Source organism: Hyla sarda, chromosome 12 (assembly GCF_029499605.1).
Source record: "Hyla sarda isolate aHylSar1 chromosome 12, aHylSar1.hap1, whole genome shotgun sequence".
Classification (NCBI taxonomy): domain Eukaryota; kingdom Metazoa; phylum Chordata; class Amphibia; order Anura; family Hylidae; genus Hyla; species Hyla sarda.
In genome coordinates, this window is record NC_079200.1 from 7,532,780 (window position 1) to 7,676,958 (window position 144,179).

At 45.2% G+C, this 144,179-nt stretch overlaps 3 protein-coding genes across 9 annotated transcripts; all 3 read left to right on the plus strand.

The window, feature by feature from the left end:
- The first annotated feature begins 15,543 nt into the window (after nt 1–15,543).
- Nucleotides 15,544–42,778, plus strand: LOC130296748 (zinc finger protein ZFP2-like). 4 transcript variants are annotated; one of them, XM_056548629.1, is made up of 10 exons: nt 15,544–15,659; nt 18,842–18,920; nt 21,256–21,429; nt 28,975–29,095; nt 29,403–29,542; nt 29,629–29,707; nt 29,860–29,970; nt 30,098–30,189; nt 30,319–30,427; nt 41,447–42,778. In XM_056548629.1, exons 1-10 carry the CDS (start codon nt 15,577–15,579, stop codon nt 42,718–42,720), a joined length of 2,262 nt encoding a protein of 753 aa, XP_056404604.1. In that variant the 5' UTR covers nt 15,544–15,576; the 3' UTR covers nt 42,721–42,778. The 4 variants fall into 4 exon arrangements, with proteins under 4 accessions (XP_056404604.1, XP_056404605.1, XP_056404606.1 ...); XM_056548630.1 differs by having other exon boundaries at nt 15,583–15,670; XM_056548631.1 differs by having other exon boundaries at nt 15,593–15,659; nt 18,757–18,920.
- A 16,150-nt stretch (nt 42,779–58,928) lies between these two features.
- Nucleotides 58,929–97,424, plus strand: ODAD4 (outer dynein arm docking complex subunit 4). Of its 4 annotated transcripts, none has more exons than XM_056548638.1 (13): nt 58,929–58,983; nt 60,688–60,881; nt 71,020–71,151; nt 71,883–72,036; nt 74,260–74,321; nt 80,725–80,884; nt 83,717–83,938; nt 86,479–86,683; nt 89,057–89,143; nt 89,279–89,475; nt 92,639–92,739; nt 93,881–93,956; nt 97,277–97,424. In XM_056548638.1, exons 4-13 carry the CDS (start codon nt 71,916–71,918, stop codon nt 97,288–97,290), a joined length of 1,245 nt encoding a protein of 414 aa, XP_056404613.1. In that variant the 5' UTR covers nt 58,929–58,983; nt 60,688–60,881; nt 71,020–71,151; nt 71,883–71,915; the 3' UTR covers nt 97,291–97,424. The 4 variants fall into 4 exon arrangements, 3 of the variants coding, with proteins under 3 accessions (XP_056404613.1, XP_056404614.1, XP_056404612.1); XM_056548639.1 differs by lacking the exon at nt 58,929–58,983 and adding an exon at nt 59,256–59,409; XR_008849279.1 differs by lacking the exons at nt 58,929–58,983; nt 60,688–60,881 and adding exons at nt 68,147–68,375; nt 96,976–97,077.
- Nucleotides 97,425–123,307: 25,883 nt separating this feature from the next.
- CNP (2',3'-cyclic nucleotide 3' phosphodiesterase) lies at nt 123,308–138,935 on the plus strand. Its single transcript, XM_056548137.1, has 4 exons — nt 123,308–123,424; nt 128,423–129,095; nt 130,699–130,829; nt 133,406–138,935. Exons 1-4 carry the CDS (start codon nt 123,323–123,325, stop codon nt 133,865–133,867), a joined length of 1,368 nt encoding a protein of 455 aa, XP_056404112.1. The 5' UTR covers nt 123,308–123,322; the 3' UTR covers nt 133,868–138,935.
- Nucleotides 138,936–144,179: the final 5,244 nt, after the last annotated feature.

The window sequence follows — 144,179 nt, forward strand, 5'->3', positions numbered from 1 at the left end:
AGAAAAAAACGCCCGCTTTTGCTTACCTGCGAAAAATGTATTAACGCCGTGCAACAATATAGTAAATTTGTCGCACGTAAGCAAAATGGAAGTGAAAAAAAAACCAAAAACTAAAAAATAGCCTACCTAAGCAAACTTTCATAAATGCCCCTAAATGTCTTGTTCTAATACAGGAAGATATTTATTAACAATGTTCCTAATTTTGTTATATTGTCTGCTGTATGTAGGAACAAAAGTAACTGACTCCTTATTGTTGCTGTTGGTTATGGTATTGTGATTTTTATGTTTTTTGTGTTTTTTATCGTGTAAAAGGTCTTCTCTATTGATTGCACGTACTTTGTCAATGGCAGAATTTATCAGAACTTCAGGATAATTTCTTTGTTTTAATCTTTTGGATAGTTTAAAGGGGTTATCCAGGAAAAAACTTTTTTATATATATCAACTGGCTCCAGAAAGTTAAACAGATTTGTAAATTACTTCTATTAAAAAATCTTAATCCTTTCAGTACTTATGAGCTTCTGAAGTTAAGGTTGTTCTTTTCTGTCTAAGTCCTCTCTGATGACACCTGTCTCGGGAAACGCCCAGTTTAGAAGCAAATCCCCATAGCAAACCTCTTCTAAACTGGGTGTTTCCCGAGACAGGTGTCATCAGAGAGGATTTAGACAGAAAAGAACAACCTTAACTTCAGAAGCTCATAAGTACTGAAAGGATTAAGATTTTTTAATAGAAGTCATTTACAAATCTGTTTAACTTTCTGGAGCCAGTTGATATATATAAAAAAGTTTTTACCTGGAATACCCCTTTAACACTTTGAGCTTCAAACTATTTCTTTTACTTCTGATAAATTCTCCATATGGCAAATGATGTGTTAAGGGTGGCAAGAGTTGGCGCGCAATACTGAATTACCTGCAGTAGGCTTCATAAATGTAGATGCAACAACTTTTTGGTTTATGATTTCCAATTTCACATCCAAATAATTGATCATAGTGGAATAAATATCATAAGTAAATCTCAAAGCACAGGGATTACTATTTAGATTACTGGAATAGAAAGGGTTACTAAGCCATTACGTGGAGGAGATAGACGTTCAAAATTATTGGACCGAGAAGGTTACTGGATAATTATGTTCGATACCTCATATCCGAAAGGTATGAATCATAGGCTTGATTTAACCCCTTAAGAACTCAGCGTTTTTCCGTTTTTGCATTTTCATTTTTTACGTTTCTACTCAGTGCATATTTCGGTAAAAATGACACCTTCTCTTTATTCTGTAGGTCCATATGGTTAAAATGATCCCCTACTTATATAGGTTTGATTTTGTCGTACTTCTGAAAAAAATCATAACTACATGCACAGTAATGTATACGTTTAAAATTTTCATCTTCTGCCCCCAATAACTTTTTTATTTTTCCGCGTATGGGCCGATATGAGGGCTCATTTTTTGCACAGTCTTCTGAAGTTTTTATCGGTACCATTTCATTGATCAAACTTTTTGATCGCTTTTTATTCATATTTTTATGATATAAAAAGTGACCAAAAATACGCTATGTTGGACTTTGAAATTTTTTTGCGCGTACGCCATTGACCGTGCAGTTTAATTAACGATATATTTTTATAGTTCGGACATTTACGCACGCGGCGATACCACATATGTTTATTTTTATTTACACAGTTTTTTTTATGGGAACATTTGGGAATATGGGAAGATTCAAACTTTTATTAGGGAAGGGGTTAAATTACCTTTATTAACTTTTTGTTTTCACTTTTTTCTTTTGCAGTGCTATAGCTCCCATAGGGACCTATGACACTGCACACACTGACCATTGTTATCCCATAGAGACCTATAACACTGCACATACTGATCATTGTTATCCCATAGGGACCTATAACACTGCACACACTGATCATTGTTATCCCATAGGGACCTATAACACTGCACACACTGATCATTGTTATCCCATAGGGACCTATAACTTCACACACTGATCATTGTTATCCCATAGGTGGCTATAACACTGCACACTCTGATCTTTTACCCTGATCCCTGCAAAGCCATAGCTTTGCATGGATCAGCGAGATATGGGCTCGCTTGCTCAAGCCTGTAGTTCAGGCTTGGAGCAATCAAACCCAGAACGGACGCGACAGAGTAAGGTAAGGGGGTCTCCGCTCGCATCCTAGCTGATCGGGACATCGCGATTTTATCGTGATGTCCCGATCAGGCCGACTGAGCTGACGGGAACCATTTACTTTCACTTTCAGACGCGGCGTTCAATTTTGATCGCCGCGTCTGAAGGGTTAATAGCGCGCAGGACAACGATCGGTGCCGCGCGCTGTTAGCCCAGGGTCCCGGCTATGACTAGTCAGGACCGCCCGGTGTGATGCGGGTTCACGGTGTGACCCCGTTTTAAACACTGGGACCGGGCTCAGGGCGTACAGGTACACCCTGAGTCCTTAAGAGATAATTATGAGTTATTGAACTTTGTCTTCTTTTTTGATGTTCTTTTGATGTATTGCTTTGTGTTGGTTCTTATTTAATTCTTATTTATTTTTAGTCACTCCCAATAGGGGTGGAGCTACCTGCTCCTTAAATACCTGGCAGTACTATCCCTTGTATCTATCATTAAGGTCCGGTAGGGCGGAAACGCGTCAGAGGGGGAGGTTTCTGACCTCGAACATGCCGGTGTGCACTCTGTATCCTGTCGATTTTAATGGATCCTCAATAAAGAAATGGTTTTACCAGTGCTATGAAATTTTTTGGACTTTATAAGCATCATATACACTAACGTACATTTTATGGCAATGAGGTAAGTACCGTATTTTTCGCCGTATAAGACGCACTTTTTCTTCCCCAAAACTGGGGGGGGGGAAAGTTGGTGCGTCTTATATGGCGAATACACATTAAAACCCTGTCCTATCAGGTCGGTCCCGGCGGCCATCAAAGGCCGGGACCCGCGGCTAATACCGGACATCACTGATCGCAGTGATGCCCTGTATTAATCCTTCAGACGTGGCGATCAAAACTGACCGCCACGTCTGAAGGGAAAGTGGCACTAACCCAGCTGCACCGGGAGGGACCTCACCTGCCTCCTCGGTGTCTGCTCCGTGCCAGGATCCCCTGCATGGCTGGCACTCTCCGTCGTCATCACGTCGTCGCACACGCCGTTCCATCATCCAATAGGTGCGGCGTGCGTAGCGACATGATGGCGGCGATGGACAGCGAGGATACCGGGCAGCAGAGACGTTACGGAGCGACGGGGACACCCCGGGGACGCGGCGACAGCGATGGAGGGCGACATCCAGGACAGCGGTGATGAGCGGTGATGGGTCCAGAGCGGCGGGGACACGTGAGTATTACCTCCTATACCAGTGGTCTTCAACCTGCGGACCTCTAGATGTTGCAAAACTACAACTCCCAGCATGCCCGGACAGCCAACGGCTGTCCGGGCATGCAGGGATTTGTAGTTTTGCAAAATGTGGGGGTCCGCTGGTTGAAGATCACTGTCCTATACATTGTATTCTAGATTTTCCTCCTTTAAAATTGGGTGCATCTTATATGGCGAAAAATACGGTAGATACGCTTTTCCTGATAGGCTCAGGATACCTCCTGAATAACCGCCATAGCTAGCAAAAACATTAGACACTATGGACATTTTGTGCAAACATTTTATATACACTTTATTACAAGGTGTCCCAGTGAATCAACTTCACAATAATACTTATTGTTGCAAAAACAGGAAACAATATATTACTCTTTGCATGGAATAATAGTACCGCTCCACAGTTCTGGTACTCAAGAGTCTGTAGTAAAGGATCACGGCTTGAGCCGGGCGCATAAACTTATGTAGGGTGGTTACAGGTAGTTCTTGGTCAGTCCACCAGGTGCATTTCTTGAACATTATGTTGAACCTGTAGAACAATAGTGATACTTTACAAAACAATGTTAGTCTCACGACTGAGTAGTAAACAAACAATATTAGAACAGGTGAGCTCATCCTGGAAACTTCTGTTAGGTTCGACCCCAAAGGTCGAGACGTCTTCTGTCGGTGGATTCCCAATTAGTGCGTGGAAAGCTTGTAAGCGGCTGCAGTCACCCTACTTTCCTTCCAACGCCACCCTGCCACTCAAATGAAGACACAGACACAAGTTGCTGTAGCTAAGTCGAGGGCAGTAAAAAAAACTGGACCCTCTTCTCAAGTGTATTTTCTGATATACCTGATTTTCAATATGACATGCGCAGTAAACTTTACATTGTAGGAAACACAGGAAACCATAAATCATATGCATAGTCAGCAGAAACTTGGATACAAAGATACATAGCTTAAGCTTAAATATAATGAACCATTGTTTCAAGGACACATCTGTGGTAGAAAAAGATAAAAGTTCTGCATCCTGCGTCCTTGAAGATAAGACACCAAGTTTCTAGTCCATAAATTCAGGAATTATGTTGAAAAAACCCAAAATGATAGAATGCAGTCACTTAGACCGAGAATATGGAGTCTCTTGAAGACAAAATGGAGTCTCCTCTACCCAATTCCATCACTTCCCATCCCAACCTCACCTGTCAGGGTACTTTCTAGGTTGGGACATGTAGTGGGGACTACAGGACTGTGCCCCCTCCAAGGGATTGACTCGTGTGTTCCAAGACACTTGGGATAGCTTGGAATCAGTGATGGTGGGGCTCACTGTTACCACCATCTATACCGTAGCAGCTTGCGCCACTGGGGGACAAAGTGTTGGTGCCTGTTGGGCCGGACAAACCTCTTCAGCAGGAGTAGGCCGAGGCACTTTGCTTGGTGCCCGTTGAGTAGGCCAAACCTCCTCAATGCCAGGAGTAGGCCTGGGCACATCTGTACTTGATACTGCTGCTCCTCGACTTGGGGTGTACTTCGGAGCTGTGACAGCCATCTTAGGTAGCTTTGACAGGTACTCAGGTGACATTGATAGGTACTCATGGACTACTTGCGGCTCATCGCCGAACACCCACTCTGGAAGTGGGGGGAATCTAGGACATACAGTAGACTTCTGGGCCTGAGGGGTGGCCTCTGGGCTGTACTGGCTGGAAGGGGTAGAAAATGCTGAGTACTCATATCTTACTCCTCAGTTGGTATCTCGGCCCAGGACCCCCAGGATCGGTGGTGTGGAGACAGTCTCACCGGCAATGCTCCTCTGGATGATATGGGCGTTCTGCTCTCCAGAGTCGCTGGCCACTCTCCATCATCTTCCGGCAGCGGGACTTTCAGGTGGGCTTCTTCGGCCCCGATCAATATCTTCTGCAGCCGGTCCGCCAGCTCTTGGAATACTTGAGCCGCGGTCGCTGCAGCTTTGCTGGGTGCCATCTTGGGACTCACAGACCTCTTATTCTCTTGTGCTTCCACCATCTTGCTCTGCTCACCGACTTCCTGCAGACTAAAGGGGTCCAGCTGCGTTGCTCCTTTTATATTGGGCTTCGGCAAGATGGCTGCCGACAGGAAGGGCGTCAGTGGTGCGTCCCTGACTTCCGCTCCCCGGCAACAAGGGGCCGACCTTTCTGGTTCCACTTAGGATTCAAGACTGCAACTTGGCTTCTACGCCCAGGGGCGGGACGCTGACCTGCGCGGGATTCTTCGCGCGTTTTTCTTCTACATCTTTAACCATTTCAGGTATGACAAACAATTCACCACGTAGCATAGCTTCAGCCGGTATTTTACACATGGCGGGTACAATTTCCACATTCTTCTCAATGGCAAACAATAAACGTTTCTTCACCTCCCCCTTTATTTCACACGGGCCTCTCAACATATACGTTTTCCGGGATAAAGTCCCGTACAATTTTGGCGCAATTTCTTTTTGCATCAGCATGCAAATTTTTGCCAATACAGACACAGTTCAGACTGGGGGTGTACTTTTCGCATAAGGCGCACACCCGTATCTCGTATCTCTCTGCTCTCTCCTCACATCTCTCTGCTCTCCTGACATCTCTCTGCTCTCCTGACATCTCTCTGCTCTCTCCTCACATTTCTCTGTTCTCTCCTCACATCTCTCTGCTCTCTCCTCACATCTCTCTGTTCTCCTCTCATCTCTCTGCTCTCTCCTCACATCTCTCTGCTCTCCTCAAATCTCTCTGCTCTCTCCTCAGATCTCTCTGTTCTCTCCTCACATCTCTCTGTTCTCTCCTCACATCTCGCTGCTCTCTCCTTCCATCTCTCTGGTCTCTCCTCACATCTCTCTGCTCTCTCCTCACATCTCTCTGCTCTCTCCTCAGATCTCTCTGTTCTCTCCTCAGATCTCTCTGTTCTCTCCTCACATCTCTCTGTTCTCTCCTCACATCTCTCTGCTCTCTCCTCACATCTCTCTGCTCTCCTGACATCTCTCTGCTCTCCTGACATCTCATCTCTCTGCTCTCTCCTCACATCTCTCTGCTCTCTCCTCACATCTCTCTGTTCTCCTCACACCTCTCTGCTCTCTCCTCCCACCTCTCTGCTCTCTCCTCACATCTCTCTGTTCTCTCCTCAAATCTCTCTTTTCCCTCCTCACATCTCTCTGCTCTCTCCTCACATCTCTCTGTTCTCTCCTCACATCTCTCTGCTCTCTCCTCACATCTCTCTTTTCCCTCCTCACATCTCTCTGCTCTCTCCTCACATCTCTCTGTTCTCTCCTCACATCTCTCTGCTCTCTCCTCACATCTCTCTGCTCTCTCCTCACATCTCTCTGTTCTCTCCTCACATCTCTCTGCTCTCTCCTCACATCTCTCTGTTCTCTCCTCACATCTCTCTGTTCTCTCCTCACATCTCTCTGTTCTCTCCTCACATCTCTCTGCTCTCTCCTCACATCTCTCTGTTCTCTCCTCACATCTCTCTGCTCTCTCCTCACATCTCTCTGTTCTCTCCTCACATCTCTCTGCTCTCCTCACATCTCTCTGTTCTCTCCTCACATCTCTCTGCTCTCCTCACATCTCTCTGCTCTCTCCTCCCACCTCTCTGCTCTCTCCTCACATCTCTCTGTTCTCTCCTCACATCTCTCTGTTCTCTCCTCACATCTCTCTGTTCTCTCCTCACATCTCTCTGTTTTCTCCTCACATCTCTCTGCTCTCTCCTCACATCTCTCTGCTCTCTCCTCACATCTCTCTGTTCTCTCTTCACATCTCTCTGTTCTCTCCTCACATCTCTCTGCTCTCTCCTCACATCTCTCTGCTCTCTCCTCACATCTCTCTGTTCTCTCCTCACATCTCTCTGTTCTCTCCTCACATCTCTCTGTTCTCTCCTCACATCTCTCTGTTCTCTCCTCACATCTCTCGGCTCTCCTCTCATCTCTCTGCTCTCTCCTCACATCTCTCTGCTCTCTCCTCACACCTCTCTGCTCTCTCCTCACATCTCTCTGCTCTCCTCACATCTCTCTGCTCTCTCCTCACATCTCTCTGTTCTCTCCTCACATCTCTCTGCTCTCTCCTCACATCTCTCTGCTCTCTCCTCACATCTCTCTGCTCTCTCCTCACATCTCTCTGCTCTCTCCTCACTTCTCTCTGTTCTCTCCTCACATCTCTCTGCGCTCTCCTCACATCTCTCTGTTCTCTCCTCACATCTCTCTGCTCTCTCCTCACATCTCTCTGCTCTCTCCTCACATCTCTCTGTTCTCTCCTCACATCTCTCTGTTCTCTCCTCACATCTCTCTGTTCTCTCCTCACATCTCTCTGCTCTCTCCTCACATCTCTCTGTTCTCTCCTCACATCTCTCTGCTCTCCTCACATCTCTCTGCTCTCTCCTCCCACCTCTCTGCTCTCTCCTCACATCTCTCTGTTCTCTCCTCACATCTCTCTGTTCTCTCCTCACATCTCTCTGTTCTCTCCTCACATCTCTCTGTTTTCTCCTCACATCTCTCTGCTCTCTCCTCACATCTCTCTGCTCTCCTCACATCTCTCTGTTCTCTCTTCACATCTCTCTGTTCTCTCCTCACATCTCTCTGCTCTCTCCTCACATCTCTCTGCTCTCTCCTCACATCTCTCTGTTCTCTCCTCACATCTCTCTGTTCTCTCCTCACATCTCTCTGTTCTCTCCTCACATCTCTCTGTTCTCTCCTCACATCTCTCGGCTCTCCTCTCATCTCTCTGCTCTCTCCTCACATCTCTCTGCTCTCTCCTCACACCTCTCTGCTCTCTCCTCACATCTCTCTGCTCTCCTCACATCTCTCTGCTCTCTCCTCACATCTCTCTGTTCTCTCCTCACATCTCTCTGCTCTCTCCTCACATCTCTCTGCTCTCTCCTCACATCTCTCTGCTCTCTCCTCACATCTCTCTGCTCTCTCCTCACATCTCTCTGTTCTCTCCTCACATCTCTCTGCCCTCTCCTCACATCTCTCTGTTCTCTCCTCACATCTCTCTGTTCTCTCCTCACATCTCTCTGTTCTCTCCTCACATCTCTCTGCTCTCCTCACATCTCTCTGCTCTCCTCACATCTCTCTGTTCTCTCCTCACATCTCTCTGTTCTCTCCTCACATCTCTTTGCTTTCTCCTCACATCTCTCTGCTCTCTCCTCTCATCTCTCTGCTCTCTCCTCACATTTCTCTGCTCTCTCCTCACATCTCTCTGTTCTCCTCACATCTCTCTGCTCTCCTCACATCTCTCTGCTCTCTCCTCACATCTCTCTGTTCTCTCCTCACATCTCTCTGCTCTCTCCTCACATCTCTCTGTTCTCTCCTCACATCTCTCTGCTCTCTCCTCCCACCTCTCTGCTCTCTCCTCACATCTCTCTGCTCTCTCCTCACATCTCTCTGCTCTCTCCTCACATCTCTCTGTTCTCTCCTCACATCTCTCTGCTCTCTCCTCCCACCTCTCTGCTCTCTCCTCACATCTCTCTGTTTTCTCCTCACATCTCTCTGTTCTCTCCTCACATCTCTCTGTTCTCTCCTCACATCTCTCTGTTCTCTCCTCACATCTCTCTGCTCTCTCCTCACATCTCTCTGTTCTCTCCTCACATCTCTCTGCTCTCTCCTCACATCTCTCTGCTCTCTCCTCACATCTCTCTGTTCTCTCCTCACATCTCTCTGCTCTCTCCTCACATTTCTCTGTTCTCTCCTCACATCTCTCTGTTCTCTCCTCACATCTCTCTGTTCTCTCCTCACATCTCTCTGCTCTCTCCTCACATCTCTCTGCTCTCCTCACATCTCTCTGTTCTCTCCTCACATCTCTCTGTTCTCTCCTCACATCTCTCTGCTCTCTCCTCACATCTCTCTGTTCTCTCCTCACATCTCTCTGTTCTCTTCTCACATGTCTCTGCTCTCCTCACATCTCTCTGCTCTCTCCTCAAATCTCTCTGCTCTCTCCTCACATTTCTCTGTTCTCTCCTCACATCTCTCTGTTCTCTCCTCACATCTCTCTGTTCTCTCCTCACATCTCTCTGCTCTCTCCTCACATCTCTCTGTTCTCTCCTCACATCTCTGCTCTCTCCTCACATCTCTCTGCTCTCTCCTCACATCTCTCTGTTCTCTCCTCACATCTCTCTGCTCTCTCCTCACATCTCTCTGTTCTCTCCTCACATCTCTCTGTTCTCTCCTCACATCTCTCTGTTCTCTCCTCACATCTCTCTGCTCTCTCCTCACATCTCTCTGTTCTCTCCTCACATCTCTCTGCTCTCTCCTCACATCTCTCTGTTCTCTCCTCACATCTCTCTGCTCTCCTCACATCTCTCTGTTCTCTCCTCACATCTCTCTGCTCTCCTCACATCTCTCTGCTCTCTCCTCCCACCTCTCTGCTCTCTCCTCACATCTCTCTGTTCTCTCCTCACATCTCTCTGTTCTCTCCTCACATCTCTCTGTTCTCTCCTCACATCTCTCTGTTCTCTCTTCACATCTCTCTGTTCTCTCCTCACATCTCTCTGCTCTCTCCTCACATCTCTCTGCTCTCTCCTCACATCTCTCTGTTCTCTCCTCACATCTCTCTGTTCTCTCCTCACATCTCTCTGTTCTCTCCTCACATCTCTCTGTTCTCTCCTCACATCTCTCGGCTCTCCTCTCATCTCTCTGCTCTCTCCTCACATCTCTCTGCTCTCTCCTCACACCTCTCTGCTCTCTCCTCACATCTCTCTGCTCTCCTCACATCTCTCTGCTCTCTCCTCACATCTCTCTGTTCTCTCCTCACATCTCTCTGCTCTCTCCTCACATCTCTCTGCTCTCTCCTCACATCTCTCTGCTCTCTCCTCACATCTCTCTGCTCTCTCCTCACTTCTCTCTGTTCTCTCCTCACATCTCTCTGCGCTCTCCTCACATCTCTCTGTTCTCTCCTCACATCTCTCTGCTCTCTCCTCACATCTCTCTGCTCTCTCCTCACATCTCTCTGTTCTCTCCTCACATCTCTCTGTTCTCTCCTCACATCTCTCTGTTCTCTCCTCACATCTCTCTGCTCTCTCCTCACATCTCTCTGTTCTCTCCTCACATCTCTCTGCTCTCCTCACATCTCTCTGCTCTCTCCTCCCACCTCTCTGCTCTCTCCTCACATCTCTCTGTTCTCTCCTCACATCTCTCTGTTCTCTCCTCACATCTCTCTGTTCTCTCCTCACATCTCTCTGTTTTCTCCTCACATCTCTCTGCTCTCTCCTCACATCTCTCTGCTCTCCTCACATCTCTCTGTTCTCTCTTCACATCTCTCTGTTCTCTCCTCACATCTCTCTGCTCTCTCCTCACATCTCTCTGCTCTCTCCTCACATCTCTCTGTTCTCTCCTCACATCTCTCTGTTCTCTCCTCACATCTCTCTGTTCTCTCCTCACATCTCTCTGTTCTCTCCTCACATCTCTCGGCTCTCCTCTCATCTCTCTGCTCTCTCCTCACATCTCTCTGCTCTCTCCTCACACCTCTCTGCTCTCTCCTCACATCTCTCTGCTCTCCTCACATCTCTCTGCTCTCTCCTCACATCTCTCTGTTCTCTCCTCACATCTCTCTGCTCTCTCCTCACATCTCTCTGCTCTCTCCTCACATCTCTCTGCTCTCTCCTCACATCTCTCTGCTCTCTCCTCACATCTCTCTGTTCTCTCCTCACATCTCTCTGCCCTCTCCTCACATCTCTCTGTTCTCTCCTCACATCTCTCTGTTCTCTCCTCACATCTCTCTGTTCTCTCCTCACATCTCTCTGCTCTCCTCACATCTCTCTGCTCTCCTCACATCTCTCTGTTCTCTCCTCACATCTCTCTGTTCTCTCCTCACATCTCTTTGCTTTCTCCTCACATCTCTCTGCTCTCTCCTCTCATCTCTCTGCTCTCTCCTCACATTTCTCTGCTCTCTCCTCACATCTCTCTGTTCTCCTCACATCTCTCTGCTCTCCTCACATCTCTCTGCTCTCTCCTCACATCTCTCTGTTCTCTCCTCACATCTCTCTGCTCTCTCCTCACATCTCTCTGTTCTCTCCTCACATCTCTCTGCTCTCTCCTCCCACCTCTCTGCTCTCTCCTCACATCTCTCTGCTCTCTCCTCACATCTCTCTGCTCTCTCCTCACATCTCTCTGTTCTCTCCTCACATCTCTCTGCTCTCTCCTCCCACCTCTCTGCTCTCTCCTCACATCTCTCTGTTTTCTCCTCACATCTCTCTGTTCTCTCCTCACATCTCTCTTTTCCCTCCTGACATTTCTCTGTTCTCTCCTCACATCTCTCTGTTCTCTCCTCACATCTCTCTGTTCTCTCCTCACATCTCTCTGTTCTCTCCTCACATCTCTCTGCTCTCTCCTCACATCTCTCTGTTCTCTCCTCACATCTCTCTGCTCTCTCCTCACATCTCTCTGCTCTCTCCTCACATCTCTCTGTTCTCTCCTCACATCTCTCTGCTCTCTCCTCACATTTCTCTGTTCTCTCCTCACATCTCTCTGTTCTCTCCTCACATCTCTCTGTTCTCTCCTCACATCTCTCTGCTCTCTCCTCACATCTCTCTGCTCTCCTCACATCTCTCTGTTCTCTCCTCACATCTCTCTGTTCTCTCCTCACATCTCTCTGCTCTCTCCTCACATCTCTCTGTTCTCTCCTCACATCTCTCTGTTCTCTTCTCACATGTCTCTGCTCTCCTCACATCTCTCTGCTCTCTCCTCAAATCTCTCTGCTCTCTCCTCACATTTCTCTGTTCTCTCCTCACATCTCTCTGTTCTCTCCTCACATCTCTCTGTTCTCTCCTCACATCTCTCTGCTCTCTCCTCACATCTCTCTGTTCTCTCCTCACATCTCTCTGTTCCCTCCTCACATCTCTCTGCTCTCCTCACTTCTCTGTTCTCTCCTCACATCTCTCTGCTCTCCTCACTTCTCTCTGTTCTCTCCTCACATCTCTCTGTTCTCTCCTCACATCTCTCTGTTCTCTCCTCACATCTCTCTGCTCTCCTCACTTCTCTCTGTTCTCTCCTCACATCTCTCTGCTCTCCTCACTTCTCTCTGTTCTCTCCTCACTTCTCTCTGTTCTCTCCTCACATCTCTCTGTTCTCTCCTCACATCTCTCTGCTCTCTCCTCACATCTCTCTGCTCTCTCCTCACATCTCTCTGCTCTCTCCTCCTACCTCTCTGCTCTCTCCTCACATCTCTCTGCTCTCTCCTCACATCTCTCTGCTCTCTCCTCACATCTCTCTGCTCTCTCCTCACATCTCTCTGCTCTCTCCTCCTACCTCTCTGCTCTCTCCTCACTTCTCTCTGCTCTCTCCTCACATCTCTCTGTTCTCTCCTCACATCTCTCTGTTCTCTCCTCACTTCTCTCTGCTCTCTCCTCACATCTCTCTGTTCTCTCCTCACATCTCTCTGTTCTCTCCTCACTTCTCTCTGTTCTCTCCTCACATCTCTCTGTTCTCTCCTCACATCTCTCTGCTCTCCTCACTTCTCTCTGTTCTCTCCTCACATCTCTCTGTTCTCTCCTCACTTCTCTCTGTTCTCTCCTCACTTCTCTCTGTTCTCTCCTCACATCTCTCTGTTCTCTCCTCACATCTCTCTGTTCTCTCCTCACATCTCTCTGTTCTCTCCTCACTTCTCTCTGCTCTCCTCACTTCTCTCTGTTCTCTCCTCACTTCTCTCTGCTCTCTCCTCACATCTCTCTGCTCTCTCCTCACATCTCTCTGTTCTCTCCTCACATCTCTCTGTTCTCTCCTCACATCTCTGTTTGTTTTCTCCTCACATCTCTCTGTTCTCTCCTCACATCTCTCTGTTCTCTCCTCACATCTCTCTGCTCTCTCCTCACTTCTCTCTGTTCTCTCCTCACATCTCTCTGTTTTCTCCTCACATCTCTCTGTTCTCTCCTCACATCTCTCTGTTTTCTCCTCACATCTCTCTGTTCTCTCCTCACATCTCTCTGCTCTCCTCACATCTCTCTGCTCTCCTCACATCTCTCTGTTCTCTCCTCACATCTCTCTGTTCTCTCCTCACATCTCTCTGTTCTCTCCTCACATCTCTCTGTTCTCTCCTCACATCTCTCTGCTCTCTCCTCACATCTCTCTGCTCTCTCCTCACTTCTCTCGTTTCGTCTCTATCAGTTCTTGTCGTCCCTTTTCCCTGCTCTCTCCTCCCTCACTTTCATCTTGCTCTTTTCTCTTCCAGATTTACTTCTCCTTTTTTTCAGAATTTCGATCATCAGAAACAATCCACCTCAGCTCCATATATCACCACCGATAATCTCTGCTCCTGAGGAGTTAACTCTGCTCCTGTCAGTGATTTAACCCCTTAAGGACGTTTTTGCACTTTCATTTTTTCCTCCTTACCTTTTAAAAATCATAACCCTTTCAATTTTCCACCTAATAATCCATATTATGGCTTATTTTTTGCGTCGCCAATTCTACTTTGCAGTGACATTAGTCCTTTTACCCAAAAATGCACGGCGAAAAGGAAAAAAAAATCATTGTGCGACAAAATCGAAAAAAAACGCAATTTTGTAACTTTTGGGGGCTTCCGTTTCTACGCACTGCATATTTCGGTAAAAATTACACCTTATCATTATTCTGTAGATCCATACAGTTAAAATGATCCCCTACTTATATAGGTTTGATTTTGTCGCACTTCTGGAAAAAATCATAACTACATGCAGGAAAATTTATACGTTTAAAAATGTCATCTTCTGACCCCTATAACTTTTTTATTTTTCCACGTACAGGGCGGTATGATGACTCATTTTTTGCGCCGTGATCTGAAGTTTTTATCGGTATGATTTTTTGTTTTGATCGGACTTTTTGATCACTTTTTATTCATTTTTTTAATGGTATAAAAAGTGACCAAAATACGCTTTTTTGGACTTTTGAATTTTTTAGCGCGTACGCCATTGGCCGTGCGGTTTAATTAATGATATATTTTTATAGTTCGGACATTTACGCACGCGGCGATACCACATATGTTTATTTTATTTTTTTTTACACTGTTTTATTTTTTTTATGGGAAAAGGGGGGTGATTCAAACTTTTATCCATATTAACACTTTTTTTTTACTTTTTTTTTGTAGTGTTATAGGTCCCATAGGGACCTATAACACTGCACACACTGATCTCCTATGCTGATCATTGTTATCCCATAGGGACCTATAACACTGCACACACTGATCTCTTATACTGATCATTGTTATCCCATAGGGACCTATAACACTGCACACACTGATCTCTTATACTGATCATTGTTATCCCATAGGGACCTATAACACTGCACACACTGATCTCTTATACTGATCATTATTATCCCATAGGGACCTATAACACTCCACACACTGATCTCTTACACAGATCACTGGCCTGTATTAACACGCCTGTGATCAGCATTATCGGCGCTTGACTGCTCCTGCCTGGATCTCAGGCACGGAGCAGTCATTCACCGATCGGACACCGAGGAGGCAGGTAAGAGCCCTCCCGGTGTCCGATCAGCTGTTCAGGACGCCGCGATTTCACCGCGGCGGTCCCGAACAGCCCGACTGAGCAGCCGGGATACTTTCAGTTTCACTTTAGAAGCGGCGGTCAGCTTTGACCGCCGCTTCTAAAGGGTTAATAACGCACATCGCCACGATCGGCGATGTGTGGTATTAGCCGCGGGTCCCGGCCGTTGATGAGCGCCGGGACCGAAGCGATATGATGCAGGATCGCTGCGCGATCCCGCTTCATATCGCGGGAGCCGGCGCAGGACGTAAATATACGTCCTGCGTCGTTAAGGGGTTAAAGAAACGGTAGACATTGGCCTCGGTTTTGAACCAATCCTGAGGTAGCGATCTGCTTGGTTGCTATGGGCAACTGGTTAGCTTTATCTCTGCACAGGTTTTGGGAGTTGTAGTTTTACAACAGCTGGAGGCACCCTGGTTAGGGTGGCATTCACACCACGATTCTTACATATGGGGACTGGATCCGGCTGGGATACGGGAGCGCCCGGTTTTCGTGGTGTTAGTTCACCCTAATGAAACAGTTTACATCTCATGGTCATTAGAAGAGAACACATTCCTACACCATCACTTATCCTCTGCACTGCTGACTCCACCCACTCCTGTCACATGACCATCCTCACAGGTCCTTTACTACCACCTTTTATTTCACGCTGCTAATCTCCGCCCACTCCTGTCACATGACCATCCTCACAGGTCCTTCATCCACAATCTCGTTTAGTTTGCAAAATTACTGGTGTACTGGTCACATGATTGTGACGTCATCACAGGTCCTACAACTCCAGCATCTAGCAGATACAGAGCAGGACCTGGTCGGGCAGTCACTGTTGTTGTAAGGAGGAGGTTTGTTACAGTGTGTCATCCCAGTAGTAAGGAGATTACATGAGGAGGAGGTTTGTTACAGTGTGTCACCCCAGTAGTAAGGAGATTATATGAGGAGGAGGTTTGTTACAGGGTGTCATCCCAGTAGTAAGGAGATTACATGAGGAGGAGGTTTGTTACAGTGTGTCATCCCAGTAGTAAGGAGATTACATGAGGAGGAGGTTTGTTACAGTGTGTCACCCCAGTAGTAAGGAGATTACATGAGGAGGAGGTTTGTTACAGTGTGTCACCCCAGTAGTAAGGAGATTATATGAGGAGGAGGTTTGTTACAGTGTGTCACCCCAGTAATAAGGAGATTACATGAGGAGGAGGTTTGTTACAGTGTGTCACCCCAGTAGTAAGGAGATTACATGAGGAGGAGGTTTGTTACAGTGTGTCACCCCAGTAGTAAGGAGATTACATGAGGAGGAGGTTTGTTACAGTGTGTCACCCCAGTAGTAAGGAGATTACATGAGGAGGAGGTTTGTTACAGTGTGTCACCCCAGTAGTAAGGTGATTACATGAGGAGGAGGTTTGTTACAGTGTGTCACCCCAGTAGTAAGGAGATTACATGGGGAGGAGGTTTGTTACAGTGTGTCACCCCAGTAGTCAGGAGATTATATGAGGAGGAGGTTTGTTACAGTGTGTCACCCCAGTAGTAAGGAGAGTACATGAAGAGGAGGTTTGTTACAGTGTGTCACCCCAGTAGTAAGGAGATTACATGAGGAGGAGGTTTGTTACAGTGTGTCACCCCAGTAGTAAGGAGATTACATGAGGAGGAGGTTTGTTACAGTGTGTCACCCCAGTAGTAAGGAGATTACATGAGGAGGAGGTTTGTTACAGTGTGTCACCCCAGTAGTAAGGAGATTACATGAGGAGGAGGTTTGTTACAGTGTGTCACCCCAGTAGTAAGGAGATTACATGAGGAGGAGGTTTGTTACAGTGTGTCACCCCAGTAGTAAGGAGATTACATGAGGAGGAGGATTGTTACAGTGTGTCGGTGAGGTTGTCTATGTGACATATGACGTGGTCCCTGTATGATATACAGTGGGATGAAAAGTTTGGGCCCCCAGGTAAAAATTTGTATTAATGTGCATAAAGAAGCCAAGGAAAGATGGAAAAATCTCCAAAAGGCATCAAATTACAGATTAGAAATTCTTATAATATGTCAACAAAAGTTATATTTTATTTCCATCATTTACACTTTCAAAATAACAGAAAACAAAAATGGCGTCTGCAAAAGTTTGTGCACCCTGCAGAATTTATAGCATGCACTGCCCCCTTTACAAAGCTGAGACCTGCCAGTATCATGGATTGTTCTCAATCATCATCTGGGAAGACCAGGTGATGTCATCTCAAAGGTTTTAAATGCCCAGACTCATCTGACCTTGCCCCAACAATCAGCACCACGGGTTCTTCTAAGCAGTTGTCTAGAAATCTGAAACTGAAAATAGTTGACGCTCACAAAGCTGGAGAAGGCTATAAGAAGATAGCAAAACGTTTTCAGATGTCAATATCCTCTGTTCGGAATGTAATTAAGAAATGTCAGTCATCAGGAACAGTGGAAGTTAAAGCAAGATCTGGAAGACCAAGAAAAATATCAGACAGAACAGCTCGCAGGATTGTGAGAAAAACAATTCAAAACCCACGTTTGACTGCACAATCCCTCCAGAAAGATCTGGCAGACACTGGAATTGTGGTACACTATTCCACTATAAAGAGATAATTGTACAAATATGGTCTTCATGGAAGAGTCATCAGAAGAAAACCTCTTCTAAGTCCTCACCACAAAAATCAGCGTTTGAACTTTGCATATGAACATATAGACAAGCCTGATGCATTTTGGAAACAAGTTCTGTGGACCGATGAGGTTAAAATTTAACTTTTTGGCCGGAATGAGCAAAGGTACGTTTGGAGAAGAAGGGGAACAGAATTTAATGAAAAGAACCTCTGCCCAACTGTTAAGCATGGGGGTGGATCAATCATGCTTTGGGGTTGTATTGCAGCCAGTGGCACAGGGAACATCTCACGAGTAGAAGGAAAAAGGGATTCAATAAAATGTCAGCAAATTTTGAATGCTAACTTGATGCCAACTGTGAAAAAGCTGAAGTTAAAGAGAGGATGGCTTCTACAAATAGATAATGATCCTAAACACCTCGAAATCCACGGGGGATTACATCAAGAGGCGTAAATTGAAGGTTTTGCCATGGCCTTCACAATCTCCTGACCTCAACATACTTGAAAATCTATGGATAGACCTTAAAAGAGCAGTGCGTGACAGACAGCCCAGAAATCTCAAAGAACTGGAAGACTTTTGTAAGGAAGAATGGGCAAAGATACCTCAAACAAGAATTAAAAGACTCTTGGCTGGCTACAAAAAGCGTTTACAATCTGTGATACTTGTGAAAGGGGGCAGTACAAGATATTAAAGTGGTATTCCAGGAAAATACTTTTTTATGTATATCAACTGGCTCCAGAAAGTTAAACAGATTTGTAAATGACTTTCAGTACTTATGAGCTTCTGAAGTTAAGGTTGTTCTTTTCTGTCTAAGTGCTCTCTGATGACACTTGTCTCGGGAACCGCCCAGTTTAGAACAGGTTTGCTATGGGCATTTGCTTCAGAAAAGAACAACCTTAACTTCAGAAGCTCATAAGTACTGAAAGGATTAAGATTTTTTAATAGAAGTAATTTACAAATCTGTTTAACTTTCTGGAGACAGTTGATGTATAAAAAAGTTTTTTCCTGGAATACCCCTTTAACTCTGTAGGGTGCCCAAACTTTTGCAGACGCCGTTTTTTGTTTTCTGTGATTTTGAAAGTGTAAATGATGGAAATAAAATGTAACTTTTGGTGACATATTATAAGAATGTCTAATCTGTAATTTGATGCATTTTGGAGATTTTTCCATCTTTCATTGGCTTCTTTATGCACATGAATACACATTTTTACCTGGGGTGCCAAAACTTTTGATCCCCACTGTATATACCTCCTCACTGACTGCATCCACACTGTATATAATAAATGAGGATGTCTATGTAACCTTATGATGTGGCCCTGTATTTTTTTAGTGCCCCTCCTCTCATAAAGGCCCCATCAGGACTCTTTCCCTCCAGCTGACCCCGTTGTCTCCTCTTCTTCTGAATGACCCCCAAGGATGGACAAGGACAGGAATGAGATGACTAAGAGAATATTACACTTCACCTTGGAGATCCTCCACCTGCTGACCGGAGAGGTGAGGTGACCCATCTACATTTCCACCATTGTTGTCCCCAACTACATTTCCACCATTGTTGTCCCCTATCTACATTTCCACCATTGTTGTCCCCATCTACAGTTCCACCATTGTTGTCCCCATCTACATTTCCACCATTGTTGTCCCCCATCTACATTTCCACCATTGTTGTCCCCCATCTACATTTCCACCATTGTTGTCCCCCATCTACATTTCCACCATTGTTGTCCCCATCTACATTTCCACCATTGTTGTCCCCATCTACATTTCCAGCATTGTTGTCCCCATCTACATTTCCACCAATGTTGTCCCCATCTACATTTCCACCAATGTTGTCCCCATCTACATTTCCACCATTGTTGTCCCCATCTACATATCCACCATTGTTGTCCCCCATCTACATTTCCACCATTGTTGCGTCCCCATCTACATTTCCACCATTGTTGTCCCCCCTCTACATTTCTACCATTGTTGTCTCCATCTACATTTCCACCATTGTTGTCCCCCCTCTACATTTCCACCATTGTTGTCCCCACATCTACATTTCCACCATTGTTGTCCCCCCATCTACATTTCCACCATTGTTGTCCCCCCATCTACATTTCCACCATTGTTGTCTCCATCTACATTTCCACCATTGTTGTCCCCAACTACATTTCCACCATTGTTGTCCCCCCATCTACATTTCCACCATTGTTGTCCCCATCTACATTTCCACAATTGTTGTCCCCATCTACATTTCCACCATTGTTGTCCCCCCATCTACATTTCCACCATTGTTGTCCCCCCATCTACATTTCCACCATTGTTGTCCCCATCTACATTTCCACAATTGTTGTCCCCATCTACATTTCCACCATTGATGTCCCCATCTACCTTTCCACCATTGTTGGCCCCCATCTACATTTCCACCATTGTTGGCCCCCCATCTACATTTCCACCATTGTTGCCACCATATACATTTCCACCATTGTTGTCCCCCCATCTACATTTCCACCATTGTTGTCTCCATCTACATTTCCCCCATTGTTGTCCCCATCTACATTTCCACCATTGTTGTCCTCCATCTACATTTCCACCATTGTTGTCCCCCATCTACATTTCCACCATTGTTGTCCCCATCTACATTTCCACCATTGTTGTCTCCATCTACATTTCCCCCATTGTTGTCTCCATCTACATTTCCCCCATTGTTGTCTCCATCTACATTTCCCCCATTGTTGTCCCCATCTACATTTCCCCCATTGTTGTCCCCATCTACATTTCCCCCATTGTTGTCCCCATCTACATTTCCCCCATTGTTGTCCCCATCTACATTTCCACCATTGTTGCCCCCCCTCTACATTTCCACCATTGTTGCCCCCCTCTACATTTCCACCATTGTTGTCCCCATCTACATTTCCACCATTGTTGTCCCCCATCTACATTTCCACCATTGTTGTCCCCCATCTACATTTCCACCATTGTTGTCTCCATCTACATTTCCCCCATTGTTGTCCTCCATCTACATTTCCCCCATTGTTGTCTCCATCTACATTTCCACCATTATTGTCCCCATCTACATTTCCACCATTGTTGTCCCCCATCTACATTTCCACCATTGATGTCCCCATCTACATTTCCACCATTGTTGTCCCCCATCTACATTTCCACCATTGTTGTCCCCCATCTACATTTCCACCATTGTTGTCCCCCATCTACATTTCCACCATTGTTGTCCCCCATCTACATTTCCACCATTGTTGTCCCCCCATCTACATTTCCACCAATGTTGTCCCCATCTACATTTCCACCATTGTTGTCCCCATCTACATTTCCACCATTGTTGTCCCCCATCTACATTTCCACCATTGTTGTCCCACATCTACATTTCCACCAGTGTTGTCCCCCATCTACATTTCCACCATTGTTGTCCCCCCCCATCTACATTTCCACCATTGTTGTCCCCCATCTACATTTCCACCATTGTTGGAGCGGTGCAGTAGTCTTGCAGGGTGCAGAAAGCTCAATAGACAGACTTCTGCAATACACCAGAGAAACTTCCAAAATTAACTTATATGTCCACATAAGACTGGACAAGAAATATCAGACAGCAGTAGATACTAATATGACATAACCAGCACATTGGTGCAATAGCTGAAAATGTAAAGGTCTTTCCCCACTAATTGAAAATATGGCCACCTGGCGATCTCCAGCCTCTTTGTGCCATTAATGTTAATGAGGCTTATGCAAATTGTTTTCCGAGCCCATATATATATATATAAATAGGTTTCCATCATTGGACTAGAGAAGAATTACTGGGGTCAGTCCCCTCATTGTCTCTCTCCATACACAGGATTATACCATAGTGAAGAAGACATGGGGGGAGTGTGTGGCCTCCAGCAGCCATGAGTCAGGAGGATGGAGCAGGGCCAAGGGCCCCATCACAGAGCCTCCACCTCACTCACCGATACATGAGGAGAAGATCCTAGAACTCACCCACAGGATCACTGAGCTGCTGACTGGAAAGGTGACCCTGCCAGGACATTATACAGTAATGGAGGGGTCTGGTGATGATTAGAGAGGTGACACTGCTGGGACATTATACAGTAATGGAGGGGTCTGGTGATGACTGGAGAGGTGACACTGCTGGGACATTATACAGTAATGGAGGGGTCTGGTGATGACTGGAGAGGTGACACTGCTGGGACATTATACAGTAATGGAGGAGTCTGGTGATGACTGGAGAGGTGACACTGCTGGGACATTATACAGTAATGGAGGGGTCTGGTGATGACTGGAGAGGTGACACTGCTGGGACATTATACAGTAATGGAGGGGTCTGGTGATGACTGGAGAGGTGATACTGCCAGGACATTATACAGTAATGGAGGGGTCTGGTGATGACTGAAGAGGTGACACTGCTGGGACATTATACAGTAATGGAGGGGTCTGGTGATGACTGGAGAGGTGACACTGCTGGGACATTATACAGTAATGGAGGGGTCTGGTGATGACTGGAGAGGTGACACTGTTGGGACATTATACAGTAATGGAGGGGTCTGGTGATGACTGGAGAGGTGACACTGCTGGGACATTGTACAGTAATGGAGGGGTCTGGTGATGACTGGAGAGGTGACACTGCTGGGACATTATACAGTAATGGAGGGGTCTGGTGATGACTGGAGAGGTGACACTGCAGGGACATTATACAGTAATGGAGGGGTCTGGTGATGATTAGAGAGGTGACACTGCTGGGACATTATACAGTAATGGAGGGGTCTGGTGATGACAGGAGAGGTGACACTGCTGGGACATTATACAGTAATGGAGGGGTCTGGTGATGATTAGAGAGGTGACACTGCTGGGACATTATACAGTAATGGAGGGGTCTGGTGGTGACTGGAGAGGTGACACTGCTGGGACATTATACAGTAATGGATTGGTCTGGGGATGACTGGAGAGGTGACACTGCTGGGACATTATACAGTAATGGAGGGGTCTGGTGATGACTGGAGAGGTGACACTGCTGGGACATTATACAGTAATGGAGGGGTCTGGTGATGACTGGAGAGGTGATACTGTTGGGACATTATACAGTAATGGAGGGGTCTGGTGATGATTAGAGAGGTGACACTGCTGGGACATTATACAGTAATGGAGGGGTCTGGTGGTGACTGGAGAGGTGACACTGCTGGGACATTATACAGTAATGGATTGGTCTGGGGATGACTGGAGAGGTGACACTGCTGGGACATTGTACAGTAATGGAGGGATCTGGTGATGACTGGAGAGGTGACACTGCCGGGACATTATACAGTAATGGAGGGGTCTGGTGATGACTGGAGAGGTGACACTGCTGGGACATTATACAGTAATGGAGGGGTCTGGTGATGACTGGAGAGGTGACACTGCTGGGACATTATACAGTAATGGAGGGGTCTGGTGATGACTGGAGAGGTGATACTGCTGGGACATTATACAGTAATGGAGGGGTCTGGTGATGACTGGAGAGGTGACACTGCTGGGACATTATACAGTAATGGAGGGGTCTGGTGATGACTGGAGAGGTGACACTGCTGGGACATTATACAGTAATGGAGGGGTCTGGTGATGACTGGAGAGGTGACACTGCTGGGACATTATACAGTAATGGATTGGTCTGGGGATGACTGGAGAGGTGACACTGCTGGGACATTATACAGTAATGGAGGGGTCTGGGGATGACTGGAGTGGTGACACTGCTGGGACATTATACAGTAATGGAGGGGTCTGGTGATGATTAGAGAGGTGACACTGCTGGGATATTATACAGTAATGGAGGGGTCTGGTGATGATTAGAGAGGTGACACTGCTGGGACATTATACAGTAATGGAGGGGTCTGGTGATGACTGGAGAGGTGACACTGCTGGGACATTATACAGTAATGGAGGGGTCTGGTGATGATTAGAGAGGTGACACTGCTGGGACATTATACAGTAATGGAGGGGTCTGGTGATGATTAGAGAGGTGACACTGCTGGGACATTATACATTAATGGAGGGGTCTGGTGATGATTAGAGAGGTGACACTGCTGGGACATTATACAGTAATGGAGGGTCTGGTGATGACTGGAGAGGTGACACTGCTGGGACATTATACAGTAATGGAGGGGTCTGGTGATGACTGGAGAGGTGACACTGCTGGGACATTATACAGTAATGGAGGGGTCTGGTGATGACTGGAGAGGTGATACTGCCAGGACATTATACAGTAATGGAGGGGTCTGGTGATGACTGAAGAGGTGACACTGCTGGGACATTATACAGTAATGGAGGGGTCTGGTGATGACTGGAGAGGTGACACTGCTGGGACATTATACAGTAATGGAGGGGTCTGGTGATGACTGGAGAGGTGACACTGTTGGGACATTATACAGTAATGGAGGGGTCTGGTGATGACTGGAGAGGTGACACTGCTGGGACATTGTACAGTAATGGAGGGGTCTGGTGATGACTGGAGAGGTGACACTGCTGGGACATTATACAGTAATGGAGGGGTCTGGTGATGACTGGAGAGGTGACACTGCAGGGACATTATACAGTAATGGAGGGGTCTGGTGATGATTAGAGAGGTGACACTGCTGGGACATTATACAGTAATGGAGGGGTCTGGTGATGACAGGAGAGGTGACACTGCTGGGACATTATACAGTAATGGAGGGGTCTGGTGATGATTAGAGAGGTGACACTGCTGGGACATTATACAGTAATGGAGGGGTCTGGTGGTGACTGGAGAGGTGACACTGCTGGGACATTATACAGTAATGGATTGGTCTGGGGATGACTGGAGAGGTGACACTGCTGGGACATTATACAGTAATGGAGGGGTCTGGTGATGACTGGAGAGGTGACACTGCTGGGACATTATACAGTAATGGAGGGGTCTGGTGATGACTGGAGAGGTGATACTGTTGGGACATTATACAGTAATGGAGGGGTCTGGTGATGATTAGAGAGGTGACACTGCTGGGACATTATACAGTAATGGAGGGGTCTGGTGGTGACTGGAGAGGTGACACTGCTGGGACATTATACAGTAATGGATTGGTCTGGGGATGACTGGAGAGGTGACACTGCTGGGACATTGTACAGTAATGGAGGGATCTGGTGATGACTGGAGAGGTGACACTGCCGGGACATTATACAGTAATGGAGGGGTCTGGTGATGACTGGAGAGGTGACACTGCTGGGACATTATACAGTAATGGAGGGGTCTGGTGATGACTGGAGAGGTGACACTGCTGGGACATTATACAGTAATGGAGGGGTCTGGTGATGACTGGAGAGGTGATACTGCTGGGACATTATACAGTAATGGAGGGGTCTGGTGATGACTGGAGAGGTGACACTGCTGGGACATTATACAGTAATGGAGGGGTCTGGTGATGACTGGAGAGGTGACACTGCTGGGACATTATACAGTAATGGAGGGGTCTGGTGATGACTGGAGAGGTGACACTGCTGGGACATTATACAGTAATGGATTGGTCTGGGGATGACTGGAGAGGTGACACTGCTGGGACATTATACAGTAATGGAGGGGTCTGGGGATGACTGGAGTGGTGACACTGCTGGGACATTATACAGTAATGGAGGGGTCTGGTGATGATTAGAGAGGTGACACTGCTGGGATATTATACAGTAATGGAGGGGTCTGGTGATGATTAGAGAGGTGACACTGCTGGGACATTATACAGTAATGGAGGGGTCTGGTGATGACTGGAGAGGTGACACTGCTGGGACATTATACAGTAATGGAGGGGTCTGGTGATGATTAGAGAGGTGACACTGCTGGGACATTATACAGTAATGGAGGGGTCTGGTGATGATTAGAGAGGTGACACTGCTGGGACATTATACATTAATGGAGGGGTCTGGTGATGATTAGAGAGGTGACACTGCTGGGACATTATACAGTAATGGAGGGGTCTGGTGATGATTAGAGAGGTGACACTGCTGGGACATTATACAGTAATGGAGGGTCTGGTGATGACTGGAGAGGTGACACTGCTGGGACATTATACAGTAATGGAGGGGTCTGGTGATGACTGGAGAGGTGACACTGCTGGGACATTATACAGTAATGGAGGGGTCTGGTGATGATTAGAGAGGTGACACTGCTGGGACATTATACAGTAATGGAGGGATCTGGTGATGACTGAAGAGGTGACACTGCTGGGACATTATACAGTAATGGAGGGGTCTGGTAATGACTGGAGAGGGGACACTGCTGGGACATTATACAGTAATGGAGGGGTCTGGTGATGACTGGAGAGGTGACACTGCTGGGACATTATACAGTAATGGAGGGGTCTGGTGATGACTGGAGAGGTGACACTGCTGGGGCATTATACAGTAATGGATTGGTCTGGGGATGACTGGAGAGGTGACACTGCTGGGACATTGTACAGTAATGGAGGGATCTGGTGATGACTGGAGAGGTGACACTGCCGGGACATTATACAGTAATGGAGGGGTCTGGTGATGACTGGAGAGGTGATACTGCTGGGACATTATACAGTAATGGAGGGGTCTGGTGATGACTGGAGAGGTGACACTGCTGGGACATTATACAGTAATGGAGGGGTCAGGTGATGACTGGAGAGGTGACACTGCTGGGACATTATACAGTAATGGAGGGGTCTGGTGATGACTGGAGAGGTGACACTGCTGGGACATTATACAGTAATGGAGGGGTCTGGTGATGACTGGAGAGGTGACACTGCTGGGACATTATACAGTAATGGAGGGGTCTGGTGATGACTGGAGAGGTGACACTGCTGGGACATTATACAGTAATGGAGGAGTCTGGTGATGACTGGAGAGGTGACCCTGCTGGGACATTATACAGTAATGGAGGGGTCTGGTGATGACTGGAGAGGTGACACTGCAGGGACATTATACAGTAATGAAGGGGTCTGGTGATGACTGGAGAGGTGACACTGCTGGGACATTATACAGTAATGGAGGAGTCTGGTGATGACTGGAGAGGTGACACTGCAGGGACATTATACAGTAATGGAGGGGTCTGGTGATGACTGGAGAGGTGACACTGCTGGGACATTATACAGTAATGGAGGGGTCTGGTGATGACTGGAGAGGTGACACTGCTGGGACATTATACAGTAATGGAGAGGTCTGGTGATGACTGGAGAGGTGACACTGCTGGGACATTATACAATAATGGAGGGGTCTGGTGATGACAGGAGAGGTGACACTGCTGGGACATTATACAGTAATGGAGGGGTCTGGTGATGACTGGAGAGGTGACACTGCTGGGACATTATACAGTAATGGAGGGGTCTGGTGATGACTGGAGAGGTGACACTGCTGGGACATTATACAGTAATGGATTGGTCTGGGGATGACTGGAGAGGTGACACTGCTGGGACATTATACAGCAATGGAGGGGTCTGGTGATGACTGGAGAGGTGACACTGCTGGGACATTATACAGTAATGGAGGGGTCTGGTGATGACTGGAGAGGTGACACTGCTGGGACATTATACAGTAATGGATTGGTCTGGGGATGACTGGAGAGGTGACACTGCTGGGACATTATACAGTAATGGAGGGGTCTGGTGATGATTAGAGAGGTTACACTGCTGGGACGTTATACAGTAATGGAGGGGTCTGGTGATGACTGAGAGAGGTGACACTGCTGGGACATTATACAGTAATGGAGGGGTCTGGTGATGACTGAAGAGGTGACACTGCTGGGACATTATACAGTAATGGAGGGGTCTGGTGATGACTGGAGAGGTGACACTGCTGGGACATTATACAGTAATGGAGGGGTCTGGTGATGACTGGAGAGGTGACACTGCTGGGACATTATACAGTAATGGAGGGGTCTGGTGATGACTGGAGAGGTGACACTGCTGGGACATTATACAGTAATGGAGGGGTCTGGTGATGACTGAGAGGTGACCCTGCTGGGACATTATATAGTAATGGAGGGGTCTGGTGATGACTGGAGAGGTGACACTGCTGGGACATTATACAGTAATGGAGGGGTCTGGTGATGACTGGAGAGGTGACACTGCTGGGACATTATACAGTAATGGAGGGGTCTGGTGATGACTGGAGAGGTGACACTGCAGGGACATTATACAGTAATGGAGGGGTCTGGTGATGACTGGAGAGGTGACACTGCTGGGACATTATACAGTAATGGAGGGGTCTGGTGATGATTAGAGAGGTGACACTGCTGGGACATTATACATTAATGGAGGGGTCTGGTGATGATTAGAGAGGTGACACTGCTGGGACATTATACAGTAATGGAGGGGTCTGGTGATGATTAGAGAGGTGACACTGCTGGGACATTATACAGTAATGGAGGGGTCTGGTGATGACTGGAGAGGTGACACTGCTGGGACATTATACAGTAATGGAGGGGTCTGGTGATGACTGGAGAGGTGACACTGCTGGGACATTATACAGTAATGGAGGGGTCTGGTGATGATTAGAGAGGTGACACTGCTGGGACATTATACAGTAATGGAGGGATCTGGTGATGACTGAAGAGGTGACACTGCTGGGACATTATACAATAATGGAGGGGTTTGGTGATGGTTAGAGAGGTGACACTGCTGGGACATTATACAGTAATGGAGGGGTCTGGTGATGACTGGAGAGGTGACACTGCTGGGACATTATACAGTAATGGAGGGGTCTGGTGATGACTGGAGAGGTGACACTGCTGGGACATTATACAGTAATGGAGGGGTCTGGTGATGATTAGAGAGGTGACACTGCTGGGACATTATACAGTAATGGAGGGGTCTGGTGATGATTAGAGAGGTGACACTGCTGGGACATTATACAGTAATGGAGGGGTCTGGTGATGACTGGAGAGGTGACACTGCTGGGACATTATACAGTAATGGAGGGGTCTGGTGATGATTAGAGAGGTGACACTGCTGGGACATTATACAGTAATGGAGGGATCTGGTGATGACTGAAGAGGTGACACTGCTGGGACATTATACAGTAATGGAGGGGTCTGGTGATGACTGGAGAGGTGACACTGCTGGGACATTATACAGTAATGGAGGGGTCTGGTGATGATTAGAGAGGTGACACTGCTGGGACATTATACAGTAATGGAGGGGTCTGGTGATGGTTAGAGAGGTGACACTGCTGGGACATTATACAGTAATGGAGGGGTCTGGTGATGACTGGAGAGGTGACACTGCTGGGACATTATACAGTAATGGAGGGGTCTGGTGATGATTAGAGAGGTGACACTGCTGGGACATTATACAGTAATGGAGGGATCTGGTGATGACTGAAGAGGTGACACTGCTGGGACATTATACAGTAATGGAGGGGTCTGGTGATGACTGGAGAGGTGACACTGCTGGGACATTATACAGTAATGGAGGGGTCTGGTGATGATTAGAGAGGTGACACTGCTGGGACATTATACAGTAATGGAGGGGTCTGGTGATGGTTAGAGAGGTGACACTGCTGGGACATTATACAGTAATGGAGGGGTCGGGGTGATGACTGTATCATTGTGTGTCAGGTTCCTATAAGGTGTCAGGATGTGGCGGTCTATTTCTCCATGGAGGAGTGGGAGTATGTAGGACGACACAAGGATCTGTACCAGGACATGATGGAGGATCACCGGCCCCGAACATCACCAGGTAAGAAGAGACATATATATAGATATCACTGTCACTACCTCACCACACTGGGACACTCGGAGCAGCTTCATTTGTGAGTTTCATGGCAGAGCAGAATTAGAGGGGGTTCATACTAAAATCTTCAGAGGTTTTGGGCACCTTATTCAATAATTTTTGGTTCCAATTTTTCCCTGCTCTGCCGATGTATTCATTCCCTGTGTGTTCCTTACAGATGAATATACAGGAGGTGATGTATTCATTTCCTGTGTGTTCCTTATAGATGGATATACAAGAGGTGATGTATTCAGTCCTTGTGTGTTCCTTACAGATGGATATACAAGAGGTGATGTATTCAGTCCCTGTGTGTTCCCTTCAGATGGAGTCATTGATAGAAATCCACACGAGAGGTGTCCCCGTCCTCTGTATTCCCAGGACGGTCCAGAGGATAATGTCCCAGAGAACCTTCAGGTAAATGGCGCTAAAGTTTTAACAAAATATGATCATAAATTACTGAACCAAAGATCTTTGAACACGTTTTTTTCTCATCTGTTTAGGGTGAAAATCTGATGGATATTAAGGTCGAGGTTAAAGATGAAGCAGAAGAGGAGACGGAGATCATAGTAGATCAGCTGTGTAAGGAGGGGGCGACTTATTGGTTGGAAAAAAAAAATAAATAAAAAAAAAAAAAATATATATATATATATATATACATATATATATATACATACAAATCCTCTGATCATCACATGTAAATAATCTATTCTGTCCCTGTGTGTTCTCTACAGATGGATATACAGAAGATGATGTATTCATTCCCTGTGTGTTCCCTACAGATGGCTATACAGGTGGTGATGCATTCAGTCCCTGTGTGTTCCTTACAGATGGATATACAGGAGGTAATGTATTAATTCCCTGTGTTCTCTACAGATGGATAAACAGGAGGTGATGTATTAATTCCCTGTGTGTTCCTTACAGATGGATATACAGGAGGTGATGTATTAATTCCCTGTGTGTTCCCTACAGATGGAGTTATGGATAGAAATCCACCCGAGAGGTGTCTCCGTCCTCTGTATTCCCATCACTGTCCAGAGGGAAATGTCCCAGAGAAGGATCAGGTAGATGAGGCTGATTCTATATCTCTATAGGGGGGTCCTGCAGTCATAGATGTGGGGATAGATTTTGGGTGTCTCTGTTGCTCCTCCTGTCTGCTGTATTGTAGTGAATTGTTCTATATGTCACATCAGGGGGGAGATCTGACTAATAATAAAGTGGAGGATGAAGAAGAGAGGATGAGGGCCCATCACCCGGGTATGAGGGAAGTGAAGGAGGAAATTCCAGGAGGTGTTACCCCAGGTATGTAATAATTCCAGGAGGTGTTACCCCAGGTATGTAATAATTCCAGGAGGTGTTACCCCAGGTAGGGAATAATTCCAGGAGGTGTTACGCCAGTTATGTAATAATTCCAGGAGGTGTTAGCCCAGGGATGCAATAATTCCAGGAGGTGTTACCCCGGGTATGTAATAATTCCAGGAGGTGTTACCCCGGGTATGTAATAATTCCAGGAGGTGTTACCCCCAGGTATGTAGTTATTCCAAGAGGTGTTACCCCAGGTATGTTGTAATTCCAGAGGTGTTACCCCAGGTATGTTGTAATTCCAGGAGGTGTTACCCCAGGTATGTTGTAATTCCAGGAGGTGTTACCCCAGGTATGTAATAATTCCAGGAGGTGTTACCCCAGGTATGTAATAATTCCAGGAGGTGTTACGCCGGTATGTAATAATTCCAGGAGGTGTTACCCCAGGTATGTAATAATTCCAGGAGGTGTTACCCCAGGTATGTAATAATTCCAGGGAGTGTTACCCCGGGTATGTAATAATTCCAGGAGGTGTTACCACCGGGTATGTAATAATTCCAGGAGGTGTTACCCCAGGTATGTAATAATTCCAGGAGGTGTTACCCAAGGTATGTAATAATTCCAGGAGGTGTTACCCCAGGTATGTAATAATTCCAGTAGGTGTCACCCCAGGTATGTAATAATTCCAGGAGTGTTACCCCAGGTATGTAATAATTCCAGGAGGTGTTACCCCGGTTTTGTAATAATTCCAGGAGGTGTTACCCCCAGTATGTAATAATTCCAGGAGGTGTTACCCCAGGTATGTAATAATTCCAGAGGTGTTACCCCGGGTATGTAATAATTCCCAGGAGGTGTTACCCCGGGTATGTAATAATTCAGGAGGTGTTACCCCGGGTATGTAATAATTCCAGGAGGTGTTACCCCAGGTATGTAATAATTCCAGGAGGTGTTACCCCGGTTTTGTAATAATTCCAGGAGGTGTTAACCCCAGTATGTAATAATTCCAGGAGGTGTTACCCCAGGTATGTAATAATTCCAGAGGTGTTACCCCGGGTATGTAATAATTCCAGGAGGTGTTACCCCGGGTATGTAATAATTCCAGGAGGTGTTACCCCGGGTATGTAATAATTCCAGAGGTGTTACCCCAGGTATGTAATAATTCCAGGAGGTGTTACCCCAGGTATGTAATAATTCCAGGAGGTGTTACCCCAGGTATGTAATAATTCCAGTAGGTGTCACCCCAGGTATGTAATAATTCCAGGAGGTGTTACCCCAGGTATGTAATAATTCCAGGAGGTGTTACCCCGGTTTTTGTAATAATTCCAGGAGGTGTTACCCCCAGTATGTAATAATTCCAGGAGGTGTTACCCCAGGTATGTAATAATTCCAGGAGGTGTTACCCCGGGTATGTAATAATTCCAGGAGGTGTTACCCCGGGTATGTAATAATTCCAGGAGGTGTTACCCCGGGTATGTAATAATTCCAGGAGGTGTTACCCCAGGTATGTAATAATTCCAGGAGGTGTTACCCCAGGTATGTAATAATTCCAGGAGGTGTTACCCCAGGTATGTAATAATTCCAGGAGGTGTCACCCAGGTATGTAATAATTCCAGGAGGTGTCACCCCAGGTATGTAATAATTCCAGGAGGTGTTACCCCGGTTTTGTAATAATTCCAGGAGGTGGTTACCCCCAGTATGTAATAATTCCAGGAGGTGTTACTTTTAAGGAGTTGTAGTTTTGCAACATCTGGCAGGTCCGCAGGTTGAAGACCACTGGTATTGGAAGTTGTACTCACCTGTCCCCGCCGCTCCGGACCGTCACTGCTTGTCACCGCTGCCCTGGATGTCGCCATCCATCGTTGTCGCCGCGTCCCCGGGGTGTCCCCGACGCTCCGGTAAGGCCTCGGCTTCCCCGGCATCCTCGCTGTCTGTCGCCGCCATTACGTCGCTACTCACGCCGCTCCTATTGGATGACGGGACGGTGTGCGCAGCGACGTGATGACGACGATGGAGAGCGCCGACGATGCAGGGGATCCCGAAGAGGACGCGCCGGAGCCCGAGGACAGGTAAGTGATCGTCAGCGGACCACACGGGCACCGTAAACGGCTATCCGGGGGCAGCTGAAGAAGTCTGCGCTGGAGGATAGCCGTTTATGCGATGGCCCCGACATACAAAAGCATCGTATGTTGATGCTGTCTCTGAGAGGCCATCGTATGTTGGAAATGATCGTATGTCGGGGCCATCGTAGGTCGGGGGGGTCACTGTAAGATAATAGTGACAGCGGAGGAGCTTGGAGAAGGTGAGTGTTAAATTTATTTATTTTTTGTATTTTTGCCTATTGCTGGCCTCCTACATGAGGGTTCTGTCTAATAGGGGCCCATATACTGGAGAAACTTCCTATTGGGGTCTAACTTCACATATGGAACCTACCTAATAATAGTATATATTCTGGGAAAACTTCCTACCGGGGGCCTTTCTACAGGGGGAGATCTACTAAATAGGGACCTGGAAAACTGCCTACTGGGGGTCTAAGTACTGGGGAACTACCTATTGGGTTCTATCTACTAGGGGCCTATAAAGTGGGGAAACTACCTGCTAGAGTACTTGTATATTAGGGAAACTGACTAATGGGTGGCACCTGCCTAAAATACATACTGGGGGTACTTGTGTACCTATTAAAGGGGTATTCCAGGAAAAACCTTTTTTTATATATATATCAACTGGCTCCAGAAAGTTAAACAGATTTGTAAATTACTTCTATTAAAAAATCTTAATCCTTTCAGTACTTAAGAGCTTCTGAAGTTAAGGTTGTTCTTTTCTGTCTAAGTGCTCTCTGATGACACGTGTCTCCGGAACTATCCAGTTTAGAAGAGGTTCGCTCTGGGGATTTGCTTCTAAACTGGGCGTTTCCCGAGACACGTGTCATCAGAGAGCACTTAGACAGAAAAGAACAACCTTAACTTCAGAAGCTCTTAAGTACTGAAAGGATTAAGATTTTTTAATAGAAGTAATTTACAAATTTGTTTAACTTTCTGGAGCCAGTTGATATATAAAAAAAAAAAGTTTTTTCCTGGATAATCCCTTTAATGCAACCTACCTCTGTCTCCACTCTCCACCAACCTCTAACCAAATTACCTACCCAATGTGTGGTACACAATGGGGGCTTTATTATTAAGGGTGGGGGGGGGGAGTAAGAGGAGTGCTCAAAAAGTTTGGGGGCCTTGATGTTTGTCCAGCAGGTTCTCCATAGAGAAATAGTGGCTGGAATAAATCGTTCGGGCAGCGTGGGCCAAACAGACCTATAAAGAAAATTGACCGATTCCGATCTGAGAAGACGTCCTCTGTGAGTCACTGGATGTAGCTCCACTGTAATCCCTTATAAGATTTACAGTGCTGTTTACTGAGGCTACCTGCCGCTGTAGTGGGAGAGGAGATTTTGGTCTGTATATAGTCTTTCTTTATTTAGTATTATGATAATATAGGGTCATGGGGTGGTGGAATTATTTTTATTTAACCCCCCCCCCCCCCCCCCCATGGTTTTGGGAAAATCCTGTGCTGCGTGACCTGTGCAGAGGTCATTGTGCAGGGAGGAGGAGTGGGGAGTTATGACATTGTAAATGGGCCCGATCTCATATACCGTATATACTGAGTATAACTGTATAAGAGTATATAGGCCCCTAATTTCACCCCAAAAGCCCAGGAAAAGTTATTGACTCGACTATAATCCTAGGTGGGAAATACATCATCCAGGCCCCCGTCATCATCCCCCCCCCCCCCCCTTCATCATCACCCCCTGTTAATCCCTTCATCAGTGGTCTTCAACCTGCGGACCTCCAGATGTTGCAAAACTACAACTCCCAGCGTGTCTGGGAATGCTGGGAGTTGTAGTTTTGAAACCTCTGGAGGTCCGCAGGTTGAAGACCACTGCGGCCTTTGTCATCATCCAGACCCCCCTTTAGCTTTCTACTCCCCTCCCCTCGGTGGGAAGGAAGGGTGAGCTGGTCCGGGCCATCTATGCTGCAGGGACCGTCCGGTGGGGAGGGTTAGTCGTTGTGGGCTGGTCCATTTTCACCGAGGGGACCCTCTTCTCCGTGCTCCAGGCCTGCCCCGGACTAGTGACATGGCCTTGAAGATGACGCGCGTCCCTGTGTGTCGTCGTCAAGGCCATGTCACTAGTCCGGGGCAGGCCTGGAGCACGCAGAAAAGGGGCCCCCCCGGTGAAAATGGACCAGCCCGCAACGACTAACCCTCCCCACCGGACGGTCCCTGCAGCATAGATGGCCCGGACCAGCTCACCCTTCCTTCCCACCGAGGGGAGGTGAGTAGAAAACTAAAGGGGGGTCTGGATGATGACAGCCGATGGCTGTCCGGGCATGCTGGGAGTTGTAGTTTTGCAACATCTGGAGGTCCGCAGGTTAAACACCACTGATGAAGGGATTGACAGGTGGAGATTTCACTCGAGTATAAGCCGAGGGGGGCTTTTCAGCACTAAAAATCGTGCTGAAAAACTCGGCTTATACTCGAGTATATACGGTATATATTTATATCTATATTCACTGTTCTCCTGCTTGTGATGATTCGGATCCAAGTCTGGAAACATATTGGTAAAAGATTCTGAATCTGAAGGTTATTTGTCTTAAAGGGTTACTCCGCCCTTAGACCTCTTATCCCTTATCTAAAGGATAGGGGAAAAGATGTCTGATCGTGGGTGTCCCGCCGCTGGGGACCCCCGCGATCTCCCTGCTGCACCCGGCGTTCATTTAGAGCAGTGGTCTCCAACCAGCGGACCTCCAGATGTTGCAAAACTACAACTCCCAGCATGCCCGGACAGCCGTTGGCTGTCCGGGCATGCTGGGAGTTGTAGTTTTGCAACATCTGGAGGTCCGCAGGTTGAAGACCACTGATTTAGAGCGTTAGGTGCAGTTCCGGAGGCTCGTGACGTCACTGTCACGCCCAGCTTGTGACATCATGGCCACGCCCCCTCAATGCAAGTCTATGGGAGGGGGCGCGGCAGTGACGAGCCTCAGTAGCTGCACCCGACCCCTGCGGGACCCCCGCGATCAGACATCTTATCCCCTATACTTTGGATAGAGGACAAGATGTCTAGGGGTGGAGTACCCCTTTAAAGCTATAAGGGAGATCGTCTGCCAACGATGCCAACTGAAGCCGCATAATCCATTATAGCTAAATTATCCGCCTTTTTATCCATGGAAGAAAGATCCACAATCTTATCACGTAGGGGAGCTTCCCACCCCTCTGATTATTTAGGATTAAATCTTATACAGACTCGAATCTTAAAGGGGTACTGGAGAAAAAAAATTTTAATCACCTGGTGCCAGAAATTTAAACAGATTTGTAAATTACTTCTATTTAAAAATCCTAATCCTTCCAGTACTTATCAGCTGCTGTATGCTCCACAGGAAGTTGTGTAGTTCTTTCCAGTCTGACCACAGTGCTCTCTGCTGACACCTCTGTCCGTGTCAGGAACTGTCCCGAGCAGTAGTAAATCCCCCATAGCAAAGCTCTCCTGCTCTGGACAGTTCCTGATACGGACAGAGGTGTCAGCAGAGAGCACTGTGGTCAGACTGGGAAAAGCTACACAACTTCCTGTGGAGCATACAGCAGCTGGAAGTACTAGAAGGATTAAGATTTTTAAATAGAAGTAATTCTTCTACAAATCTGTTTAACTTTCTGGCACCAGTTGATAAAAATAAAAAAAATAATAATAATTTTCCAGCGGAGTACCCCTTTAAGCCTGAATCAGTTCTTCTCTTTGGTTTGTTCCAGTCCATCTAAAACCATGGTGGCAAGCTGATGAATAGAAAAGCCTAGTTTTAATGTTAAAGGGGTACTCCACGGAAAAAATCTTATTCCCCTATCCAAAGGATAGAGGATAAAATGTCTGATCACTGGGGACCCAGTGATTTCCGGCGCGGCACCCCAGTCATCTGTTCAGGGAACGTATTCTCACTCCGGGTGACTGGTGACTACAGCCGTCATAGACCTGAATGGAAGGGGCATGGCGTGACGTCACCAACATGGAAGCTCCAAGCGTCTGTGTTCTGGACGCCGCCGCTGCCAGCCCGGAAATCGCGGGGGACCCCCCCTCCGCCCAAACACCCCCCCACCCCCGGGATCAGACTTACTTTTAACTGCAATACTGTCTGCTAGCAATTGGTGCTGATGGTGCGGGTACAGCTCCGGTGCCATGGCTGTGTGTTAGAACAGGTGAAAGTGATACCAATCGGGACTGAAGGGCCAAATACAGTGGTCCCTCAACATACGATGGTAATTCCTTCCAAACGACCCATCGCTTGTCGAATCCATCGTATGTTGAGGGATCCGTGCAATGTAAAGTATAGGAAGCTGTACTCACCTGTCCCCGCCGCTCCGCACCAGGTCCTCACCGCTCCCGCTGCTGTTCCAGGGGCTCCTGATGCTGTCCCGCTGCTCCGGTGTCTTCTCCGCGATCCTCCGGTGTCTTGCGCATCTTCTCCAGGGTCCGGGCCTCGCTTTCTGGTGACGTTATTACTCTGCTGCGCGGCGTGGCGTGCGTAGTGACGTAATAACGACGCCGGAAAGCAAGGCCCGGACCCTGGAGAAGATGCGCAAGACACCGGAGGATCGCGAAGTGGACCCGGAGCAGCGGGAATAGGTAAGTGAACCTGTTCGGGATGCTTAAACTGCTATCCGACAGTAGCTTAAGCATTTTGCGCTGTCGGATAGCAGTTAATGCGATGGTCCCGACATATAAAAGCATCGTATGTCGATTTTATCATATGTCGGGGCCATCGTAGGTCGGGGGGTTACTGTATGTTGGCAGAGGTCAGGCAAGATTCCTGAATTAATTCTAGGTTTATGTAATAAGAGACCACAGGGGGAAGTACAGAAGCCTAGTTTATCAAAAAATAGCTTAGAGGAAGGGGAGTACTTAACCCTCTATACTTAACCCTCTACTGCTCAGTGCCAAGATCCCCACTGAACTTTAACTAAAAATCCAAAAGTCATTAATTTGATACATTTTATAATCCTTCCCAGGTCACTGCCCCCATCATGATAAACCCCTCCCTGTCTTTATTTTTTATTATTTTTTTTAGTTTTCTACCTTGATATTGTTCTGTATTTTCTGCTCAGTCTCAGTCAGATTCACAGACAGGGAAGGGGCGTTCCCCAGCAGGCGTGACATCATCTGAAGCCATACAGGGGAGAACTTCCTCCCTCACTCTGCTACACACAGCCCAGTTAAGTGTGTGATGAGTTGTGATTGGCCACACTATACATACACACTATATACTGTATACACTATACAGTGACCCCCCCCCCGACCTACGATGGCCCCGACATATGATCATTTCAACATACGATGGACTCTCAGAGGCAGCATCAACATACGATGCTTTTGTATGTCGGGGCCATCGCATAAACGGCTATCCTCCAGCGCAGACTGCTTCAGCTGCCCCCGGATAGGCATTTACGGTGCCCCGTGTGGTCCGCTGACGATCACTTACCTGTCCTCGGGGCTCCGGTGCGTCCTCTTCAGGATCCCCTGCATCGTCGGCGCTCTCCATCGTCGTCATCACGTCCCTGCGTCGTCATCATCCAATAGGAGCGGCGTGCGTAGCGACGTGATGGCGGCGACGGAAAGCGGGGATGCCGGGGAAGCAGAGGCCTTGCCGGAGCGTCGGGGACACCCTGGGGACGCGGCAACAGCGATGGACGGCGACATCCAGGGCAGCGGTGACGAGCGGTAACTGGTCCGGAGCGGTGGGGACAGGTGAGTATAACCTCCAATACCAGTGGTCTTCAACCTGCGGACCTCCAGATGTTTCAAAACTACAATTCCCAGCATGCCCGGACAGCCGTTGGCTGTCCGGGCATGCTGGGTGTTGTAGTTTTGCAACATCTGGAGGTCCGCAGGTTGTAGACCACTGTCCTATACTTTACATTGCACGGATCCCTCAACATACGATGGTTTCAACAAACGATGGTCCATTTGGGACGGATTACCATCGTATGCTGAGGGACCACTGTACACTATATATACTGTTTATACACTCTATGGGGGATATTTATCATTGTGTATATACACAGTTTTCATTGTCTATTTTGCATGTTTTTTTGCGCAATGCTTTTTTTTTTTTTCGTGCCTTTTTTTGCCGTAATTTCTGACAGAACATAACATATGGAATTCTAGGTCACCGTGTACGGTAGAGCTGATTAACTGCGTCTCTTATGTTTACACGCACAAACTTTGCGCAAGTCCCAATTTTAATGCACAAATATACACCAACTAGGAGGACATGTAAAGGTTTGTGGAGATGGAGCGCACGGTAGAGTAAGGGGGGCGTTTCTACTGGTGCACACAGTTTATCAAGGGACGTGCACTTTTTTTAGTAAATTTTGTGCAAGGGTGTAAATTAGAGAAGCAGTGGAAAGGGGTAGATCTGTGTCTACAATAAACATATAATGATAAATACACTATACACTCTATATACTCTATACAGCAGCAGTCTTCAAACTGTGGCCCTCCAGATGTTGCAAAACTACAACTCCCAGCATGCCCGGACAGCCAACGGCTGTCCGGGCATGCTGGGAATTGTAGTTTTGTAACATCTGGAGGGCCACAGTTTGAAGACCAATGCTATACAATCTATATACTCTATACACTCTATATACACTTTATATACCCTATACACTCTATATACACTTTATATACCCTATACACTCTATATACTCTATACACTCTATATACACTTTATATACCCTATACACTCTATATACTCTATACACTCTATATACACTTTATATACCCTATACACTCTATATACTCTATACGCTCTATATACTCTATACAGTCTATATACACTTTATATACTCTATATACTCTATACACTCTATATACACTTTATATATTCTATACACTCTATATACACTATACACTCTATATACTCTATACAGCAGCAGTCTTCAAACTGTGGCCCTCCAGATGTTGCAAAACTACAACTCCCAGCATGCCCGGACAGCCAACGGCTGTCCGGGCATGCTGGGAATTGTAGTTTTGTAACATCTGGAGGGCCACAGTTTGAAGACCAATGCTATACAATCTATATACTCTATACACTCTATATACACTTTATATACCCTATACACTCTATATACTCTATACACTCTATATACACTTTATATACCCTATACACTCTATATACTCTATACACTCTATATACACTTTATATACTCTATATACTCTATACACTCTATATACACTTTATATACTCTATACACTCTATATACTCTATACACTCTATATACACTTTATATACTCTATACACTCTATATACTCTATACACTCTATATACTCTATACAGTCTATATACTCTACTCTATATACTCTATGCACTCTATACACTCTATATACTCTATACACTCTATATACACTTTATATACTCTACACTCTATATACACTTTATATACTCTATACACTCTATATACTCTATACACTCTATATACACTTTATATACTCTATACACTCTATACACACTTTATACACTCTATACACTCTATACACTCTATATACTCTATACACTCTATATACTCTATACACTCTATATACACTTTATATACTCTATACACTCTATACACTCTATATACACTTTATACACTCTATACACTCTATATACTCTATACATTCTATATACACTTTATATACTCTATACACTCTATACACTCTATATACACTTTATATACTCTATACACTCTATATACTCTATACACTCTATATACACTTTATATACTCTATACACTCTATATACACTCTATACACTCTATACGTTCTATATACACTCTATTCACTGTATATACGCTATACACTGTGCTGAGCTGAGGTCCCCCCTGCATATTTTGGCTTTTGTCTCGGCCAGGCTGTCGAAGGAGATAATCTGCTAGCAGGACCAGAAGGAGGGCCCTTGGTGGCCGAACTTTAAGGGGTTAATTTAACACACAAAGTTACACAATTTTATTAAGAAGTACTGTATTTTTCGCAGTATAAGACGCACTTTTTCTTCCCCAAAACTGGGGGGGAAAAGTTGGTGCGTCTTATACAGCGAATACACCCCTATTGCGGCGGTCCCTGTGGCCATCAACGGCCGGGACCCGCGGCTAATACAGGACATCACCGATCGCGGTGATGCCCTGTATTAACCCTTCAGACGCGGCGATCAAAGCTGACTGCCGCGTCTGAAGCGAAAATAACACTAACCCGGCCGCTCAGTCGGGCTGTTCGGGACCGCCGCGGTGAAATCGCGGCATCCCGAACAGCTTACAGGACACCGAGAGGGACCTTACCTGCCTCCTCGTTGTCTGCTCCGTGCCGGGATCCCCTGCATGGCCGGCGCTCTCCTTCGACGTCATCACGCCGTCCCGTCATCCAATAGGAGCGGCGTGTGTAGTGACGTGATGACGGCGACGGAGAGCGTGGATCCCGGGGAAGAAGACGTCCGGAGCGTCGGGGACACCACGGAGACGCGGCGACAGTGATGGAGCGACATCCAGGGAAGTGGTGATGGGTCCGGAGCGGCGGGGACAGGTGAGTATTACCTCCTATACCAGTGGTCTTCAACCTGCGGACCTCCAGATGTTGCAAAACTACAACTCCCAGCATGCCCGGACAGCCAACGGCTGTCCGGGCATGCTGGGTGTTGTAGTTTTGCAACATCTGGAGGTCCGCAGGTTGAAGATCACTGTTGGGTGCAGAATCTTTTTTTTCCTAGATTTTGCACATTTAAAATTGGGTGCGTCTTATACGCCGGTGCGTCCTATAGGGCGAAAAATACGGTATATTAGAAAGGTAATTCAAATAGGCTAATATATAATGTATTACATTTTATTACTAGTGATTGGTACCATTTAACAACTGCATCAAAAAATGCATATATTTCCTGCAAAATGTATATGTAATACATTTCTCTACTTTGTGGTTTAGAAATTTGTTTAATTAACAAAATAAATTTTTATCCAAAACAGATCTATCATCTAATAATCCCCCTGATCATGAGGAATCTTCTCCCGACCAACCACACATTGTTACCACAAGGGCAGAGCAAAAAGAGGATGAAAGGATGCAATGTGAGGAATGTGGAAAAGAGTTTCCAAAAAAAGCACATCTTTTTAAACACAGACAAATTCACACAGGAGTAAGGCCGTATTCATGTTCAGAATGTGGGAAATGCTTTACATATAAATCCGATCTTGTTAAACATGAGAGAATTCACAGAGGAGAGAAGCCATATTCCTGTTCAGAATGTGGGAAATGTTTTACAAGTAAACAAAGTCTTGTTACACATGAGAGAATTCACACAGGAGAGAAACCCTACCCATGTCGGGAATGTGGGAAATGTTTTATAGATAAACAAAGTCTTATTACTCATGAGAGAAGTCACACTGGAGAGAAGCCGTATCCATGTGTGCAGTGTGGGAAATGTTTTACCAATAAATCAAGTCTTGTTGTACATGAACGGATTCACACAGGAGAAAAGCCATATTCGTGTTCAGAATGTGGAAAAAGCTTCATAAGCAAACAACAGCTTGTAAAACATGAGCGGATTCACACAGGAGAGAAGCCATACTCCTGTTCAGAATGTGGGAAGTGTTTTACAAATCAGTCAAACCTTGTGAAGCATGAGAGAATTCACACAGGAGAGAAGCCGTATTCATGTTCAGAATGTGGGAAATGTTTTACAAGAAAATCACATCTTATTATACACGAGAGAAGTCACAAAAAAGACAAAAGAGAGAGGCCGTATTCCTGTTCAAAATGTATGAAATGTTTTACAGAAAAATCGCACCTCGTTTCACATGAGAGATGTCACACAGGAGAGAAGCCGTATTCATGTTCAGAATGTGGGAAATGTTTTAATGATAAATCGAGTCTTGTTGTACATGTAAGAATTCACACAGGAGAGAAGCCATATTCATGTTCAGTATGTGGTAAATGCTTTATAAGTAAATCGCACCTTGTTAAACACGAGAGAATACATACAGGAGAGAAGCCGTATTCATGTTCACAATGCGGGAAATGCTTTACGAATCAATCAAACTTCATTAAACATGAGAGAACTCACACAGGAGAGAAGCCATATTCGTGTTCACAGTGTGGGAAAGGTTTTACAAGAAAATCGTATCTTGCGTCACACGAGAGAAGTCACACTGGGGAGAAGCCGTATTCATGTTCACAATGCGGGAAATGTTTTACAGATAAATCGACTTGTGTCAGACATGTGAGAAATCATATGTGGTAGAAGTCATTTTGACGTTCTATTTGTGGAAAATGTTTTAAAAGATTAAAAAAATTCTTACTCAGAACCCCTTTCCTTTCCTGCTTGCTTTGCCACCCTAAGCAGCGGCTTTACAACTGGGTACCAGTCCTTCTGCTAACTTAAAGGGGTACTCTGCAGCCCCAGCGTTCGTGGACATTTTGTTCCGAACGTTTGGAGTGGGCAGTGGGGTTGTGATGTCGTGGCTTTGCCCCCCCGTGATGTCACACCATCTCAATGCAAGTATATGGGAGGGGGCGTGGTGTCCACCACGCCCCCTCCCATAGACTTGCATTGAGGAGGCATGACGTGACATCAAGAGGGGGCGTGACAGGAACGTCACAGCCCCACCGCCCACTCAAAGCGTTCGGATCAAAATGTCCTGAACGCTGGGGCAGCCTGACCTGTGTCCCCGACCTCGTACAATTCTGTTTATTGTTTTGACTGTGCTGCCCCAGCACTTAAAGGGGTACTCCGCCTATAGACATCTTATAAGATGTCAGATTGCCGGGGTCTTGCCGCTGGGACCCCCTGTGTTCTCTGTGCAGCACCCTTTTTTTTTTTTTTTACTTAAAGGGGTATTCCAGGAAAAAACTTTTTTATATAAATCAACTGGCTCCAGAAAGTTAAACAGATTTGTAAATTACTTCTATTAAAAAATCTTAATCCTTTCAGTACTTATGAGCTTCTGAAGTTAAGGTTGTTCTTTTCTGTCTAAGTGCTCTCTGATGACGCATGTCTCGGGAACCGCCCAGTTTAGAAGAGGTTTGCTATGGGGATTTGCTTCTAAACTGGGCATTTCCCGAGACACGTGTTTAATTTTTATTGAAAGATTTTTCATAAAAATATCAACAAACCAATTCAACACATACAATTGTGACTTAAAGGAGTAGTCCAGTGGTGGAAAACGTATCCCCTATCCTAAGGATAGGGGATAAGTTTGAGATCGCGGGGGGGTCCGACTGCTGGGGCCCCCTGCGATCTCCAGTACGGAGCCCCGACAGCCCGTGGGAAGGGGGCGTGTCGACCTCAGCACGAAGCGGCGGCCGACACGCCCCCTCAATACAACTCTATGGCAGAGCCGAAGCGCTGCCTTCAGCAATCTCCGGCTCTGCCATAGAGATGTATTGAGGGGGCGTGTCGGCCGCCGCTTCGTGCGGAGGTCGACACCCGCTATCTGTCCGGAGAGCCGGGCCCCCGTACAGAGAGATCGCAGGGGGCCCCAGCGGTCGGACCCCCCGCGATCTCAAACTTATAGGGAAACTTAGGATAGGGGATAAGTTTTTCACCACTGGACTACCCCTTTAAGTGAACATATATTCCGAACAGTTGGAAACATAACAACAATACATGACTGTAATAGTTGATTTCCACCACTTTTACAGGTGGAATCGCAAGAGATATATAAAGAACAGAAAAACCACAAGACATGCGCTATACCTGTGACTCCACGGGGGAAAGAGATAAACGCTTACTAATGTGTATCGGAGATCAATCATTTATCGAAAGTTGAACAGTATTATGTTTTTATTTTTTAACCAGACATCCCATCTATATAAGAAGTGTTAATCTGTCTATAAAGACAATTTTGTATTCATACCAGCAATTGCTATTGACACCTCTTATTATCTCTTTGAAGTAGGGTATAACTGACGAATTCCAATTTTGCGCAATCTTCAGACGCACCACTAGTAGCGTATGTAAGATTACCGTGCTATGGCGGTGGGAGTATAGGTTGATATCTATGTTTAGAATGTCAGGATCCGGACTGGTATGGGGAGAGGACACTGGTGGTGGATCCTCTGTGTCAGTGAGGTGATGGCGGGGGCCGTACCAGGGGAAGGGAATCTAAGGGGTTACTGGTTTTCACCAGAGCCCGCCGCAAAGCGGGATGGACTTGCAGCGGCAGGTAACCCCCAGGTCGTTCCACCCGATAGCGACTCAACCCCAACCGACAGCTGAGACAGGCGTGGTACACAAGGACTAGACGGCGGCGAGGTCGGACGTAGCAGAAGGTCAGGGCAGGCAGCAAGGGTCGTAGTCAGGGGCAACAGCAGAAGGTCTGGATACACAGGCCTGGGAACACACTAAACGCTTTCACAGGGCACAAGGCAACAAGATCCGGCGAGGACAGGAAGGGGAAGTGGGTTTATATATGTTTGGGAGTGATTACCACTGATTGGACCAGGCACCAATTAGTGGTGCACTGGCCCTTTAAAGTTCAGAGAGCCGGCCCGCGCGCGCCCTAGAGAGCGGGGCTGCGCGCGCCGGGACATGACAGCAGGGGAACGGGACAGGTGAGATGATTGGGATGCGACCCGCGGGCGGGCGCGTCCCGCTACGCGGATCCCATCCCCGCCGGCGATAACAGTGCAGCGCTCCAGGTCAGCGGGTCTGACCGGGAGCGCTGCACACAGAAGAACGCCGCGAGCCGGGAGCGCTGCACTGTTATCGCCGGCGGGGATGGGATCCGCGTAACATAGAATAGCTAGATAATCAGTTAAAATAACCCGGAAAACCACAAATTTGGGACAAAAATCTGCCTGCTCTCCTCCACAACTTCAGTATAGCCGGGCATGACCCCCAAATGTGAAGGAAAGTTCCTTGGCTTCCACATCTCCAGCACCAGTTAGGGACGTTGGAGAATTGAGACAGTCTTTGGGGGGGGGGGTCAAGTAACATCGATTATAGGAGCTTTTTAGAGTTGTCTAAATGGTTTATACACTTAGATAAAGAAGATACTACCGCGTGCGCTTGATACCATTGGTGGCCTGAAAACCGCGAACATAGCTCCTCCTCCCATTTAGATTTATATATATATCAGGAGACGTTACATGAGAATCCGATAATATTTTATAGCAATAAGATATAACTTTTTTAGGAAAGGTTGGAGAATCCAACCAAGTACCCGTATTTTTCGCCCTATAGGACGCACCGGCGTATAAGACGCACCCAATTTATAGGTGCAAAATCTAAAAAAATAAAGATTTTGAACCCAATAGTGGTCTTCAACCTGCGGACCTCCAGATGTTGCAAAACTACAACTCCCAGCATGCCCGGACAGCCGTTGGCTGTCCGGGCATGCTGGGAGTTGTAGTTTTGCAACATCTGGAGGTCCGCAGATTGAAGACCACTGGTATAGGAGGTAATACTCACGTGTCCCCTCCGCTCCGGACCCGTCACCGCTGCCCTGGATGTCGCTCCATCGCTGTCGCCGTGTCCCCGTCGCTCCGGAACGTCTCTGCTGCCGGCCGGGTATCCTCGCTCTCCGTCGCCGCCATCACGTTGTTATGCATTCGGAAACAATCATCATCTTTACAGCCGCCAGTCGGCCCAACCACGAAACACCTGCCCAACCACGAAACACCTGCCCAACCACGAAACACCTGCCCAACCACGAAACACCTGCCCAACCACGAAACACCTGCCCAACCACGAAACACCTGCCCAACCACGAAACACCTGCTGATGTTAGATTGGACGCTATTCTTTTGTGTAATTATCGTTGAAGAGCTGAGATGTAGGGAATGAAAGTTGGATCCCAGTGCATTGAGGAGGGTGACCAACTGAACGGGAATTTAGATTTAAGGATATTCATTATTTTTGGAGGGATTCCTAAATTTAAAATATGGGAAGCACCCGCATTATGTGCCCGCCCCCTCCCATAGACCTAAAACGACCCGTACAGACAGATAAACAACGTGGTGTGACATCACCAGGGGGCATGGCGTGACATCACACCTCGGGAGCAGCACGCGGCACACAATACCGGGTGCTGCATGTAGGTCACGGGGGGGGGGGGGGGTCCTTTGGATAGGGGATAAGATGTCTAGAGGCGGGGGTGTTGCGGTTCGAGGGTGATAATCCTGTCTGCAGTCCCACTTATTGTGGAAAATCCTGCGTACTACACCAATTGTGATTTTAGAATTAGAGTAAAATGAACATGCCCCTCCCCCGACCATGTGCTTTCTTTGTTAGAGTCCCTCAAAATGGCCACCAACTATGGGGGAGATTTATCAAAACCCGTGTAGAGGAGGAGTGGTGCAGTTGCCCATAGCAACCAATCAGATCGCTTCTTTCATTTTTAAAGAGGCCTGTGGGAAATGAAAGAAGCGATCTGATTGGTTGCTATGGGCAACTGAACCACTCTTCCTCTACACAGGTTTTCATAAATCTCCCCCTATATGAAAACGGAAGCAGGAAGTTCAGGCTAAAACTATAGGTCCTAAATATGTTTGTAAAACACCCAGAAACACTGATTACCGTATTTTTCGCCGTATAAGACGCACTTTTTCTTCCCCAAAACTGGGGGGGGAAAAAGTTGGTGCGTCTTATACGGCGAATACACCCCTATCGCGGCGGTCCCTGCGGCCATCAACGGCCGGGACCCGCGGCTAATACAGAACATCAACGATCGTGGAGTTGCCCTGTATTAACCCTTCAGACACGGCGATCAAAGCTGACCGCCGCGTCTGAAGTGAAAGTGACATTAACCCGGCTGCTCAGCGATTTCACCGCGGCGTCCCGAACAGCCCGACTGAATAGCCGGGTTAGTGCTTACAGGACACCGGGGGGGGACCTTACCTGCCTCCTCGGTGTCTTCTCCGTTCAGGGATCCCCTGTATGGCCGGCGCTCTCCTTCCTCGTCATCACGTACGTGCGTCGGCGTGCGTATTGACGTGATGGCGGCGACGGAGAGCGAGGATACCCGGCCGGCAGCAGAGACGTTCCGGAGCGACGGGGACACGGCGACAGCGATGTAGCGACATCCAGGGCAGCGGTGACGGGTCCGGAACGGCGGGGACACGTGAGTATTACCTCCTATGCAGTGGTCTTCAATCTGCGGACCTCCAGATGTTGCAAAACTACAACTCCCAGCATGCCCGGACAGCCAACGGCTGTCCGGGCATGCTGGGAGTTGTAGTTTTGCAACATCTGGAGGTCCGCAGGTTGAAGACCACTATTGGGTTCAAAATCTTTATTTTTTTTAGATTTTGCACCTATGAATTGGGTGCGTCTTATACGCCGGTGCGTCCTATAGGGCGAAAAATACGGTAAATTTTGTACAACTGTGAAATAATTGTACCAGGTATTTTGGTAGAAATGTCTTGTACCGGCGGTGTATCCCACCAAATTAACTATCACTCGGTAACCAGCAAAGTTTATAACATTTAATAAAACATTAATTAGCTAAACCAAATAAGACAAACATACAAGAGTTAATACAATAGGAAATACTGTATGTTTAGCCTGAATCTACCCAAGTGATACACGAATATTTAGTGTAGAAATTATACAATCAATTATGGACATTTATCAACGGGTTTAGTCAGGTTTTCTTTACTATAATTGTCGCAAAATTTTTGCAACAGCGACTACGCGATTTTTCATGCAACATTTTGACTGGAAAGCGAGAAAAGCAAGTTTTCCAAAAATTAACTACTTAGTAATAATTTTTAAATGGACTACGGGTAGTCAGGTATTTATTAACTGCGACAGTCGCAACTGCGCAAAAAAAAGTCGCAACAGGGTTAAAAATGGACTAAATTTACTCCAGCTCAAACATGGAGCAGAAAAAGCTACAACCAAAGTATAAAAAAGGAAAAATTGCTTATGTGAAAGAAAATTATCAACGGGCTGAAAGCAGATGATAAATAAGTCACACACAAGCAAAAAAAAAGGAAGGCAAAAATTACAAAAAAAAAAGAATTCATAAGCAAAGATTGATAAATGTCCCTCAATGTACTTATCCATCCCAGGCTAAGGAGCAGGAGAGCTCCCCTCTTCAACGAAGATCCAAAAGCAAAGAGACAGAGGGCCATCTGATCTCCAGTGAAATCCCCTAATGCCCCGCCCCTTTGGCCTAGTGTCCGCCTGCTCTCCTCACATAACCTGGAAAAACAGGTTGTTTAGCCCCGCCCACCGTGGGGGCCGGGAAATTTATACTACATGGGATATAATGGATGTAAAAACACATAATTTCAATATCCATAACAACTACCTAATGTGGGGGATTTATGCTACGCTACCTAATGTGGGGAATTTATGCTACGCTACCTAATGTGGGGAATTTATGCTACGCTGCACCTAATGTGGGGGATCTATGCTATACTACCTAATGTGGGGAATTTATATACACTACCTAATGTGGGGGATTTATATACACTACCTAATGTGGGGGATTTATATACACTAATGTGGGGGATTTATATACACTAATGTGGGGGATTTATATACACTACCTAATGTGGGGGATTTATATACACTAATGTGGGGGATTTATATACACTACCTAATGTGGGGAATCTATGCTACACTACCTAATGTGGGGGATTTATATACACTACCTAAAGTGGGGAATCTATGCTACACTACCTAATGTGGGGGATTTATATACACTACCTAATGTGAGGGATTTATATACACTACCTAATGTGGGGGATTTATATACACTACCTAATGTGGGGGATTTATGCTACACTACCTAATGTGGGGAAACTATGCTACCTAATGTGGGGAAACTATGCTACCTAATGTGGGGGAACTGGTGCCCACCTAATGCATATTAATGTGAGTTTCAGTGCAATTTTATGGCATAGTACTTTTTTGGGGGGGGGGAGTGGGGGCCCAGGCACATTCTTTGCACAGGGGCCCTCTGCTGTGCGTGTCTGCCCCTGGCGCCAGGCATAGGCTGCATCCCTCTATATAGGGGTGCAGCTCCATCCCCTGAAAGAAATCTCTCCCCCTGCCAGGCTGGTCCAGTTTGGGCTGCGGCAAATTTTTTGCCGCAGAGCAAAATTCTAGCGTGAAACTCACCGTAACACGCCAGTGCGAATGTACCCTAAAAACACTACACTACACTACACTAACACATAATAAAGGGTAAAACACTACATATACACCCCATTACACTGTCCCCCCCCCCCCCCCCCAATAAAAATTTAAAACGTATTGTATGGCAGTGTTTCCAAAACGGAGCCTCCAGCTGTTGCAAAACAACAACTCCAAGCATTTCCGGACAGCCACTGACTGTCCAGGCATGCTGGGAGTTTAGCAACAGCTGGAGGCACCCTGTTTGGGAATCACTGGCGTAGAATACCCCTATGTCCACCCCTATGCAATCCCTATGAAGTCCTCAAATGCGCATGGTGCTCTCTCACTTCGGAGCCCTGTCGTATTTCAAGGAAACAGTTTAGGGTCACATATGGGGTATCTCCGTACTCGGGAGAAATTGCACTACAAATTTTGGGGGGCTTTTTCTCCTTTTACCCCTTATGAAAAGGAAAAATTGGGGACTACACTAACTAACATGCTGGTGTTGCCCCATACTTTTTATTTTCACAAGCAGTAAAAGGAAAAAAAGACCCCCAAAATTTGTAACACAATTTCTCCTGAGTACGGAAATACCCCATATGTGGGCGTAAAATGCTCTGCAGGCGCACAACAAGGCTCAGGAGTGAGAGCGCACCTTCTACATTTGAGGCCTAAATTGGTGATTTGCACGGGGTGGCTAATTTGACAGCGGTTCTTACAAAAACACAAAAACATAAATACCCACATGTGACCCCATTTTGGAAACTACACCCCTCACGGAACATGACAAGGGGTATAGTGAGCCTGAACACCCCACAGGTGTTTGACGAATTTTCATTAAATTTGGATGGGAATATGAAAAAATAATTTTTTTTCACAAAAATGCTGGTGTTACCCTAAATTTTTCATTTTCACAAGGGAAAATAGGAAAAAAGCCCCCCCAAATTTGTAACCCCATTTCCTCTGAGTAAGAACATACCCCATATGTGGATGTAAAGTGCTCTGCAGGTGCACTACAATGCTCATTGGGATTTTGAAGAGAAAATTTGTCCGGAATTGAAGGCCACGTGTGTTTACAAAGCCCCCATAGTGCCAGAACAATGGACCCCCCAACATGTGACCCCATTTTGGAAACTACACCCCTCATGTAATGTAATAAGGGGTACAGTGAGCATTTATACCCCACAGGTGTCTGACAGATTTTTGGAACAGTGGTCCGTGAAAATGAAAATTTTTTTCATTTGCACAGCCCACTGTTCCAAAGATCTGTCAAATGCCAGTGGGGTGTAAATACTCACTGCAAAATGGGGTCACATGTGGGACTATGGGGGCTTTGTAAACGCACATGGCCCCTGACTTCCATTCCAAACGAATTCTCTTTCCAAAAGCTCAATGGCGCTCCTTCTCTTCTGAGCATTGTAGTTTGCCCGCAGAGCATTTTACGTCCTAACATGGGGTATTTCCATACTCAGAAGAGATGGGGTTACAAATTTTGGGGGGCATTTTCTCCCATTACCCTTTGTAAAAATGGTAAATTTGTGGAAAAATCTGCACTTTAGTGAAAACATTTTTTTTTTCATTTACACATCTGATTTTAACGAAAAGTCGTAAAGCACCTGTGGGGTGTTAAGGCTAACTGGACCCCTTGTTACGTGCCTTGAGGTGTGTAGTTTCCAAGATGGTATGCCATGTGGGGTTTTCTGCTGTTCTGGCACCATAGGGGCTTTCTAAATGTGACATACCCCCCAAAAACCATTTCAGCAAAATTCACTCTCCAAAATCCCATTGTCGCTCCTTCCCTTCTGAGCCCTCTACTGCGCCCGCCAAACACTTGACATACACATATGAGGTATTTCCTTACTCGAGAGAAATTGGGTTAAAAATTTTGAGGGGGGCTTTTTCTCCTATTACCCCTTGTAAAAATTCAAAAACTGGGTCTACAAGAACATGTCAGTGTAAAAAATGAAGATTTTGAATTTTCTCCTTCACTTTGCTGCTATTCCTGTGAAACACCTAAAGGGTTAACACACTTACTGAATGTCATTTTGGATACTTTGAGGGGTGCAGTTTTTATAATTGGGTCATTTGTGGGGTATTTCTAATAGGAAGGCCCTTCAAATCCACTTCAAAACTGAACTGGTCCCTGAAAAATTCAGATTTAGAAAATTTTGTGAAAAACTGGAAAATTGCTGCTGAACTTTGAGGCCTCTGATGTCTTCCAAAAGTAAAAACATCTCAACTTTATGAAGCAAAATAAAGTACACATATTGTATATGTGAATCAATAGATAATTAATTTGGAATATCTATTTTCCTTACAAGCAGAGAGCTTCAAAGTTAGAAAAATGCTAAATTTTCAAATTTTTCATCACATTTTTGAATTTTTCACCAAGAAATGATGCAAGTATTGACGATAATTTGCCACTACCATAAAGTAGAATATGTCATGAAAAAACAATCTCGGAATCAAATTTATAAGTAAAAGCATTCCAGAGTTATTAATGCTTAAAGTGACAGTGGTCAGATTTGCAAAAAATGTTCCCGTCCTTAGGGTCATAATGGGCTCCGAGTCAACTTGCCGGCCTTACCTATCCGGAGTGGGCTTATGGGGCATTCAGGACCCTGGGTGGCCGAGTCCGGGGCACTTTATTCTTAGTTAGTTTAGTAGTTAGGTACTACACGTGGAACACACAGTGTTTACTGTCGACCCAACTGAAAATCCTCTCCTAGGTGGAGGTCTGTAGGAACATCACCGGTGACCTCGGGAAGATCAGGTCTTTGGAGTATGGCAGCCTTGGCACCAGTAGGGCTTCTCTCCAAGTAGAGGTTTTTCTTTTGATGTGCCCTAGGTATTAGGCCTTTTGGGCCAAGTACCCTTATTTTGGTTATATTATTTGAGGTATGATGATTTTGTTTAGGAACAGCTGGGCTGGCTGGCTAGGTAGGATTTAGGTTCAGAGATGGTTTTTGTGCTATTTTTGAGTTTGTTCTTCAGAAACAGAAAGTTTGTATTTATGTTTATAATAATGTTTTTATTTTTGTAAGGTTTTATATTTTCATAATAAGAGTTTCAGTGTGATGAGCTGTGATTGGCCGCACACGCACACCCTCTCAGCTCTCGGCACTGAACTCTACAGTCTGCTCAGATCTGCCCAGCAGCTGCAAAATGGAGAAGAAATATTTAGCACTATGCACGGAAGGTATCTTGACTCTACAGCATCATTTCCCAACCAGAGTGCCTCCAGCTGTTGCAAAACTACAACTCTCAGCATGCCTGGACAGCCTTTGGCTGTCCAGGCATACTGGGAGTTGTAGTTTTGCAAACTCTGGAGGCACCCTGGTTGGGAAACCCTGCTCAACAGCCTAACTCAAAATTTTAGTAAATTTTATTTAGTTACATTTTATTAAGAAGTGCAATAGAAAAGTAATTCAAATAGGTTAATCTATAATATATTAAATTTCATTGTACAGCAACGGGCAGAGAGGGCAGCCCTGTCTCATGCCACTCCGAATTATAATAGAGGCCAATGGCAACGTCATTCTAATGTGGCACCTATGAATGCCCAGACCACCTGATTGGGGGCCTTTTCGGCATTGATGGGTGCCTTAGAAGGAGAGGGGAAGGGGATATCCCATTAAAGGATGAACTTATCCCCTATCTACAAGATAAGCAGCTGATTTGGGGGAGGTCTGACCTCTGGGACCCCCCCCCCCCCTGGGTGCCCCCCCCCCCCTGGGTGCCCCCCCCCCCGTAATCTCCGGAATGGGATCACCATACTATAAACAGGTATATGATCAGCCCCCTCTCGCCTGTCTATACAAGCCACTATCTCCACAGGTCCTCTTTAAAGGGGTACGCCAGGCAGAACATCTTGGGGATAGAGGATAAGTGTCTGAACATGGGGGGATCCGACCACTAGAATACACAAACACTGTATCTCCGGCTCTACCATAGAGATATATGGAGGGGCTGTGTTGGCCCCAGCTTCAAGCTGTGATGAAGAGAGCCGGGGTGGTGGGCAGGATATTGCGGGGGACCCCCCCTTGATCTCCTGCCCAGCACCCTGTGGATAGGGGATAAGATGTTCTGCACCGGAGTACCCCTTTAGCCCCTTCCGACACTTGCAGCTGCCGACACAGCTCAGAGCAGGGACTCCTGTCAGTAGTGTCCAAACTCTTGTACTACATACAGTGCTGCGTTCCACACCACTGTATACTGTACTGCCAGCGTAGGTAAGTGGTGTTGCTATGCATCGCTACTTAACTCCTTACACTCCGTGAACCAGACATATTGCACCAGATACACATAGGGGGGCGATTTATCAAAGTTGTCTATTTCCCGCATCAATATCGACCAACCTTTCAGAGAGTTAGGCCGGTCTATTGTGCGCTTAATTTATCAAAAGTTGCATGGCTCTTGATAAATTCTGCGCACAGACTTGGGGATCTACGGTTTAGACCAGTGGTCTCCAACCTGCGGACCTCCAGATGTTGCAAAAATGCAACTCCCAGCATGCACGGACAGCCGTTGGATGTCCGGGTATGCTGGGAGTTGTAGTTTTGCAACATCTGGAGGTCCGCAGGTTGAAGACCATTGGTTTAGACTATATTGAAACCTGTTTCAGTATGGTCTGACATTTCAGCGTACACGGCAGCTCTCGGCCTAGCTCATGAGTACACTGCACAGCGTATTGCCGCTCCGAGCAGGCACATGTAAAGGCAGCATACAGCGGTCCTTCAGCGGCGGATGCGCAGTGTAAAATACACTCGGGATCCGCTCATGTAAATGCACCCTAATACCAGGTCAAGGCCAGGGACAACCCCACTGGCACTAAAAGACGTGGCAGCCAAGACCCCACAAGGCCGCATAGAGGAGATCTAAGTCCAGAAACATCCAAAAGAAACAATAAAAGAAAGAAAAATAAAAGTAAAGGTGGATGAGAGCAGGTAAGGAATAGTCTCCTGCTGGTGGAACAAGGACATTGCATGTAATCTGTGGGGGAGGGATCTTATTAGGCCAACAATTAACCCCTTAAAGCACACTTAGAAGTAGCTGGATGATCCCAGGTTCAAACAGCATCCAGGACCCATGGCTAATGCTGGACATCACCAATCAGAGCACTGTTCGGCATTAACTCTTTAGATGCTGCAATCAAAGTTGATTGCGGTGTATAGAATGCAAAGAAATCTAATCCCAGTGAAATCGCTGGATCCCGATCAGCTGAGAGGATGAGCAGAGGGTCACTACCTGCCTCTGTCCCATCCGATCAGTGCTCCAGTCCTGCAGGAAGCCTCAACAGGTTGTAGTAATGGAGTGCCGATAACACTGATCAATGCTGTTCTATGGCAGGCTGTAGTAATGGAGTGCCGATAACACTGATCAATGCTGTTCTATGGCAGGCTGTAGTAATGGAGCGCTGATAACACTGATCAATGCTGTTCTATGGCAGGCTGTAGTAATGGAGCGCTGATAACACTGATCAATGCTGTTCTATGGCAGGTTGTAGTAATGGAGCGCTGATAACACTGATCAATGCTGTTCTATGGCAGCCTGTAGTAATGGAGCACTGATAACACTGATCAATGCTGTTCTATGGCAGGTTGTAGTAATGGAGCTCTGATAACACTGATCAATGCTGTTCTATGGCAGGCTGTAGTAATGGAGCGCTGATAACACTGATCAATGCTGTTCTATGGCAGGCTGTAGTAATGGAGCACTGATAACACTGATCAATGCTGTTCTATGGCAGGCTGTAGTAATGGAGCGCCGATAACACTGATCAATGCTGTTCTATAGCAGGCTGTAGTAATGGAGCACCGATAACACTGATCAATGCTGTTCTATGGCAGGTTGTAGTAATGGAGCGCTGATAACACTGATCAATGCTGTTCTATGGCAGGTTGTAGTAATGGAGCGCTGATAACACTGATCAATGCTGTTCTATGGCAGCCTGTAGTAATGGAGCACTGATAACACTGATCAATGCTGTTCTATGGCAGGCTGTAGTAATGGAGCACTGATAACACTGATCAATGCTGTTCTATGGCAGGCTGTAGTAATGGAGCGCTGATAACACTGATCAATGCTGTTCTATGGCAGGCTGTAGTAATGGAGCACTGATAACACTGATCAATGCTGTTCTATGGCAGGCTGTAGTAATGGAGCGCCGATAACACTGATCAATGCTGTTCTATGGCAGGCTGTAGTAATAGAGCGCTGACAACACTGATCAATGATGTTCTATGGCAGGCTGTAGTAATGGAGTGCTGATAACACTGATCAATGCTGCTCTATGGCAGGCTGTAGTAATGGAACGCCGATAACGCTGATCAATGCTGTGCTATGGCAGGCTGGAGCAATGGAGCGCTGATAACACTGATCAATGCTGTTCTATGGCAGGCTGTAGTAATGGAACGCCGATAACGCTGATCAATGCGGTGCTATGGCAGGCTGTAGTAATGGAGTGCTGATAACACTGATCAATGCTCTTCTATGGAAGGCTATAGTAATGAAGTGCAGACAACACTGATCAATGCTGTTCTATGGTAGACTGTAGTAATGGAATGTTGATCAATGCTGTGCTATGGCAGGCTGCAGTAATGGAGCGCTGATAACACTGATCAATGCTGTTCTATAGCAGCCTGTAGTAATGGAGCGCTGATAACACTGATCAATGCTGTTCGATAGCAGGCTGTAGTAATGGAGCGCAGACAACACTGATCTATACTCTTCTATGGCAGTCTGTAGTAATGGAGCGCTGATAACACTGATCAATGCTGTTCTATAGAAGGCTGTAGTAATGGAGCGCTGATAACACTGATCAATGCTCTTCTATGTAAGGCTGTAGTAATGGAGCACAGACAACACTGATCAGTGCTGTTCTATGGCAGGCTATAGTAATGGAGCGCAGACAACACTGATCAATGCTGTTTTATGGTAGGCTGTAGTAATGTAATGCTGATCAATGCTGTGCTATGGCAGGCTGCAGTAATGGAGCGCTGATAACACTGATCAATGCTGTTCTATGGCAGGCTGTAGTAATGGAGCGCCGATAACACTGATCAATGCTGTTCTATGGAAGGCTGTAGTAATGGAGCGCAGACAACACTGATCAATGCTGTTCTATGGCAGGCTGTAGTAATGGAGCGCTGATAACACTGATCAATGCTGTTCTATGGCAGGCTGTAGTAATGGAGCACCAATAACACTGATCAATGCTGTTCTATGGCAGGCTGTAGTAATGGAGCACCAATAACGCTGATCAATGCTGTTCTATGGCAGGCTGTAGTAATGGAGCGCTGATAACACTGATCAATGCTGTTCTATGGCAGGCTGTAGTAATGGAGCACCAATAACACTGATCAATGCTGTTCTATGGCAGGCTGTAGTAATGGAGCACCAATAACGCTGATCAATGCTGTTCTATGACAGGCTGTAGTAATGGAGCACCAATAACGCTGATCAATGCTGTTCTATGGCAGGCTGTAGTAATGGAGCGCCGATAACACTGATCAATGCTGTTCTATGGAAGGCTGTAGTAATGGAGCGCAGACAACACTGATCAATGCTGTTCTATGGCAGGCTGTAGTAATGGAGCGCTGATAACACTGATCAATGCTGTTCTATGGCAGGTTGTAGTAATGGAGCACCAATAACACTGATCAATGCTGTTCTATGGCAGGCTGTAGTAATGGAGCACCAATAACGCTGATCAATGCTGTTCTATAGCAGAGCATTATTCACTGTTTGCAATTGAAAGATTCATTGTAATAGTTAATTATGGGGATTACAAAAATAGTGAAAAAAGGTTAAAATGTGAATAAGCCCCTCCCCTAATAATAGTTTACATCACCCCCCCCCCCACCCCTTTTCCCATCTTTTAAATAAAATAATGTAATTCAACATAAACATATGTGGTATTGCTGCGTGCGGAAATGTCTGAACTCTTAAAATATAACGTTAATAGAAACAGTACAGGAATGACGTAGACATAAAAAATAAAAAAAAGTCCAGAACTCTGTATTTTTGTTACTTCACATACCATACATTTTTTTTATAAAAGCGCTCAAAAAATCCCATCAAAACAAAAATGGTCCTGATTAAAACTACAGATCACTGCGCAAAAAATGAGCCCTCATACATCCCCGTATACAGAAAAATAAAAGATATAGGGGTCAGAAGAGGACGATTTTAAACATACTCAATTTCATACAAAACGTTAACATTTTAAAAAAGTAGCAAAATAAAAACAAAACCTATTTAAATTGGGTATTCCTGTAATCGTATGGACCTACAGAATAAAGATAAGGTGTCATTTTTACCGAAAAGTGCGCTGCATAGAAACGGAAGCCCCCAAAATTACAAAATTACCTTTTTTTTTTTCAATTTTGCCCCACAAATTTTTATTTTTTTTTTATTTTTATTTTACTGTTGATATTGTGGTACACTGAGTGATTGTATCGGTGTATCGGTGGCGTAAAAAACAAAAATAAGCCTTACAGGGGCCTGTGGGGGGGGGGGGGGGGGGGATAGCGTTATGGCTATTACAAGGCGAGGAGAAAAAAACAAAAGTGCAAAAATAAAAATACGGTAAATCTCTGCATCCTTAAGGGGTTAACTAGGAGTTCTTGCATTATCTTGCTAGGTGGGTGGTCCTAGGGTGTGGTCATGTGACAACAACAGGACAGCTAATGCAGTGTTTCCAGAACAGAGTGCCTCCAGCTGTTGCAAAACTCCCAGCATGCCCGGACAGCCTGCAGCCTGTTTGCAAGATAAGCGCATTACAGATCCGCGTTTATTACGTGAAGAATACGGTACAACGGTATTACATTAAATCTGTGTTTCCCAACCAGGGTGCCTCCAGCTGTTGCAAAACTACAACTCCCAGCATGCCCGGACAGCCAACGGCTGTCCGGGCATGCTGGGAGTTGTAGTTTTGCAACAGCTGGAGGCACCCTGGCTGTCTGGGCATGCTGGGAGTTGTAGTTTTCCAACAGCTGGAGGCACCCTGGCTGTCTGGGCATGCTGGGAGTTGTAGTTTTCCAACAGCTGGAGGCACCCTGGCTGTCTGGGCATGCTGGGAGTTGTAGTTTTGCAACAGCTGGAGACACCCTGGCTGTCTGGGCATGCTGGAAGTTGTAGTTTTGCAACAGCTGGAGACACCCTGGCTGTCTGGGCATGCTGGAAGTTGTAGTTTTCCAACAGCTGGAGGCACCCTGGCTGTCCAGGTATGCTGGGAGTGGTAGTTTTGCAACAGCTGGAGGCACCCTGGTTGGGAAACACTGCGATAGTAAGTAGAGACCTTTTTTTAGGTGTAGTTTCCCTTTAAGAGTAGAACGTCAGCCATGTATACACGTCCTCCATGTAATGTGGGTTGTACTGTGAGGTCACATGACCAGGAAGTGTATGGCAGTCCCGTATACTGTTGTGCTGCAGGTAACACGGGTATACGGGGGCATTATTATGGCTGCGCAGAGCCGAATGTGTACTATACCCCACATTGGTGGCCGAGGGTTCTGTTCACGTTGGGGGAGATTGATCAGTACCTGTGTAGAGGAAGAGCGGTGCAGTTGCCCATAGCAACCAATCAGATCGCTGCTTTCAGTTTTCACAGGACTGCTTGAAAATGAAAGGAACAATCTGGTTGCTATGGGCAACTGCTCCGCTCTTCCTTTGCACAGGTTTTGATAAATCTCCCCCATAGTCACTGCCACGCATGCACCAGAGTCTGCGGAGTTCCTACAGTGCCATAGGCACTTGGTGTGACGCCGTATGGCGCCGATATTCTTCATTACTGGTTTCGGTATCCGCGCTGGTACCGGACATCTGGACTAGTGCTTATACTGGGGGCTTCTACCTGAGGTAGTTTTCCTTACCTACTTATGGGGGGCTTCAACCTAATAGGGGAGACTCCCTACCTACTTACGGGGGGCTTCTACCTATTAGGGGGATTATCTAACTACTTACGGGGGGCTTCTACCTATTAGGAGGATTAGAGTGACCCCCCCCCGACCTACGATGGCCCCAACATTCGATCATTTCAACATACGATGGCCTCTCAGAGGCGGCATCAACATACGATGCTTTTATATATGTCGGGGCCATCGCATAAACGGCTATCCTCCAGCGCAGACTGCTTCAGCTGCCCCCGGATAGCCCCGTGTGGTCCGCTGACGATCACTTACCTGTCCTCGGGGCTCCGGCGCGTCCTCTTCGGGATCCCCTGCATCGTCGTCGCTCTCCATCGTCGTCATCATGTCGCTGCGCACGCCGTCCCTTCATCCAATAGGAGCAGCGTGCGTAACAACGTGATGGCGGCGACGGAGAGCGAGGATGCCGGGGAAGCAGAGGCCTTGCCATCCAGGGCAGCGATGACGAGCGGTGATGGTCCGGAGCGGTGGGGACAGGTGAGTATAACCTCCAATACCAGTGGTCTTCAACCACCGTTGGCTGTCCGGGCATGCTGGGTGTTGTAGTTTTGCAACATCTGGAGGTCCGCAGGTTGTAGACCACTGTCCTATACTTTACATTGCACGTATCCCTCAACATACGATGGTTTCAACAAACGATTTGGAACGGATTACCATCGTATGTTGGGGGGACCACTGTATCTAACTACTTACGGGGGGCTTCTACCTATTAGGGGACATTTCCTATCTACCTACTTATTGGGGGCTTCTACCTAATAGGGTGATTTTCTCACTACATACTGGAGCACTACAGATGTCCTTTTAATGATAAGTGTCAGTGAGGGCCTCATGTTTGAGTTTCGCCTAAGGCTTCACAAAGTCCAGAGCCGCCTCCGCTGTCACATGACATTACCGATAACCGGTAATCGGTAGCAAACAGTTATCTCTCCTGACATCCCCATACACATAATCAATTAAGCTCGGCCAAACGTTCCTCTGTTGTCTATGGGGGAGGGGACAGGGGTGGTAAGCCACAGCCTGACTGCTCTACTGTCAGCTTATCCCCCATGAACAAGAGGGTTGTGCATTGAAGATCCAATATGTCCGACATAATCTGTCAGTGGAGAGTTTGGGGCACGCCATACACCGCCGCAGCAGGTCCCGCCTACTTTAGTGGTCATCTAATTGGTCATCTAATGACGTCTTTCTATATGTTCTTCTGCGCTCACAGATAATGGAGGAAGAGAAAGACGTGAATCAGATTGGGAAAACAGGACCGAGATCGACAGAAGACAAGAGCCAAGGTGACGCTCCGCAGAAGTATGAAGGACAGGATCCGGCTGAGGCGCAGGAGAGCGCCCCCCAAGTCCAAATTGGAAACAGAAAAGTAGACGACATGAGATATATGATCAGCTCCACCAACTGGTACTGACCAGGGGTTTTCTGAGGAGCCATGGGGTCTGGGTCAAACTCATCATCCATAAGGTCCATAAAGCTCCATAAGAGTCCATAAAGGTCCATAAAGGTCTACATTGGATGACATGATTCCCCTTCTGTTCGTGCGTGTGTCGTCTGTCTTCCATGAGCCTCTCCTATCAGACTAGATATCGTAGTTGGATCATGTGACTATGAAGGACTCCAGTCATTTGTGGATCCTCCTATTGTATCTCGTGAAGTGTGTGGAGCAGTGGCCTCAAACTGTGGCCCTCCAGATGTTGCAAAAGTTCAATTCTCAGCATGCCCGGACAGCCAACGGAGGACCACTGGACAAAGGAATGAGATGAGAGGGAAGCCTTGATTTACCTTTAAAGGGGTACTACAGTGGAAAACATTTTTCTTTAAATCTATGATCTCAAAGTAAAAAGGTACTAGCTAGAGATGAGCGAATTTACAGTAAATTCGATTCGTCACGAACTTCTCGGCTAGGCAGTTGATGACTTTTCCTGCGTAAATTAGTTCAGCTTTCCGGTGCTCCCGTGGGCTGGAAAAGGTGGATACAGTCCTAGGAGACTCTTTTCTAGGACTGTATCCACCTTTTCCAGCCCACCGGAGCACCTGAAGGCTGAACTAATTTACGCAGGATAAGTCATCAACTGCCGAGCCGAGAAGTTCGTGACGAATCGAATTTACTGTAAGTTCGCTCATCTCTAGTGCTAGCCGGCACCACCATTGTATATGTCCACTGTGCAAAAATAGCTCCAGATATCGGACCCAGGTGTACAAGTCGGCATAGAAGAACTGACGCTACACGCTGAGATATATAGACAGCAATTCATATAACTCCACAAAAATGAAAAAAGAAGCGGAGCGCTCACCAGTCCATTACGGGCAGAACAAACAGATACGATAATCCACGGACCTAGGACCGGTCCAAGTAGGGACGGATGGAACCGGGGGGGGAGCTCAGATGCCGGCCGATAAATTACTTCTATTTAAAAATCGTAATCCTTCCAGTACTTATCAGCTGCTGTATGCTCCATAGGAAGTTCTTTTCTTTTTGAATTTCTTTCCAGTCTGACCACAGTGCTCTCTGCTGACACCTCTGTCCATGTGAGCTACTGTCCAGAGGTTTACTATGGGAAATTGTTCCTGCTCTGGACAGTTCCTGACACGGGCAGAGGTGTCAGCAGAGAGCACTGTGGTCAGACTGGAAAGAAATTCAAAAAGAAAAGAACTTCCTCTGGAGCATACAGCTGATAAGTACTGGAAGGATTACGATTTTTAAATAGAAGTAATTTACAAATCTGTTTAACTTTCTGGCACCAGTTGATTTAACAAAAAATGTTTTCCAGTGGAGTTCCCCTTTAGGCTATGGTTCACACATACAGGATCCTGCGCAGATTTGATGCACAGGATTTGTGACTATCGATTAGAAGCTGCGCTCAGTCATTTAGTTTACATTGAAATCTGCAGCATCAAATCCTGTGCGTCAAATCTGTGTACGTGTGAACGTACCCTTAATGGTCTATTCACACGTACAGTATTCTGTGCAGATTTGATGCGGATTTTCTGCTGCAGATTTCAATGTAAACTGAATGACGAGCACAGCATCAAATCTGCGCAGAATACTGTACGTGTGAATAGACCCTAAAGGTAAATCAAGGCTTCCCTCTCATCTCATCCCTTTGTGCTGTGGGCCTCCAGATGTTGCAAAACGTCAACTCCCAGCTTGCTGGGAGTTGACGTTTTGCAACATCTGGAGGGCCACAGTTTGAGGCCACTGTTCTACACACTTCAAAAGATACAATAGGAGGATCCACAAATGCCTGGAGTCCTTCATAGTTTAACTTTCTGGCACCAGTTGATTAAAAAAAATAAAAAAATAAAGTTTTCCACAGGAGTACCCTTTCAAGGGACAGTGTAGATCCTCTGGAGAAGGCAGACAGGCTTTTGGCTGTCAAACCGTAGGGCTGTAGTTTGAGACCACTGGTGTAGAGCAACATTGGATGATACGGGTGAAACGTTGGATGGGAAGGACTGATGGACTTTGCGGACTGTATTACACTAAGTCTATGGTGCCAAGACAATCACTTCTGTCCAGTAGATCCATTTGGGTCTTCAGAACCGCAGTTGGGTTGGGACAAAATTGGAATAGAAGCCACCATTATTGGACAAGTTTTCAGATTTTTTGGTCAACATGAGGAACCTTCACATGAATCACCAATGGTTCTCCGGATGACAAGGCACAATGAGGACTGTGGACAACCAGAGATGGAGTCTCGCGGAATGCGATGGTGTCTTGCGGACTGCAATGGTGTCTCGTGGACTGCGATGGTGTCTCGCGGACTGCGATGGGGTCTCGCGGACTGCGATGGTGTCTCGCGGACTGCGATGGTGTCTCGTGGACTGCGATGGGGTCTCGCGGACTGCGATGGTGTCTCGCGGACTGCGATGGTGTCTCGCGGACTGCGATGGTGTCTCGCGGACTGCGATGGTGTCTCGCGGACTGCGATGGTGTCTCGCGGACTGCGATGGTGTCTCGCGGACTGCGATGGTGTCTCGCGGACTGCGATGGTGTCTCGCGGACTGCGATGGGGTCTCGCGGACTGCGATGGGGTCTCGCGGACGGCATCAATGTATGAAGACATAATAGGGTGGTCGTTTTTCCTAAAATTAAAGTCTAGTTTTTGAGAAATCATTTGTAGTCCTCTGTGCTGGTGGTGTCCCCTGTAGATCATCACTTCTGGGGCCTCCTTGTCCCCGATACTGGTGACCACACTGTCTGTACATGTGATGGTCATGTGATGTGGTCACCTGCTGATGGTATAGGGAATATACAGCTCGGGATGGCGCTTCATGGGTGTGGCGCAGTTGACAGCTTTGTTTGGCGCTCCCGACGGGACAATGTTTGGGCTCCGAGATCATAGCCAAAAAGACGGCAACTATCTGAGGCAGTGTTTCCCAACCAGGGTGCCTCCAGCTGTTGCAAAACTACAACTCCCAGCATGCCCGGACAGCCGTTGGCTGTCCGGGCATGCTGGGAGTTGTAGTTTTGCAACAGCTGCAGGCACCCTGGTTGTGAAACACTGATCTGAGGGCTTCTGTTCCTGGGATTGTGCGGGGTCTCAAAACTCAGACCTCCACCCCACCAGGACATTGCGGCAGTCACACTCACTGGCCACTTCATTAGGTACTATCTGTTATATCTGTTCAATTGCTTGTGAACACAAATAGATCATCAGCCAATCATATGGCAGCAACTCTATGCATTTAGGCATGTAGACGCGGTCAAGACAACCTGCTAAAGTTAAAACCGACTATCAAAAAAGGGGATTTAGGTGACTGTGAACGTGGCATGATTGTTGGGGCTAGATGGGCTGATGTACTGCACTGTTATAGGGGCACTGTGTCTATTACTGTTATAGGGTCACTGTGTCTGGTGCTGTTATAGGGGCACTGTGTCTATTACTGTTATAGGGGCACTGTGTCTATTACTGTTATAGGGTCACTGTGTCTGGGGCTGTTATAGGGGCACTGTGTCTATTACTGTTATGGGGGCACTGTGTCTGGGGCTGTTATAGGGGCACTGTGTCTATTACTGTTATAGGGGCACTGTGTCTATTACTGTTATAGGGTCACTGTGTCTGGGGCTGTTATAGGGGCACTGTGTCTATTACTGTTATGGGGGCACTGTGTCTGGTGCTGTTATAGGGGCACTGTGTCTATTACTGTTATAGGGTCACTGTGTCTGGGGCTGTTATAGGGGCACTGTGTCTATTACTGTTATGGGGGCACTGTGTCTGGTGCTGTTATAGGGGCACTGTGTCTGGTGCTGTTATAGGGGCACTGTGTCTGGTGCTGTTGTAAGGGCACTGTGTCTATTACTGTTATAGGGGACACTGTGTCTGGTGCTGTTATAGGGGCACTGTGTCTATTACTGGTATAGGGGCACTGTGTCTATTACTGTTATAGGGGCACTGTGTCTGGCTCTGTTATAGGGGCACTGTGTCTATTACTGTTATAGGGGCACTGTGTCTATTACTGTTATAGGGGCACTGTGTCTGGTGCTGTTATAGGGGCACTGTGTCTGGTGCTGTTATAGGGGCACTGTGTCTATTACTGTTATAGGGGCACTGTGTCTATTACTGTTATATGGGCACTGTGTCTGGTGCTGTTATAGGGGCACTGTGTCTGGTGCTGTTATAGGGGCACTGTGTCTATTACTGTTATAGGGGCACTGTGTCTATTACTGTTATAGGGGCACTGTGTCTATTACTGTTATAGGGGCACTGTGTCTATTACTGTTATAGGGGCACTGTGTCTGGTGCTGTTATAGGGGCACTGTGTCTATTACTGTTATAGGGGCACTGTGTCTATTACTGTTATAGGGGCACTGTGTCTGGTGCTGTTATAGGGGCACTGTGTCTATTACTGTTATAGGGGCACTGTGTCTATTACTGTTATAGGGGCACTGTGTCTGGTGCTGTTATAGGGGCACTGTGTCTATTACTGTTATAGGGGACACTGTGTCTGGTGCTGTTATAGGGGCACTGTGTCTATTACTGTTATAGGGGCACTGTGTCTGGTGCTGTTATAGGGGCACTGTGTCTATTACTGTTATAGGGGCACTGTGTCTATTACTGTTATAGGGGCACTGTGTCTATTAATGTTATAGGGGCACTGTGTCTATTACTGTTATAGGGGCACTGTGTCTATTACTGTTATAGGGGCACTGTGTCTGGTGCTGTTATAGGGGCACTGTGTCTATTACTGTTATAGGGGCACTGTGTCTGGTGCTGTTATAGGGGCACTGTGTCTATTACTGTTATAGGGGCACTGTGTCTATTACTGTTATAGGGGCACTGTGTCTATTACTGTTATAGGGGCACTGTGTCTATTACTGTTATAGGGGCACTGTGTCTGGTGCTGTTATAGGGGCACTGTGTCTATTACTGTTATAGGGGCACTGTGTCTATTACTGTTATAGGGGCACTGTGTCTATTACTGTTATAGGGGCACTGTGTCTGGCTCTGTTATAGGGGCACTGTGTCTGGTGCTGTTATAGGGGCACTGTGTCTATTACTGTTATAGGGGCACTGTGTCTGGTGCTGTTATAGGGGCACTGTGTCTATTACTGTTATAGGGGCACTGTGTCTGGTGCTGTTATAGGGGCACTGTGTCTATTACTGTTATAGGGGCACTGTGTCTATTACTGTTATAGGGGCACTGTGTCTATTACTGTTATAGGGGCACTGTGTCTATTACTGTTATAGGGGCACTGTGTCTATTACTGTTATAGGGGCACTGTGTCTATTACTGTTATAGGGGCACTGTGTCTATTACTGTTATAGGGGCACTGTGTCTATTACTGTTATAGGGGCACTGTGTCTATTACTGTTATAGGGGCACTGTGTCTATTACTGTTATAGGGGCACTGTGTCTGGTGCTGTTATAGGGGCACTGTGTCTGGTGCTGTTATAGGGGCACTGTGTCTGGTGCTGTTATAGGGGCACTGTGTCTATTACTGTTATAGGGGCACTGTGTCTATTACTGTTATAGGGGCACTGTGTCTATTACTGTTATAGGGGCACTGTGTCTGGTGCTGTTATAGGGGCACTGTGTCTATTACTGTTGTAGGGGCACTGTGTCTGGTGCTGTTATAGGGGCACTGTGTCTGGTGCTGTTATAGGGGCACTGTGTCTGGCTCTGTTATAGGGGCACTGTGTCTATTACTGTTATAGGGGCACTGTGTCTGGTGCTGTTATAGGGGCACTGTGTCTATTACTGTTATAGGGGCACTGTGTCTATTACTGTTGTAGGGGCACTGTGTCTGGTGCTGTTATAGGGGCACTGTGTCTATTACTGTTATAGGGGCACTGTGTCTATTACTGTTATAGGGGACACTGTGTCTATTACTGTTATAGGGGCACTGTGTCTATTACTGTTATAGGGGCACTGTGTCTGGTGCTGTTATAGGGGCACTGTGTCTATTACTGTTATAGGGGCACTGTGTCTGGTGCTGTTATAGGGGCACTGTGTCTATTACTGTTATAGGGGCACTGTGTCTATTACTGTTATAGGGGCACTGTGTCTATTACTGTTATAGGGGCACTGTGTCTATTACTGTTATAGGGGCACTGTGTCTATTACTGTTATAGGGGCACTGTGTCTATTACTGTTATAGGGGCACTGTGTCTGGTGCTGTTATAGGGGCACTGTGTCTATTACTGTTATAGGGGCACTGTGTCTATTACTGTTATAGGGGCACTGTGTCTATTACTGTTATAGGGGCACTGTGTCTATTACTGTTATAGGGGCACTGTGTCTATTACTGTTATAGGGGCACTGTGTCTATTACTGTTATAGGGGCACTGTGTCTGGTGCTGTTATAGGGGCACTGTGTCTGGTGCTGTTATAGGGGCACTGTGTCTGGTGCTGTTATAGGGGCACTGTGTCTATTACTGTTATAGGGGCACTGTGTCTATTACTGTTATAGGGGCACTGTGTCTATTACTGTTATAGGGGCACTGTGTCTGGTGCTGTTATAGGGGCACTGTGTCTATTACTGTTGTAGGGGCACTGTGTCTGGTGCTGTTATAGGGGCACTGTGTCTGGTGCTGTTATAGGGGCACTGTGTCTGGCTCTGTTATAGGGGCACTGTGTCTATTACTGTTATAGGGGCACTGTGTCTGGTGCTGTTATAGGGGCACTGTGTCTATTACTGTTATAGGGGCACTGTGTCTATTACTGTTGTAGGGGCACTGTGTCTGGTGCTGTTATAGGGGCACTGTGTCTATTACTGTTATTGGGGCACTGTGTCTATTACTGTTATAGGGGCACTGTGTCTGGTGCTGTTATAGGGGCACTGTGTCTGGTACTGTTATAGGGGCACTGTGTCTGGTACTGTTATAGGGGCACTGTGTCTATTACTGTTATAGGGGCACTGTGTCTGGTGCTGTTATAGGGGCACTGTGTCTGGTGCTGTTATAGGGGCACTGTGTCTGGTGCTGTTATAGGGGCACTGTGTAGGGCACTTTTTGATCCCAGAAGGCCAGAGGACATGTGCAGTATGATAATTCTCCACAGAACACAAGAGGGTGATAAATCCATCATTTATTACCTCAGCGCTGAACATTACAATGATGAGACTGCAGTGCACACATTGACCACTAGAGGACGCCAACCTATCATTTCTCCAGGGATTTACAGCGAATCCAGGCCACGCCCCTCCTGACTCCCTGTACCTGATTGGCTTCGGAATAACCCCTGCACCACGTGATGCATGTTTCCTCGTTGCTAGGTAACGCTATGCGCTGTAGCAACATTCCCGAGAAACTTTGTATCTAGGACCAAATGATGGCGGCGGAGGCGGACGGAGAGCAGGGGCTGCCGCGGAGCAGCTTCACCACATACATGGCGGAGGGGGAGCAGCTCTACCAGAAAGGGGAGTACTACAAAGCCCAGGAGAGCTTCACCAATGTAAGGCCCGGGGCAGAGGGGTAAATCAGCATCCCCCCTACATACTGGGGCAAAACTACAACTCCCAGCATGCCCTGACAGCCGAAGGCACCAACCAGTATATAGAGCCACAGGTTGGGGATCAGTTCTATATAGAGGATATCACAGTCAGAAGGCTGTCAGGGTATGCTGGGAGTTGTAGTCTTGCAACAGCTGGAGGCACCCTGGTTAGGGATCAGTTCTATATGAGGATATCACAGTCAGAAGGCTGTCAGGGCGTGCTGGGAGTTGTAGTCTTGCAACAGCTGGAGGCACCCTGGTTAGGGATCAGTTCTATATGAGGATATCACAGTCAGAAGGCTGTCAGGGCGTGCTGGGAGTTGTAGTCTTGCAACAGCTGGAGGCACCCTGGTTAGGGATCAGTTCTATATGAGGATATCACAGTCAGAAGGCTGTCAGGGCGTGCTGGGAGTTGTAGTCTTGCAACAGCTGGAGGCACCCTGGTTAGGGATCAGTTCTATATGAGGATATCACAGTCAGAAGGCTGTCAGGGCATGCTGGGAGTTGTAGTGTTGAAACAGCTGGAGAGCCACAGGTTGAAGATCAGTGCTATATAGAGGATCTCACAGTAAGACTGCTGGGCATGCTGGGAGTTGTAGTTTCTCAACAGCTGGAGGCATCCTGGTTAGGGATCAGTTCTATATCATGAGAGCTTCACCTATGTAAGGCCCGGGGCAGAGGGGTAAACCAGTATCCCCCTACATACTGGGGCAAAACTACAACTCCCAGCATGCCCTGACAGCCTTCGGCTGTCAGGGCATGCTGGGAGTTGTAGTTTTGCACCTGTATGTAGAGCCACAGGTTGGGGATCAGTGTTATATAGAGGATCTCACAGTCAGAAGGCTGTCTGGGCATGCTGGGAGTTGTAGTCTTGAAGCAGCTGGAGAGCCACAGGTTGAAGGTCAGTACTATATAGAGGATCTCACAGTAAGACGGCTGTAATGGCATGCTGGGAGTTGTAGTTTCTCAACAGCTGGAGGCATCCTGGTTAGGGATCAGTTCTATATAAGGATCTGACCGCCAGAAGGCTGTCAGGGCATGCTGGGAGTTGTAGTCTTGCAACAGCTGGAGGCACCCTGGTTAGGGATCAGTTCTATATAAGGATCTGACCGCCAGAAGGCTGTCAGGGCATGCTGGGAGTTGTAGTTTGTGGGATCAGTGCTACATAGAAGATTGCACAGTCGGAAGGCTGTCAGGGCATGCTGGGAGTTGTTGTTTTTAAACAGCTGGAGAGCTGCAGGTGGGCAGTCAGTGCTATATAGAGGATCTCACAGTAAGACTGCTGTCAGGACATGCTGGGAGTTGTAGTTTCTCAACAGCTGTAGGCACCCTGGTTAGGGATCAGTTCTATATGAGGAGCTCACCGTCAGAAGGCTGTCAGGGCATGCTGGGAGTTGTAGTCTTGCAACAGCTGGAGGCACCCTGGTTAGGGATCAGTTATATATAGGGGATCTCACTGTGAGAAGGCTGTCAGGACATGCTGGGAGTTGTAGTCTTGCAACAGCTGGAGGCACCCTGGTTAGGGATCAGTTCTATATAGAGGATCTCACTGTGAGAAGGCTGTCAGGGCGTGCTGGGAGTTGTAGCCTTGAAACAGCTGGAGAGCCACAGGTTGGGGATCAGCACTATATAGAGGATCTCACAGTCAGAAGGCTGTCAGGGCATGCTGGGAGTTGTAGTTTGTGGGATCACTGCTATATAGAGGATCTCATAGTCAGAAGGCTGTAAGGGCATGCTGGGAGTTGTAGTCCTGCAACAGCTGTCGAGCCACAGGTTGGGGATCAGTGCTGTATACTGCGCCCTGTGAGCCCTACACGAGCCCTGATATTGAGACGGCATTACCTCTAGGGGAGAACAAGGGGAGGCACACAGAGCACGTTGTGTATCCATCTGATCAGAAGGATTTCTAGCCTCAGCACTATAAGGGTTAAAGGAGTACTCCGGAATACAAAAACATATCTCCTATTCTTAGGATAGGGGCGTAGGATATGTTTTTGTATCCCGGAGTACTCCTTTAACCCTTATAGTGCTGAGGCTAGAAATCCTTCTGATCAGATGGATACACATCGTGCTCTGTGTACCGCCCCTTGTTCTCCCCTAGAGGTTTCCCGGAGTACCACTTTAAGCTACGTTTCCATACAACTTGTTTTGCACTTCCAAGATGCAGTATACCTCTGAGACGACCGGGGAGAAGAATGGGGGCGCCAGGGAGCAGTGGTCTACAACCTGTGGAACACCCAGCGTGTACTACAACTCCCAGCATGTATGTACTATTTACTTATAATGGAATGGTTATATTCGGGTGTGACATAGACAAGTCACCTACAAGAGTCTATACCAGTGTTTTTACATCCAGGGTGCCTCCAGCTGCCCAGACAGCCTCCAGCCTGTCTGCTTCCTCCAGGGGATCCACACTGTTCCTGAAAGGTAAATCAAGGCTTCCCTCTCATCTCAGGTCCACAGTTTGGAGACCACTGACACACGTGACCCAATGTTTTGCCCAAAATAAACAATTCAGCTTTGGGCGGACCACAAGCAGGGATGGGTGTGATTCCAGCCTCGGGGACGTCTTTATTGACACGTTTTCCATCGATCTCCTTTCTAGGCTCTGGACTTACAGCCGACCGAGAAGCACTGCCTCGTAGCGCGGTCGAAATGTTTCTTGAAACTCGGGGACCCGGAATCGGCTTTGAAGGATGCGGAGGCCTCGCTACAGGAAGACAAAGATTTCTTTAGAGTAATAGGAAAAATCCAAACAATTGTCTGTAGACTGAATGTCCTGGGCAGGGGGGGGGGGGGGGGGGGGGGGGGCCGCACCGACCTGTGTGAACGTTCCCTTAAAGGGGTACTCCACTACTAGACATCTTATATCCTATCCAAAGATGACATCATCGCCATGCCCCCTCCATTCATGTCTATGGGAGGGGGCGTGTCGGCTGACACGCCCCCTCCTATAGACATGAATGGAGGGGGCGTGGCCGTGACGCCACGATCACAGCCTTTGGCTCCGGGCATTCTGAACAAAATGTTCAGAACACTGTAGCACCGGAGTACCCCTTTAAAGCATACCTGTCATATTTTAGAAAATAATACTGCTTCTATATGTATATTTGGCTCACAAATCCCTCTGTTCTGCTGCTCACTCATTCTGACATCCACTGCTCAGGAAGGGGGGTGTCTGAGGCAAGCACTGAGCCCGCCCTCAATCGCCATGCATTCACTTCCTCCCTGAGTCTGCTGTGCTGTGCCGGGTATCTTCAGCCAATCACTGCAGGCTGCTCTGTAACCCCTCCCTCTCTGTTTTCATGCTGCAGTCTGATAGGACAGGAGTGAGCACAGAGGAGTGCTAGTCCCGCCCTCACTTCCTGGACTTTGTTCCAGCCTGTGCTTAATGAGAGAAGGTTACACCTATATTGTGTTTTAGCACCAAAGGCCGTATTTTCAGATGCTCCTTTTTTCTTCTTTCAGGGTCTATACCAGAAAGCAGAGGCTCTCTATGCTATGGGGGATTTTGAATTTGCCCTTGTCTTCTATCACAGAGGGTACAGGTTACGCCCCGAACTCCAGGAATTTCGTCTGGGAATCCAGAAGGCTCAGGAAGCTATTGAAAACTCTGTTGGCAGTGAGTGCTGAGTGCTTCAGGTCTATTTTTTTATTTGGTCCTGATCTTGTCCATGGGCCTATATCCTGGTTTTCATCCTTTTATGGCTCCTAATTCCTTTGTTTATGTCGTTCACACTGCATGCAGTTCACTGAGGAGGAGGGGGTGTTCCCCTACTTGCCCTCACTTCCCATGTGGGAACTTCCTCCCTCACTCCAGAGTGTCAGTTCTGTTTGCTGAGGCTCTGTGACACCCCCGGCTCACACAACAGGCTGATTGACAAGTCAAGAGCCTGTAACTTGCTTTACCCGGTCATTAGGGAAGCCGTCAGTGTGGTCTTCCATTGCTGGACCTCCCTGACTGCCGACTATGGGGGAGATTTATCAAAGCCTGTGCAGAGGAAGAGTGGTGCAGTTGCCCATAGCAACCAATCAGATTGCTTCTTTCATTTTCCACAGGCCTCTTTAGAGGCCTGTGGAAAATGAAAGAAGCAATCTGATTGGTTGCTATGGGCAACTGCACCACTCTTCCTCTGCACAGGTTTTGATAAATCTCCCCCTATGTGGCTTTTTAACAAGATTTTTTTAGTTGCTAAAAAAATAGTCTGAAAAATTGTACTTACATTTTAATGGGAATATGTCTTTAGATTTTAGAAATCGAGTTTTTACATGAAACATATTTTTTTAACATTTTTTTTTTGTTTACATTTAATGCGCCCTAATTTTCCATTTTACTATATACATTTTAAATTGTTCCGAAATCTTGCAATTCCCACTCAGGCCACTAGGCCTGAGTCATCACAGTTCAGAGTACAGTAAAAGGTGACACCAGTGTATAGATAAGGCGGGATCAGACCACTCACAATAGGTGACACCAGAATATAGATAAGATGGGATAAAACCATTCACAATAGGTGACATCAATGTATGGATATGATAGCATCAGGCCATTTACAATAGGTGACATCAGTATATAGATAAGGGGGGGATCAGACCATTCACAATAGGTGACACCAGAATATAAATGGTAATAGTCAGGTCGGCACTTCTGTCTGTGGTGGGGGTGCATGAGGTGGGGCAAGTTCAGTATATGGAATATAAACCAAGCACTCACCGGTAATGCTAAATCATGTAGATTTATTAATCCATAGTAGAAATAATTACATGAAGGACGTGTTTCAGCATATTGCCTATAGGCAGCAAGCTGAGGAAGGCAATATGCCGAAACGCGTCCTTCATGTAATTATTTCTACTATAGATAAATAAATCTACATGATTTAACATTACCAGTGAGTGCTGGGTTTCTATTCCATATACCAAAATATAAATAGGATGGGATCAGGCCATTCACAATAGGTGACATCAGTATATGGATAGGATGGCATCAGGCCATTCACAATTGGTGACACTAGTATGTAGATAAGGCAGGATCAGGCCATTCACAATATTTTACATCAGTATATAGATAAAATGGGATCAGACCAATCACATTAGGTGACACCAGAACAGGCATAGGCAACCTTCGGCGCTGCAGATGTTTTGGACTACATCTCCCATGATCCTCTTACAGCCAAAATGCTTCTAAAGCATCATGGGAGATGTAGTCCAAAACATCTGCAGTGCCGAAGGTTGCCTATACCTGCACCAGAATATAGATAAGATGGCATCAGACCAATATATAGATAAGATGGGATCAGGACATTCACAATATGGGGGTCACTGCAGTCAAAGGTGATTGCAGTCATAGGGCTTCAGCTTAAAGGGGGTACTCCGCTGCTCATCGTTTGGAACAAACTGTTCTGAACGCTGGAGCCGGCGCCTGGAACTCGTGACATCATAGCCCCGCCCCTTCAATGCAAGTCTATGGGAGGGGGCGTGACGGCTGTCACGCCCCCTCCCATAGATTTGCATTGAGGGGGTGGGGCGTGACATCATGAGGGGCGGGGCTATGGCGTGACTACCTCCCACCCGGTGCCGACTGTTTGTTCCATACGCTGAGCAGTGGAGTACCCCTTTAACTCAGTGCTGCCATTGTGTTTATACAGCCGCCTTAGCGGAGATTCCATGTGCAGTAGACGCGGGGACACGGCTCGGACATGCTCCACCCCCATTAACCGCAATGGTCGGCTATGCAGAATTCTGGCTGCGGCACCGTAAATTCTGTACTGTGAATGGGCCCATAAAGTGAACACATAGAAATGATGAAGAACATATGTAACGAGATCTGTTTATTTTCCTATTTTAGCTCCGGCTTCTGTAAGGCTAGAAAACAAGGAGGGAATGGCGTTTCTTAGCAAGCAAGAAGAGGTGAGTGACGACGTATTATTTACCTGCTCACTGTGTTAATCGTAAACGCGTATAAGCGTGCAACCAGCTCGCTAGTGAAGGAAGGCGATTGTGTCGCTGTCTTTTTTTTTTATCAACTGGATCCAGATTTGTGAATTACTTGTATTAAAAAAAATATTAACCCTTCCATCACTTATCAGCTGCTGTATGCTCCACAGGAAGTTGTGTAGTTCTTTCCAGTCTGACCACAGTGCTCTATGCTGACACCTCTGTCCATGTCAGGAACTGTCCAGAGCAGGAAAGGTTTTCTATGGGGATTTGCTCCTACTCTGGACAGTTCCTGACATGGACAGAGGTGTCAGCATAGAGCACTGTGGTCAGACTGGAAAGAACTACACAACTTCCTGTGGAGAATACAGCAGCTGATAAGTGATGGAAGGGTTAATATTTTTCATTAAGTAATTTACAAATCTGTTTAACTTTCTGTCACCAGTTGATTAAAAAAAAAAAATTCCAGTGGAGTACCCCTTTAAGTAATATATGGCCACCAACAGAACAGATTGAGTTAAAGGGGTTGTCCAGCTTTATAGGAACTTTTCCTCATCTTATTATCACCCCTCTTACCCATCAGAGAGTATATGTGATTTCACATTTAGGGGCGGTTGTCTTTATTTTTCTAGTAAAGGAGATGACCGGTAAACATCTAATCCCCCTGGGCCTAACAAGGACATTGATCATTTCTGTGGCTTAAATGTGTAACCCTTTCCCTGCCTGTCACATCTAGAAGTGAATAAAACAAACCCATAGAAACCAAGTTCGGTCACAACTTTGCCAAAAATTTGGTTCAGCTAGAATCTGAACTTCGGGTGGTTCAGTTCGGAATAACCTGTTAAAATAATATCAGCCACCTAGCAGAAAGGAGGAGGAGGAAGGATCACATGACCTCGGGAAATCCCTTAATTCCTTTTAAATAGCTCTCCCAGCAGGCAGGAGGCAGTATAGGGGTGATGTCAGAGCCACTATAAAACCCTATGCACATAGATTCAGCAGCCATTTCAGAGACTGCAGGTGTTAGGTGAAGATCTCTGTGAGGGGCAGTGAGCAGGAGTAGGCACCACAAATATAATAATTGTAGAGAGCGTTCTGCATCTGTTTTATTAAAGGTTAATTGTACCAGTTTTTTTTTTTTTACACTAATGGTTAAAAAGCTGTGCATAGAGGATTTTGTGTCACTTTCTAGGATGCCAATCCTTTTGCTGCACCCCAAAATGGGAATCATTTTTCACAGCTTGTATAAAGCCATTGGGGGAGAAAACAGCCCAGAAATACTATAGATACTCTCCTAGATGACCTAGCAGTGTTTTACAAGGCTTTAAAGGGGTACTCCACTGACCAGCATTCAGAACATTTCGTTACGAATGCTGTGTGTGCGCAGTGGGGGTAGCCACGCCCCCTCATGACGTCTTGCCACGTCCCCTCAATGGAATTCTATGGGAGATGCCCCATCCCATAGACTTGCATTGAGACTGCCATGCGTGGCAGGACGTGACATCAAGAGGGGGCGTGGCCGACCCTCACAGGAACTAAATGTTCCGAACGCTGGCCAGTGGAGTACCCCTTTAACCTGTTGGGGACGAAGGGCGTATGCATACGCCCTTGCGTCCTGGTACTTAAGGACGAAGGGCGTATCCATACGCCCGTGGGAATTTCGGCCTCCGCCGCGCGCCGGGCGGGGACCGGGCCGGGGTGACTGCTGATATCTATCAGCAGGCACCCCGTGCAAATGCCCAGGGGGGTCATTAGACCCCCCCATGTCGGCGATCGGCGCAAATCGCAAGTGAATTCACACTTGCGATTTGCGCCGATTCCGGGTCATTACGGGTCTATGGTGACCCGGTGACCCGGAATAGAAGGGGGATCGCGGGTGTCTAAAACACCCACGATCCCCCTAAAGCGATAGGAGTGAGGTGGCAGAGTTGCCACCCCTCCTATCTCTGCTATTGGTGGTCTAGACGCGACCACCAATAGCAGATTAGGGGCGGAGGGGTTTACTTTCGTTTGCCCCGTCCTGCCCTCCCACAATAGGCGGGGCAGAACGGGGAAAATGAAGAGGAGCGGCGCCGGAGTCCACTTACCCCTCCGGAGGCAGCGGAGCGACGGAGATCTGCGGCGGCGTGCGGCAGAAGAGGACGGCTCCCGGATGCGACGGAAGCCGGTGAGTAGATGCCTAGCAGCATCTAGAGGGCTACAGTCTGAGACCACTATAGTGGTCTCTAGACTGTAGCCCTCCAGATGTTGCAAAACTACAACTCCCAGCATGCCCAGACAGCTGTTTGCTGTGTGGGCATGCTGGAATTTGTAGTTTTGCAACAGCTGGAGGTCTGCAGTTTAGAGACCACTGCACAGTGATCTCTATACTGCCCTCTAGATCTTGCAAAACTACTACTCCTAGCATGCCCACACAGCTGTTTGCTGTCTGGGCATGCTGGGAGTTGTAGTTTTGCAACATCTGGAGGTCCACAGTTTGGAGATCACTGTTCAGTGGTCTCTAAATTGTAGCACTCCAGATGTTGCAAAACTACAAATTCCAGCATGCCCACACATAAAACAGCTGTCTCGGCATGCTGGGAGTTGTAGTTGCGTACCTCCAGCTGTTGCATAACTACATATCCCAGCATGCCCTTCTGTGATCAGACATGCTGGGAATTGTAGTTTTGCAACAGCTGGAGGCACACTGGTTGGAAAATACTGAGTTAGGTAACAGAACCCAACTCAGTATTTTCCAACCAGTGTGCCTCCAGCTGTTTCAAAACTACAACTCCCAGCATGTACTGACAGACCGTGCATGCTGGGAGTTGTAGTTTTGCAACAGCTGGAGGCTCATTGGTTGGAAAATACTGAGTTAGGTAACAGAACCTAACTGAAGGTTTTCCAACCAGTGTGCCTCCAGCTGTTGCAAAACTACAACTCCCAGCATGTACTGACAGACCGTGCATGCTGGGAGTTGTAGTTTTGCAACAGCTGGAGGCTCACTGGTTGGAAAATACTGAGTTAGGTAACAGAACCTAACTGAAGGTTTTCCAACCAGTGTGCCTCCAGCTGTTGCAAAACTACAACTCCCAGCATGTACTGACAGACCGTGCATGCTGGGAGTTGTAGTTTTGAAACAGCTGGAGGTTTGCCCCCCCCCCCCCCCCATGTGAACGTACAGGGTACATTCACATGGGCGGGTTTACAGCAAGTTTCCTGCTTCAAGTATGAGCTGCGGCAAATTTTTCACCGCAGCGCAAATTACTAGCGGGAAACTCACCGTAACCCGCCAGTGTGAATGTACCCTAAAAACACTACACTACACTAACACCTAATAAAGAGTAAAACACTACATATACACCCCCTTACACTGTCTCCCCCCCCCCCCCCCCCCCAATAAAAATGAAAAACGTATTGTACAGCAGTGTTTCCAAAACGGAGCCTCCAGCTGTTGCAAAACTACAACTCCCAGCATTTCCGGACAGCCACTGATTGTTCAGGCATGCTGGGAGTTTAGCAACAGCTGGAGGCACCCTGTTTGGGAATCACTGGCGTAGAATACCCCTATGTCCACCCCTATGCAATCCCTAATTTAGTCCTCAAATGCGCATGGCGCTCTCTCACTTTGGAGCCCTGTCGTATTTCAAGGAAACAGTTTAGGGACACATATGGGGTATCGCCGTACTCGGGAGAAATTGCACTACAATTTTTGGGGGGCTTTTTCTCCTTTTATCCCTTATGAAAAGGAAAAGTTGGGGTCTACACCAGCCTGTTAGTGTAAAAAAAAAATTTTACACTAACATGCTGGTGTTGCCCTTTACTTTTTAAGGAAAAAAAGACCCCCAAAATTTGTAACGCAATTTCTGCTGAGTACGGAAATACCCCATATGTGGGCGTAAAATGCTCTGCGGACGCACAACAAGGCTCAGGAGTGAGAGCGCACTATGTACATTTGAGGCCGAAATTGGTGATTTGCACAGGGGTGGCTGATTTTACAGCGGTTCTGACATAAATGCAAAATAATAAATACCCACATGTGACCCCATTTTAGAAACTACACCCCTCACGGAATGTAATAAGGGGTACAGTGAGTATTTACGCCCCACAGGGGTCTGACAGATTTTTGGAACAGTGGTCTGTGAAAATGAAAAATTTAATTTTTTTGTTTGCACAGCCCACTGTTCCAAATATCTGTCAAACGCCAGTGGGGTGTAAATGCTCACTGTACCCCTTATTACATTCCGTGAGGGGTGTAGTTTCCAAAATGGGGTCACATGTGGGGGGGTCCACTGTTCTGGCACCACGGGGGGGCTTTGTAAATGCACATGGCCCCCGACTTCCATTCCAAACAAATTATCTCTCTAAAAGCTCAATGGCGCTCCTTCTCTTCTGAGCATTGTAGTTCACTCGCAGTGCACTTGACGTCCAAACATGGGGTATTTCCATACATACATAATGGGGTTACAAATTTTGGGGGGCATTTCTCCTACTACCATTTGTAAAAAAGTAAAATTTGGGGAAAAACCAGCATTTTAGTGGAAAAATTATTTTTTTTCATTTACACATCCGACTTTAACAAAAAGTTGTCAAACACCTGTGGGGTGTTAAGGCTCACCGTACCCCTTGTTACGTTCCTTGAGGGGTGTCGTTTCCATAATAGTGTGCAATGTGGGGGTTTTTGCTGTCCTGGCACCATAGGGGCTTCCTAAATGGGACATGCCCCCCAAAAACCATTTCAGAAAAACTCACTCTCCTAAATCCCCTTGTTGCTCCTTCGCTTCTGAGCCCTCTACTGCGCCCGCCGAACACTTTACATAGACATATGAGGTATTTTCTTACTCGAGAGAAATTGGGTTACAAATTTTGAGAGGATTTTTTTTCCTTTTACCCCTTGTAAAAATTCAAAAACTGGGTCTACAAGAACATGCGAGGGTAAAAAATGAAGATTTTGAATTTTCTCCTTCACTTTGCTGCTATTCCTGTGAAACACCTAAAGGGTTAATACACTTATTGAATGTCATTTTGAATACTTTGAGGGGTGCAGTTTTTATAATGGGGTCATTTATCGGGTATTTCTAACCAGAAGACCCTTCAAATCCACATCAAACCTGAACTGGTCCCTGAAAAATTCCGATTTTGAAAATTTTGCGAAAAATTGGAAAATTGTTGCTGAACTTTGAAGCCCTCTGGTGTCTTCCAAAAGTAAAAACTCATCAATTTTTTGATGCAAACATAAAGTAGACATATTGTATATGTGAATCAATGTATAATTTATTTGGAATATCCATATTCCTTATAAGCAGAGAGCTTCAAAGTTAGAAAAATGCTAAATTTTCAAATTTTTCATGAAATTTTCAAATTTTTCACCAAGAAAGGATGCAAGTATCGCCGAAAATTTACCACTAACATAAAGTAGAATATGTCACGAAAAAACTATATCGGAATCAAATTTATAAGTAAAAGCATTCCAGAGTTATTAATGCTTAAAGTGACAGTGGTCAGATTTGCAAAAAATGCTCCCGTCCTTAGGGTCATAATGGGCTCCGTCCCCAAGGGGTTAAGGGCTCTTAAACAAGTGTTATGCATACAATTTTGGACTACTGGTGGAGTACAGATTTGGACAGAACTAGTTTGGTCCGAACCAGAACTTTTTGACAGAGTTCGGAGAACCGGCAGAGACAAACTTTCGAAAGGTTCGCTCCCTCTCTAGTCATGGCAGGTTTGACACTTTAGCATCCAAGGTCGCATGTGGTACGTCATGGCTACTAGTGAGCACGTCTCGGGTTCTATAAAAGATGGAGCCTGGGATTTTAAGGTGAAAAACATCTTATCCCCTATCAAAAGGATAGGGGATAAGATGTCTGATCGCTGGGGTCCCACCGCGATCGCCGTGGCGGCACCCTAGTCATCCATGCACAGAGCGAACTCCACTCCGTGCCGGATGACTGGCGTCTACAGTCTACACGCCCCCTCCATTCAGGTCTATGGGAGGAGAGGTGACAGCTACATACTAGCCGTCACGCCCCCTCCCATAGACATGGATGGAGGGGGCGTGGCGTGATGTCACGAACACGGAATCTCCGCACATCCGCGTTCTGGATGCCGCTGCTGCTGGCCCGGAGATCGCGGGGGTCCCCAGCAGCGAGACCTCCACGATCTAACATCTTATCCGCTATCTTTTTGATAGGGGATAAGATGTTTATTGCCGGAGTGCCCCTTTAAAACAAGATCGGGATCGCAGCTCTAGCTTTTACTTATACTGAGCTACAGCCTCTAGAATAAGGGTCAGGTGGGCTCCGAGCCGCATATACAAAAGTGTTACAATCGCACAATGTGTAAGGTGTCTAAATATAGGAGTAAAGAGAAATAATATCTGTATGTTTTTTGGTAATAGAGCAAAAAGGCGAAACAAAAAGCTCCAGCAAAGGTTCCCAAAAAAGACCAAAAGCAGCAGAAGAAGGTGGACCCTTCAAAAAGCCAGAAGACTGCCCGACAGCTGTTGGGGAAGCTCTACAATGACATGGAGTATCTGGAGACACTGTTAAAGGATGAAGGTGGGTAAATGGTTAATGTTCTTATGTAATGGTACAACCTGTGTAGGTTTCATCTATATCAGTGGTCTCAAACTGTGGCCCCCCAGATGTTGTAAAACTTCAACTGCCAGCAAGTCCGGACAGCCAAAAGCCTGTCTGCCTTCTCCAAAGGATTCACACCGTCCCTGAAAGGTAAATCAAGGCTTCATCTCATCCCTATGTGCAGTGGTCTCAAACTGAGGCCCTCCAGATGTTGCAAAACTTCAACTCCCAGCATGCCCGGACAGCCGTTGGGCCACAGCTTGAGACCACTTCAAAAAGGAAGGACATGAGAGGGAAGCCTTGATTTACTTTTCAGGGACGGTGTGAATCCTTTGGAGAAGGCAGACAGGCTTTTGGCTGTCCGGACTTGCTGGCAGTTGAAGTTTTGCAACATCTGGAGGTCCGCAGTTTGAGACCACTGATATACATTGACCTTGTATAACACGTTTGTATGACGCATTTCGGCCTTAGCCCCAAGGTCACTGTAGGGATGGTATTGGGCAGGTGATGGGCAGTACCTGGTTTCCCCCAGACATGATGCTGCCCCCACCATGATCACTGTAGGGATGGTATTGGGCAGGTGATGGGCAGTACCTGGTTTCTCCCAGACATGATGCTGCCCCCACCATGATCACTGTAGGGATGGTATTGGGCAGGTGATGGGCAGTGCCTGGTTTCCCCCAGACATGATGCTGCCCCCACCATGATCACTGTAGGGATGGTATTGGGCAGGTGATGGGCAGTGCCTGGTTTCCCCCAGACATGATGCTGCCCCCACCATGATCACTGTAGGGATGGTATTGGGCAGGTGATGGGCAGTGCCTGGTTTCCCCCAGACATGATGTTGCCCCCACCATGATCACTGTAGGGATGGTATTGGGCAGGTGATGGGCAGTGCCTGGTTTCCCCCAGACATGATGCTGCCCCCACCATGATCACTGTAGGGATGGTACTGGGCAGGCGATGGGCAGTGACCATTGGGTTCTTGGTCTCCTCTCTTACCAAGTTCCTTCTCCCCCGATTTCTTAGTCTAGTTCGGCGGCAGCTCTAGGAAGAGTTCTGGTTGTTCTTTCTTATTCCATATAAAGATTATGGAGACCACTGAGCTCTTGGGAACTTTCAGTGCAGCACAAATGTTTTTGTCCCCTTCTCCATATCTCTGCCTCCACACAATCCTGTCTCTGAGTTCTATAGGCAGTTCTTTCCACCTCATGGCTTGGTGTTTGCTCTGATATACATTGTCAGCTGTGAGACCTTATATAGACAGGGCTGTGTCTGAGCTCTACAGGCAGTTCTTTCCTCCTCGTGGCTTGGTGTTTGCTCTGTTATACATTGTCAGCTGTGAGATCTTATATAGACAGGGCTGTGTCTGAGCTCTACAGGCAGTTCTTTCCCCCTCATGGCTTGGTGTTTGCTCTGATATACATTATCAGCTGTGAGATCTTATATAGACAGGGCTGTGTCTGAGCTCTACAGGCAGTTCTTTCCCCCTCATGGCTTGGTGTTTGCTCTGATATACATTGTCAGCTGTGAGATCTTATATAGACAGGGCTGTGTCTGAGCTCTACAGGCAGTTCTTTCCCTCTCATGACTTGGTGTTTGCTCTGATATACATTGTCAGCTGTGAGACCTTATATACACAGGGCTGTTTGTGTCTTGTCCAATCAGATGAATTTACCTCCGATGACTCCAACCAAGGTGGAGAAACATGTCAGAGGGAATCAGGAGAAATGGGAGGAGCCAGAAATAAATATCACGAGTCATAATAAAGGATCTGAATACTTGTCATGTTAAAATTTTCATTTATTTTTTTTATAAATCTTTCACAATTTCCAAAACCTTTTTTTCACATTATCATCAGGGGGGTATTAAGTGCAGAATGATCGGGGGGGGGAAAAAATTCAATTTATTTATTTATTTTTAGCACAAGGCGCAATGTTTTAAAAAAAAGTGAAAGGGTCTGAATATTTCCTGAATGCGTTGTATATTTAATGCAGTGTTTCCCAACCAGGGTGCCTCCAGCTGTTGCAAAACTACATCTCCCAGCATGCCCGGAAAGCCAGGGTGCCTCCAGCTGTTACAAAACTACAACTCCCAGTATGCCCAGACAGCCAGGGTGCCTCCAGCTGTTGCAATACTACAACTCCTAGCATGCCCAGACAGCCAGGGTGCCTCCAGCTGTTACAAAACTACAACTCCCAGCATGCCCAGACAGCCAGGGTGCCTCCAGCTGTTACAAAACTACAACTCCCAGCATGCCCAGACAGCCAGGGTGCCTCCAGCTGTTGCAATACTACAACTCCCAGCATGCCCGGACAGCCAAAGGCTGTCCGGGCATGCTGGGAGTTGTAGTTTCGCAACAGCTGGAGGCACCTTGGTTGGGAAACACAAATGTGTTTCCCAACCAGGGTGCCTCCAGCTGTTGCAAAACTACAACTCCCAGCATGCCCGGAAAGCCAGGGTGCCTCCAGCTGTTACAAAACTACAACTCCCAGTATGCCCAGACAGCCAGGGTGCCTCCAGCTGTTACAAAACTACAACTCCCAGCATGCCCAGACAGCCAGGGTGCCTCCAGCTGTTACAAAACTACAACTCCCAGCATGCCCAGACAGCCAGGGTGCCTCCAGCTGTTGCAATACTACAACTCCCAGCATGCCCGGACAGCCAAAGGCTGTCCGGGCATGCTGGGAGTTGTAGTTTTGCAACAGCTGGAGGCACCTTGGTTGGGAAACACAAATTTAATGTAATACCGTTGTACCGTATTCTCCACGTAATAAACGCGGATCTGTAATGCGCTTATCTTGCAAACAGGGTTGGTGAAAGGAAACACTAGGAGCGGGTTAAAACTGCAGGACCTGATCCTGAACGCCATCACCTACCTGGACACACGGACCGAGTTCTGGCGGCAGCAGAAACCAATCTACGCCCGCGAAAGGGACCGCAGAATCATGCAACAGAAGTGGAACCGGGAACGGAGTAAACCTTCCGATCGGAACCGGTACATCCTGAAAAGCATGGAAGAGATTGATCAGTGTACGTCACCTATAATGGGGATTTGTGAGGGGAGAGGTTTATCGGGTGTTTAATAGAAGTTATTTACAAATCTGTTTAATAAAAAAGTTTTCCACCCCTTTATGGGGTTCTCCGCTGCCCTGTCTTCCGGAGCTCCGCTCGCAGCGTCCAGAAGTTTATTACTCCGAACGCTGTGTGCGGGCTTCCGTGTTCAAGGCCGCCCCCTCGTTACATCTCGCCCGCCCCCTCGTTACATCACGCCCGCCCCCTCGTTACATCACGCCCGCCCCCTCGTGACATCACGCCCGCCCCCTCGTTAGATCACGCCCGCCCCCTCGTTATATCACGCCCGCCCCCTCGTTACATCACGCCCGCCCCCTCGTTACATCACGCCCGCCCCCTCGTTACATCACGCCCGCCCCCTCGTTACATCACGCTCGCCCCCTCGTTACATAATGCCCGCCCCCTCGTTACATCACGCCCGCCCCCTCGTTACATCACGCCCGCCCCCTCGTTACATCACGCCCGCCCCCTCGTGACATCACGCCCGCCCCCTCGTGACATCACGCCCGCCCCCTCGTGACATCACGCCCGCCCCCTTGTTATATCACGCCCGCCCCCTCGTTACATCACGCCCGCCCCCTCGTTACATCACGCCCGCCCCCTCGTTACATCACGCCCGCCCCCTCGTTACATCACGCTCGCCCCCTCGTTACATAATGCCCGCCCCCTCGTTACATCACGCCCGCCCCCTCGTTACATCACGCCCGCCCCCTCGTTACATCACGCCCGCCCCCTCGTGACATCACGCCCGCCCCCTCGTGACATCACGCCCGCCCCCTCGTGACATCACGCCCGCCCCCTTGTTACATCACGCCCGCCCCCTCGTTACATCACGCCCGCCCCCTCGTTACATAACGCCCGCCCCCTCGTTACATCACGCCCGCCCCCTCGTTACATCACGCCCGCCCCCTCGTCACATCACGCCCGCCCCCTCGTCACATCACGCCCGCCCCCTCGTGACATCACGCCAGCCCCCTCGTGACATCACGCCCGCCCCCTCGTTACATCACGCCCGCCCCCTCGTTACATCACGCCCGCCCCCTCGTTACATCTCGCCCGCCCCCTCGTGACATCACGCCCGCCCCCTCGTGACATCACGCTCGCCCCCTCGTCACATCACGCCCGCCCCCTCGTTACATCACGCCCGCCCCCTCGTTACATCACGCCCGCCCCCTCGTTGCATCACGCCCGCCCCCTCGTTGCATCACGCCCGCCCCCTCGTTACATCACGCCCGCCCCCTCGTTACATCACGCCCGCTCCCCCTCGTTACATCACGCCCGCTCCCCCTCGTTACATCACGCCCGCTCCCCCTCGTGACATCACGCCCGCCCCCTCGTGACAATCACGCCCGCCCCCTCGTGACATCACGCCGCCCCCTCGTGACATCACGCCCGCCCCCTCAACGAAAGTCTATGGGAAGGGGGCGTGACAGCGCTCGCGCCCCCTTCCCATAGACTCAATAACTAAACCCCAAGGCCGAAGCCCGGGGTGTAAACCCCTTTTGCTTACCCCTTAAAAATAAACATGTAGAGGCGGCAATTGTGTAATTTTTAAGCGACACCAGAGTGATCCTCAGAATAGGCAGCCACTGCAGGGCTACCCAGTACTTGAGAGGATATTGGTCCTGTTTAACCAACTCACTGTTATATTTGGATCACCTGGCTGTCAGTTTTAATCCTATTTTGTTGTTGGGAATCATTTTTTAATATTAATTAATAAAAGTTATTTTTTAAGGGGTTTACACCCCGGGCTTCGGCCTTGGGGTTTAGTTATTGAGTCTATATACGGCCCCTTACCACCCTAGGGTAGTTTGTTTAGCATAGCCCTTCCCATAGACTTTTGTTGAGGGGGGCGGGCGTGACGTCACGAGGGGGCGGGCGTGACGTCATGCTGGGAGCTGTAGTTTTGCTACAGCTGGAGGACCACTGGTGCGGAAACACTGAACATACAAACTAGTGCAGATTTAAAATTGAGGTTTTACCCATAAGAACACGTTCCTGTTTTTTCAGCACCAGGGTAAACAATAAAGGGGACACAATAATCCTCGCTCAGCTATTGATTGATCCGTGGGGTGTCGGGAATGGGACCCCAATCAGATATTGATGGCCTATCCTAAAGATAGTTCAACAATTTTAAAAGGTTATTCCGGGATTTTTTTTCATTATCCTTTGAGCCCATGATACAATTTAATTCGCTCTGTGCGTCGCTTTGTCCCGTTTTCCTGCGCAGGACCTGCATCCTGAAGTCTTTTTTTATTTTACTGTTGTCTCTGACCTTTCCCAGCATTCCATGCGGCCAGAGACAATATGTCATAAGTCACATGGTCTCCAGGGAGCGCGGCTGTGCTGCAGTGGGTGGGAGGATAGCATTATTTCAGTAAATCCCTTCCACCCTGCAGCATAGCCGCACCCCCTGGAGACCACGTGACATTTTGCTGTGTTTCTTGCTGTATTTCCATGGCTTACCACTAGGGGGGTGTATTTGTTGACTGTTTTAGTATTCTCCAATGGAAACCCAGAAGGAAGTTACAAGAAGGCCCACCAGGTATTGAAGAACATCCAGACCTGGAAAGACGACACGCCGAATATGCAGGAATTGATAGGAAACCTGCATAGCTGCATCGGCAACGCTCATATGGACATGGGACAGATGGAGGAGGCGCTGCAGAGTCACAAGAAGGACCTCAAAATAGCCAATGAAAAGTATGTGGATCGGCCTTTTATTAGTGACCACTAGGGCGGGTTTACACTATGGCTGTAGCAAAACTACAACTCCCAGCATGCCCGAACAGTCAGTGGCAGCTGAGATGAGAGGGAAACCTTGATTTACCTTTCAGTGAAAGTGCATATGCTCTGGAAGAGTGTTTCCCAACCAGTGTGCCATGAGCTGGTGCAAAACTACAACTCTCAGCATGCCCGGACAGCCAAAGGCTGTCCGGGCATGCTGAGAATTGTAGCTTTGCAACAGCTCGTGGCACACTGGTTGGGAAACACTCTTCCAGAGCATATGCACTTTTTTTTATTTTTTTTTTAAAGGTAAATCAAGGCTTCCCTCTCATCTCAGCTGCCTCTGGCTGTCCGGGCATGCTGGGAGATGTAGTTTTGCAACAGCTCGTGGCACACTAATTGGGAAACACTCTTCCAGAGCATATGCACTTTCACTGAAAGGTAAATCAAGGCTTCCCTCTCATATCAGCTGCCTCTGGCTGTCCGGGCATGCTGGGAGATGTAGTTTTGCAACAGCTCGTGGCACACTAATTGGGAAACACTCTTCCAGAGCATATGCACTTTCACTGAAAGGTAAATCAAGGCTTCCCTCTCATATCAGCTGCCTCTGGCTGTCCGGGCATGCTGGGAGTTGTAGTTTTGCAACAGCTCGTGGCATACTGGTTGGGAAACACACCTGCAGAAGATATGCACTTTCACTGACAGGTAAATCAACACTTCCCAATTTTTTATTTTTGCGCTTTCATTTCTTCCTTCTCACCTTTTAAATTTGATAACTTTCAATTTTCCATATGAGGCTTCTTGTTGTTTTTTGCGGGACCAATCGTACTTTGTAACAACATCACTTATTTTACCCCAAATGGTGAAATCCAAACAAAAATTATTTGTGAGGTAAAAGCAGCGTGCTTTACGGTAAAAATTTGCTTCTAAACTGGGCGGTTCCCAAGACACGTGTCATCAGGGAGCACTTAGACAGAAAAGAACAACTCAACTTCAGAAGCTCATAAGTACTGAAAGGATTAAGATTTTAAGTTTTTTCCTGGAATACCCCTTTAAAATTGTCATCTTCTGACCCCTATAACATTTTTATTTTTCCGTACACGCCGCTGTATGAGGGCTAATTTTTTGCTCCGTGATCTGTAGTTTTTATCGTTACCGTTTTTGTTTTGATTGGACTTTTTGATTCATTATTTTTTTTCCGAGATATGAAGTGACCAAAAATCAGCAGTTCTGGACTTTGGTATTTTTTTACGTATGCGCCATTGGCCGCACGGTTTCATTAACATTATTATTTTAACAGTTAAGACATTTTTGCACGCAGCAATACCGCATATGTTTATTTTTGTTTATGTTATTTTATTTGGAAAAAAGTAAAAGGGGGGTGATTTAAACTTTCATTAGGGGAGGGGCTTATTTACATTTATTTACATATTTTTTTAAATTATTTTATTTACAATTTTTTTTGTCCCCATAGGACACTACTACATATAATCTTTCGATTGCAAACACTAAACAATGCTGTGCTATACCATTGCATTGATCAGTGAGATCGGCGCTCAGCTTGTCCAACCTGCCGAAGTAGACTGGATCAGCAGAGCGCCGATTGGACAGCATGGAGACAGTTAAGGGATCTCAGCTGATCAGGACCCTGGGATCACCCCACTAAGGTCCTGATCAGCCCCCCTGAACCAACAGTGACTGTTCTGTAGCATTAACAGATGCAGCCTTTAACCTGGCATTAGCGGTGAGTCCTGGCTGCTGATAGCAGCCATTACTCACCAGCTTTGAAGTGAGCCTAGTCTAGTCTTAAAGGGGTATTCCAGGAAAAAATTTTTTTTTATATCAACTGGCTCCAGAAAGTTAAACAGATTGGTAAATGACTTTTATAAAAAAAAAATCTTAATCCTTCCAATAATGATCAGCTGCTGAAGTTGAGTTGTTCTTTTCTGTCTGGCAACAGTGCTCTCTGCTGACATCTCTGCTTGTCTCGGGAACTGCACAGAGTAGAAGAGGTTTGCTATGGGGATTTGTTTCTTCTCTGGACAGTTCCTGAGACAGGTGTCATCAGAGAGCACTTAGACAGAAAAGAACTCAACTTCATCAGCTCATAAGTACTGAAAGGATTAAGATTTTTTTTTTTAATAGAAGTAGTTTACAAATCTGTTTAACTTTCTGGAGCCAGTTGATATAAAAAAAAAATTAAAAAAAAAAAAAGTTTTTTCTTGGAATACCCCTTTAATTCTTCCACCATAAGTTATTTACATTTTCTTGCCGTTATGGCTAATAAAAATGTACTAAGTAAAATTTATTAACAAAAATTTGTTGGTTTTTTGTTGTTTTTTTTTTTAGCAATTTACTAGAAGCAAAGTCCCGCGCGCTGGACAACATCGGGCGAGTCTACGCGCGGATTGGAAAGTTTAAAGAAGCTGTAACAGTGTAAGTGTAACTATGAACGCTAAGGACGCTGCGATCCTGGGAAAGTGCGGCCCTGACGTGGCCCAATAGGTAGGACCCCAAAGAGCAGGGAATGGTTTCACTTTCACTTTCCATACTTCTCTAACCGTACGGTAGGTGGGAGGAGAAGATCCCATTGGCCTCGTCCAGCTTGGAGAAGACCTGGCTCTTCCACGAGATCGGGAGATGTTACCTGGAGCTGGAATTACTGGAAGAAGCCAGAGACTACGGCGTGAGGTCTCAGCGTGAGGCAGAGGAGGCCGCGGACGTGGAGTGGCAGCTCAATGCCAGTGTCCTGGTGGCACAGGCCCAAGGTAAGTGTTCAGAGAAGGTGCTTGGAAATGAAGACTGGCTGGTACTTATGGTGCTCCAGGCTGGGGCTTAAACGATTAATTGATTAACCCCTTAAGGACTCAGGGTTTTTCCGTTTTTGCACTTTCGTTTTTTCCTCCTTACCTTTTAAAAATCATAACCCTTTCAATTTTCCACCTAAAAATCCATATTATGGCTTATTTTTTGCGTCGCCAATTCTACTTTGCAGTGACATTAGTCATTTTACCCAAAAATGCACGGCGAAACGGAAAAAAAAATCATTGTGCGACAAAATCGAAAAAAAACGCCATTTTGTAACTTTTGGGGGCTTTCGTTTCTACGCAGTGAATATTTCGGTAAAAATTACACCTTATCATTATTCTGTAGGTCCATGCGGTTAAAATGATCCCCTACTTATATAGGTTTGATTTTGTCGCACTTCTGGAAAAAATCATAACTACATGCAGGAAAATTTATACGTTTAAAAATGTAATCTTCTGACCCCTATAACTTTTTTATTTTTCCACGTATGGGGTGGTATGAGGGCTCATTTTTTGTGCCGTGATCTGAAGTTTTTATCAGTATGATTTTTGTTTTGATCTGACTTTTTGATCACTTTTTATTCATTTTTTAATGATTAAAAAGTGACCAAAATACGCTTTTTTGGACTTTGGAATTTTTTTGCGCGTACGCCATTGACCGTACGGCTTAATTAATTATATATTTTTATAGTTCAGACATTTACGCACGCGGCGATACCACATATGTTTATTTTTTATTTTTTTTACACTGTTTTATTTTTTTTATGGGAAAAGGGGGGTGATTCAAACTTTTATTAGGGAAGGGGTTAAATGACCTTTATTAACACTTATTTTTTACATTTTTTTGCAGTGTTATAGGTCCCATAGGGACCTATAACACTGCACACACTGATCTCTTATACTGATCATTGTTATCCCATAGGGACCTATAACACTGCACACACTGATCTCTAATGCTGATCATTGTTATCCCATAGGTACCTATAACACTGCACACACTGATCTCTTATACTGATCATTATTATCCCATAGGCACCTATAACACTGCACACGCTGATCTCTTATACTGATCATTATTATCCCATAGGAACCTATAACACTGCACACACTGATCTCTTATACTGATCATTGTTATCCCATAGGGACCTATAACACTGCACACACTGATCTCTAATGCTGATCACTGGCGTGCATTAACACGCCTGTGATCAGCATTATCGGCGCTTGACTGCTCCTGCCTGGATCTCAGGCACGGAGCAGTCATTCGTCGATCGGACACCGGGGAGGCAGGTAAGAGCCCTCCCGGTGTCCGATCAGCTGTTCGGGACGCCGCGATTTCACCGCGGCGGTCCCGAACAGCCCGACTGAGCAGCCGGGTCACTTTCACTTTCACTTTAGAAGCGGCGGTCAGCTTTGACCGCCGCTTCTAAAGGGTTAATACCGCACATCGCCGCGATCGGCGATGTGTGGTATTAGCCGCGGGTCCCGGCCGTTGATTAGCGCCGGGACCGACGCGATATGATGCGGGATCGTGGCGCGATCCCGCTTCATATCGCGGGAGCCGGCGCAGGACGTAAATATACGTCCTGCGTCGTTAAGGGGTTAAAGGGGATCTGCAGCGGTATATTACATCCGCAGTATAGGGGAGAAGTGTTTGATCATGGGGGTCCGATCACTGGGACCCCGCCATCTCCTGTACAGGGCTCTGTGGCAGCACTCCCCGTGCAGGAGACGTGTCCCCCATGTATCTCGATGGGAGAGGCAGAGATGCAGATCTCCTTTAAGTTTGATAATAGAAATGATTGTCAATGATTGGTCGTTAGTGGGTGTGGCCTAGTAACCAATAGTAACACCTACTACCACCATCTCTCCTGCCTCATAGCCAATCCGTCTGTCCCTACATGTTTCCCTCTGTCTCCCCCTTACCCTCCAGAGCCCCGCACTACCTGCGGCCTACCTGTAACACCGAGAGCGCCGCCTGGAGCGCAGTCCTGAAGACAGTCATCAGGGGCTGTCTCCTCTATAACTCCCCTATTAACCCTTCAGGGGCTGTCTCCTCTATAACCCCCCTATTAACCCTTCAGGGGCTGTCTCCTCTATAACTCCCCTATTAACCCTTCAGGTGCTGTCTCCTCTATAACTCCCCTATTAACCCTTCAGGTGCTGTCTCCTCTATAACTCCCCTATTAACCCTTCAGGGGCTGTCTCCTCTATAACTCCCCTATTAACCCTTCAGGGGCTGTCTCCTCTATAACTCCCCTATTAACCCTTCAGGTGCTGTCTCCTCTATAACTCCCATATTAACCCTTCAGGGGCTGTCTCCTCTATAACTCCCCTATTAACTCCTCAGGTGCTGTCCCCTCTTTTTTTCCCCCTGTTAACTCTTCACGATGCAGTTCCCACTTCCTTCTGTCCTACTGTTAACTCTTACCTGGTTCTTTAATCTGTGTATTTAAAAAAAAATATGTTTTTAAGTCATTAATCGACTAATCGAAGAAATAATCAGCCAACTAATCGATTATGACAATTATCAGTAGTTGTGACCCTATTTCATACCAGTGTGCACTGAATCACTGCTCCATACTAATGGTGGTACTGGGGTTATTGGGGGACATGTATCAAAGATTTTACCCCTGTTTTGTGTGTATTTTTTTTGCGCAAAATTTTGCGCAAGCCCTTTTTTTTGCGCACGTTTTGGTAGAGCATGTCCTCCAGATGTGGCCAAATCGGGGTACCTTGGAGTGACATCTATAGTACACATGGATTTATGAACTGCGTACTTTTCCTTTACACCAAAAATTTTGCCGCAAGAGCTCTTTTTTTTGCGCAAATATAAGTCATCTTGGACTTAGCGAGATGCTCTAAATCATCGATTCTATTTTCCAAAGAGTGGATTGTGGAGATGACTATATTTACCCGCAATTTATGAAGCTCATTGCACTTGATTGATAAATTTAGAGCTTCTGCGCATAATTTAGAATTCGGGAAAAGGGGTAAAATGCTTCTACCATACACAAATAATGATAAATGTCCCCCATTGTTCTGGAGTGGGCGGTGAGTCCCAGTTGTTGGACTGTCTGCGATCTGGTGACCTTTTTTAAATTGTGAACCTTTTCTCTTTTAGCAAAATTAAAAGATTATCAGTCCGCTGTGATCAACTTCGAAAAAGCCTTAGAGAAAGCGAGAACGGTCGACAACAAGGACGCAGAGCAGGCGATCATTTCTGTGAGTTTACTTAACCCCTTAGCTCCCAGACCTCATAGGCTAATATGCTTTGAAAGCCTTTTATCTCTCCTGGTCCATGAAGGTCATTTGGAACATTAGCACCATAATGACACGGGGGGGCGTCCATGTACGCCCGGGTCACGGTCTGGGTGTATAAAGCTCACTCACACACGCTTCATACTCAGTAAGTACTGGCTGCTATCAGGAGCTGGGACTTACCTCTGATGCCCCACATTAACCCTGCTATGGGGATCTGCTCCTTATCTGGACAGTTGCTGATATGGACAGAGGTGTCAGCAGAGAGCACTGTGGTCAGACAGAAAGGAAATTTAAAAAGAAAACAACTTCCTGTGGATCATACAGCAGCTGATAAGTACTGGGAGGATAAAGGTTTATAAATAGAAGTAATTTACAAATCTGTATAACTTTCTGGCACCAGTTGATTTAAAAAAAATGTTTTTCACAGAGTACCCCCTTAAAGGGGTAGTCCAGTGGTGAAAAACGTATACCCCTATCCTAAGGATAGGGGATAAGTTTGAGATTGCGGGGGGTCCGACCGCTGGGACCCCTGCGATCTCTCTGTTCGGGGGCCAGGCTCTCCGGCCAGATAGCGGGTGTCGACCCCCGCACGAAGCGGCAGGCGACACGCCCCCTCAATACATCTCTATGGCAGAGTCGGAGATTGCCGAAGGCAGCGCTTCGGCTTTGCCATAGAGATGTATTGAGGGGGCGTGTCGGCCGCCGCTTCGTGCGGAGGTCGACACGCCCCCTTCCCGCGGGCTGTCGGGGCCCCGTACAGGAGATCGCAGGGGGCCCCAGCGGTCGGACCCCCCGCGATCTGCAACTTATCCCCTATCCTTAGGATAGGGGATAAGTTTTTCACCACTGGACTACTCCTTTAAGGCCCAAATTGCCTTGGTATCTAGGGCAGTGTTTTCCAAACAATGTGTTCCAACTGTTGCAAAACTACAACTCCTAGCATGGTGGGAGTTGTAGTTTTGCAACAGCTGGAGGTGCACTGTTTGAAAAACGCTGCTCTAGAGGTTAAAGGGATTCTTTTATTTATTTATGTTTCATTATTTGTCTTACAATTTAACAATGAGATCATTCACAATTCTGTAACTTTTGTACTTCGCTCAAGGCTCTGGAAGACGCAAAAAGAGGAACAACAGAGGAGGTTAAATCGGAAGAAAGCGAGAAGGAAGATTCCCCATCTGGTAGGCAACCATAAAAGAAATGCTGTACTGCTAATAAAAAGATTAAAGGAACAAAACTGATACAATGCGTTATACCTAATGCACAGCACAGGGCATCCAGGAACACCAATCCCGCTGCAGATATTATCTGTACTGTCATACATGAAGACTTTACTCATCCTGCCGGGGGTGAAATCCACAATGAAAATCTGCTGCTGAATCTAAAGATTAGAAAATCTGCTTTTCATAAGCATAAGAATATGGTCATATGGTCACCCACACAAAGCAATACCATGTATGTATGTATATATATATATATATATATCTATATCTATATATATATATATATATATAAATATACACAGTGGTCCCTCAACATACGATGGTAATCCTTTCCAAATGGACCATCGTTTGTTGAAACCATCGTATGTTGAGGGATCCGTGCAATGTAAAGTATAGGACAGTGGTCTACAACCTGCGGACCTCCAGATGTTGCAAAACTACAACACCCAGCATGCCCGGACAGCCAACGGCTGTCCGGGCATGCTGGGTGTTGTAGTTTTGCAACATCTGGAGGTCCGCAGGTTGTAGACCACTGTTAGAGGAAGTTGTACTCACCTGTCCCCGCCGCTCCGGACCCGTCACCGCTAGTCACCGCTGCCCTGGATGTCGCCTTCCATCGCTGTCGCCGCGTCTCCGGGGTGTCCCCGACGCTCCGGCAAGGCCTCTGCTTCCCCGGCAACCGCGCTCTCCGTCGCCGCCATCACGTCGCTACGCACGCCGCTCCTATTGGATGTCGGGACGGCGTGCGCAGCGACGTGATGACGACGATGGAGAGCGCCGACGATGCAGGGGATCCCAAAGAGGACGCGCCGGAGCCCCGAGGACAGGTAAGTGATCGTCAGTGGATCACACGGGGCACCGTAAACGGCTATCCGGTGGCAGCTGAAGCAGTCTGCGCTGGAGGATAGCCGTTTATGCGATGGCCCCGACATACAAAAGCATCATATGTTGATGCTGCCTCTGAGAGGCCATCGTATGTTGAAATTATCGTATGTCGGGGCCATCGTAGGTCGGGGGGGTCACTGTGTATATATACATATATATATATATATATATATATACACACACAGTAGAATGTTCCGATAGCAGACACTCACAGGGAATAAAATAAGTGTCCACTATTTAGTATGTTGATGAAGTTGATGAAATGTCACAGGGGGTGGTAAAGAAGGGGGTGATGAATTTGCACAAAGTGTAATAAAGGGGGAATGAAATAGCACAGGGGGTTAATAAGGGGGGAAGACTTGGCACAGGGGGAATAAAGTGGCACAGTGGGGGGGGATCAGAGGGGAGGAGAGCGAATGATGCGGCCGGCGGACGTACAGAAGCAGTTCACTGTTTGAACATTGATCTTCTGCTTCTGTGCTGGGGATTCTGCAGGGGGTGCAGCGGAGGCCTTACTGGGGTATTGGCTGTACCCCCTGATGGTGTCCCTGTGTACAGGATAGGGCCGTCACATAAGTCTGATTGTCCTCTATTGGGAGTGTTTTGTCCCCTATTGTTTGTGTCCGCATCTGCTATTGGGAATGTCCCCTATTTGGAGGTTGCAAATACATTAAGTCTTATGGGACTGCCAGAGAATTAAAAGCTGTCCTCTATTGGGAGGTGTCCGCCAAGGGAGATTTTACTGTATGTATGTATATATATATATATATATATATATATATATATATATATATATATATTGGATGGCATACTTTATTATTTTTATAATCGACTAGTTGCTCAATTATTTCTCCAATAAACGGATTTAAAAAAAACAACAAAGGGATTTAGGGAACATGGAAGTTAACAGAAGCACAGTAGGGAAGAGCAGACCACACTGTGAACAGTTAACGGGAAAGAAAGGGGACAGCACATGAAGGGTTAATGGGAAATAGAGGAGACAGTGCCTGAAGGGTTCACAGGAGGGGGAAGAGAGGGTACAGCACCTGAAGAGTTAATGATAAATAGAGGAGACAGTGCCTGAAGGGTTAACATGGGGTGAAAGCACCTGAAGGGTTAACGTGAAGGGTTAACTGGAGGAAAGAGTGGGGACAGCACCTGAAGGGTTAATGGGAAAGAGAGGAGACAGTGCCTGAAAGGTTAACAGGGGGGGAAGAGAGGGGACAGCACCTGAAGAATTAACAGGGAAAGATAGGGGATGGCATCTAGAGGGTTAACAGAAGGGAACGAGAGGGGACAGCACCTGAAGGGTTAACTGGGGGGGGGGGGGGGGGGGGGGGAACAGCACCTGAAGGGTTAACAGAAGGCTAGAGAAGGGACAGCACCTGAAGGGTTAATAGCAGAAAAGAGAGTGGGCAGCACCTGAAGGGTTAATTGGAAATAGAGGAGACAGTGCCTGAAGGGTTAACAGGGGGAAAGAGAGGGGACGTTGCCTGAAGGCTTAAACGGGGGGGCCAGCATCTGAAGGGCTAACGGGAAGGGTTAACTGGGGGAAAGAGAGGAGACAGCACCAGAAGGGTTAATGGGAAATTGAGGAGACAGTGTCTGAAGGGTTAACAGGGGGGGGGGGAGTGGAGACAGTGCCTGAAGGGTTAATGGGAAATAGAGGAGACAGTGCCTGAAGGGTTTACAGGGGGGAAAGAGAGGGGGACAGCACCTGAAGGGTTAATAGAGGGGATGAGTGGGGACAGCACCTAAAGGGTTAATAGAGGGGATGAGTGGGGACAGCACCTGAAGGGTTAATAGGGGGGATGAGTGGGGACAGCACCTGAAGGGTTAATAGAGGGGATGAGTGGGGACAGCACCTGAAGGGTTAATAGGGGGATGAGGGGGGGGGACAGCGCCTGAAGGGTTAATTGGGAGAATGAGGGGGACAGCACCTGAAGGGTTAATAGGGAGATTGAGGGGGACAGCACCTGAAGGGTTAATAGGGAGAATGAGGGGGACAGCACCTGAAGGGTTAATAGGGAGAATGAGGGGGGACAGCACACTGACGGGGACAATGATTTTCATTACTGACTTTTATCTCTAGGGTAATGATGTTGCGATCCCCGATCTCCGCCATTGACTGTAGGTGCACGGCAGCCGTCACAGCATCTTACTCTCCTACCTCCTCTGTAACAAACCCCCAGAAGTAGCATCAGCATGGAAGACATTATAGAATATGTGTAAACTGTGTCTGTTAGTAGAACTGTCCCCGCACTGCTTCTTCCTTCTTCCATAGACTTCTATGGGTAACGTAACCTGATCTCTCAGTGAAGCTGAAAGAATATTTTACTATACTGACTTTGTGATAATAGACGATAACAGGATTCTTTTTCTTTGTGTTCCAGAGGACAATGAATGAAGTGGCGCGGAGCGTCGTCATGGATATAGTCCCGTATCTCTTTGTGGCATCTAGAGAATTAACCCTGCGCTACTTGTCGCCATTTATTTAATTTCTAGGAATAAAAACAATAATAAAATATCTGCTTTTCTTGACGTATTTCTGAGAGTTTGCGCCATTTTCCTTCGCTAATAATTCGTCAGTAAAGTGGTATGACAATAAGATCAAGTTACTTTCTCCAAATTCTCGTTCTTGGTTTTAAACCAGTGTTTCCCAACCAGGGTGCCTCCAGCTGTTGCAAAACTACAACTCCCAGCATGCCTGGACAGCCAACGGCTGTCCAGGCATGCTGGGAGTTGTAGTTTTGCAACAGCTGGAGGCCATTGGAGTCCGGTGACCTTACTGACCTGTATGAGATGATGTCATGTGACATGGGGCATTATCCTGGAGTGGCCCCCGGTGGGGTATTCTGCTGCTGTAGCCCATCTGCTTCAGGGTTGGACGTGTTGTGCGGTCATTGATATTCTGCAGACCTTGGTTGTACCCAGTGGTTATTTGAATTACTGTTGCCTTTCTGTCATCTCGAACCAGTCTGCCCATTCTCCTCTTGACATCAAGAAGGCATTGGATCCTGGAACCGATGGGTTAATCATGTTAACACTGTACCCAACAAGGATCCCAAGAGGCGTCTGGCAAAAAATGTCTCCATTTTATGTCAATTAAAAATTAAATAAGTTAAAAAATATATATATATATTAAAAAAACAAAGTGAAAACCTAAGGTAATGGTAATTTACCACAGTCGTCTTGGAGCTCTGGGTCAGGTCAATGTAACATAGCCAGTGCCTGTACAGGTCATAAGTAACATGTGACCTGTACAGCTCCGTGGAATATGTTCACGCTTTATAAATGAAGTAAAAAGAGTTAAAAAAAAAAAAAAATCAAAAATTGTGGTGATAACCCTTTGTCCACTAGAGGGCGCTATAGTCAAACCAACAATTTCCCATAATTAGTTATACAGTATGTCAGATTCTCTTTCATACTTAGTATATAACAGTATTTCCCCAACCAGGGTGCCTCCAGCTGTTGCAAAACTACAAGTCCCAACATTCCTGGACAGCAAAAGGCCTGTCTGCTACCTACAGAGGATCCACACTGTCCCTGAAAGGTAAATCAAGGGTTTCTTCTCATCTCAGCAGTCTTTGGCTGTCCAGGCATGCTGGGAGTTGTCTCTAGGTCAGTGTTTTCCAACCAGGATACCTCCCGCTGTTGCAAAACTACAACTCCCAGCATGCCCAGACAGCCGTTGGCTGTCTGGGCATGCTGGGAGCTGTAGTTTTGCAACAGCTGGGCATGCTGGAAAGTTGTAGTTTTGCAACTCCAGTCCCCCAGGCTCCACCAATAGTCCTGGATATTAATCTGTCCCTGTTCTATTCCAGCGGAATGTTGGTGGAGCCTCGAGGACTGGGTTGGGGACCGCTGATCTATAGGACTTTACCATCAGGTCTTTCCAACTCTCCTGGAACAGATACCCCAGACTTTCTCAATATGCTAGAATACCCCTTTAACCCCTTAAGGACCAGGCCATTTTATACTTTAAGGACCGGAGCGTTTTTTGCAATTCTGACCACTGTCACTTTAAACATTAATAACTCTGATGCTTTTAGTTATCAATCTGATTCCGAGATTGTTTTTTCGTGACATATTCTACTTTAACAGAGTGGGAAAATTTTATGGTAACTTGCATCCTTTCTTGGTGAAAAATCCCCAAATTTGATGAAAAAAATGAAAATTTTGAATTTTTCTAACTTTGAAGCTCTCTGCTTGTAAGGAAAATGGATATTCCAAATAAAACCTTTTTGGGTTCACATATACAATATGTCTACTTTATGTTTGCATCATAAAATTTATGAGTTTTTACTTTTGGGAGACACCAGAGGGCTTCAAAGTTCAGCAGCAATTTGGAAATTTTTCACAAAATTTTCAAACTCGCTATTTTTCATGGACCAGTTCAGGTTTGAAGTGGATTTGAAGGGTCTTCATATTAGAAATACCCCACAAATGACCCCATTATAAAAACTACACCCCCAAAGTATTCAAAATGACATTCAATAAGTATTTCAACCCTTTAGGTGTTTCACAGGAATAGCAGCAAAGTGAAGGAGAAAATTCACAATCTTCATTTTTTACACTCGCATGTTCTTGTAGACCCAATTTTTTTATTTTTGAAATTGGTAGAGAAAATTTTTACTTGTATTTGTAGCCCAATTTCTCTTGAGTAAGCACATACCTCATATGTCTATGTAAAGTGTTCGGCGGGCGCAGTAGAGGGCTCAGAAGGGAAGGAGCGACAAATGGTTTTTGGGGGGCATGTCACCTTTAGGAAGCCCCTATGGTGCCAGGACAGCAAAAAAAAACCACATGGCATACCATTTTGGAAACTAGACCCCTCAGGGAACGTAACAAGGGGTAAAGTGAACCTTAATACCCCACAGGTGATTTACGACTTTTGCATATGTAAAAAAAAAAAAAAAAAATGTTTTACCTAAAATGCTTGGTTACCAAAAAATTTTACATTTTTAAAAAGGATAATAGCAGAAAATACCCCCCAAAATTTGAAGCCCAATTTCTCCCGATTCAGAAAACACCTCATATGGGGGTGAAAAGTGCTCTGCTGGCGCACTACAGGTCTCAGAAGAGGAGTCATATTTGGCTTTTTGAAAGCAAATTTTGCTCTGGGGGCATGCCGCATTTAGGAAGACCCTATGGTGCCAGAACCGCAAAAAAAAACCACATGGCATATCATTTTGGAAACCAGACCCCTCGGGGAACGTAAAAAGGGGTAAAGTGAACCTTAATACCCTACAGGTGTTTCACGACTTTTGCATATGTTAAAAAAAAAAAAAAAAATTTACCTAAAATGCTTGGTTTCCAAAAATTTTTACATTTTTAAAAAGGGTAATAGCAGAAAATACCCCCCAAAATTTGAAGCCCAATTTCTCCCAATTCAGAAAACACCCCATATGGGTGTGAAAATTGCTCTGCTGGCGCACTACAGGTCTCAGAAGAGAAGGAGTCACATTTGGCTTTTTGAAAGCAAATTTTGCTCTGGGGGCATGCCGCATTTAGGAAGCCCCTATGGTGCCAGGACAGCAAAAAAAAAAACACATGGCATACCATTTTGGAAACTAGACCCCTCGGGGAACGTAACAAGGGGTAAAGTGGACCTTAATACCCCACAGGTGATTCACAACTTTTGCATATGTAAAAAAAAAAAAAAAAAAATTTTACCTAAAATGTTGGTTTCCCAAAAATTTTAGATTTTTAAAAAGGGTAATAGCAGAAAATACCCCCCATAATTTGTAACACAATTTCTCCCGAGTACGGCGATACCCCATATGTGACCCTAAACTGTTGCCTTGAAATACGACAGGGCTCCAAAGTGAGAGCGCCATGCGCATTTGAGGCCTAAATTAGGGATTGCATAGGGGTGGACATAGGGGTATTCTACGCCAGTGATTCCCAAATAGGGTGCCTCCAGCTGTTGTAAAAGTCCCAGCATGCCTGGACAGTCAGTGGCTATCTGGTAATACTGGGAGTAGTTGTTTTGCAACAGCTGGAGGCTCCGTTTTGGAAACAGTGGCGTACCAGACGTTTTTCATTTTTATTGGGGAGGGGGGCTGTGTAGGGGTATGTGTATATGTAGTGTTTTTTTACTTTTTATTTTATTTTGTGTTAGTGTAGTGTAGTGTTTTTAGGGTACAGTCACATGGGCGGGGGTTCACAGTAGTTTCTCGCTGGCAGCTTGAGCTGCAGCAGAAAATTTGCTGCAGCTCAAACTTGCAGCCGGATACTTACTGTAATCCTCCGCCCATGTGAGTGTACCCTGTACATTCACATTGGGGGGGGGGGGGGGGGACATCCAGCTGTTGCAAAACTACAACTCCCAGCATGTACGGTCTATCAGTGCATGCTGGGAGTTGTAGTTTTGCAACAGCTGGAGACACACAGGTTGTGAAACACCGAGTTTGACAACAAACTCAGTGTTTTGCAACCAGTGTGCCTTCAGCTGTTGCAAAAGCTACAACCCCCAGCATGTACGGACAGCGGAAGGGCATGCTGGGTGTTTTAGTTATGCAACAGCCGGAGGCATACTACTTTGGCTGGGGATGCTGGGGATTGTAGTTATGCAACAGCTGGAGACACACTGGTTTGCTACTTAACTCAGTGTGCCTTCAGCTGTTGCAAAACTACAACTCTCAGCAGTCACCGACAGCCAACGGGCATGCTGGGAGTTGTAGTTATGCAACCAGCAGATGCACCACTACAACTCCCAGCATGCCCTTAAGCTGTTTGTGCAAGCTGGGAGTTGTAGTTACACAACAGCTGAAGGTACACTTTTCCATAGAAAGAATGTGCCTCCAGCTGTTGCAAAACCATAAGTCCCAGCATGCCCATAAGTGCATGCTGTGAGTTGTGGTGGTCTGCCTCCTCCTGTTGCATAACTACAGCTCCCAGCATGCCCTTTTTGCATGCTGGGAGCTGTTGCTAAGCAACAGCAGGAGGCTGTCACTCACCTCCTGCTGCTGCTTGATCGCCGCACAGGTCAGTCCCGCCGCCGCCGCCGTCGTCGCTCCTGGGGCCCCGATCCCAACATTAACGCCGGGGATCGGGGTCCCCAGCACCCGGGGTGCACGTCCCGCACCCGCTCACGTCCTCCGGAAGAGGGGCGGAGCGGGTGCGGGAGTGACACCCGCAGCAGGCGCCCTGATTGGTCGGCCGGTAATCCGGCTGACGAATCAGGGCGATCGTGAGGTGGCACCAGTGCCACCTCACCCCAGCAGGCTCTGGCTGTTCGGGGCCGTCTCTGACGGCCCCGATCAGCCAGTAATTCCGGGTCACCGGGTCATTGGAGACCCGATTGACCCGGAATCGCCGCAGATCGCTGGACTGAATTGTCCAGCGATCTGCGGCCATCGCCGACATGGGGGGACATAATGACCCCCCTGGGCGATATGCTGCGATGCCTGCTGAACGATTTCAGCAGGCATCGGGCACCGGCTCCCCTCCGGCTAGCGGCAGGGGGCCGGGAAAGGACAGGATGTACTCCTACGTCCTCGGTCCTTAAGGACTCGGAAATGGGGGTGTAGGAGTACGTCCATTGTCCTTAAGGGGTTAAAGGGGTACTCCGGTGGGAAACTTTTTTTTTTTTAAATCAACTGGTGCCAGAAAGTTAAACAGATTTGTAAATGACTTCTATTAAAAAATCTTTATCCTTCGAGTACTTATTATATATACTACAGAGGAAATTATTTTCTTTTTGGAACACAGAGCTCTCTGCTGACATCACGACCACAGTGCTCTCTGCTGACATCTCTGTCCATTTTAGGAACTGTCCAGAGCAGCATATGTTTGCTATGGGGAATTTTCTCCTACTCTGGACAGTTCTTAAAATGGACAGAGATGTCAGCAGAGAGCACTGTGCTCGTGATGTCAGCAGAGAGCTCTGTGCTTGTGATGTCACCAGACAGAGCTCTGTGTTCCAAAAAGAAAAGAATTTCCTCTGTAGTATTCAGCAGCTAATAAGTACTGGAAGGGTTAAGATATATTTTTTAATAGAAGTCATTTACAAATCTGTTTAACTTTCTGGCACCAGTTGATTTAAAAAAAAAAAAAAAAATTCCACCACAGTACCTCTTTAACCCCTTAAGGACCAGGCGTTTTTTGCTTTTTCGTTTTTTCCTCCTTACCTTTAAAAAATCATAACTCTTTCAATTTTGCACCTAAAAAGTCTGTATTATGGTGTATTTTTTGCGTCACCAATTCTACTTTGTAATGACGTCAGTCATTTTACCCAAAAATCTACGGCGAAACGGGAAAAAAAATCATTGTGCGACAAAATTTAAAAAAAAATGCCATTTTGTAACTTTTGGGGGCTTCCGTTTCTACGTAGTACATTTTTCGTTACAAATGACACCTTTTCTTTATTCTGTAGGTCCATACGGTTAAAATTATCCCCTACTTATATAGGTTTGATTTTGTATTACTACTGAAAAAAAATCATAAATACATGCAGGAAAATTTATACGTTTAAAATTGTCATCTTCTGACCCCTATAACTTTTTTATTTTTCTGTGTTCAGGGGGCTATGAGGGCTCATTTTTTGTGTCGTGATCTGAAGTTTTGTCGGTACCCTTTTTGCATTGATCGGACTTTTTGATCGCTTTTTATTCATCTTTTCATGAGATAAAAAGTGACAAAAAATATGCTATTTTGGACTTTGGAATTTTTTGCGCGTACGCCATTGACCGTGCGGTTTAAAAAGCGGTATATTTTTATAATTCGGACATTTCCACACGCGGCAATACCACATATGTTTATGTTTATTTTTATTTACACTATTTTTTTTTATTCTTGGAAATGCCGGGTGATTCAAACTTTTATTAGGGGAAGGGATCATTGAAAGGGTTAATGATTTTTTTACACTATTCTTATACAATATTATAGCTCCTATAGGGGGGGCTATAACATTGCATTTACTGATCTTTTACACTGATTGATCCATCTCCATAGGAATGGATCAATCAGTGTTTTCGGCGATTGATTGCTCAAGCCTGGATCTCAGGCTTGAAGCATTCATTCGGCGATCGGACAGCGCAGGAAGGAAGGTAAGAGACCTTCCTCCTGTGCTACAGCTGTTCGGGATGCCGCGATTATAACGCGGCGATCCCGAACAGCTCCCTGAGCTAACCGCCACATTTTACTTTCACTTTTAGCCGCACGGCTCAGCTTTGAGCGCGCGGCTAAAGGGTTAATATGATGCAGGGTTACACGGAGTCACAGGAGCGGGACTAGGGGCGTAAGTTTTACGCCCTGGGTCCTTAACAGGTTAAAGGGGTTATCCAACATAAGGTGTCATTAATAATGAAGTGTCATACAGTAATGGACATGCTTACCAAGGATCTGTGCTTGTGTTGGTGGTAAATGGCCGTGTCCTGTGTCCCCATCACGCTGCTGGCTTGTTTTTGGGAACTGGCTACTTCCTGTTTCTTGTTTGGCCTCCCTCAAACTACAATCCCCAGTATCCTTTGTTTCAAGGTGAGAGTTGATTTATTTCCCTCGTGAACATCTGTTGCCCCACCCATTACAGCACAGCCACGCCCCTTTTAATCACGTGACCTTCCCGACATCACCTGACACACAATCTGCGGATCTGTGTGATGATGAATGCACATGTGCGCCGGTGACGTCATCAAGGGGCCGGCTTCACACACAACAGACGAAAGAGCCAAGGCCATTTTCGGCACCTGACTTGTGATGTAATGTCTCGGGCAGCACAGCATGCTGGGAAAGGTCCAAGACAACACTCATTTTTTAGGCTGCAGAAAATTTACTTTCGGGGGGAATAAAGACAAAGAAATTCAATACCAGCCACCGAACACAGGTAAGAGAAGTATATTAGTAACTAGACTAACGTTGTTGCACCAAAAATCCCCAAATACCCCTCTATGACCTTAAATCTATGGAAATGACCCTCAGGACACTCCATCGATCTGACATAACCCCCGGTGCAGGGTTTTAAAATCCAGGACGCGGATATTAAGCAGATATTGCACCTCAATACAAGCTTTTTATAACAGCGGGGCCTTTTCAGATGGACTGTCCCCAAATTTTTGGGAATTGTTTCATTGAATCTTTGCAGAGGCCGTCAGATCCTTATTACCGGCGTGGATATCCCCAAACATCCCATTCAGCAAGTTGTTGTTCTTGGAAATATTTTATTATAATTATTTTTTTATGGACTGGGTACAGGCGAAAATTCTTGAAAAAAAAAAAAAACACGAAATGTGGGGCCTGGAGGACTGGGTTGGGGACCTCTGCTCTATTGGATGTGACACCAATAAACAAAAAAAATTCAAAATAATAATAATAATAATAATAATAAAAAATAAGTAAATAAAAAAATAATAATAATGAAAAAAATAATAATAAAAATAAGTCAATAAATAATAATAATAATAAAAAAAATTATAAAACAAAAAATAAGTAAATAAAAAATAAGTAAATAAAAAAAAATAATAATAATAAAAAAATTATCATAATAAAGAAATAAGTAAATAAAAAATTATAATAAAATAAATAATAATAATAATAATAATAATTAAAAATAATAATAAAAAAAAATAAGTAAATAAAAAATATTAATAAAAAAAATATATAATAATAATAATAACAAAATAAAATAAATAAACAAAAAATAAATAAATATTCAGGGTGCTGACACCGAGACGCTGGAAGAAGGCCCCGCCTCCCACCACTTCCAAATGGTATTCGGAAATTGTCCATCTTCATAGAACGGAGGAGGAGATCCTCAGGCGAGTGGACCAGTATTATGGCAACCTTGGCCGGACTCTCTAAAGCAGTGGTCTCCAAACTCTAGCCCTCCAGATGCTGCAAAACTACAACTCCAATCATGGCCGGACAGCCAACGGCTGTCCGGGCATGCTGGGAGTTGTAGTTTAGCAACATCTGGAGGGCCAGAGTTTGGAGACCACTGCTCTAAAGTATCCCACTGTCTGTACATTACGTATGTATATTTCTCCCCTCTTTTCTGACCATTTCTCTGTGTCCTTAGAGGGTGTAGGTGATGTGATGCGCGCACACACTGTCATTTTTGGACCCGTCCTTAAATGGGCACTATTTCTATTTTGTACATTTTGAGAAATCATGGCTTATAAAAAAAAAGACCACTAGGGGTCCCCATACCATCCAGAACACAATCCTGTCCGGCTGCAGCATCATCTCTGTCCCAGCTGAAGCACAGGCAGGGACAAAGTCCAGGAAGTGAGGGCGGGACTAGCACTAATCTGTGCTCACTCCTGTCCTATCAGACTGCAGCATGAAAACAGAGAGGAGGGGGTTACAGAGCAGCCTGCAGTGATTGGAAGAAGAAACCCAGCACAGCAGACTCAGTGCTTGCCTCGGACACGCCCCTTCCTGAGCAGTGGATGTCAGAATGAGTGAGCAGCAGAACAGAGGGATTTGTGAGACAAATACAGAAGCTAGACACATAAAAAAGACATGTAAAGCATCTGCATGACCTAGTGAGGAACATATAGAAGTATTATTTTTTCTGTGATATGACAGGTTACTTTACTTTTTATGTTGCCGCTACTTATTGTTGTACATTTTGTGTCCTGTAGGCTTATATATTTGGCGCTGACTGTTCTGGAGCCGGCTCTATGTGATGGTTTTGTGCTGTTCATATCTCTAAGGCCCCTTTCACACTATACAGGTATCATGCTGTAAAAACCTCCGTTATTACTCCCAACAAAAAGTCCTGAAAACGGGCGTCAAAAAATCCCATTCATGTCAATGGGATTTTTTGAACATCCTTTTGCATCCGGTATGTCCGTTTTTACTAATGTCCGTTATTTAAAAGACGGTGCATGCATAAATTTTTGGTCCGGCAAAAAAAATGGGGAAAAAACGGCAATTAAAATTTAACATTGAAGTCTATGGGAAACCGATGTTTAAAAAAAACATCCATTATTGTCAGGTTTTCTAACATCTGTTTTTTGTACTGAGCGTGCTCAGTACAGCTTTACAAAAAAAGGGTTAAAAACCTGATTTAAAAAAAAACTGGTGTAACTGGTAATAAGGGATGATAACGGATGAACAACATCAGGTTTTTTAGGGAAAAAAAACATTAAAAATAACGGGTGATGGTCATCAGTTATCATCCGTTATTACCAGTTATTGCATCAGTTTTTTTCATCCCTTATTGTAAAATAATGGCAGTAAAAAAGCAGGATGATACCTGTACAGTAGTCCCTCAAGTTACAATATTAATCGGTTCCAGGACGACCATTGTATGTTGAAACCATTGTATGTTGAGACCATAAATATATGGAAACCTGGTAATTGGTTCTGAAGTTACAAAATGTCATCAAAAAATAGGAAAAAGTGAGAATTAAAGAAAAATAAGTAGATACTAATATAGATAAAGCAAATCCTTATATATAAAAGTAATAAAGATCTGCTGGGAGCTGTAATCACTGTCTATGTCACCGTTTCCCAACCAGGGTGCCTCCAGCTGTTGCAAAACTACAAATTCCAGCATGCCCGGACAGCCAACGGCTGTCCGGGCATGCTGGGAGTTGCAGTTTTGCAACAGCTGGAGGCACCATGGTTGGGAAACAATGGTTTATGTAGAGGACAGGAGCTTCTTCAGGGTCCTATACAGTACACACACTGTCCCAAATGGAGTCACCCTTACTTGGTGTCCAAAGGAGCAGGTAACCCTGCCACAGGGGTAGTACAGAACTTGTAGTTCCTCCCTGTACTGTAGGGGGCGCTACCAGACACCAGTCAGTGCATACACTTCAGTAATACAGGTAAAGAGTACAGAACATGTAATACCTCCCTGTACTGTAGGGGGTGCTACCAGACACCAGTCAGTGCATACACTTCAGTAATACAGGCAAAGAGTACAGAACATGTAATACTTCCCTGTACTGAAGGGGGCGCTACCAGACACCAGTCAGTGCATTCACTTCAGTAATACAGGTAAAGAGTACAGAACATGTAATACCTCCATGTACTGTAGGGGGCGCTACCAGACACCAGTCACTGCATACACTTCAGTAATACAGGTAAAAAGTACAGAACATGTAATACCTCCCTGTACTGTAGGGGGCGCTACCAGACACCAGTCACTGCATACACTTCAGTAATACAGGTAAAAAGTACAGAACATGTAATACCTCCCTGTACTGTAGGGGGCGCTACCAGACACCAGTCAGTGCATACACTTCAGTAATACAGGTAAAGAGTACAGAACATGTAATACCTCCCTGTACTGTAGGGGGTGCTACCAGACACCAGTCAGTGCATACACTTCAGTAATACAGGCAAAGAGTACAGAACATGTAATACTTCCCTGTACTGAAGGGGGCGCTACCAGACACCAGTCAGTGCATTCACTTCAGTAATACAGGTAAAGAGTACAGAACATGTAATACCTCCATGTACTGTAGGGGGCGCTACCAGACTCCAGTCAGTGCATACACTTCAGTAATACAGGTAAAGAGTACAGAACATGTAATACCTCCCTGTACTGAAGGGGGCGCTACCATACACCAGTCAGTGCATTCAATTCAGTAATACAGGTAAAGAGTACAGAACATGTAATACCTCCCTGTACTGTAGGGGGCGCTGCCAGACACCAGTCAGTGCATACACTTCAGTAATACAGGTAAAGAGTACAGAACATGTAATACCTCCCTGTACTGTAGGGGGCGCTACCAGACAGCCACCCAGTGCATACACTTCAGTAATACAGGTAAAGAGTACAGAACATGTAATACCTCCCTGTACTGTAGGGGGCGCTACCAGACACCAGTCAGTGCATACACTTCAGTAATACAGGTAAAGAGTACAGAACATGTAATACCTCCCTGTACTGTAGGGGGCGCTACCAGACACCAGTCAGTGCATACACTTCAGTAATACAGGTAAAGAGTACAGAACATGTAATACCTCCATGTACTGTAGGGGGCGCTACCAGACTCCAGTCAGTGCATACACTTCAGTAATACAGGTAAAGAGTACAGAACATGTAATACCTCCCTGTACTGTAGGGGGCGCTATCAGACACCAGTCAGTGCATACACTTAAGTAATACAGGTAAAAAGTACAGAACATGTAATACCTCCCTGTACTGTAGGGGGCGCTACCAGACACCAGTCAGTGCATGCACTTCAGTAATACAGGTAAAAAGTACAGAACATGTAATACCTCCCTGTACTGTAGGGGGCGCTACCAGACACCAGTCAGTGCATGCACTTCAGTAATACAGGTAAAGAGTACAGAACATGTAATACCTCCCTGTACTGTAGGGGGCGCTACCAGACAGCCAGTCAGTGCATACACTTCAGTAATACAGGGGTTTTACCAGTAAAATGTCCATTCTGATTGGTCAGTTCCTCCAGTTGAGATGTTTCGCAGATCTGGACTGTCCGTACATTGTATGTTGAGTCTGGTTTCAAGTTACAATGGTCCAGAAAAGACCATTGTATGTTGAAACTATTGTATGTTGAGGCCATTGTAAGTTGAGGGATCACTGCAGTGTGAAAGGGGCCTTACACTGCATTTCAGTTTGCTGCACACTTATCTCGTGCTCTGTGTTCTGTTCTGTTCGCTGTTTTTTTGTTACATTTTCTGAATAAAAAAGATTTGAATATGAAAAAAAAAATACATAAAATAAAATGAACAGATATAAGATGTGGCTGGGATTGACATAAATGTAAAGCAAAAAACTTTGCGGAGCAGATACATATATTTATTTTAAAGCAATTTGGACATTTGCCGGGTCGATGGATATGGCCATAAAGAAGAGTTACAGCCGTGACAAAGTTAGTCGGGGTTTTTACAACTCTGGTGCAAATTCTGGCGCAAAATCCGGCACAGACAGAATTTCTGGCGCACAACCCCACATTACATGTCGGGTATGCAATAGTAAATGAGGGCCAAGGTGTGACATATGAGTGACGTCATTACAGAGAGATAAAAAACAACAACAATAATAATAACAATAATGATAGAAATAACAATAATAATAGCAATAATAATAACAACAATAATAGTAGTAATAATAGTAATAATAACAATAATAGTAGTAATAATAATAACAATAATAGTAGTAATAATAGTAATAATAACAATAATAGTAGTAATAACAATAATAATAGTAATAACAATAATAATAGTAATAATAATAACAACAATAATAGTAGTAATAATAGTAATAATAACAATAATAGTAGTAATAATAATAAAAGTAGTAATAATAGTAATAATAATAATAATAGTAATAATAGTAATATTAATTAATAGTAGTATAATAATAATAGTAGTAGTAATAATAATAATAGTAATAATAATAATAGTAGTAGTATAATAATAATAATAGTAGAAGTAATAATACAATAATAATAGTAGTAATAATAATAATGGTAATAATAATAGTTATAATAATAATAATAGTAATAATAATAATAGTTATAATAATAAAAGTAATAATAATATCAGGGACGTGCTCAGACATTTTGGAGGTCAGGGGCTCAAATAAAAAAAGGGCACTATAAAAAATAGCGTATTTTTTATATCATAAAAATTTTTATAAAAAGCGATCAAAACAAAAATGGTGTCGATAAAAACTTCAGATCACCGTGCAAAAAATGAGCCCTCATACCGCCCTGTACGCAGAAAAATAAAAAAGTTATAGGGGTCAGAAGATGACTATTTTAAACACAAATTTTGGTGCATGTAGATATAGAGAAATATAGAAAAATAAAATAAAACCTATATAAATTAGGTATCCTTGTAACCGTATGGACCTACAGAATAAAAATAAAGTGTCATTTTTACTGAAAAGTGGACTGTGGAATCAGAAGCCCCCAAAAGTTACAAAATTGCTGTTTTATTGTTTCAATTTTGCCCCACAAATATTTTTCTGGTTTTGCCATAGAGTTTGTGGTGAAATGATTGAAGTCATTACAAAGTATGATTTCTGATGCAAAAACAAGCCCTTATATGGGTATATAGGTGGAAAATGGAAAATGTTATGATTTTTAGAATGTGAGGAGGAAAACACGAACGTGAAAAAAATAACTTCTGTAGTTCTATTCTTCTTTTATTTTCTTCTGGGAATGTTTGTTTCAGAGTTTCCCAACCAGGGTGCCTTCAGCTGTTGCAAAACTCCCAGCATGCCCGAACAGCCAATGGTTGTCTGGGCATGCTGGGAGTTGTAGTTTTGCAAAAGCTGGAGACACCCTGGTTGGGAAACAATAGTTTGGTTATAGGCCATTATATGCTTGATCTCCTCAAAATTAAGCCCCTCCCTCCCCGGCTCCACCCAAATATAGCTCAACTACAACCACCAGTATGTAAAGAAACACAACACTACTACAACCACCAGTATGTAAAGGAACATAGCTCTACTACAACCACCAGTATGTAAAGGAACATAGCTCAACTACAACCACCAGTATGTAAAGAAACATAACACTACTACAACCACCAGTATGTAAAGGAACATAGCTCTACTACAACCACCAGTATGTAAGGGAACATAACACTACTACAACCACCAGTATGTAAAGGAACATAGCACTACTACAACCACCAGTATGTAAAGGAACATAGAACTACTACAACCACCAGTATGTAAAGGAACATAACACTACTACAACCACCAGTATGTAAAGGAACATAGCACTACTACAATCACCAGTATGTAAAGGAACATAACACTACTACAACCACCAGTATGTAAAGGAACATAGCACTACTACAACCACCAGTATGTAAAGGAACATAACACTACTACAACCACCAGTATGTAAAGGAACATAGCTCTACTACAACCACCAGTATGTAAAGGAACATAGAACTACTACAACCACCAGTATGTAAAGGAACATAGCTCTACAACAACCACCAATATGTAAAGGAACATAGCTCTACTACAACCACCAGTATGTAAAGGAACATAGAACTACTACAACCACCAATATGTAAAGGAACATAGCTCTACTACAACCACCAGTATGTAAAGGAACATAGAACTACTACAACCACCAATATGTAAAGGAACATAGCTCTACTACAACCACCAGTATGTAAAGGAACATAGCACTATTACAACCACCAGTATGTAAAGGAACATAGCTCTACTACAACCACCAGTATGTAAACTAACATAGAACTACTACAACCACCAATATGTAAAGGAACATAGAACTACTACAACCACCAGTATGTTAAGGAACATAGAACTACTACAACCACCAGTATGTAAAGGAACATAGCACTACAACAACCACCAGTATGTAAAGGAACATAGAACTACTACAACCACCAGTATGTAAAGGAACATAGAACTACTACAACCACCAGTATGTAAAGGAACATAGCACTACAACAACCACCAGTATGTAAAGGAACATAGAACTACTACAACCACCAGTATGTAAAGGAACATAGCACTACAACAACCACCAGTATGTAAAGGAACATAGAACTACTACAACCACCAATATGTAATGGAACATAGCTCTACTACAACCACCAGTATTTAAAGGAACAAAGCTCTACTACAACCACCAATATGTAAAGGAACATAGCTCTACTACAACCACCAGTATGTAAAGGAACATAGCACTACTACAACCACCAGTATGTAAAGGAACATAGCTCTACTACAACCACCAGTATGTAAAGGAACATAGAACTACTACAACCACCAGTATGTAAAGGAACATAGCTCTACTACAACCACAAGTATGTAAAGGAACATAGCACTACTACAACCACCAGTATGTAAAGGAACATAGCTCTACTACAACCACCAGTATGTAAACTAACATAGAACTACTACAACCACCAATATGTAAAGGAACATAGAACTACTACAACCACCAATATGTTAAGGAACATAGAACTACTACAACCACCAGTATGTAAAGGAACATAGCACTACAACAACCACCAGTATGTAAAGGAACATAGAACTACTACAACCACCAGTATGTAAAGGAACATAGAACTACTACAACCACCAGTATGTAAAGGAACATAGAACTACTACAACCACCAGTATGTAAAGGAACATAGCTCTACTACAACCACCAGTATGTAAAGGAACATAGCTCTACTACAACCACCAGTATGTAAAGGAACATAACACTACTACAACCACCAGTATGTAAAGGAACATAGAACTACTACAACCACCAGTATGTAAAGGAACATAGAACTACTACAACCACCAGTATGTAAAGGAACATAAAACTACTACAACCACCAGTATGTAAAGGAACATAGAACTACTACAACCACCAGTATGTAAAGGAACATAGAACTACTACAACGAGTGCATACACTTCAGTAATACAGGGGTTTTACCAGTAAAATGTCCATTCTGATTGGTCAGTTCCTCCAGTTGTGACATGTTTCGCAGATCTGGACTTGTAACCATATGGACCTACAGAATAAAAATAAAGTGTCATTTTTACTGAAAAGTGGACTGTGGAATCAGAAGCCCCCAAAAGTTACAAAATTGCTTTTTTGTTGTTTCAATTTTGCCCAACAAATATTTTTCTGGTTTTGCCATAGAGTTTGTGGTGAAATGATTGAAGTCATTACAAAGTATGATTTCTGATGCAAAAACAAGCCCTTATATGGGTATATAGGTGGAAAATGGAAAACGTTATGATTTTTAGAATGTGAGGAGGAAAACACGAACGTAAAAAAAAATAACTTGTGTAGTTCTATTCTTCTTTTATTTTCTTCTGGGAATGTTTGATTCAGAGTTTCCCAACCATGGTGCCTTCAGCTGTTGCAAAACTCCCAGCATGCCCGAACAGCCAATGGTTGTCTGGGCATGCTGTGAGTTGTAGTTTTGCAAAAGCTGGAGACAGCCTGGTTGGGAAACACTGGTTTGGTTATAGGCCATTATATGCTTGATCTCCTCAAAATTAAGCCCCTCCCTCCCCGGCTCCACCCAAATATAGCTCAACTACAACCACCAGTATGTAAAGAAACATAACACTACTACAACCACCAGTATGTAAAGGAACATAGCTCAACTACAACCACCAGTATGTAAAGGAACATAACACTACTACAACCACCAGTATGTAAAGGAACATAGAACTACTACAACCACCAGTATGTAAAGGAACATAGCACTACTACAACCACCAGTATATAAAGGAACATAGCACTACTACAACCACCAGTATGTAAAGGAACAAAGAACTACTACAACCACCAGTATGTAAAGGAACATAACACTACTACAACCACCAGTATGTAAAGGAACATAGCTCTACTACAACCAACAGTATGTAAAGGAACATAGCTCAACTACAACCACCAGTATGTAAAGAAACATAACACTACTACAACCACCAGTATGTAAAGGAACATAGCTCTACTACAACCACCAGTATGTAAAGGAACATAACACTACTACAACCACCAGTATGTAAAGGAACATAGAACTACTACAACCACCAGTATGTAAAGGAACATAGCTCTACTACAACCACCAGTATGTAAAGGAACATAGAACTACTACAACCACCAGTATGTAAAGGAACATAGCACTACTACAACCACCAGTATGTAAAGGAACATAGCTCTACTACAACCACCAGTATGTAAAGGAACATATAACTACTACAACCACCAATATGTAAAGGAACATAGCTCTACTACAACCACCAGTATGTAAAGGAACATAGAACTACTACAACCACCAGTATGTAAAGGAACATAGCACTAATACAACCACCAGTATGTAAAGGAACATAGAACTACTACAACCACCAGTATGTAAAGGAACATAGCACTACTACAACCACCAGTATGTAAAGGAACATAGCACTACTACAACCACCAGTATGTAAAGGAACATAGAACTACTACAACCACCAGTATGTAAGGGAACATAGCTCTACTACAACCACCAGTATGTAAAGGAACATAGCACTACTACAACCACCAGTATGTAATGGAACATAGCTCTACTACAACCACCAGTATGTAAAGGAACATAGCACGACTACAACCGCCAGTATGTAAAGGAACATAGCTCTACTACAACCACCAGTATGTAAAGGAACATAGCTCTACTACAACCACCAGTATGTAAAGGAACATAGAACTACTACAACCACCAGTATGTAAGGGAACATAGCTCTACTACAACCACCAGTATGTAAAGGAACATAGCACTACTACAACCACCAGTATGTAACGGAACATAGCTCTACTACAACCACCAGTATGTAAAGGAACATAGCACTACTACAACCACCAGTATGTAAAGGAACATAGCTCTACTACAACCACCAGTATGTAAAGGGACATAGCACTACTACAACCACCAGTATGTAAAGGAACATAGCACTACTACAACCACCAGTATGTAAAGGAACATAGCACTACTACAACCACCAGTATGTAAAGGAACATAGCTCTACTACAACCACCAGCAATATGTCCCGGGTGTCGGGTGATAGGAGTCCCACATCCCTGAATATAAATAGGTATGTGTATGTGTGTGTGTGTGTGTGTTTCCCAACCAGAGTGCTTTCAGCAGTTGCAACAGCTGGAGGCACTCTGGTTGTGAGACAATGATAAATACACATACATGCATAAATCAGTGTTTGACAACCGGGGTGCCTCCAGCTGTTCCAAAACTACAACTCCCAGCATGCCCGGACAGCCTATACAGCTGACCACACCCTGGTTGGGAAACACTGATTACAGACAAATATAAAAACTTATCTACAAACATAAGTGTACTTCAGGGGCGCCATGCGATTAGCAACCACCACTGCGATAAGTGCTGCATCAATCCTGAATATCAATTCCTATAGATCACCTGGGTGATCCAAAAAAAAACAATTTCCCATATATCCCAAAGATTTATTATTAATTAACATTATGTGTGTTAATAATTAATAATAAAGCTTTGGGATATATGGGAAATTTTATTTTTATTTTTTTTTTGATCACCCAGGTGATCTATAGGAATTGATATTGAGCATTAACCCGCCATATATTGGTCTTTGTATGGCTGTATCAATCCTGGGCCTTGTTGGCCTAGTGACAGATACAGCACTGCACATAACGTACATAAAATACTATACATATACACACTTACATACACATACATGTGTATATACATGCAGTACATACACACCACACTATACACAAAGGCTAGTAAGTAACAGACATCACACACACATGTTCACACAATACATCTGCATACACATTACACAAATACACACACATGTTCCCTGAATAATAGTAATAATAATAATAATAATAATAGTAGTAATAATAGTAATAATAATAATAATAGTAGTAATAATAATAATGGTAATAATAATAATAATAGTAGTAATAATGGTAATAATAATAATAGTAGTAATAATAATAGTAATAATAATAATAATAGTAGTAATAATAATAATAGTAATAATAATAGTAATAATAATAATAGTAGTAATAATAGTAATAATAATAATAATAGTAATAATAATAGTAGTAATAATAGTAATAATAATAATAGTAATAATAATAATGGTAATAATAATAGTAATAATAATAATAATAGTAGTAATAATAGTAATAATAATAATAGTAATAATAATAGTAGTAATAATAATAATGGTAATAATAATAGTAATAATAATAATAATAGTAGTAATAATAGTAATAATAATAATAGTAACAATAATAGTAGTAATAATAGTAATAATAATAATAATAATAGTAGTAATAATAGTAATAATAATAATAGTAATAATAATAGTAGTAATAATAGTAATAATAATAATAATAGTAATAATAATAATAATAGTAGTAATAATAATAATGGTAATAATAATAGTAATAATAATAGTAGTAATAATAGTAATAATAATAATTAATAGTAGTAGTAATAATAATAATAACAATAACAATAATAATAGTAGTAATAATAATAGTAATAATAATAATAATAATAATAATAATAATAATAGTAATAATAATAATAATAGGGGTCTGTAAAAGGGAAAGTGAAAGGGTTCTGGCTATTAGAAGGCGCGGAGGAAAAATTGAAATTGAAAAAATTGAAAAATTGCAGAATATGGAAGAATTTATCCAGCAAGCAGCCAGTGTAATGTAGATACAGTGTATATCTCTGTATATAAGACTATGTGGTAGTTGTCAGTGTAATGTGGATACAGTATATATCTCTGTATATAAGACTATGTGGTAGTTGTCAGTGTAATGTGGATACAGTATATATCTCTGTATATAAGACTATGTGGTAGTTGTCAGTGTAATGTGGATATAGTATATATCTCTGTATATAAGACTATGTGGTAGTTCTCAGTGTAATGTGGATACAGTATATATCTCTGTATATAAGACTATGTGGTAGTTGTCAGTGTAATGTAGATACAGTGTATATCTCTGTATATAAGACTATGTGGTAGTTGTCAGTGTAATGTGGATACAGTATATATCTCTGTATATAAGACTATGTGGTAGTTGTCAGTGTAATGTGAATACAGTATATATCTCTGTATATAAGACTATGTGGTAGTTGTGTCAGTGTAATGTGGATACAGTATATATCTCTGTATATAAGACTATGTGGTAGTTGTGTCAGTGTAATGTGGATACAGTATATATCTCTGTATATAAGACTATGTGGTAGTTGTCAGTGTAATGTGGATACAGTGTATATCTCTGTATATAAGACTATGTGGTAGTGGTCAGTGTAATGTGGATACAGTGTATATCTCTGTATATAAGACTATGTGGTAGTTGTCAGTGTAATGTGGATACAGTATATATCTCTGTATATAAGACTATGTGGTAGTGGTCAGTGTAATGTGGATACAGTATATATCTCTGTATATAAGACTATGTGGTAGTTGTCAGTGTAATGTGGATACAGTATATCTCTGTATATAAGACTATGTGGTAGTTGTCAGTGTAATGTGGATACAGTGTATATCTCTGTATATAAGACTATGTGGTAGTTGTCAGTGTAATGTGGATACAGTGTATATCTCTGTATATAAGACTATGTGGTAGTTGTCAGTGTAATGTAGATACAGTGTATATCTCTGTATATAACATTATGTGGTAGTTGTCAGTGTAATGTGGATACAGTGTATATCTCTGTATATAAGACTATGTGGTAGTTGTCAGTGTAATGTGGATACAGTATATATCTCTGTATATAAGACTATGTGGTAGTTGTCAGTGTAATGTGGATACAGTATATATCTCTGTATATAAGACTATGTGGTAGTTGTCAGTGTAATGTGGATACAGTATATATCTCTGTATACTGTATATAAGACTATGTGGTAGTGGTCAGTGTAATGTGGATATAGTGTATATCTCTGTATATAAGACTATGTGGTAGTTGTAAGTGTAATGTGGATACAGTATATCTCTGTATATAAGACTATGTGGTAGTTGTCAGTGTAATGTGGATACAGTGTATATCTCTGTATATAAGACTATGTGGTAGTTGTCAGTGTAATGTGGATACAGTATATATCTCTGTATATAAGACTATGTGGTAGTTGTCAGTGTAATGTGGATACAGTGTATATCTCTGTATATAAGACTATGTGGTAGTTGTCAGTGTAATGTGGATACAGTGTATATCTCTGTATATAAGACTGTGTGGTAGTTGTCAGTGTAATGTGGATACAGTATATATCTCTGTATATAAGACTATGTGGTAGTTGTCAGTGTAATGTGGATACAGTATATCTCTGTATATAAGACTATGTGGTAGTTGTCAGTGTAATGTGGATACAGTGTATATCTCTGTATATAAGACTATGTGGTAGTTGTCAGTGTAATGTGGATACAGTATATATCTCTGTATATAAGACTATGTGGTAGTGGTCAGTGTAATGTAGATACATTGTATATCTCTGTATATAAGACTATGTGGTAGTGGTCAGTGTAATGTAGATACAGTATATATCTCTGTATATAAGACTATGTGGTAGTGGTCAGTGTAATGTGGATACAGTGTATATCTCTGTATATAAGACTATGTGGTAGTTGTCAGTGTAATGTGGATACAGTGTATATCTCTGTATATAAGACTATGTGGTAGTTGTCAGTGTAATGTAGATACAGTATATATCTCTGTATATAAGACTATGTGGTAGTTGTCAGTGTAATGTAGATACAGTGTATATCTCTGTATATAAGACTATGTGGTAGTTGTGTCAGTGTAATGTGGATACAGTATATATCTCTGTATATAAGACTATGTGGTAGTGGTCAGTGTAATGTGGATACAGTATATATCTCTGTATATAAGACTATGTGGTAGTTGTCAGTGTAATGTAGATACAGTATATATCTCTGTATATAAGACTATGTGGTAGTGGTCAGTGTAATGTAGATACAGTATATATCTCTGTATATAAGACTATGTGGTAGTTGTCAGTGTAATGTAGATACAGTGTATATCTCTGTATATAAGACTATGTGGTAGTGGTCAGTGTAATGTAGATACAGTATATATCTCTGTATATAAGACTATGTGGTAGTGGTCAGTGTAATGTGGATACAGTGTATATCTCTGTATATAAGACTATGTGGTAGTGGTCAGTGTAATGTGGATACAGTATATCTCTGTATATAAGACTATGTGGTAGTTGTCAGTGTAATGTAGATACAGTATATCTCTGTATATAAGACTATGTGGTAGTTGTCAGTGTAATGTGGATACAGTATATATCTCTGTATATAAGACTATGTGGTAGTTGTCAGTGTAATGTGGATACAGTATATATCTCTGTATATAAGACTATGTGGTAGTTGTCAGTGTAATGTGGATACAGTGTATATCTCTGTATATAAGACTATGTGGTAGTTGTCAGTGTAATGTGGATACAGTGTATATCTCTGTATATAAGACTATGTGGTAGTTGTCAGTGTAATGTGGATACAGTATATATCTCTGTATATAAGACTATGTGGTAGTTGTCAGTGTAATGTGGATACAGTGTATATCTCTGTATATAAGACTATGTGGTAGTTGTCAGTGTAATGTGGATACAGTATATATCTCTGTATATAAGACTATGTGGTAGTTGTCAGTGTAATGTGGATACAGTATATATCTCTGTATATAAGACTATGTGGTAGTTGTCAGTGTAATGTGGATACAGTGTATATCTCTGTATATAAGACTATGTGGTAGTTGTCAGTGTAATGTGGATACAGTGTATATCTCTGTATATAAGACTATGTGGTAGTTGTCAGTGTAATGTAGATACAGTGTATATCTCTGTATATAAGACTATGTGGTAGTTGTCAGTGTAATGTGGATACAGTGTATATCTCTGTATATAAGACTATGTGGTAGTTGTCAGTGTAATGTGGATACAGTGTATATCTCTGTATATAAGACTATGTGGTAGTGGTCAGTGTAATGTAGATACAGTGTATATCTCTGTATATAAGACTATGTGGTAGTTGTCAGTGTAATGTGGATACAGTGTATATCTCTGTATATAAGACTATGTGGTAGTTGTCAGTGTAATGTAGATACAGTGTATATCTCTGTATATAAGACTATGTGGTAGTTGTCAGTGTAATGTGGATACAGTGTATATCTCTGTATATAAGACTATGTGGTAGTTGTCAGTGTAATGTGGATACAGTATATCTCTGTATATAAGACTATGTGGTAGTGGTCAGTGTAATGTGGATACAGTATATATCTCTGTATATAAGACTATGTGGTAGTTGTCAGTGTAATGTAGATACAGTATATCTCTGTATATAAGACTATGTGGTAGTTGTGTCAGTGTAATGTGGATATAGTGTATATCTCTGTATATAAGACTATGTGGTAGTTGTGTCAGTGTAATGTGGATACAGTGTATATCTCTGTATATAAGACTATGTGGTAGTTGTCAGTGTAATGTGGATACAGTATATATCTCTGTATATAAGACTATGTGGTAGTTGTCAGTGTAATGTAGATACAGTATATATCTCTGTATATAAGACTATGTGGTAGTTGTCAGTGTAATGTGGATACAGTGTATATCTCTGTATATAAGACTATGTGGTAGTTCTCAGTGTAATGTGGATACAGTATATATCTCTGTATATAAGACTATGTGGTAGTTGTCAGTGTAATGTGGATACAGTATATATCTCTGTATATAAGACTATGTGGTAGTTGTCAGTGTAATGTGGATATAGTATATATCTCTGTATATAAGACTATGTGGTAGTGGTCAGTGTAATGTGGATATAGTATATATCTCTGTATATAAGACTATGTGGTAGTTGTCAGTGTAATGTGGATACAGTATATATCTCTGTATATAAGACTATGTGATAGTTGTCAGTGTAATGTGGATACAGTATATATCTCTGTATATAAGACTATGTGGTAGTTGTCAGTGTAATGTGGATACAGTATATCTCTGTATATAAGACTATGTGGTAGTTGTCAGTGTAATGTGGATACAGTATATATCTCTGTATATAAGACTATGTGGTAGTTGTCAGTGTAATGTGGATACAGTGTATATCTCTGTATATAAGACTATGTGGTAGTTGTCAGTGTAATGTGGATACAGTGTATATCTCTGTATATAAGACTATGTGGTAGTTGTCAGTGTAATGTGGATACAGTGTATATCTCTGTATATAAGACTATGTGGTAGTTGTCAGTGTAATGTAGATACAGTATATATCTCTGTATATAAGACTATGTGGTAGTTGTCAGTGTAATGTGGATACAGTGTATATCTCTGTATATAAGACTATGTGGTAGTTCTCAGTGTAATGTGGATACAGTATATATCTCTGTATATAAGACTATGTGGTAGTTGTCAGTGTAATGTGGATACAGTGTATATCTCTGTATATAAGACTATGTGGTAGTTGTCAGTGTAATGTGGATACAGTGTATATCTCTGTATATAAGACTATGTGGTAGTTGTCAGTGTAATGTGGATACAGTGTATATCTCTGTATATAAGACTATGTGGTAGTTGTCAGTGTAATGTGGATACAGTATATATCTCTGTATATAAGACTATGTGGTAGTTGTCAGTGTAATGTGGATATAGTATATCTCTGTATATAAGACTATGTGGTAGTTGTCAGTGTAATGTGGATACAGTATATCTCTGTATATAAGACTATGTGGTAGTTGTCAGTGTAATGTGGATACAGTGTATATCTCTGTATATAAGACTATGTGGTAGTGGTCAGTGTAATGTGGATATAGTATATATCTCTGTATATAAGACTATGTGGTAGTTGTCAGTGTAATGTGGATACAGTATATATCTCTGTATATAAGACTATGTGGTAGTTGTCAGTGTAATGTGGATACAGTATATATCTCTGTATATAAGACTATGTGGTAGTTGTCAGTGTAATGTGGATACAGTATATCTCTGTATATAAGACTATGTGGTAGTTGTCAGTGTAATGTGGATACAGTATATATCTCTGTATATAAGACTATGTGGTAGTTGTCAGTGTAATGTGGATACAGTATATATCTCTGTATATAAGACTATGTGGTAGTTGTCAGTGTAATGTGGATACAGTGTATATCTCTGTATATAAGACTATGTGGTAGTTGTCAGTGTAATGTGGATACAGTATATATCTCTGTATATAAGACTATGTGGTAGTGGTCAGTGTAATGTGGATACAGTGTATATCTCTGTATATAAGACTATGTGGTAGTGGTCAGGTGTAATGTGGATATAGTATATCTCTGTATATAAGACTATGTGGTAGTTGTCAGTGTAATGTGGATATAGTATATCTCTGTATATAAGACTATGTGGTAGTTGTCAGTGTAATGTAGATACAGTGTATATCTCTGTATATAAGACTATGTGGTAGTTGTCAGTGTAATGTGGATACAGTATATATCTCTGTATATAAGACTATGTGGTAGTGGTCAGTGTAATGTGGATACAGTATATATCTCTGTATATAAGACTATGTGGTAGTTGTCAGTGTAATGTGGATACAGTATATCTCTGTATATAAGACTATGTGGTAGTTGTCAGTGTAATGTGGATACAGTGTATATCTCTGTATATAAGACTATGTGGTAGTTGTCAGTGTAATGTGGATACAGTGTATATCTCTGTATATAAGACTATGTGGTAGTGGTCAGTGTAATGTGGATATAGTATATATCTCTGTATATAAGACTATGTGGTAGTTGTGTCAGTGTAATGTGGATACAGTATATCTCTGTATATAAGACTATGTGGTACTTGTGGTACTTGTGGTTCCCGCCCCCTGTAGTCGGATGATAAGGAGACATTGTGCCCAGTACAATACCCGGTGTCTAGGGCTGTGGAGGAGGAGGAGGAGGAGGAGGAGGAGGAGGAGGAGGAGGAGGAGGAGGAGGAGCGCCCCTAGTGGAGGGAGGGCACCGCTGCTGTATGGCCGCCTCCTGGTTGCTCTTCCCCGGGCCGCACTCTCTGTACCGACCACTCGGACTCCACATCCCGCTGAGGAAGCTGACAGGGGGCACCTGCTGGGAGGTGAGGCGCTGTGTGCCCGGGGAATGGGCGCTGCTTAGGGCGGGGAGACGGCGGCTCCTGAGAGAGATAGAGGCGGGTGGGGTACACGTCCTGGTGTCTGTGTATTAGGGGTAGACTAGTGTCTGTGTATTAGGGGTAGACTGGTACGTGTCCTGGTGTCTGTGTATTAGGAGTAGACTGGTGTCTGTGTATTAGGGGTAGACTGGTGTCTGTGTATTAGGGGTAGACTGGTGTCTGTGTATTAGGGGTAGACTGGTGTCTGTGTATTAGGGGTAGACTGGTGTCTGTGTATTAGGGGTAGACTGGTGTCTGTGTATTAGGGGTAGACTGGTGTCTGTGTATTAGGGGTAGACTGGTGTCTGTGTATTAGGGGTAGACTGGTGTCTGTGTATTAGGGGTAGACTGGTGTCTGTGTATTAGGGGTAGACTGGTGTCTGTGTATTAGGGGTAGACTGGTACATGTCCCGGTGTCTGTGTATTAGGAGGAGACTGGTACATGTCCCGGTGTCTGTGTATTAGAAGACTGGTACATGTCCCGGTGTCTGTGTATTAGAAGACTGGTACATGTCCCGGTGTCTGTGTATTAGGAGGAGACTGGTACATGTCCCGATGTCTGTGTATTAGGAGGAGACTGGTACATGTCCCGGTGTCTGTGTATTAGGAGGAGACTGGTACATGTCCCCCTGTCTGTGTATTAGGAGGAGACTGGTACATGTCCCCCTGTCTGTGTATTAGGAGGAGACTGGTACATGTCCCCCTGTCTGTGTATTAGGAGGAGACTGGTACATGTCCCGGTGTCTGTGTATTAGGAGGAGACTGGTACATGTCCCGATGTCTGTGTATTAGGAGGAGACTGGTACATGTCCCGGTGTCTGTGTATTAGGAGGAGACTGGTACATGTCCCCCTGTCTGTGTATTAGGAGGAGACTGGTACATGTCCCCCTGTCTGTGTATTAGGAGGAGACTGGTACATGTCCCCCTGTCTGTGTATTAGGAGGAGACTGGTACATGTCCCCCTGTCTGTGTATTAGGAGGAGACTGGTACATGTCCCCCTGTCTGTGTATTAGGAGGAGACTGGTACATGTCCCCCTGTCTGTGTATTAGGAGGAGACTGGTACATGTCCCCCTGTCTGTGTATTAGGAGGAGACTGGTACATGTCCCCCTGTCTGTGTATTAGGAGGAGACTGGTACATGTCCCCCTGTCTGTGTATTAGGAGGAGACTGGTACATGTCCCCCTGTCTGTGTATTAGGAGGAGACTGGTACATGTCCCCCTGTCTGTGTATTAGGAGGAGACTGGTACATGTCCCCCTGTCTGTGTATTAGGAGGAGACTGGTACATGTCCCCCTGTCTGTGTATTAGGAGGAGACTGGTACATGTCCCCCTGTCTGTGTATTAGGAGGAGACTGGTACATGTCCCCCTGTCTGTGTATTAGGAGGAGACTGGTACATGACCCCCTGTCTGTGTATTAGGAGGAGACTGGTACATGTCCCCCTGTCTGTGTATTAGGAGGAGACTGGTACATGACCCCCTGTCTGTGTATTAGGAGGAGACTGGTACATGTCCCCCTGTCTGTGTATTAGGAGGAGACTGGTACATGTCCCCCTGTCTGTGTATTAGGAGGAGACTGGTACATGTCCCCCTGTCTGTGTATTAGGAGGAGACTGGTACATGACCCCCTGTCTGTGTATTAGGAGGAGACTGGTACATGTCCCCCTGTCTGTGTATTAGGAGGAGACTGGTACATGACCCCCTGTCTGTGTATTAGGAGGAGACTGGTACATGTCCCCCTGTCTGTGTATTAGGAGGAGACTGGTACATGTCCCCCTGTCTGTGTATTAGGAGGAGACTGGTACATGTCCCCCTGTCTGTGTATTAGGAGGAGACTGGTACATGACCCCCTGTCTGTGTATTAGGAGGAGACTGGTGTCTGTGTATTAGGAGTAGGCATGTACATGTCCCGGTGTCTGTGTATTAGGGGTAGGCTGGTACATGTCCCAGTGTCTGTGTATTAGGGGTAGGCTGGTACATGTCCCCCTGTCTGTGTATTAGGAGGAGACTGGTGTCTGTGTATTAGGAGTAGGCATGTACATGTCCCGGTGTCTGTGTATTAGGGGTAGGCTGGTACATGTCCCAGTGTCTGTGTATTAGGGGTAGGCTGGTACATGTCCCAGTGTCTGTGTATTAGGGGTAGGCTGGTACATGTCCCCCTGTCTGTGTATTAGGAGGAGACTGGTGTCTGTGTATTAGGAGTAGGCTTGTACATGTCCTGGTGTCTGTGTATTAGGGGTAGGCTGGTACATGTCCCGGTGTCTGTGTATTAGGAGTAGGCTTGTACATGTCCCGGTGTCTGTGTATTAGGAGGAGACTGGTACATGTCCTGGTGTCTGTGTATTAGGAGTAGGCTGGTACATGTCCTGGTGTCTGTGTATTAGGAGTAGGCTGGTACATGTCCCCGTGTCTGTGTATTAGGGGTAGGCTGGTACATGTCCCCGTGTCTGTGTATTAGGGGTAGACTGGTGTCTGTGTATTAGGGGTAGGCTGGTACATGTCCCCGTGTCTGTGTATTAGGGGTAGACTGGTGTCTGTGTATTAGGAGTAGACGGATACATGCCCTGGTGTCTGTGTATTAGGCGAAGACCATATGTATTAGGAAAAAGCTGGCACTTGTAGTTAGAGGTCTGGCACATGTGCAGATGATGTGTAGTAGAAAGCCACATTTCTGTGTAGATGGAGAGGACTTGCTTATACCATGATGTCTGCGTATTAGGAGAAGATGGGAAACCTCGTAATATACCTACTGCAGGGCAAGACTGGCATATCTGCTGATTACTCCTATATGAGCTTTTGAGAGGAGGAGTCCTAATGCCTATGTATACAGTAGATATGCCCATGACTGTATATTAGGATTTTACATCTTTTTAAAGAGGATTTGTCCTAATGCCTATGTATTAAGAGAAAACAGTAGATATGTTGATGACTGTAAATGAGGATTTGACCTTTTATTAAGAGGAGAGGATGGGTCCTAATGCCTATGTATTAAGAAGCAGTATATGTGCCAATAACTGTCTACAGTATAAGGATATGACCTCTATTAGGAGAGGATGGGACCTAATGCCTATGTATTAAGAAGCAGTATATGTGCCAATAACTGTCTACAGTATAAGGATATGACCTCTATTAGGAGAGGATGGGACCTAATGCCTATGTATTAAGAAGAGACAGTATATGTGCCAATAACTGTCTACAGTATAAGGATATGAACGCTATTAGGAGAGGATGGGACCTAATGCCTATGTATTAAGAAGCAGTATATGTGCCAATAACTGTCTACAGTATAAGGATATGACCTCTCTATTAGGAGAGGATGGGACCTAATGCCTATGTATTAAGAAGAGACAGTATATGTGCCAATAACTGTCTACAGTATAAGGATATGAACGCTATTAGGAGAGGATGGGACCTAATGCCTATGTATTAAGAAGCAGTATATGTGCCAATAACTGTCTACAGTATAAGGATATGACCTCTCTATTAGGAGAGGATGAGTCCTAATGCCTATGTATTAAGAAGAAACAGTATATGTGCCGATAACTGTCTACAGTATAAGGATATGAACGCTATTAGAAGGAGAGGATGGGACCTAATGCCTATGTATTAAGAAGAGACAATAGGTGTGTCAATAACTGTATACAGTACAAGGATATGACCGCTATTAGAAGGAGAGGATGGGTCCTAATGCCTATGTATTAAGAAGAAACAGTATATGTGCCAATAACTGTCTACAGTATAAGGATATGACCGCTATTAGGAGAGGATGGGACCTAATGCCTATATATAACTGGATACAGTATAAGGATATGACCGCTATTGGAAGGAGAGGATGGGACCTAATGCCTATGTATTAAGAAGAGACAGTATATGTGCCAATAACTGTATACAGTATAAGGATTTGACCTCTAATAGGAGAGGATGGGACCTAATGCCTATATATAACTGTATACAGTATAAGGATATGACCGCTATTAGGAGAGGATGGGACCTAATGCCTATATATAACTGTATACAGTATAAGGATATGACCGCTATTAGGAGAGGATGGGTCCTAATGCCTATGTATTAAGAAGAAACAGTATATGTGCCAATAACTGTATACAGTATAAGGATATGACCGCTATTAGAAGGAGAGGATGGGACCTAATGCCTATGTATTAAGAAGCAGTATATGTGCCAATAACTGTCTACAGTATAAGGATTTTACCTCTCTATTAGGAGAGGATGGGACCTAATGCCTATATATAATAACTGTATACAGTATAAGGATTTGACCTCTATTAGTAGGAGAGGATGGGACCTAATGCCTATGTATTAAGAAGAAACAGTATATGTGCCAATAACTGTATACAGTAGTGTTTCCCAACCAGTTGGCTGTCTGGGCATGCTGGCAGTTGTAGTTTTGCAACAGCTGGAGGCACCCTGGTTGGGAAACACTGGTGTACAGTATAAGGATTTAACATCTTTTAAGAGGAGGATGGGTCCTTATGCCTATGTATTAAGAGGAGACAATATAGGACTGTATTACAATGTCTATATTATATGCAATGCCTGGTAGACTGGAAAAGTCCTTTAAATCTGTGTATTACAACTCCCATCAACCAAAGGGGATCTCCCGATAGACTCGGACTCTTCTCTATCATCTCGATGGGTAGACAAGGAGTTAATTCCGCTGACAATGGGCAGCCTGTTGGTCTGAGTGGAGATGTCAGTGGGTAGCAGTGAATGGTATTGACCATTGTGTCCTGGGCTACAAACTCCACTTCTGTTTTGTTTATAGGGAACGCCGTTGGTTGGGTCATCGGGAGGAACAATGGGCACTTGACTGGGCAGAGCTGATAACATTCCTCGGCCTCCAATAGTAAAGCTAATATTCATGTAGCGGTGCGAGGCGAAACGTTACGAAGGAATTTTGACCTATTTCGATCTTTTTCTTTTTAGGTTGGATCCATTTTGAAGAGGTTTAAGCCAAGAACAGCCAAGGTTCTCCACCGCAGAATGTCCTCACCAGCCTCAAAAGATCATCTAGAAGGCCAGAAGCCCCCACTCTTGGTGGACGACCACACGGTGGCTACGGTTAGAGATTCCAAAATATTTGTGCTCCTGAGGGGCCTCCCCGGGAGCGGCAAGACCACCCTGGCCAAAGAGATCGAACAAAAATACAAGGACAACTCTCGACTGATCTCCGCCGACCAGTACGAGATCAAGCCCACCAGGAGCTCTGGTGGAGCCGATTACTCCAAGCTGGACGCCGAGTTGACCACTTGCTTCGAGAAACGTGAAGCCAGTTTGGTGATCCTGGACGACACGCACCATGACCGGGAGCGGCTCGATAAGCTCTTCGACATGGCCAACACCTATCACTTTGCGGTGGTCATTCTGGAACCCAAGACGCCGTGGAGGTTGGACTGCGCCCAGTTGAAAGAGCGGAACCAATGGAAGCTGTCGTTGGAAGAGCTGAAGAACCTGAGGCCCACGCTGGAGAAGGACTTCATTCCTCTCTACTTTGGTTGGTTCCTGGCAAGGCGGGACGAGGATTTCCTGAGAAAGACCAGCCATGAATTCCTGGAGCAGCTGGGGAACCTCAAGGCCTTCAAGAAGCGGGTGCAAGCATGTAAGTGCTTATGGTTGTACTTTTTTTTAAATTTTATTTATTTTTTATTTTTTTCCTTCTGGTCAACTGTGTAAGATCAAGGCTACATGGTGACGCCTACAGGAAGAAGAGACACCCTGTTGGCTTTCAGTAGCCATCGTGATCTTATGTTGTGTGGGTACGAGACACCATGTAACCCTAATCTAACGCTTTACGATGGGACAGACTGGTTACCCAACTTTAGAGTCCAAAAAGTGAGGTTGAACGTTCTCCTCCCCGAGTAATAATGGGAGAGAATGGATCCATAGAGGTGTTGGCCTTTGAGCTCCGGGTAGTTGTTGTTTTTGCCCGACCACCCGACCACCACCACGATGCGATAGACTTGGCCCAATTTGAGACTTGAGAGTCCAAAAATGAGGTTGGACGTTCTCCTTGAGTAATATATGGAGACAATGGACTAGTAGAAGTTCTGAGCTCTGGGTAGTTGTAGTTTTCGCCCAACAACCACCCCCCACCCAACAATGGGATAGACTGGTGACCCAACTTGAGTCCAAAAAGTGAGGTTGGACGTTCTCTCTGATTAATAAAAGGAGAGAATGGATCCATCGAAGTGTCGGCCTTACTCTGAGTTCCGGATAGTTGTTGTTTTTGCTCAACCCCCACCCATCACCACCATGATGGGATAGATTGGTGACCCAACTTGAGATTTGAGAGTCCAAAAATGAGGTTGGACGTTCTCCTTGAGTAATACATCTAGTGAACGGATGCATAGAAGTTACGGCCTTACTCTGAGCTCCGGGGGAGCTGTTGTCTTTGTCCAGCTTTACCCCGCACCCCCTCCTCTCCCACCACCACGATGTGATAGACTGGTGACCCAGCTTGAAAGTCCAAAAAGTGAGGTTGGATGTTCTTGAGTAGTAATGGGGGAGAATGGAGGTGCCAGCCTTACTCTTACTTTGGGTAGTTGTTGTTGTTTTTGCCCAACACCCCCCCCTCCCCTCCTCCCCTTCAGCCCATGATGGGATAGACTGGTGACCCAACTTGAGTCCAAAAAGAGAGTAATGATGGTTGGGAGAGAACTGATCCATAGAAGTGCCGGCCTTATTCTTACTCTCTTACTCCAGGTAGTTGTTGTTTACGCCTAACCCCCCCCCCCCCCCCCATGAACTTCACTTTCCAGTTGGTCATGAGGCACCGGAGAGAGGTGGCCATGCTTGTAGGAGGTCATGGAAGCTTTCGAGTGCCGTCACAGTTACTATCTTGACCTGTTTAACCCCCAACAAAAGTCCTTTGAGAGTCTACACTTGGCCATTGCCGCACCCGTTGCGGTAATCTCCTCGTTCCTCTATAACTAAACAAGTTGGAGACCGGTGCTATGGGTTTAGGCCAGTCCTCTCCAAACGGTGGACCTCCAGATGCCGCAAAACCACAACTCGTTGGCTGTCGTTGACAGCCAACGAGTTGTTGTTTTGCGGCATCTGGAGGTCCACCGTTTGGAGACCACCGGTTAAGGTAGAAGCCCCCTCAGAAGTTCTTTCTCCTGTGTACATTTTTTCTTTATTATTTTTTTTAAATTTATTTTTATACTTTTTATTTTATTTTTATTTTTTTATTTTTTTTTCAGTTGGTTACGAAGAGAAACAAAAAGTGGATCTTCTGAAGCATTTTGCCAAATCGCCCAACATTCTTCATTGCACCGCCAAATTCTGCGACTACGGGAAGGTTTTGGGGTCAGAAGAATACGCCCAACAAGAGGTGAGTGAGTGCGGGGTGATGGGTAACTTATCATTATCTTGACTTTTTTTTACATAAATTGCAAAATAACTGCTATGAAAATAGATTGTGTAACAAATGACCAATATGGATATATACTCCCAGCATAAAATAGCAAATCAACAATCTATTCACCAAAGGGCAACAGAGTGGGGAGAAGCTTAAAATATAATTTTTAATATGTACCTATAAAATTATATATCAACACAAAAATAAAATGGTGTCATAGTGTCATAGTGCCAAGCCGCAATCCCTGGTTGTGTCGGATATCTAAGTAGACAATGTATAGAATTTTCACTGCTCCCTTGTTGTTCGGGAGCTAAGATACGTCAGTTCCCAATATACCTATAACTATAAAGGAAAACTTGTAGGTCCCCGACGCGTTTCTACCGGTATAAATCAGCGTCCTCAGGGGTAAACTAGATATTATGGCATAAAAAGAGCATATCAATCCTCAAATGGTTCAAGGAGTATTGTGCAGTAAGTGGGGATAGAAACTTATGAAGCCAAGTTTTTGGATGCAATATCCCCCAAGCTGTATATTTAAACTGAGACCGCAAGATTCCAGGTACAACCGATCATTGTCGCAGGAGTGCACGGTCTTGTAGTCCGGCTGGTGAATGTGACGGAGCGCAAACCTGCAATGGCAGGGACCGTACACTTCTGCAACAATGATTGCCAAAGGCTATCCAGGCATGCTGGGAGTTGTAGTTTTGCAACATCTGGAGGCACCCTGGTTGGGAAACACTGATCTAGGTTACCCCTGAGGACGCCGATTTATCCTGACAGAAACTCGTCGGGAAGCTAAATGTTTTGCTTTATAGTTATCTGTAGAGTATTTATTACAGCACTGTAATTTGCACCATTTTTATTGTGTTGATATATAATTTTATAGGTACATATTAAGTTATATTTAAAGCTTCTCCCCACTCTTATGCACTTTTTTCAGGAAATACAGTAGATAAGTGAAAACTGCTACTTATCGATGCCTCCAATATGGCTGCTAACCGGACAGATAAGCTGGGGAGGGGGGGGGGGGGGGGGAGACTGTGAGCCCTGCACTGTGTACTGTCTGCCACCCTGCTTTTCCAGTCACCCAGAAAAAATATCTCTCTGGTAAAGCAGCTATATTGAAGCTCTTCAAGAGACTGGGAAAGCTGGGTTGCACACATACTGCTTGCCGCCCAGCTTTCCCAGTCTCCTGAAGCCCCAGCAGTGATAAGCTGCTCGTCCACCCTGTACTTCTCACTGTAGCAGCACTGCCCTCTATCTGTCCCCACATCGATGTCTACTCTCCCTCTGGCTCCGCATGAACTATTCTCTGCACCTGCCTGCTGGACAGTTAAATCATTGATGTTGGTCCGGCGGCAGAATGTTTAAAACTCCCGGGCAACCTCCGTAGCCAGAGAGTAACCTAATCAGATGATGTACCAGTAGTCCATAGACTTACATGGGACTTCCGGTACATCTCCTGATCGTGTTCCTTGGGCTGTGGGCCGTCACCACCGAGACCAATTTGTCTCAACAGGAGCTTTCAGAGACCCGTTCTGGAGATCGCTGGGACCCCCCCCCCCCCCCCCCCCCCCCCCACCACCACATGCAGTCAGACACTTATCCTCTTTAACCTGTAGATAGGGGATATGTTTTTAAAAACTGGAGTCCCCCTTTAATGTTGTTCAGACCCCAACACCTCACTTTAGTCAAAAGTCAGCTAAACCCACCAACTGTCTTAAAGGGGTACTCCGGTGGAAAAATGTTTATATTTTTTTTTTTAAATCTACTTCCAGTACTTATCAGCTGCTGTATGCTCCACAGGAAGTTGTGTAGTTCTTTCTAGTCTGACCACAGTGCTCTCTGCTGACACCTCTGTCCGTGTCAGGAACTGTCCAGAGTAGAAGCAAATCCCAATAGCAAACCTCCCTACTCTGGACAGTTCCTGATATGGACAGAGGTGTCAGCAGAGAGCACTGTGGTCAGACTAGAAAGAACTACACAACTTCCTGTGGAGCATTCGGCAGCTGTTAAGTACTGGAAGGAAAAAAGATTTCTAAATGGAAGTAATTTACAAATCTGTTTTTAACTTTCTGGCACCAGTTGATTTTTAGAATAGTTTTTTTTTTTCCCCCGGAGTTCCCCTTTTAAGTGTATAGTGGCCTCCCGACCCTCCTCCAACAGACAATGTCCCTGAAAGGTAAATCAAGGCTTTCCTTTCATCTCGGCAGCCACTGTACCTACAAATTTTAGCATTTCTTAGGAATTTTTCCTCTGTCATGGGCCACTTGGCCTCAGCCTCATGGGGCGGGGGAGGGGATACCTTACGAACTCTGTAACTATGGCTGTCCTAGAGTGCCGGAAGTTGTAGTTTTGCAACATCTAAAGGGCCATAGTTTGGAGACCACTGTCGGTGTACTGTGGGATACAGTGGCTGCTGATATGAAAGAAAGCCTTGATTTACCTTTCAGAGACAGTGAGTTAGGAGTTACCAGTGGGTTCATTTGGAGTGAACATGTCAGACGTGGCGCTCTACTGAGTCCCTTTTTTTTCCCGTTCTCTTTCAGGCGGTGAAGAAGGCGTACTCCAAGGGTTACACCCTCCACATCTCCGCTTTGTTCGTCACTCCCAGAACAGCCGGGGCACAAGTAGAACTCACGGCCGACCAGCTGCTGGTGTGGCCTCCAGATGCCGAGAAAGAAGTGATGCCCAAGGATACCTTTCCCAGGGGCAGCCGCGCCCATGTCACTCTGGGCACCGCGGCCGAAGTCCAGGATGTTCAGACTGGCATTGACCTCCTGGAGTTTGTGAAATTGCAGCAGTTGGGGAAAGAAGCGGAGACTTTGGGGGAGTTGACCGGGCCGGTCGCGGGGAAAGTCTCTTACTATGATAACGGTATGTGGATGGTCAACCTGTCCAGTAAGATCGAAGTCAAGTCCATTTTTTCGGGTTATTACGGGAAGCCCGGCGTCAGTGTCCCCTTACGGGGAAGCAAAAAGGGTCTTCTAAGTCAATGTCAAATTATGTGAGTGGGGGCAAAGATAGAGGTTGTTCCCGACCAAGTTCCGAAATTTTTACTTCTTTTTATTTTTTATTTTATTTTTTTAATTTTTATAACCTCCTGTGAGAGAGGAACAATGGCGCCATTTGCTTTCTCATACTGTGCTCGCTATAACGCTTACACATCGCTTCGGTAGTATCACGTATCTGTTGCATAAAACGTGCCCCTGTAGCATTGTGTTAATTAGATGACGGTGGTAGTAGTACCTAGGTCAGTGTTTCCCAACCTGTGCGCCATAGCTGTTGCCAAACACTGCATTCCTAGACAGCCAAAGGCCTGTTTGCCTCTTTCAGAGGATCCACACTGTCCCTGAAAGGTAAATCAAGGCTTCCCTCTCAGCAGAAACTATATTCAAATTACACTGATAGTGGTCTCCAAACTATGGATCTCCAGATGTCGCAAAACTACAACTCCCAGCATGCTCGGACAGCCTTTGGCTGTCCGAGCATGCTGGGAGTTGTAGTTTTGCAACAGCTGGAGGCACACCGGTTGGGAAACGCTGGCCTAGTTGAATATTTTTTTGAATTTGCTGTTGGTTCCAGCATGTTTTCCTATGGTTGTTTTTAATTTTAATTTTTTTTGTCTTAAGTACCAAAGATCAATCCTGGTGTCTTGTAAGCGTAGGTTCACACTAGGGAATCTCCCAAATCCATCGGCGCGAGGACCGTGCAGACCTGTACCGCTACCATTGACAGCAATGCAGTCCATGTAGAATAATGACGAAAGAATGAACATGTTAGGACAGTCAAAGACTAGAGAGATGAGGAGGAAGCCTTGATTTACCTTCCAGGGACAGTGTGGATCCTCTGGAAGAGGCAGACAGGTCTCTGGCTGTCCGGGCATGCTAGGAGTTGTAGTTTTGCAACATGTGAAACCACTGTTTGTAGTGTGGAGCCTCCATATTTCGATCTGGATGTATTCTGGATCCTTCGTAAGGGCAGGTTCACACTATGTAATCCATCGGCGCTAGGACCGCACAGACCTACACCGCCACCAGAATTTCTATGGCAGAAATTCCGCGGTGTGAATTGGTTAACCAAAACACATATTCGCGCCAACGTTTCCTTCATGCAGCAAAATTTCCCAACTGGACTTCCGTAGTGTGAACCTAACCCTAAAGGCAACAATAGGAGGCTGCTGCAAAGAGGGGCGGTAATTCTCATTGTGAACGGGCCCTTACTCAGGTTTGGCAGAGAGGCTAAGGCTATGTTCACACGACTGAATTTGCGTGTGGAATTCTGAACAGAGGTTCTGCAGCAGCAGAGCCCTATAGAATTCAATGGGATTCTGCTGCACTGTTCACGTAGCAGAATTTCCATGCAGAATGTATGTCTATTCTTTCTCTGCACGGAATGCATTGCCGTCTATGAGACTGCGCTTCCCGAGCGGTCCTAGCGCCAGCATGTTCTGCCAGCGCTCCGCATTCAGGGGCAATGTCCGCACAGAGATTTTCCGTGCGGACATTGCCCTGTGAGCATAGCCTAAGGGTACGTTCAGACGAGCGGATTTACAGTGGATTTTACGCTGTGGATCTGCCGCTGAAGGACCGCTGTATTCTGCCTTTACATGTGCCTGCTCGGAGCGGCAATACACCGCTACGTGCAGACACACTGAAGCGATGTGCGAGTCGCCGCGCATTCGCGGTGTACTTGCACACATCGCGGCCGCTCCCCCTGCTCTATGAGCTAGGCCGAGAGCCGCTACGATGTGCGAGTATACTGCGCATGCGCGCGGCGACTCGCACATCGCAGTGTGTCTGCTCGTAGCGGCGTATTGCCGCTCCGAGCAGGCACATGTAAAGGCAGCAGGTCCTTTAGCGGTGGATCCGCAGCGAAATCCGCACAGAAAATCCACTCGTCTGAACGTATCCTAAGGGTATGTGCACACTACAGAATATCTTCCTAGAGAAATTTCCTGCCGGACATTCCATGTGAATCAGGCATCCCCGTAATGCGTTGGTGCCATAACCGTGCGGACGTGCCCTGTCCCTATTGCCGGCAATACAGGAATTCGAAATTCCGCAGCACGCACAATGCAGCAGAATCCTATTGAAAGCAATGGGAAGCTGCTGCACCGGAATTTCTCAGGTGGAATATTTCATAATGTCTTTTGGCCCTAAGACTAGGACTACACGATGGCTCTGGCCACGACGCGGGACGCACGGCCAAAGATTGCAGTGTCGCTCAGTCTGAGGTCAATGAGGTCGTGTTGTTACCCAACAGTTACCAGAAATCGATTGATCAATCCATCCAGCGTGCGTTTCTGATTGTCGCAACACAACAACAAGATGGAGGGGGCGCAGCACAGCGATCTTAGGCCGCGTCCGCCATGTTCCCATTGTAGTCGTCGCCCACGTCACGTAGGCCTCACACTTTTTACTTCAGAATTAACTTATTTCCTGCAGGAATTGTCGCAACCTTCCACTTCCGGACCTCGGAGTAAAGCACTTATAAGACTTCACGAATCCTGTTAATCCATTAAAGGGGTACTCCGCTCCCAGCGTTCAGAACATTTTGGTCCGAACGCTTGGTGCAGGCGGCGGGTGTCGGGACGCCACACCCCCTCAATGCAAGTCTATGGAAGGGGGCGTGACGTACGTCACGCCCCCTCCCATAGCCTTGCATTGAGGGGGCGTGGTGTGACGTCACGAGGGGCATGGCTGTGACGTCACAACCCCAGCCGCCTGCACCCAGCAGTCCAAATGAACCATTAGTGCTGCACAGAGATCGCGGGGGTCCGCTGCGATCAGACATCTTATCCCCTATCCTTTGGAGTACCCCTTTAAAATCCCTCTCCGTGTGAGGTCGATGTCAGGTCAATCCTATGCAGAACGTCTCGCGCGGTGTTGGACATATAGGGGGAGATTCATCAAGGCCTGTGCTGAGGAAAAGGTGACCAGTTGCCCATAGCAACCAATCAGATCGCTGCTTTCAAAAATGAAAGTAACAATCTGGTTGCTATGGGCGACTGCTCCGCTTTTCCTCTGCACAGGTTTTGATAAATCTCCCTTATTGAGTATGAAAGGTTCGCCGACCGATTCCGTGAGGTCCAGAACGCTCCTCGTGTCCGTCGGCCATTTTGTATTTTGCTTACTGCACTTTTGTGTTGTGTTTTTCTACTACTGACTCCTCACGAGTTTTCATTCGCTTTTATGTAGCGTTTGGATCTTCACAGCCGCCATCTCCTTATTTCTGGGCCTTAGAACCACGGCAAATGTATTCCTTCATTCATCCTTTCCATACAGTATATTCCTATTTTTTATTTTGGACACCATTTTGTGCGCCCCATTCAGGAGGAGGAGAGCCGGGGCGCCGTGCAGGAGATCCTTAGGATAGGGGGATACCTTTTTATATCCCGGAGTACTCCTTTAACATTCTTCTGTGTTGGTGCATTCGACTCCTGACTTATTACGAGAGTTCATTCACAGCAATACAAAATGAACACCTACAGTGGGGCAAAAAAGTATTTAGTCAGCCACCAATTGTACAAGTTCTCCCCTTATAAAGATGAGAGGCTGTAATTATCATCATAGGTTATAACCTCAACTATGAGACAGAATGAGAAAAATCCATAAAATCACATTGTCACATTACATTTTTTTGCAAATTATGGTGAAAAATAAGTATTTGGTCAATAAGAAAAGTTCATCTCTTTTGTTATATCCCCTTTGTTGGCAATGACAGAGGTCACATGTTTTCTGTCTTCACAAGGTTCTCACACACTGTTGCTGGTATTTTGGCCCATTCCTCCACGCAGATCTCCTCTAGAGCAGTGATGTTTTGGGGCTGTCGCTGGACAAAATGGACTTTCAACTCCCTCCAAAGGTTTTCTATGGGGTGGAAATCTGGAGACTGGCTAGGCCACTCCAGGACTTTGAATTGCTGCTTGCGAAGCCACTCCTTCATTGCCCGGGCGGTGTGTTTGTGATCATTGTCATGCTGAAGGACCCAGCCACTTTTCATCTTCAATGCCCTTGTTGATGGATGGAGGTTTTTACTCTCACGACCTTTTAGATCTCAAGAAACATGGCCCCATTCATTCTTTCCTTTACACAGATCAGTCGTCCTGGTCCCATAGCAGAAAAACAGCCCAAAGCATGATATTTCCACCCCCATGCTTCACAGTAGGTATGGTGCTCTTTGGATGCAACTCAGCATTCTTTCTCCTCCAAACACGACGAGTTGAGTTTTTACCAAAAAGTTCTACTTTTGGTTTCATCTGACCATAGGACATTCTCCCAATACTCTTCTGGATCATCCAAATGCTCTCTAGCAAACTTCAGACGGGCCCTGACATGTACTGGCTAAAGCAGGGGGACACATTTGGTGCATGATTTGAGTCCCTGGAGGCGTAGTGTGTTACTGATGGAAGCCTCTGTTACTTTGTTCCCAGCTCTCTGCAGGTCATTCACTAGGTCCCCCCATGGGGTTCTGGGATTTTTGCTCACTTTTCCTGTAATCATTTTGACACCATGGGGCGAGATCTTGTGTGGAGCCCCAGATCGAGAGAGATTATCAGTGGTCTTTCTAATAATTGCTCCCACAGTTGATTTCTTCACACCAAGCTTCTTGCCTATTGCAGATTCAGTCTTCCCAGCCTGGTGCAGGTCTACAATTTTGTTTCTGGTGTCCTTTGACAGCTCTTTGGTCTTGGCCATAGTGGAGTTTGGAGTGTGACTGTTTGAGGTTGTGGACAGGTGTCTTTTATACTAATAACAAGTTCAAACAGGAGCCATTAATACAGGTAACAAGTGGAGGACAGAGGAGACTCTTAAAGAAGAAGTTACAGGTCTGTGAGAGGCAGAAATCTTACTTGTTTGTAGGTGACCAAATACTTATTTTACACCATAATTTGCAAATAAATTCTTAAAAAATCTAATTTTATGGATTTTTTTTCTCATTCTGTCTCTCATAGTTGAGGTATACAGGCCTCGTCTTTTTATATTGGTGGCCGACTAAATACTTTTTTGCCCCACTGTATAGCCTTCCCTTCCAATCAATATATTCCATGGCCGATAGATCTGACCAATCAGAATGGACATTTCACTGGTAAAACCCCTGTATTATTGAAGTGTATGCACTGACTGGTGTCTGGTAGCGCCCCCTACAGTACAGGGAGGTATTACATGTTCTGTACTCTTTACCTGTACCAGGATCGGCTACTTCTTTGGACACCAGGTGAGGGCGGCTCCATGTTACTTTTTTAGGACACTGTGTTCTGTACAGGACCCTGAAGAAGCTCCTGTCCTCTACATAGACAGTGATTACAGGTGTGAGGTGTGTGTGTGTGTGTGTGTGTGTATGTATGTATATATATATATATATATATATATATATATATATATATATATATTATATATTTCTATCCCGTTAGGCAGCCACTTTACTGGTGTGGACTGAATAAGACTGTAAGGTTTCAGGACTACAGCTGATGCCAATTGAGTCGTGAGACAAGCATTGCTCCCCAGTGGTATTGGTGCCAATATACATTAGATTGGGCTTGGTAAAACTCAACCATAATCTAGTGCAACGTTTCCCAACCAGGAGTCGTCCAGCTATTGCAAAACTACAACTCCCAGCATTGATTTACCTTTCAGGGACAGTGTGGATCCTCTGGAGGAGGCAGACAGGCCTTTTGACTGTGCGTGCATGCTGGAAGTTGTAGTTTTGCAAAATTTGGAGGCGCACTGGTTGGGAAGCAGTGGTCTACAGATTTGTTGGGCGGAGGCTTCGTATGTCCTCACAGCCTCCGCCTGTACATGAGGCCTTTATTTGTAGCGAGAGGGCGTTAGAAGTGTTGGCTTGTGTGTTCGACAGTTATGATAAGGAAGCCTCCCTCCAAAATGTATGTTTAAATGCAGCTATACCTTAAATAAACCTAGTTTTCTTACCCACAAATAAGACATTGTTGTAATTTTCTATGACTAATAAACTTGTCTCAGTTGCTTACACTTTTATCTTAATATGCTTTTTTTTATTATTTATTCTTTTTTAAAACTTTCGACAAGTTCTGATCAGTTGGGGTCTGGGTGCCGACAAAAGCATAGAAGTGCGGAGCACCGTGCCCTTTCCTTTCCAATCAATTTTATTCGGAGGGGGAGTTTGCAGTGTCCCATAGATTTTCTATGAATCTGCACACCGCCTTTTGAATGCCGCTTCTGTGCCTTTGTTTCAGCACCCGGACCCCTGACAGTCGAAACCTATGATGTTTAAAAAGTTTTATTTAAAATATAAAAAATAAAATGATTGGTATCGTTTAAGCTTATTGTTTAGTTCTTGGCTTAAGACTGTTAAATAACTGTTAATACTAATGTATTTTACAGAAACAAAAAAATGTAAAATAATTAAATATGTCAGCTAAATATTACCAAATTGTTCAATAAAAAAAATTATATAAAAAAAAAAAGTGTGAAGATGTTCTGTGTGTATGGCAAACAGTGAATGGGATGGGGACTACCTCTAGTGCAGTGTTTCCCAAGCAGGGTTCCTCCAGCTGTCTCAAAATTACAATTCCCAGCATTCCCGGACAGCCATTGGTTGTCCGGGCATGCTGGGAGTTGTAGTTTTGAAACAGCTGGAGGAACCCTGCTTGGGGAACACTTCTCTAATAACTGTTCCAAAGCAAAAATTGCACACCAAAGTTATTAGTGACAGTATGGTGAAACTCAACCATAATCGAATGCAGTGTTTCCCAGCCACTGCAAAACTACAACTCCCAGCATTCCCCGACAGACACAGGCTGCTGAGATGAGGGAAGCCTTGTTTTACCTTTTCAGGGACATTGTGGATCCTCTGGAAGAGGCCTGAAAGGTAAATCATGGCTTTCCTCCCATCTCAGCAGCCTAGTTTTTGCAACAGCTGGAGGCACCCTGGTTGGATTTTTGTTTAAATTTCCTGGCAACTTCTGAGCTTGAAAACTAGCACACTCTGAAGAGGGATTTGCTATGGAATATATATATATATATATATAATGTTATCATATTCGCACCTACAACCTTATATATCCGAGACATGATCTCCAACCTGGGGCTCCCTATCTTGCCCCAGTGGCCAAAGGTAGTTTAGTATCAACTGGAGAGCCACAGGTTGGGGGCCACTGGACTTAAGCTTTGACTGTAGCAATGTTTCCCAACCAGGGTGCCTCTAGCTGTTGCAAAACTACAACTCCCAGCATACCCAGATGAGAGGCTGCAGAGATGAGAGGGAAGCCTTGATTTATCTTTAAGGAACAGTGATGATCCTCTGTAGGAGGCAGACAGGCTTTTGGCTGTTCAGGCATACTGGGAGTTGTAGTTTTGAAACAGCTGAAGGCACCCTTGTTGGGATTCGCTGGACGGGGGGGGGGGGGGGGGGGGGGACATCATCTGCACAGACAACACCTTCTGATCTCTGCTGATCACAAGCAGCTCTCTAAAATAGATGATTAGCTCCACAGAACCAGTCTAATAGCAGCATAATAGCATTCAGAGACAAAGACCCGGAAGTAACATTTATACAGGGCTTCTGTCCTTTATTTTTCAGTAACAAAACAAATACAGGCACAAATATATACAAAATAAATCCTGCACGAACTACACAGAATCTTCCCTTTCTAAACAGGTGGCTTACTACCAGCCACCCAACAAAAGTCACCAAAAATGTGTTACACAAGGTCTCTTGACTAATAGATTAAAGTGAAGAGGGGATAAGTTGTACTTCACCATAATACTAAAGTATCTGGGGGTTGGACTGCTGGGACCCTCCGCAATCCCCTGTGCGGCACTTGGCGTCTCCACTGGTACTGAGCGCGTCGACCCCCACATGAAGCGGCGGCCATCACGTCCCCTCCATGTATCTCTATGGTAGAGCCGGAGATACCCGAACACTTTCTCTGACTCTCTCATAGAGATACATGGAGGTTAACACCTTCTGTTCCTGGGGATAGCCGGGGTGCTGTGCAGGAGATTACAGGGGTCCTTCAGAGGAAAAAAAAAAAAAAATGGGATTAAGGGACCAGGGAAAGGTTAATGTGAGGAAGTGGGGACCGCACTGTAAAGAGTTAACGGGGAAAAGAGGGGACAGCACCTAAAGGGTTAACAGATGGTAAGAGCGAAGTGACAGCAACTGAAGGGTTAACAGGAGAAAAGAGGACAGCAGCGGAAGGGTTAACATGGGGTAAGAGCGAAGGGCCAGCAACTGAAGGGTTAACAGGGGAGAGAAGAGGGGCCAGCACTTGAAGGGTTAATCTTTTAAGCTATCGCAGACCATAGTGATGGCCGCCGTCCTGCACCAGGAAGATCTGTCACTGCAGGGAGGATGGAGAATGGGGCTTCTGGCCAGACATGGGGGCCCACGTGGTCAGGACCGGAGGCGCCGAGGACAAGGGGACCGCACCGGCTTCTAATGTACTCCAGGCCACGGTCTCAGTGCTGGGGGTCGGCCGCATCTTCAAAAAGGCACCAGAGGCAAAGAGGAGGTGGTGCGAAACATGTAGGGACAGACTGAAAGGGCGGGGAAAGTAGGAAGCATTGTAGGTATACTGTTACTAGGCCACGCCCCCTAACAACCGATTATTCCATGATGGAAATCGTCAATAACCATTTTCATTATCTATTTTTACCAATAATTTGCATAATCGTTGCAGTCTCAGGACCTCAGGACTCCAACTCTCATCAGAGGTTCCTCACAGCCTCTCAGCACAGGCTTGGCTACACCATTTGTTACTATTCGTCCTCGGCACCTGTGCTGACTCGGGGTCAACCTGAAAGCCCCCAATAATAATCCCATCCAGGCCCAAAAAAAAAGGACTTAATAAGCGAAGTCTCACCAGGGATCTATTTCCTGGATTCCCCATATCTCACCCAGCATTCCCTGGAAGAGACATGCGCGTTCCGAAACCTGGTGTCCACATAGGACAGGTACCTTGGGGGGGAGTATACCGATTCCCCGACCACCATTCTTGTTACTGTCACCGATACAGAACTGACTCTATATATATATATATATATCCAATAGAAGAGAAAGACCAGCACTGGCGTCTCCGACAAATACACGTTGCGGGCAAGCAGGTAACGCAACGATCAGGGTGTTCAATCCTCTAGAAACAGAACACAAAGATTCCGGCATAGAAGTAGAAGATTGAGGAGGCACTCACTGTTATGGTGCAGCAGGCTTCTTTATTTTCAGTGCATGCAGGTACAGCAACAGCGGGACGCCATCAGGAGTACACAGGTGTAGTGACAATTGTTTCACGCCATGGCGTGAAACAATTGTCACTACACCTGTGTACTCCCGATGGCGTCCCGCTGTTGCTGTACCTGCATGCACTGAAAATAAAGAAGCCTGCTGCACCGTAATAGTGAGTGCCTCCTCAATCTTCTACTTCTATGCCGGAATATATATCTATGTGTGTGTGTGTGTGTATATATATATATATATATATATATTTGTGTGTGTAAATTTCCACTACAATGGTGCATGTAACAAATCTACATCATGATTCAAGATAGAAACCGAGCGCTCGGAATCTTCTCAGACCGTATAGAAGTCTAGGAGAAGTGAAACGACCCGCACGGTTTCTGGTATGATGAAGGCGGACAAAAGATTAAATATAGGAAACACGTTGGGCAGCGGAAAGTCCATCCTCCTACGTAGTCAGGGTTGTAGGCGGAAGCCTTGGCACATTATGCAGGTGTCTACGACCACCGTGTAAGGCCGTGTTCACATCTGCGTTGGGGAGGGGCTCAGTCATAGAATCCCTTTAATTAGGGGGACCTGAAAAAAATTCTGCAATCAGTGATTTATTTATTTTTTCTACGTTCAGATCCTGGTAAATAAATTGGCCCCATTAAAGGGGTACTCCGATGGAAAACTTTTTTTTTTTTAATCAACTGGTGCCAGAAAGTTAAACAGATTTGTAAATGACTTCTATTAAAAAATCTTAATCCTTCCAGTACTTATTAGCTGCTGAATACTACAGTGGAAATTATTATTATTATTTTTTTTTGGAACACAGAACTCTCTGCTGACATCATGAGCACAGTGCTCTCTGCTGACCTCTGCTGTCCATTTTAAAAACTGTCCAGAGTAGGAGAAAATCCCCATAGAAAACATATGCTGCTCTGGACAGTTCCTAAAATGGACAGAGGTGTCAGCAGAGAGCACTGTGCTCGTGATGTCAGCAGAGAGCTCTGTGTTCAAAAAGAAAACAATTTCCTCTGTAGTATTCAGCAGCTAATAAGTACAGGGAGGATTAAGATTTTGTAATAGAAGTAATTTACAAATCTGTTTAACTTTCTGGCA

Bases quoted from the DNA above. Each gene is read 5' to 3' on its own strand.
- LOC130296748 (XM_056548629.1), top strand. From the start codon at position 15,577: ATGATTGTGACGTCATCACAGGTCCTACAACTCCAGCATCTAGCAGAT. The intron at 29,096-29,402 runs GTAAGAAGAGAC...TGTTCCTTACAG, and splicing joins CCGGCCCCGAACATCACCAG to ATGGATATACAAGAGGTGAT. The intron at 29,708-29,859 runs GTAAGGAGGGGG...TGTTCTCTACAG, and splicing joins GATCATAGTAGATCAGCTGT to ATGGATATACAGAAGATGAT.
- CNP (XM_056548137.1), top strand. From the start codon at position 123,323: ATGGCCGCCTCCTGGTTGCTCTTCCCCGGGCCGCACTCTCTGTACCGA. The intron at 123,425-128,422 runs GTGAGGCGCTGT...TTTTCTTTTTAG, and splicing joins CAGGGGGCACCTGCTGGGAG to GTTGGATCCATTTTGAAGAG. The intron at 130,830-133,405 runs GTGAGTGAGTGC...GTTCTCTTTCAG, and splicing joins AAGAATACGCCCAACAAGAG to GCGGTGAAGAAGGCGTACTC.
- ODAD4 (XM_056548637.1), top strand. From the start codon at position 68,250: ATGATGGCGGCGGAGGCGGACGGAGAGCAGGGGCTGCCGCGGAGCAGC. The intron at 86,684-89,056 runs GTATGTGGATCG...TTTTTTTTTTAG, and splicing joins CTCAAAATAGCCAATGAAAA to CAATTTACTAGAAGCAAAGT. The intron at 89,476-92,638 runs GTAAGTGTTCAG...TTTCTCTTTTAG, and splicing joins CCTGGTGGCACAGGCCCAAG to CAAAATTAAAAGATTATCAG.